Genomic DNA, 114,485 nt, shown 5'->3' with positions numbered 1-114,485 from the left:
CTGTGATGCTGAGGTTGAGTTCGTTGAGCAAAGATTGAATGTGGCTCTACTAGCAGAGAAGGTCAGATGCATCAATAGTGCTGTACTTTTCATTATCGACTGATTTTTTTCAATGATGTCCTAAAATCAATAGGTGGGCCTGTATTCTAAAGCGGCTGTGCAGGGGGACAGAACTCAATAACACGGCCCATTTATGTGAAACAAATACAGTTTGCTTCATTTTTGTCACAAGGCTTTGGAACAATTATGGAGAAAACATAGTGTTTAAGTTGACACAGTTTACCAGCGCTGTTTACTACTGACTGTTGTAATACAGATTGTATTTTGAATGTCACGGTTGAATGTTGGAGTTTGACACCAGACAAACCTTTAGAACATTCACAAACATGGCTGCTTAATAAGACACAAACAGTTAGGGTTGTAAAATAAGCCGTTTCTGTGTACGTCTGACAGTATGTATCAATTTGAGCTTGTGAGATCCATGGTACTACGCTCTCTTTTTTTGTGAATTAGTTTTATTGGTGTTTGAATTTTTTTAAGAGAAAAATAATATGATTATATTGTCCAGGATTGCTTGTGTCATAAGTTGTATCAAATCACCCCCTCTTTCGAAATAACATCTAGAGGGAAGTTAAATTGGATGCTTTGTTATTTTCAGAGTCAATTTGTGACCTTTAAGGAAAACTCAATGCAGTAATAGAGTCTACCATTTGATGAGACACACTAAACCACCAATTTAATTGTATCAAAAATAATAAAGTTTAAATGTTTGGGTTTTTGTTCTTTATTCTATTCCAAAATCCACTTTAGATTGTGAGAAAAAGACCTCAACTAATTTTGGTGCTTTTACATTAAGCAGTTACTGTTTCAATTATTTTTTTTTTTTTGTATTTTGTTTTTTTGGCAACGTATTTTGAACTTTTATGACATATTATTCCACACTTGTGTTCAAAAAGGATTTGAACACGACTAGTCTGATTTACCATATGAAACCCTTCTAATTCACTAAAAACAGGCATGTCCAAAGTCCTCGAGGGCCACTGTCCTGCTGGTTTTAAAGCCTTTCCTGCTTCAGCACAGCTGATTTCCATTGATAGCTGATTAACAGGCCTGCAATGAACTGAACTGCAATCATCAGAATCAGGTGTCACATTGAAAACATGTAGAAAAGCAGCCCGCGAGACTGATTGGACATGCTTAACTTAAACATTCTTTTGCTTAGGTTGTAGGCAACTATTTTATCATCAAATGTTAGTTCTGGTTTGAAAAGAAAACTCTCACTTTAACTTCATAGAGAACCATAAATAACCAGGTTTACATGACAGAGACTGAGGAATTCAGTGGCCTTTGAACTATCCAAATAAGATTTGATCTGATCAATCAAAGTTGAATCTGAATCAAATCCTCTCAATGGCACTATAGTTAGAAAAAAAAAACTATTTTGCTTAAAATAAGTTCAAAACAAAATAATACTACATATCTGCCTTTATAAAACTCGAGCACCTCTGAGTAACTTCCTTATTTGATATTTGAACTTCAGGAATTGGGAACAAAATACTGAATAAAAATTGTAGTCAGATTGACTCCATTTGGTTTACTTTTTTTTTTAATCATTCATGACACCTGAGCTTTCTTTGTTAAGCTCCGATGTGGGAAAACAGCTGATCCCAGGCTGTTCTCTGCATCAGTCTGTTCCTTTGCTTGGTTTTATATGTGTGTCAAAGCTAAAGGTGAACTCAAACATATAAGAAAAAAAACATAATTTTTGTTAGATAAAAATCTTGTTTTATTTTATTTTTTTGGGGTCCTCACAAAGTAGAACATACACTATATTGCCAAAAGTATTTGCTCACCCATCCAAATTATTGGAATCAGGTGTTCCAATCACTTCCATGGCCACAGGTGTATAAATTCAAGCACCTAGGCATGCAGACTGTTTTTACAAACATTTGTGAAAGAATGGGTCGCTCTCAGGAGCTCAGTGAATTCCAGCGTGGAACTGTGATAGGATGCCACCTGTGCAACAAATCCAGTCGTGAAATTTCCTCGCTCCTAAATATTCCACAGTCAACTGTCAGCTGTATTATAAGAAAATGGAAGTGTTTGGGAACGACAGCAACTCAGCCACGAAGTGGTAGGCCACGTAAACTGACGGAGCGGGGTCAGCGGATGCTGACGCGCATAGTGCGAAGAGGTCGCCAACTTTCTGCAGAGTCAATCACTACAGACCTCCAAACTTCATGTGGCCTTCAGATTAGCTCAAGAACAGTGCGCAGAGAGTTTCATGGAATGGGTTTCCATGGTCGAGCAGCTGCATCCAAGCCATACATCACCAAGTGCAATGCAAAGCGTCGGATGGGGTGGTGTAAAGCACGCCGCCACTGGACTCTAGAGCAGTGGAGACGCGTTCTCTGGAGTGACGAATCGCGCTTCTCCATCTGGCAATCTGATGGACGGGTCTGGGTTTGGCGGTTGCCAGGAGAACGGTACTTGTCTGACTGCATTGTGCCAAGTGTAAAGTTTGGTGGAGGGGGGATTATGGTGTGGGGTTGTTTTTCAGGAGCTGGGCTTGGCCCCTTAGTTCCAGTGAAAGGAACTCTGAATGCTTCAGCATACCAAGACATTTTGGACAATTCCATGCTCCCAACTTTGTGGGAACAGTTTGGAGCTGGCCCCTTCCTCTTCCAACATGACTGTGCACCAGTGCACAAAGCAAGGTCCATAAAGACATGGATGACAGAGTCTGGTGTGGATGAACTTGACTGGCCTGCACAGAGTCCTGACCTCAACCCGATAGAACACCTTTGGGATGAATTAGAGCGGAGACTGAGAGCCAGGCCTTCTCGTCCAACATCAGTGTGCGACCTCACAAATGCGCTTCTGGAAGAATGGTCAAAAATTCCCATAAACACACTCATAAACCTTGTGGACAGCCTTCCCAGAAGAGTTGAAGCTGTTCTAGCTGCAAAGGGTGGACCGACGTCATATTGAACCCTATGGATTAGGAACGGGATGTCACTTAAGCTCATATGTGAGTCAAGGCAGGTGAGCAAATACTTTTGGCAATATAGTGTATTTCAACTGTATTTCAATCTGAAAAACTCACACAAAGAGAAAAGACAATTAGGAGAAATTTATTGATACAATTATTTTGTCTTTGCTGCTCAGACCTCAGCAGGAAACATAGCGCTGAATTTTGATAGATATGTATGAACAGGAGCAAAGAATACGGCTGTTTCCCCTCCAGGCCTGAAACTGGTGTTGGAAGTGGAGATAGATGAAGTTGGTCAGTCTGTAGACTGATGGTTAGCGAGAAGGTATGCTGAGCTTTATGGGGAGATCCAGTGGATTGCATGAGCTGATACTAGAGCTTCACTCAGGGACCTGGAAGATGGAGGTCCAGTTGGATAACACAGGTTGAGAGAGAGAACCTGTCCATGATGAGCAAGCATGAAGCGACAGTGGAGAGGAAAAACTCCCCATTGGGAAGAAACCTCTGGCAGAACCAGAACCAACATGGCGGTCTTCTGCCAGACCGGTTAAGATCAGACAGGGAACACAGTAAGAATCCAGGAGGAATGACACTCTGATGAAGCCTTAGCTATGAAGTTCGAGGAGGGGCTGGAGGTGGGTTGAAACGGTATCATCTGAATGAAGTCATACAGCGCATCCGCCGCCTGCCCACAGGACCAGACAAGTGGATCGGAGGCCTTTTAAGATTAACTTTAGACGCCGATTGGCTTTCGTGGAGGTGTGGTTCAAAGCTGATTTGCTGTGTCACAGCTGGATATATGAAAAGCAATTAGTTTCTTCAGTTGAACTTCCACCTATGCTCCATTCTATGTTATTACCTGAGTAATAAAATATTTTTTTATGCACCCTTTGCAATGCACTCGCAGACCACTAGGGGTACGACTATCCCCGGCTCCACGTCGACCTTTAAAGATTTCAATGATTGTTTTATTTTTATTTTTACATATCCATAGTGTTTAATATGAGGTTGGTCTGCTTTTGATAACTGCAGTGGCTTAATTTATTCTGGGAAACATTTCCAAAAGGTAAAGGAGTGTGTTTATATTAGTTTTTAACTATTCTTTTAGGAGCACATCGTGAGGTCAGACTCTAATATTGAATGAGAAAGAGCCTATCTTCTTTCGCAACAAACCTATATCTATATGGACCTTGCTTTGTGCAAAGTGTTTAGTCATGTCTGAAGAGTTCATTCCAGAAGAGTTGGAAAAAGATTCAGTTTGACCATATCTGTATTCAAATTATTCACCTGCATTCAATGATTTAGATAGACAAATGAATTCATGTGGCTATAAAGTGTATGCAAAGAAATGACATGTCTTTCTTTTTATGAACAAATAGACTTTTCTCCCCATCGCAAAGTCAAGATCAGCACCTCTCTGCAGTAAACACAGCTCCTTCCTCCACCTTTAGCTGGACAAACAGTTCAGAGTGGTTCAGTAACAGCATTACTGCACCAACGGCTCATAAAGCCTTGATTACAGAGTCAGCCTTATCGGGTCTCTGCTGCAGTGATGTCATTTGGAAATGTAACTGAAATGCAAACACATCAGTTGAGACACAGTAGGTGTATTTAAGCAGACAGCTGCCTTCAAAGTGGAGGAGCAGATCAGACAGAAGCTGTAGCTCAGTTAAAATAAAGACATCCCATTAAACACTGTTTTCTGTTATCACAGCATGAGCTGAGAGCACTGTTTGTCCTGCTGACATAAGAAGTACATAGACGGGGGTGGCGGATCAACAGCAAACATTTAATGCTAGTGTTTGGTGTTCCCTTGTTGAGCATGTGCTGTGTTGTCTGTATAAACACTGACAGCTGCAGAAAAGGTTCACAGGTAATAGGACCCTGCATGATGTAATTTGGTTGACTCGATGAGTTTATTTCAACAGAAAAGGAATGGGAGACTTTGTGCTTAGCTGTAGCTAACCGTGCAATAAAGAAAACCTCACCGTAAATCATGACAGCAGCCAACTTCCTGCTCCCAAACTATGACTTTGGCATGATTCTGGCTCATGTGGAGGAAGGAAATATGTGTTTGTTTGTGTCTTTATAGTTTACTCATGGAATATAATTGTGACCATATGAATATAAATAGGATAGCTAGATGGGTTTTTTTCATTTGTTTTGAAAGCATGATGCATAAGTGGCATATTTGAAACCAGAAACCTACTATTTACTCTGTTAAAGTGACAAGACCTACTCAGTTACCTCCTGTAATATGTGACTAAATTGTCAGTTGTTGTTAATCATTACATTGATATTGTTTAATCATGCACTTTAATTGTAAGCCTCAAAGGACACAGTGAGCCACTTCCCTGCATTCCTGTCTGTACTTGTCACCTAATTACATATTCGTCTCATATATTAATTAAGATAAATGTCCTCTGAATCTGTCATATTTGTCTCCGGTGTACAGTGACAGCCTCCACCCTCACATGCCTTGAGTTACACCTTTGTTTTTTCAATGGAAATACTGTTAAAGAGTAGCTAATGTGTAATGACTCAGACAATGTTTGTGTATGCTGTGATGTGCTAATCCTTTTGAAAGTAATAACAAGACCGAGGCTGCAGAGTCACCTTGCAGGCAGGCCAAAAGATGGCTTCGGAGACTTCTTTATTGAGTGGCTGTACCCTTTAAAGCTGCTGAACGGAAAGCCTCGTCTCTATGTTTCCGTCGAGAAGCAATTTAACTCTGCATCTGCAGTGGAAATTGAATTATGCCTACTAACTTGTGTATTTGAGTGAGCGTCACTGGGCAGGCTGCAGGAGAGGATCCACCACTAAAGGTTAAAAAGAAAAAAGAACAGCGCCCTTTAAATGAAGACATATCCCTTAAACGTTTCCACATTTTTGTCAAAGCATAAAAAAAACTACTGAGGAATATTTAACCGGGATTTTATGGGACAGGAAAATTACAGATATTTTTCAATGTTACTTATCTTATTTTTTACAAATAAAACTCTGAAAAGACGGACAAGCATTTTCTCCCTTACTTTTTCTTGCTGCTGCATCTCTTGATATTCTAATTTTAACATGTGAAAAGCAGAAAGCTTCTTTTTCCAATATCTCAAGCTCTAGCAGAGTGGATGGAAGCATTTTTAAGGAGCTATTTCCAAGCCTTTCAACTTGATTTTAAGAAATTAAATGCTTACTTTTAACTGATCCATTCTAGAATTTGGCTATGCTGTTAATTAAACCATTTTACTGAAGCTTTTCAGCACTGTGACAACTTTAAAGCCAGAAAATCTCGGCCCTTTTGTATCTAGAATTTTGCAACCTGTTTTCCTCTGCTGCATTTAGCTCCACCCATCTTCCCATTTTCTCTGACTAGCTTCATTATCACTGTGGAAAGACAAAACAAAAACATCCCCACAGTATGCTGCTAAAACTGCTAAAACTTTATCTTTAAAGGCGATGTATGCTAGAGGCAGGGTTTTGCATATAAGTTAATACATTTTGTTTGTTTTAATAATTTGTGACAAATATTAAACATGACTTTATTAAACACCAGCTTCATAACATGTCTTATCTTTTAAATAGCCCTCTCTGGTAGAGTCCAATCAGTGTTAGACAGAGGTATAGTGTCAATTATTTTAAAAACTGCTTCATCTAGGTGTTTGCAGACTCTTCTGCTACAATTAACAGATATTTCAAAACTCTTATGGGTTTTCTTTTGGTACACTACAGCACAACACATCCTTTGTGTCTTAAATGTGAAAATTGCTGCTGCATGTTATCCCCCCCCCCCCCCCCTATACAGTATGAATCTCTGCAGCTCCACCTGAGTTACCAGTTATGCAATAGCAACAGAGCTGATGATACCTGCATGCTATGATCTGTTGAATTTTGATTGTGGGTTATTTGTCAATTATTTATTTTGGGTGGGTTTTATTTTTTTCGATTGATGTCTGGTTTTCATTGTGCTTTGTTTTTTCAATGGATATCTTGCTTCTTCTCTGGTTCAGGTGAAAGTGAGTTCACCATCCCTCCTAAATGTCAAACATATTTTTTGGGATTTAAGTGATTTTTTTATCAAATAATTCCGCCTTAAAACAGGTTTTACCAACCTGCTGCCCGCAAGCACCAAGGGGCCCTCAGAGACCACATGGGAGGCCCTAAGCGTCTTCTAAAATCAGCAGAACTCACCAGTGGGCTAAGTTTGACACTTGATTTAATTTTGCTTATTTATTTATTTATAGAGATTTCAAAATGATAATTCCTGAAATAAAAATAAAAAAACCCATCAAAAATATGATTATTAAACATAAAGTTTAGGTGATCGCCAGACTTGCATGGGTCAGCTGTCACCTTGTTGTGAATTTTCTTTCTGAGTGACATGCAGTTTTCTCTTCCTCTTGATCCATGTTTGTTTTGATCTGAGTGCCCAAAACAGGGTGACGAATTGGGAGACATACCACTAACCGTTTCCCAGCCGTGCTGCCCTCATTTTAAAAAAAAATACACCTACAAACCTCTTAAGAGCATTCCCGTGTCATCGTTTGTTAACATTATTTTATCTATCTTTCATTCTTATAAAAAAGGCTGGTCTCCTCTGCGTCCTTCACTAAAACAATGATCAATTAATGATACTTTCTCATCTCCTATAATTTTGATACCAAATATTACAATGTAAATGTATATGACACAGCAGTTGAAGAATTTATGGATGATTACTGATTTTTTTGATCAAATCCCAACCTCCTGACAGCGGTCCATGTCTAGTGAACTCTGACTCTTAAAGTTTATAGGTCAGTATTGGTAGCTCTTCCTATGACTCAGTGACCATGAAGTAGCTCTAAGCCTTAAAAAGGTTGGTGACCCCTGCCTTAAAGTATTTATGCTTTCTGACCTCATCCGCTCCTTGAATTTTACAGTTGCTCTTCCTGTTTCCATGCCAGTTGACCCTTTCTATTTCTGTTTATTTAGATTCTACCTGCATATGATTCGGCCTGTCTCCAGCCTATTTTTGGATCCATCCTCTCTAAATGCCTTAAACGTTCAAAGATTGGGTTATTGTTTTATTGTTTAATAGAGAGTTTAAAAGAGTTCTCCTTCAGGAAATTCATACCAGAGCTACTTGTTGTTTTACTTGTTGTTTATAATTCATTTAGGTGATTAACAAACCTGAGAGCTTCAAACAAGTGTTTTCATTAGAAGTTATCATTACACAGATAAACTACTTCCTAATTTGAAAGCTTTAGAAGACATCTTGTTGTAGTTTTTAAATTCATAGTGTATTTAGGTGAATCAGGGATGAGAGAATAAATACAAAAACAACATTATTTTTACTAGTTTATTTTGAAACCAATTTTGTCCCTTTACCTTCAAACGTAAGCACAGCTAGGGTTCGGTTCTTAAATGAAATTTTGATAAAATTCATGTGTGAGGTTAGAGAGCCATAATTGAAACTAAAAGTATAAAACTGATTGTAAATACGTGTGCATAGATCCTCTAAGATCAGAGGTGTCAAAAGTATAAATTTTTATTACTCAAGTAGTTATAAATCCTACTGTTTAAAAATCCTTTTTTTTTTTAGAAGTTAGAGTATCAACTTAAGCTTTTTACTCAAATAAAAGTCCAAAAGTATCATATTAAAATGACTTAAAGTATAAAAGTAAAAGTAATGAAAAGAAAAGAAAAGATAATTAAAACTTTATACTGGTTACTGCACTAACATACTAAAAAAACATGTTTCTACAATTGTGGATGATAATGTCCTCATACTTAATTTTCTTGGTTTTATAAATGGTTAGTGTCAAATTGAACTTTCAATCATCTTGAAAAACTATTAACTTGGCTATGTGGCAGACAATTAGGCCCCGTCCACACGAAGTCAAAACGAACACGAAACGCTGATTTTTTCCAAAACTTTTGCCGTAAAGACGGAGACGTAAAATAAATGTGAGCGTCCACACGAATGCATGAAAACGCTGCAAAATGTATGCCAGGCCTGTAAGTGGCGCTGTGGTGCCAAAGCAAAAATAAGCGACGAAATGTTGGGCATGCGCACTAATATTTATACATGGTTGCCCTGCGGGTCCATTTTCGTGGTTAAGTCAAATTCAGGTGCTGAACTATGTCGTCGATATTGCTCTGTTCTTCCTGGAGATATTCCAGAAGAAGAAGATTCTGTTGTAAGCCCGACAGCAGGGTGAGTAGCATTAGCAGCAACGGCGCCATTGTTGTTGTGATACTGGTCGCGCATGCGTGTGTAGAGGCGACGCTATGACGCATGCGTGTAAAAAAAAATATGCGGTTAGAGCGTAAAGATGGAAACGCGAAAACGGCGTTTCGAAATCTTCCCACTCTGAAGGCTGAATAAAAAAAAGATCGTTTACAGACCCCCGAAACGCCGGCTTCGTGTGGATGAGAGGCTGGTTTGGTGAAAAATTTGTGCGTTTAGGCCAGGGTTCGTCTTCGTGTGGACGGGGCCTTAGTTGGTGTAGCATAGTCCAACTACAATAAAATTAATTGTCTGGATTAAAGAAATCCTCGTTATGGTTTTTATTTTTTTAAATACCAAAAGACCATAACGAAAATTAACTTAAATGAAACAAAACGAATTAGTCTATCTTTAAAATGTGGGAGTAGAAAGTAGATATAATTGTAAAAAAAAAAAAAAAGAAAAAAATGTAAGGAGTAGAAGTGAAAGGTTGTCTAAACAATAATTACTCCAGCAAAGCATAGATAGCCAAACGTTCTACTTTAAGTAAGGTAACAAAGTATTTGTACTTTAACTTGACACCTCAGTCTAGTTAAATTATACTTTTTAAGAAACAATGCCTAGTTGTTGCACTTTAATTGCTCCGTAGCATGTGGCTACATATCTTAAGCAGTCTTTAACATCTCATCTTCAGATCAGATGTCAGATCTAATATCTACCATCTCATCATATTAATATTCTTTACAGGAATTAAGCCAAGAAAATCAGGTCAAGGGAATGTTTATTTAAAAAGTGTGTGTGGAATTAACCCCCATCATTACATCAGTAAAGCTACATGTACCGACACAGTTGTTCTTTATGGTAAATAGATATCATATTTTCAAAATTAGCTGTTTTTTTAAACTCGAGTTTGTGGCCAAATTCCTTCAGTGATTGCTGAAATGATAAACTGGTCATTTCAAAGCCATCCACTGTTTTCACGCCTCTCAGAAAGCTGTCCTGTCTTCAACTTACTGCTCCTCATTGTCTTTATTTTCCCTGATGTTCAGCAAACCCTTATTTGCTTTCAATCAAACATGACAGTATCTCTTTAGACTATTGGTTAACTAATCAAGGCACGCTTGTGAGGAATGTTGGTTCCTGTTAGATCATCCCGGGAATTCAGAGAAGAGCCTTGACAGCTGTATGTTTTTGTGTAACAGTAAGTCAACTACTTTGTTTTGCTCAGTGGTGTCAAAAGTACACACATTTAATACTTAAGTAGAAGTATAGATACTGCAGTTTAAAAACACTCTGGTAAATGTTGAAGTATCAGCTTGACCTCCTTACTTCTTTAGTAAAAGTGAAAAAGTATGTGCTCCAAAAACTACTCAATGTATAAAAGTATAAAGTAAACTTTAAAAAAAAAGCCAGATGCCACTATATGATTGAAAGCTCAATTTTACGACTATTTTGAAAAATTCTTTGAGATAGGGCCAAGGATGAGCGAGGTCTTGTTGGTCTCCGTCTGCCGATACGCTCTCGCCCGATACCTTACAGACATTTCAACATCTTTTTTCTGAATTCGACGTTGTAGCATGGCATAGACGATTGAAGTTTACAGTTTGAAGAACACCTGCTTGCTTCAGGTGATATCCTTTAGCTAACCAATGAGTGTTTGCGTTATATGACTCATCCAAGTACACTAGTTTTCACTAGATGTGGATGGCGCCAATGATCTGCATTGGATGGCACACATGAAGTGAAAAAAATATTTATAAACATTAAACCAAAGCCAAGAGTGACAAATAACTTTTGTTTTAAAAATGTAAGGAATTTTTCTTTTTTTTTTGTAAAATGGGTAGTTGTATTTTATTTTATTATATTTATTATATTTTTTCATTATATAAAAAATGTTAGAACTGTAAATTTACAGTCATTTGTTTATATTACTGTTTTTATATATTTATTTATTTTTTACTATTTTTTCAAGGCTGCATTTTTAATAAAGATGAAATTGTTCAGAGAGCTGTTCCAAACTAAATTTCTTTTAGTTTTTCACTCATATAAACAAAATGACAAAATCTGTCTAAGTCTAATAGAAAGTTCAGATACTTGTGTGAAAATGTAATGGGTAGAAGTCAGAAGCAGAAGAAAAATAAGTAATGGAGTAAAGTATAGATGCCTAAAAAGTGTACTTAAGTACAGTAACAAAGTATTTGTACTCTGGTTTTGTTTTAGAGATGATTAATTCCTCTCTGGCTACCTTCAAGACTTTGTAGCCAGTCTTGAAAAAAAGCAAAGCAGTACCATTTATTACTCAAGTGGAAGTATACATCCTACTAAATCCTACTATTTAAAAACACTTTTGAAGAAAGCTTTTTACTCAAGTAAAAGTGTACAAGTACCATTTTTAAAACTACTTCAAGTATAAAAGTAAATGTAATGCAGAAAAAAAGGTTAAGGAAAGATGCTTTAAACCTCATACTGGTTATTGTGCTACCCTATTAAAGGAACATTTTCTGTATGATAACTTCCTTATACTTAATTTTCCTATTTTTATAACTAATGGTAACAGTGTCAAATTTACTGTTACTTTGCATCATCTTGAAGAAGGATTTATTTTGGTATGTGGTGAACAAGTCGGTGCACCACCGAGTCCAACCACAAACAAAATTGTCTGGATGAATGAAACAAATTATTTTGATGGATTTTATTTTTTTGAAAACCAACAGGCCATAGCGGCAATGAGTTTAAATGAAACAAAACTAAGAATTTGTTTTTTAAGGACGGGAAAGTAGAGATGATTGCAAAAAAAGTAAGGACTAGAAGTAAAAAGTTGTAATTACGAGGGATGTTCAATAAGTAATGCCCCTGACCAACTTCCAGATGTGTGATCGACCTGAAATTTGGGATGTGAAATTAGTTAAATCTCTATAGATTTATAGATCTCTATAGTACATGTCAGATTAAATAATACTTCTTCAGCGATAGTAACAAGGTGTTACTTTATTGTATGTCTTGTACCATGTCTGTTGGTTGTGCTGTTCTTTTTACATCTCGTTACAGGTGATGAAGCAGACTGAAAATGTTTTATCATTATCTCCCTTTTATCTCCTCTTTCTTTCGTCTGTCCTCCTTTTTTTCTGTTTTTCCTCTTCTGTTCTACTTACATTGCAGTGTACATATATTCTGTAAAACTCCCTGCATAATTATAATAAAGCAATTTATATACATGTAACAAGCGGAACACTATAGTGATAGCCTTACTGCTCAACTTGTGAAAGTAAAATCTGTTGGGGTCTTTTTGGCATCAAGACAATTATTCTTATTGCCACATCGCCAAGACAGGACACTGTTAAAAAAAATGAAAATAAATAAATCTCTATAGATTAAATAGCAAATTACAGACATAAAATAAATGTGGTTTCTGACTTAAAGGTGTTCAAACTGAGTCATACTCCAGTAAAGTATAGATAGCCAACAGTTCTACATAAGTAAGGTAACAAAGTATTTGTACTTTGTTCCTCGACACCTCTGGTCTTGAGGACACCAACTGAAAGCAATTTACTTAGTTTCTGTACCACTTTTGGTACAAGAACTGTAAATCATAGATTCCTCATCTACAAGGGCTTTGTGTTGCCAAGTTTTCCATGATCTCATGACCTTACAGTCATCCTCTGTAACCTCTAAGGCTTTAAAAACAACAACAGGTGCTTGAATGAAACTCCAGCTGTCAAATGTAGACAGGAAGCTGGCTAGTTCTTCAGCTAACAACAGCTGCAGGTAGGAGTGTTGAGTTTCAGCTCCAGGAAGTTGAAGAAGCAGTTAAACAAACGTTCTTCTATAACAAAGCTCTGTCTAGAGCAAGCCTAAGAACTCATTAAAGAGGCCTTATGGCTTTGCAGCAGCTGTTCTTGTCAGTCTGAAGACTGAGGAAGGTCCTGATTTAATGTAGAGCTGTTCATCTAGATTTCACTGAGTCTTTAGTTACAACAAACTCTGTTCGAATTAAACCATTGAAGTGTTTGTTCATGTACTTTGCATCTATCTGTAGCTGCTTGCTTGGATCTAGGTTTTTAATTTAAACAGTTGTGAAGCAGTAGAGAATTGCTTTTATGTCTTAGACTGGAAACTGATCTGGGGGATTTAAAACAGATGTGATTCATCCTAAAAAAGCTGCAAGGTTTGGAGATGGGTACAATATATATCTGATGTAAGGGAATTGGCAAAAAATCTAAATCTAAAACCTAAATGGATATAGACCAAAATAAATGGGATGAAGGATAGCAATTAGTAGGATATCTGGGACACAATTAAAGTAGACCAGGAAAATATAAGGTTAGAGTGGTGCAAATACAAGCAACAAGGACACAAGGTAGGGAAAATTGGCATTAGGAATGTTTGGCACAAAAAAGAAAGGAGAAATAAAATGAAAAGTAAAAATCATTGTAAAAATAAAATGGTATTAATGGTTGTGTAAGGATGCCTCGCAGAAATATGATGCTTTCAGGAAACAATGCACATAGCTGCTGATGTGATGATTTGATCGGTTAGGCACATGGGATCAAATATCTTAAGCAATCTTTAATTTCCTTTGATCCCCTTTTTTTCTTCTTTTTTTTTTTTTTTACAGGAATTCAGCCAAAAAGTTAAGCCAAGCCAATATATATTTTTGCATTAGTAAGGCTACATGTACGGACACACTGGCTTTATATGGTTAACAGTAATAGTGTCTCTAAGCTGGGTGCTTGCAGAATCACACACTGTTTACACATTCACAAGAAAATTATGCAGCACATAAAATCTAACATGAACTGTAAATCAGTTTGACCAAATATATATATTTTTCTGTACCACTTTGAATTGGAATATTTTGCAATCTTATCCGTAATCAAACATTTTATAGACAGAGTTATAGGAATTTATTCTGCATCACAAGCTGCAGTACACATTTCACCGAGCAAAAATATGAAAGTTTTAATTTGAACAAAAACTGATGTCTGAAAGGTGTATCTTCTAATTTCTTCTAAAGCAGGACCCTCACATATAACAGACACCTTATATTATGACCAACACTTTTGTTTTATTTTGTCATTTCATGTAGGCCAAATTACTTGTATTAAAAATAAACTAATGAAGATTATTGCTGTTTTTTGATCGTTTAATAAGCCATATAACTTGCTATGATCCTGGTTTTATAACAGCATGTAGATCTGATGGTGCTCACAGTGGTCCTCACCCAGACACTTGGAATAATTAGAGGAAATATTAGTTTGGCCACAATTCTTCAGTGATGAGGTAAGGTTTAACGTAATCAAAAAATAAGGATGGACAGAAGGAAGACCAAAAATAATAGAGAAATTAAGGAAATCAATTAGAAGAATATGTGGGACACCAGGGAGGTATAACATAAGGACACAAGGCAGTAATGCTGTCAATAAAAGGAAGTTGGACAGTAAAAATGAACAAAGGGCAGATGAAAAAAAGGTTGGACACATGGAAGACAGAAGAAAGAAAAATAACAGCACAGTAGGACTCATTGAGGGAAGACACGGAAGAGGAGCATAGAGGGAAAAATGAAAACCAATGAAAAAGGAAGAAAAGACACAACGAACAGAGAAATGAAGAACAAGGAAGAGAGAAAAAAGAACACAAGGATGTAAGGAATGAGGAAAGGAAGGAAAACATGATGTATGCTGGGGAAGAACATAAAAAGAACATAAGAAAGAAAAAGGAAGGAAAACATTTAGACAACTAGGGAAAGAATAAAGTCTAGAAATACAAGCATTATTTAACCAACTTCCAAAGTTTTTAAACTTCATAGGAAACAGACAAAAAAGGAGCTGAAAACCGATTAAAGCCAAAGGTCACTTTAATTCTTCAATTTCAGTGTGAATAGACTTAATATCTTCACAGAAACAGTACTAAAAGTACATTTAAAGTGATAAAAAAAAACAGTTTATTTTTAAAGCTAGACCTAAAACACAGCAGTGACCTGCAGAACTACAAACTTTATTTTGGGTGAACAATAACCTTAAAATAATAAACTCAGATTACCATCTTTTTTTTTTCTCTAGAAATTACTATAAAATAGTTGATTTATGTTTCTGTACACTTAAATGAGAAGTTGTACAAAACAAATACTGTCAGCAGAGCTTCTATATGAGCTCAAGCAGCACAACCTACTAGTAGAACTTCATACAATACTTCAACAAACAGATCTGAAACACATTTATACCCCACCTTTAGAGCAGCATTAACATACTTTGATCCAGTGTCAGGGAATGCTTCACATAATAAACTTATTGCTGTGCTTCTCTACCTGCCAGGAGGCTTCAGTGTTTGAGTGTTCAGACCTACAGTAAGCACTAAGCTTCTTCATGATTATCTAGATTCTTCTAGGTGCACAATGTCCCATTAGTAACGAGATCACTGCTCATTCCGCTTCAGTCCCTTTAGGACAGAGAGATGATTGTGGTTCATCAGCTATGAAAGCACGGTGAGGGTAACGGTTCCTTTGGTCCTCTTCAGAATGCCGACTGCTTCTTCATGCGTCACCCCTTCCAGGCTCTGCCCGTTCACAGCCATGATCTGGTCTCCTCGCTTCAGACGGCCGTCCTCCGCTGCTGCCCCCTGAACCCAAGGACAGACATAAATACAGTCTCCTGCTAAAGTATTTACACCTTTTGAACTTTTTTTTTTGTACATCATGTGAAAATCAGCAGCGTGTTTGTAAGCAGCATCATTTACGCATGAAATGCCGTGCACCCGTAACAATCTATATTTTAATTCTCTTTAATCCCTTCTGTTTTTATTAAGTTTCTATTGCTTTTCATTTATAAGTACGCAAATAACAGGCTTACACATAAAACTTGACAAATTAAACAGTTCAGGTTACAGTTATGAGGAATAATTCATAATTTTAAATAAAAAATACTAAATAATAATAAGAAAAAATATTATTATAATAATGTTGTGACATCACACTCAGGGTGGGGTTACAGCTGTAGTGGTGGTACAAGGAGGGCAATGTTCCACAGCCCACCTAGTGGTGAAATATTTTGCAACTTTTGCATACATCCATGTTATAATAGCTCTAACGATTAATTCATGACCAGGCCATAGTTGAACTTGAGGACATTTGTGCTAACTAAGCTATTTGATTTAGTTTAAAGCAAGCATCCCCAAACTCGGTCCTCAAGGCCCCCTGTCCTGCAGGTTTTAGAGGTTTTAATTGAAAGCTGATTAACAGGCTTTTGGTCTACTGCAATCATTATAACGAGATGTGCTGAAGCAGAGAAACCTCTAAAACCTGCAGGACAGGGGGCCTTGAGGACCGAGTTTGGGGATGCCTGGTTTAAAGCATACTGAATGTAAACACGGGGTAGTCAAAGCCCAGACATGCGTGCATCTGATAACCCATGGCACAGACTAAGCTAGAGCTATTCTATTAGGAAGCAGCAAAACTGAAGTCTGTGCAAGAAGTGCTCAATGACACAACTCAAAGCACAAAAAGTTGTTTTTTAAATACCAAATAACAGTTTTCTGATTTCTATGGGGAAAAAAAATCATTTTTTTTTTTCAACTTTGAAACTACTAATGTTATTTTATCAAACTAAACCAAAATAAAGTACATCTCTTATTGCCTAAAGTACATAAAATGGGTTTAACATTCTCCTACCTTTCCAAATACCGTTTTGACATAAATAGGTAGATCTCCATGCGGGCTTCCATGACCTCCTACTATACTGAAACCAAGTCCATCAGGCCCTCTTTCAAGATTGATAGTCTTATACTGAGGTGGCCTGGAGGAAAGAAAAAGAAGCATTTAGGGACATTTTTTTCCTCCAACCCCCGATTTAAAGCTGCTTTCCTTTTGCAACAAATTAGAGTTCTTTGTTTGCCATTGGAAGTGCGGAAAAATGTTCCTCATACCCAATATCATCCTGGAAGATGCAGCTGGGCGTTAGAGCACCCCCTTCCTGTTTCTGAGCGGGCCCCGTCACGGTGGTGTCGCCACCTGCTACCACCTGCAGGTGTGTTAACACATACGCACAAAAAAACAAAGTGACATTGTTATGTTCCAGTCTCGATTTACCGTCAAGATAAAGACTGACAGCCTGCTGGTATAGTGGCCCATGAGGGGTTTGAGTTTTATGGTGCTTCCAAGTCTTCTGCTGGTGTTCTCCTTTCAGAGGCAGATCATAAAGAAAACGCATCGAGCTGAGCAGCAAATTATCTCCCTGTCTGCAGGTTTATCTCTCAGGGATGTTGAAGATGTGACAAAATATAAAGAAGAGTAGATGAATGTGTGTTCTGGGAGACCTGCAGCTGTATCGTTCCCGTGGCGTTCTTGAGCAGAGTGACAGCCTGCGAGTGGCTCATGCCTTCAGCTGATGTTCCACATATGCTAACAATGCGGTCGCCCATCTGGAAAAAAAAGAAAATAATGTTACAACCTAAATACAATTTCATTATTTAATTACAAGGTTATTCAAGGTGAACAATTGGAATGTCTCAGACAAGCTAATAAAAATTATTTAAAAATGTTTGCTTGTGAAAGCAAAGTTGTTGTGCTATCAGCTAGCTCCGGCACATCAATTGCAAGAGCTACTGTATATTTGCTAAGCAGAAGACAATAATTCAATCTGAAAACCTCACAAAAAAGAAATATGATTAGAAGAGTTTTATTGATGCATTTACATTAGTATTTGGCTCTCAGACCTTGGCAGGAAACATTAGGGTTGAATTATTTTGCTTTGATATGCATGAACAGGAGTAGGAGTAGGGATGTTTCCCCCCAGGCCTGAAACTGGTGGTGGAGTGGAGATGAATGAAGTTGGTCAGTACATGGCTACTGTATGAAGAGATCCAGTGAACTGCATCTGAGTCAAAATCCAACATGGTGCAACTACTGCCAAGCCTTGGTAGCAGACTGAGATGTGGATTTGGCAACTTTTTAAGATGAGCGCCGGATGCTGATTGGCTTTCGTGGAGGTGTGGTTTGGGACCGAGTGGCTGAGATGGAGGCGGGCATGGGTGAGTAATTGTTTATTCAGTTGAACTTCTGCCTAGGCTCCATAATAAATAAAAAATAAAATAGATACTTTACTTCTGATCCAGAGTATCCATATTGATGATGTCTCTAATGCACTAACTGGTCAGCCTGGTTTGTATTTACGAGCAACTCTCAAATGTATTTAGGCAGATGGCCTTTTTTTAAGTGCCTTATTGGCAAGCTAAATAATTTTAAAAGAAACTGATTGGTAAAGTGATTTAAGGATGAGTGTGATATGATCCATTTTCCCGCTGTTGGTCGGGACTCTGATGGCAACTTTTTGGACCAACTGTACCTGCCTAATCGATTCTTTCTGAGGATTTTACAGAAACTTTTCCAAAAACTCTAACCTAAAAAAAATCCAATAATTTCAATTTTAACAGAAAACCTGACCAAGTGTCTTGGTCCATGTTGACAATTGGATTAAGGACTGATTAGTGGCCTTCCTGATGGTCTCTAGCTTCACTGGGTCTAGTTGAGCTTTAGGGACAAAACATTAACTACTGTCTCTTATTGCCTTGAGCAGTGGGAAATTCTGACCCATCCATTTAAACTTTATTATAGGTACTCTTGGTCACTATAATGGAGTGTATCCATTTCTCAAAACAGAATTATTAAGAAGCATGTCAACAGCACACAGTGAAAGTGAACAACCAAAACCGCTCAGATGTTTTATTTTCAATTTTAAACGCCACCAGCTGCACCAATGTTCTGAGATAGGATCCCTAAGGGAATTTGTTCCTCCTCTAAATTCATAGCAAAACTTCTGCAGGGAGAGCAAAGCCTTTTTTAAAATACTTTCTCCCTCTTACTTTAGGCTTTAATCTTGTTTCCTACGCATTGAAGATATAATGACAAGCACTTTAATGTCATTGTGTTGGACTTATAAATAACCTGAAGCATTGCCTTATCCATTGTTTATTTCATAGGAATAAGTTTAATTTAATAAAACCTATTGTTGCATTGTTCCTCTGTCCATAAAAGTAAAAAAAATAATTTCTTCCGCATTAAGTGGGACAGAAGACCAGTAAACGATGCTGAGAATATAAACTGTAACAGGATCTGTTGCTGCTGCTTTTTCCTCCAGCTCAGACCGCCTATAACTGTAGTCAGGATGAGATTAATAAAATAATAAAACTGTCTTATACAACCTAATTACCTCAAACATTTGTCACTGGATATAAGTAAATATTTTCTTTTATGAGGTTTTCAAAAAGAAAACTCCATTGAAAATGAATTGAAAAGGAAACCCATAAGATTTAGATTAACATTCATAGATTAAATATTTATAAACTGGCTGATAATAACTATGTAATAATCTATATTGAAGTTAACACAAAGTTAGATGTTGAAGGGATCAATATTCATTCAGCATTTCAGACCATTTTACTGTGATAGAATCCTGATAGGCCAATTTATTTAAAACATGTAAACTTTTGTGGTTCTTCCTCTAAAAAGAACTGGAATTGATAGGAATTGAAACCAGATTTGTTAAAAGTCAAACAAGGCCAAACTCTAGAAAGAAAAACCTTAAACGAAACAACTGTTTGAATATTTAAGTGCTATACTATAGAAAAACTACAGAAAAACAAAATGATGTGAAAGTTACAAACTAAAGCAGTAAAGTTTGCGGCCATAGCTACGGTGCTGTCGTGTGGACCTAAAAACATTATCTCAACATTCCCCTCTTAAGGCCACAGAACAGCATATGAAAATGTTGCCTAAATAAGGTCATTGTGTAGTTTTCCCATTTTTCACTTAGGCTGAAATGTTTCTCCTTTTTGCCTTCAATGATTCTTTGTGATCCAAATCCAAGAGTGGGAGATTTATCATCCATGTTCGCTACAGCTATTGTCCTCCCTCTGTCTCTGTCAAACACAGAAACAATTGTCTGTGTTTCTGAGGGGAGCGACTGCTTAAACGCTGACCTTTAGAAGGACTTAAGATTCACAAGCGGAGGAGCAAAACTGTACTTCATATCTGGGAGTTTTATTTTTTGTGCAATTAACCAACGAAAATAACAGTTTGAATGAATATTTTAAACCGAGAGCCTGAATAGTTGCAATCAATCCTTTACCTTTAGCTGTGTCTGAGCAGCCAGTCCGTTGGGATTCATCATGGCGATAAAGATAGGTATATCACCCAGAGGGCTGCCCACTCCACCTGCTATGCTGATGCCCAGAGAGTCACCAGGGCCTTTAGTGAACTCTACCGTTCTGATGTCCTGGTTCTCTGCAACTGGAACACCGGTGAAAATACACAGTTATGATAGACTTTGATGCATTTTACGTTTGGGGACAATGCCTTTCAAAGGATGCAATTACTTTTGAACTTTGTTACATTACAATATTAAACTTCAAGTATTTTATAAAATGTTATGTAAAAGACCAATATAAAGTAGATAATATTCATGGAAAAGTTTTTTAGAAAGGTGTGGTATGCAATTTAATGTTCTCCCCTTACATATTCCTCCCCTTTCTTTTCTTAAAGAATTTCATGATGATGAATGTTTAATTTGTTCATTTTCTGTTTTATGAAAAACATGTATAAATAAAAACAGAGAGAAAAATATAAACGCATATAAAACAATCCTATATTATACATTTCTGATTTACTTTGTGTTATACAACGCAAAGTTAATTGTTATTTGTGGCCACAGAATGCAAAAGTGTATGAATGTGTTGGTGACGCACATTATATAACTTTGAATACCTGAAATCTTCCAGTACTTACACTCTTGACCTTTGCTTGGTGTGTCAGAGTCACTTTGAAGGTTTCCACAATCAGAACCAGACTGATTGACCACCTTAGAGCTTCCTGTTTCACTCATCTAAAACAAGAAGGTACTCAAGGTTGAGTTTATGGAAACAAGGAAACCAAAAAAAAGCTAGCTTTAAGTCCAATCACCTGGCTACTTTGGGAAAGCCGTCTCTCAGAGTGAAAAGGCCCAGCCTTAAACCTCCCTACTTCCATCTTTATTGGCCCAGTGCAGCACTGCAACACAGTACACATCATTTAATGTAGCTTTCTGCTACGCTTATCACACTTTCATTGTTGTCTGTAACCTGGTGAGCTGTGTGGGCCTACTTACTTTGAGAAGTGCAGCTACGGCCTCTTGAGTGGCCGACCTGACGTCTTCGCCATTAACGGACAAAATCTGGTCGCCCTGCATCAGTCGACTGTCCATGTCCACCAAACCTCCTTTAACAATATCGGACACAAACACTCCCGTGTCATTCCTGGGAGGAAAACAGACCGGGATATATCTGTTAGTAGACAAAATGTCTCACAGTCCTCTGAGTAATTGTGTCCTCTATGCTTTAACCATGTTTATCTTTCTAAAGCCGACGATTTTAAATTATATGTTTGCAACAACAACAGGAAAAATCTTCATTTGTGCAGGAAAAGCAGGACACTGCTATTGTAGACCACATATCGTAGGTGCCAATCTCCACGTGGATGAAGACAAACAAAGCTGTGAAGCAAGGAGTACAATACCACTCAATATCCAGGGTCAGAGATACTTGGCTGTCACAGCTCCTCTACCACTAACTGCTAGCTTGCACTTTTCTTTTCAGCCCAGAGGGTTTCAGGTCATCAAAGCAGTTTTTACTCTTTTAAGCATTTTTTTTTTCAATGTGTGCAACAGAACCACAGATGGAGAGGCTGCATTTATACATACATAAAAGGAAAAAAAGGTTCAAGGGGCATCTTTCATTTCTGCAGTCTTGATGGAAAAAATACAGCACATAGAAAACGTATTTAGTTTTTGTAAATTACATATTTTTTTCCCCATTTTTTATTTTTTGTTACAATGTTTTTTTGGCTTCTAATTCAAGATGAATCCCTTTATGAATATAAAAAATTACAATAAAGTGGTCAACTTTGAATGTTGGATCTGGTAAAACACAGACTGCAAAGATGGAGGGATGGATAGATGGGTGAATAACTAGATTAGCAGATATATTATCAGTACACCGGTTGCTGCAAAATGATATAATCTAGGTTTTTGATTTAACTTTGAGGACATCAATAAAATGACGGAAGAATTTCCATTTTCAAGACTCATTTTCTATTTCCATAGAAAATGACTCTTTGGACAAAACCAATGATGCATTTAAATTAACATAATATTTCCTCAAAAAATATATATATGAAGGGCAGGTGTTTTTTTTTCATCTTATTAACATCTTCTAATATCATGAGTGCTGAGAACAAAAAAAAAATCAACATTACTTTGTGTTTTGTTTAGATAAAACTGTGATTTAACACTGAGGCCAGTTTGTCATACCCATTCTTTAAAATGTAAAAAAACAAGACAAAAACAGTTACTATAGACAATTGGAGAAAACATTAAAACAACTTAGAAAGATTGAATTGTTGGAAACAAGGCCAAGTCAAAATGTCTGGGCATCACATACGGTCAGGCGGACGGTTACGTTTTCTCCAGAGACCAGCAACAATGATTTCACTCTGATTTAATACCACAGTAAAAAGAGGAATCCTCTTTTAGGCACTGTAAACATTCCAACCATGGAGAAACTGCCCCAGTTTAAAGACATTTCTCTCTCATAGCCATTAGAATGAGGAAAAAATGTTAACTGAAAAAAATCCCAAAAGACATGTTTAAATTGAATTTTTGGTATGAAGTTCTAGCATTAGAATTAGAGCATTAGAGCGCCTTGTGGCACAGCTATAGTATCTGAGTAAAGCCCACATATAACAATGAATTGAGCGTTCAGGTGTAACCTTTATTGATATGTTATTTTGAGAAGAACTGATGAACAAGGATGCCAGTTTTAGTCTTTATAGTCCTCTCTCCCACTGCAATGTGATTTTTTTTTTCTACAGTGCTTCTATCTACAGCCCTGAAGCAAATAGTGAAAAAGGCAATCTCACTGTGCCATCACTAAGAGCTTTGTTTGTCCAATAAAGGATCCAAAAGCTACTTGGCATTGACATCTTAGGAGTTTTTGTCTTAAAATCTAGGAAGAAAATACACACCATTGCTGATTTGTTTATTCATGAGGTCAGAACTGCTGTCGTTGTTGCTCTCATTAATGTCTGAAAGAGAAATCCTGTCTGGTATTAAGTGGTTATAAAACTGTCCACTAAGACAAAAATGATGACTTACTTTAAAAAAGATGTAAGTATGCGAGTACCATGGGATTGCCTGTGTATGCTGCTTCTGTGCTCAACCTGTTATATGGCTATAATGGTACCTGAAGTCCAGAGAAAACTAAAAACTGGGAATTTTATGAGGGACAAGTTGGAAAGTCAATCTAGATCTTAATTTAAATATGTTTATACATAACTGCTGTTAACCTAAGGATGAAAAATAAATCCTCTAAAGAATAAATTACCTGTGATCCCGTGATCTGCATTGGACAAATACAATAATAGATTAGAATTATGAATCACTTTTTGCTTTCTATATTTTTCTAGAACTATTAAGAAAGCCATGCAGCTAGAGGATACTCAAAAGCACAATAAACAGCATAGATCAAGCTCAAAACAAGCTCTCTAAGGGAGGAGTCACTTATTCTTACACAAATATATCATTAATCAAATAGTTACTGAAAAGTTTATTTATATCAGTAACTAACCAAAAAGTAATTTACACACATTTACACACATACTGGTATTTGTTAAGTGTTTTACAACTGTTAAATTGGATTGTTCTGGAGAGTTTGTGACATAATTTGTATTCTGCCAATGAAAAAATTGTCTTTTATTATGAAAATGAGTACTGACCTAATGGTTGTAAGTAGTTGCATCTCTGCATTGAAGGTTAAGCCTTCAAAGTAGGGATGCAACTACTGCCTATTTTGCTAATCAATTATTTAAAATGATTTAAAAAAAAAAAAAAAAATTCAAAAACATAATTCAGATTAAGATTTTTTGATCAATCGCTTGATAATCAAATAGCAAAACGTTACATAAAGAATATTTTTACAGAATTAAATCATGTGAAACTAAAACTTTTGCACTGGAGGAATTTTGGATAGAGTATATTGACGGACTATGAGATTTGTTGGGAGCTGGAGAAAATCCCATCTTTCTCCAGCAGAGTCCGCCGTGGATCCTCTGAGGGAGCCTCCTGCACAGCTGCAGCTCATCTAGATCATCAGAGGATCCACTATATAAGCTGTCTTCAGACCTTGCCTCAACGCCGCAGTGTTGTTCCAGTTGGTCAGCGCTAAAGCCTAGATCTTTGAGTATCTCCATGACTTTGAATCCAGGTTGGATTCTAACCACTATCTCTGTGTTTCCAGGAAACCCGTGTCTCTTCCGTGAAAGCTCAGGAAGAGCTAACCTGCCGAGCCGACCCTCTGAGCCAAACCCTGAAGATTCTCTGAGAACCTCCAAGCAGCTCTGGACTAGAGCTGGGAAACCAAAGCTAAGGTCTGTTCAAGCTAGACGTGAGACGCTGAAGCAGCAAACGGACTCTGCTGATAAACACCTCTCCAGAACCAACAGTGACTCTCCCTAGGAGAACCTCAAGAACCCTCAAGGTACAATCAGAGCTCACTTGGAAATCAGATCCTGTCAACAGTCCTTAATCGCTCTGTCTCTCACGCAGACTCCGGTGAAACCAGAACCCAGGCCCGAACCAGTCATCAGTACATTCTGTGTGTTGTGCATAATAAACGTGTTAAACTTTCATCCTTGTGTCCGTCAAGTGGTGTTCTGCATAACTGGGTCTCCATTTGAGAACCCATCATGAAAGAACACTGCGGCCAAACTCTAGGCCCAGCAGAACATCTCCGTCAACTACTGGAGGAGCGGGATGCCCAAATCCACAGACAAGTTCAAACTCTGAGTGAGTTAAATTCACGAATTGATTTTCAGGATCATCTAGTCCGTAATTTCTCTAGTCGATTGAACAATGCTAACATTACCCCATCCCCACAACCATTTCCGGGTCCAGTTCCCCCTCCGAGGTCACCAGCAGTGACGTCATCAGAGTTCCGCCCTAGTCTACCAGAAAAATTCTCTGGCAAGATGAAAGAGTGCAAGGGATTTTTATTTCAGTGTCGTTTGATGTTCATGAACTCCCCTGGTTGTTTTCCCACGGATCAAAAGAAGATAACATTTATTCTCTCTCAGTTAACAGGGAGAGCCTTGGAATGGGCCCAGGCCAGATTTGCTTCCGACGAGAGCTTAAACTGCTATTTCTCAGACTTCATCTCAGAATTTAACCAGGTATTTAATCAGGAAACTGACCAGGCTATTGATTCCAGAGCCCTTTTCAGCCTTAAACAAGGAAATTCCTCGGTGGCAGATTTTTCAATTAACTTCCGGGTTAAGGCGGCAGCTTCCGGATGGAACCAAAGCGCCTTGAAGGGAGCCTTCTTTATGGCATTAAATGAACAGATAAAAGATGAACTAGCAACCCTCGATGAACCTGCTTCCCTCGAGGATTTAATTCGCCTCTCCATTAGACTTGATAATAGGATTCGAGCTAGAAACGGTTCTAAGAAGCAGAGTAATTTCTCTCCCGCCTCACATAACGTGACTGTTTGTTCTCCCTCTACAGAGCAGATGCCCACTCAGAAGTCTAATCCCCAATCTCTACCATTGCCTGTTCAAGCCACTCATTCGGGGGAAAGGGTTTTTGAACCAATGCAGGTGGGACACACTAGGCTCACTCCTGAGGAGAGACAGAGGCGTTTCCTAAGTAAACTTTGTATCTACTGTGGCGAGAGTGGACACTTCATCGCCTCCTGCCCGGCAAAATCAAAAGCCGGGGCCCGCCAGAGGATCTGAGGAGTCTGGCGGGCCAAATAAATACAATAAAATCTCCTCGTTTGTTGCTGCCTGCCACGCTCTTCTATGATAACCAAAGTCTCTCTTTCTCCGCTTTCATCGACTCAGGCTGTGAGCGTAAACTAATTGACTCTAACCTCGTCCTGCAACTCCGGATTAAAACCGTTCCTCTCTCTCAGCCTCTCAGTGTTTCCGCCATAGACGGAAAAAGACTCCACCGTGTTACCCACCAAACCCAGCCCCTCGAGCTACTCCTGCAGGTAACCACCGAGAGACAATAACTTTCTTTGTTTTTCCCTCTGCATGTTCCCCGCTGGTCCTCGGGTTCGAGTGGTTGGAGAAGCATAACCCTCACATTAATTGGTCTAAACGTCTTCTGGAATCATGGTCCACTACTTGCCACGAAACCTGCCTTCGTTCGGCTGCCCCTATGGTGGGGCCTCCTAGTGGTGGGGGGGAGATGGACTCTCCTGACCTTTCTTCAGTTCCCTCTGAGTACCATGACTTAGCCCCTGTCTTCAGTAAGGTCAGTGCGACGTCCCTACCTCCACACAGACCATACGATTGCGCCATTGAACTTTTACCTGGTGCACCTCTTCCTAGCAGCAGATTGTATAACATTTCCAAGCCCGAGAGAGAAACAATGGAAAAATATATCAACGAATCATTAGCTGCTGGAATAATTCGCCCTTCATCCTCTCTATTGGGCGCCGGGTTCTTCTTCGTGGGCAAGAAGGATGGTTCCCTGAGACCCTGTATTGATTATCAAGGTTTGAATCAGATCACAATTAAAAATAAATATCCACTGCCTCTTCTCGCCTCCGCTTTTGAACCTGTACAGGGTGCAACAGTGTTTTCCAAGCTGGACTTAAGAAACGCCTATCATCTCCTTAGGATACGAGAGGGCGATGAATGGAAAACTGCCTTTAAGACACCCTTGGGTCAATTCGAATACCTGGTGATGCCCTTCGGTTTAACAAACGCTCCTGCCTGCTTTCAGGCTTTGGTTAATGATGTCCTCAGAGATTTCCTCAACGTGTTTGTTTTTGTGTACATTGATGACATTCTCATTTATTCCAAGGACCTCCATGAACACAAGAGACATGTCCGTCTTGTCTTACAGAGACTACTGGAAAATAAGCTGTTCGTGAAAGCCGAGAAGTGCGAATTCCGTCAACCTTCAGTCACCTTTTTGGGGTTTGTGCTCGAGGGCGGCCAGGTAAAACCTTCAGAAGACAAGATCAAAGCAGTCTTAGACTGGCCAGTGCCTGAAAACCGAAAACAGCTACAGAGGTTTTTAGGGTTCGCTAACTTCTATCGTCGATTCATCAGAAACTACAGTCAAACCGCCCTTCCATTAACCTCTCTGACTTGCATTAAACAAACTTTTCAGTGGACTCCCGAGGCTCAAGCTGCTTTTGAGAAACTCAAATCCTTGTTTTCTAGAGCTCCCGTTCTGATTCAACCAGACCCAACAAAACAGTTCATCCTAGAGGTGGATGCTTCAGATTCTGGGGTTGGAGCGGTTCTCTCCCAGAGGCTCGACTCTGATCAGAAAATACACCCCTGTGCTTTCTTCTCTCGTAGACTCTCTTCCGCAGAACAGAACTATGACGTGGGTGACCGAGAGCTCCTGGCTATTAAGTTGGCGTTGGAAGAATGGAGACATTGGCTGGAGGGAGCTGAGCATCCGGTTCTTGTGTGGACTGACCACAAGAACCTGGCTTACATCCAGTCAACAAAGCAGGCAAATCCTCGCCAATCCAGGTGGTCAATCTTCTTCTCACGTTTCAACCTTATCATTTCCTACAGACCCGGATCCAAGAACGTGAAGCCCGATTCTCTCTCTCGTCTCTACTCCGTCGATCATCCAGAGACACCTGAACCTGTCCTTCCAGCTTCATGTACCATTGGAGTGGTCAATTGGGAGATAACGGGTCTTATCAACTCTGCCCTAGCCACAGAACCAGATCCAGGTACCGGTCCACCTAATCGTACATATGTCCCATCTTCTGTCAGGTCCCGTCTGATCCAGTGGATGCATGCCGCCAAATTCACCGCTCATCCAGGAGTGAGTAGAACAGTTGCTCTCATCTCCAGGCGCTTCTGGTGGCCCACACTCCACAAAGACGTAAAGGAGTATGTGTTGGCTTGCCCCACATGTGCCCGCAACAAAGCCTCACACCAACCTCCTTCAGGCCTGCTTCAACCACTACCTGTTCCCTCGCGTCCTTGGTCCCACATAGCCATTGATTTTGTCACCGGTCTCCCTGTCTCCCGAGGTATGTCCACCATTCTAACCATTGTTGATCGTTTCTCGAAGTCCTGCCATCTAGTACCCCTCAGGAAACTTCCCACGGCCTTCCAGACAGCCCAGCTACTTATTAAACATGTTTTCCGGCTTCATGGCATTCCCCAGGAAATCCTCTCGGACAGAGGCCCACAATTCATTTCTCAGGTATGGAAGGCTTTCTGTTCTGCTCTCGGTTGCAAACCATCCCTCACTTCAGGTTACCACCCTCAATCCAACGGCCAGACAGAACGAATGAACCGCTGGAATCCACCCTCCGCTGTCTCACCTCCAATAACCCCGTGGATTGGAGTCAATACCTTCCGTGGATAGAATACGCCCACAACTCTCACCGTTCTGCATCCACTGGACAGTCCCCATTCCAGGTCAGTCTCGGATACCAACCACCTCTTTTCCCCGCAGATGAGAGAGAGATATCGGTGCTGTCCGTCAACCAACACATCCGTCGCTGTCAGAGGATTTGGAGGGAGACCATCGCCACACTCAATCAATCATCTGAGTCAGTTAAACGTTTCGCCGACGCCAAGAGACGTCCCGCCCCCGAGTATTCTGAAGGCCAGGAAGTGTGGCTCTCCACTCGAGACATCCCCCTCAAGGGGATGTCTCGAAAACTCTCCCCGAGATTCATTGGACCCTTCAAGATCTCACGAGTCATCAACCCCTCAGTTGTTCGTCTCCAATTACCTCAGTCCCTCCGAATCCACCCTACATTCCACGTCTCCCAGATCAAGCCTGTTTCTTCGAGCCCTCTGTGCCCACCGTCCGACTCCCCACCACCCGCCCTGGAGGTCGATGGCCATCCGGCCTTCACAGTGCGCCGCATTGTAGACTCCCGTCGACGAGGTCGCGGATGGCAGTACCTCGTCGACTGGGAGGGCTACGGACCGGAGGATCGTCAGTGGGTCCCAGGCTCGTACATCCTCGACCCTACACTTATCGAGGAGTACGAGCGTTCCTGCCCATCTACCTCTTCCGCACCGCCAAGGGGCGGTCGTTGAGGGGGGGGTACTGTTGGGAGCTGGAGAAAATCCCATCTTTCTCCAGCAGAGTCCGCCGTGGATCCTCTGAGGGAGCCTCCTGCACAGCTGCAGCTCATCTAGATCATCAGAGGATCCACTATATAAGCTGTCTTCAGACCTTGCCTCAACGCCGCAGTGTTGTTCCAGTTGGTCAGCGCTAAAGCCTAGATCTTTGAGTATCTCCATGACTTTGAATCCAGGTTGGATTCTAACCACTATCTCTGTGTTTCCAGGAAACCCGTGTCTCCTCCGTGAAAGCTCAGGAAGAGCTAACCTGCCGAGCCGACCCTCTGAGCCAAACCCTGAAGATTCTCTGAGAACCTCCAAGCAGCTCTGGACTAGAGCTGGGAAACCAAAGCTAAGGTCTGTTCAAGCTAGACGTGAGACGCTGAAGCAGCAAACGGACTCTGCTGATAAACACCTCTCCAGAACCAACAGTGACTCTCCCTAGGAGAACCTCAAGAACCCTCAAGGTACAATCAGAGCTCACTTGGAAATCAAATCCTGTCAACAGTCCTTAATCGCTCTGTCTCTCACGCAGACTCCGGTGAAACCAGAACCCAGGCCCGAACCAGTCATCAGTACATTCTGTGTGTTGTGCATAATAAACGTGTTAAACTTTCATCCTTGTGTCCGTCAAGTGGTGTTCTGCATAACTGGGTCTCCATTTGAGAACCCATCATGACAAGATTGTTTTATAATCTAAAATGCAACTGCTCTAAGTAGGTCACTTTGAGTTTCTATACTCCAGTTAACGATTATTCGATCAAATTAGATGACGGTTATTATAATAATAGATTAATCACAATTAATCTGGTTTATCTTTTTAGCCCTACTTTAAAGGTCTCAGTTAAAAAAAATAATACGCTCAGAGTGATTTATAAAAAGCATATTAATTGAATGTGCTGTAATTAATCAGAAGGAAAATTCGTTGTAGAAATTGGTGTACCGGCAAAATGAAATCGTTCTAATTACTGGTTTAACATCTATTTTCTATTATTTTCTATTTTTAAATACCAATCCAAAGAGTATTGTTAGGTACAGGAAGATCAAAATCATAAGACCTAACAAGAAACCTAAATTTAAAAAGATAAGGCAGTCTAGGCCTCTTTAGCATGTTAGTATACCTACTGTACACCTAAATGCTACAATACTCTGTCGCAGATATTCAACCTAAACATGCCACCATCAACTTTTGAATCCATATACCATACAAGACAAGCACAAATTGTAAACATTCTGTTTAAACTTGGCTATAAATGTCTGGTAAATCTCATCCAAATACTGGACTTGGCTTGCCTCTATATTTTCTGCCCTACTTTTTCCTTTTACACATTTTTCCATTGGGATGTTTGGATATAAAACGCTTTAAACTGTAATAAACTTTTATTGCTTAACCACCTTGTGGAGGTTGCCACAAGACTTTCTCTGGGTTGTATTATATTAAGAACTTAAAATCAAGGTTTTATTAATATCATACTTATCTGATCAACTCAACAATCTTTTCATTAGCCGTATAGCCCGAATCATCAATGTTACAGAAATAAAGAATTCAAAATTGTACACTAGCACACAATGAATCTTTATAATATACATTTCTGAGTAGAATCACTTCAATATATTTGGTTGGGAATGATATCCTGATCTATTTAGGTTCACTATCAGGCTCTGTCAAGCTTTACTTAAGCAAGTATCAGAAGCTCTGTTACTAATTCCAGTTTTCTCTCACCTCCTCCCTACGATGCTCAGGCCCAGACCCTGGCCTGGCTTCTTATGCAGCTCAACAGTGAAGGAGTCCCAAAGCTCTTCCTCTTTGTACTGCGCTTCATCCCTGTAGACCGTCAGCCGAACCCTCTGAGGGGTCTGCCGCAGCACATTGATGGCTTCATCATGGCTGGCTGCTCGCAGGTCAATGCTGTTCACCTAAGAAAAGTTGAGGAAAAAACATTTTATCATTTTATTTTCAATTCAAAACTGTCTGGAAGTTTTCCTTCAAAAGTCTACTGGCAAAAGCCTCCCTCGCTTTGTTCCAGATACAGAAACTTAAAACCTACAAGGGACTATAAAAAGCATTAATAGCTGAATTTAATCCTGAAACAATTTCTTTTAACTGCTTTAAAAGTGCTGAGATGTTTGGAAACTGAACGACTAAAATCACAGGCTGATGTCAGAGGGATAGAAAATAGCTGCAGGGAAGCCTTCCCACAGACCTCTGCTGTGGTCATTTTAACAAGCCACGTCCAGGATTTGTGTTTATCACCACATTAAAAGGGGAAATGCCACATTAGCTTTCCCCGTGGACACGCAAGGAATTTTTCCCAGAGCAGCTAACTGGGAAACTTCTTTCTTTTCTTACTTTTGACCTTATTTTCTAAACACAGCAGCTTGGCTCTCAGGCAGAACAGAATAGCAGGGGGCAATTAAGTCATAATGATGTGTGTGTGTGCCTTTCACTCTAGGTCTACAGCGTGAGCCACAATAACTGCAATCATGAGCTCAGCCCCTCTGTGACAAAGCAGGAGGTCAGAGGGAGGGCAAGTCCACGTCGAGTCTTATACTTAACTTGACATAAAACACTCCTCCTCCAATTTCTTTTTACTTTGACTCAATACCAACTAAAGGCAGTTTGGATCAAGCGCTGCGTTCCAACTCAGAAGTTACTTCTATCTCTTAGGTTTGCTGTATTAATCTACTTGATCCTAATTTTGCTTTATTTAATTATCTAGTCCAAAAAATATTTTTGTATTTTTCCAAAGCACCTCTAGGATCTGATCTCCAGCCCACAGTCTGCCATCTTTGGAAGCTGCTCCTTCTTCGTAAACTTCGTGGATGATGATGGCTCCCTGAAGAGAGGGGTTGGGGGGGAAATGAACGAAAAGACAGGAGTTAATTTGTGGTTAACTATGCCTCAAAAAATAATTTACATGCCCTTTCATTTTTTTCTAATTCTGTAACATTAGAACTGCACAAGTCTACAATTTCTTTAAGCATTAGAACATGACCAAATGGTAAAAACCTGGTCTGATTGGCAAGAGAGCAACAAATCTTGCCTGACTCAAGGTTTTTCCAGTTTCACTTTAATTTTTGCATCGTATTTTATTGCGGGGTAATCTGGAGATGCCTGAATAGTTGGTGGAAAAAGTTCTAAGATAAAGAAAAAAAGTAAAAAAAAAAAAAGTTTAATTTTACAACCGTATCACCATTTGTTAAAGCTTTCTAAAAGTTTTCTGTTAATAGTTTAAGACATTATTGTCCAAAATGACCTATAGTGTCTTAAAACTGAAATGAGAGAAACATGAAAGGCAGGCAGGCAAAGTAAGGGATAAAACAAGGACACAAGGAAGGAGAGAAAACATAGAAGAAGCAGGCATGAAACAATGAAGGAAGGACAAAATAAGTAAAAATAAATAATAAAAAAGGACAGATAAGTAGGAAGGAAAGGAAGAGGGATAAGAATGAGTGTAGGGGAAAAGAATCATAGTAGTCAAGGACGGAAAAAACGGTACAGAGTGTAATTAGGACACAGCAAAGAAAGGAAGGGCAGAAAAAAGGGAAGAGGAAGATCAGGATGAAATGATAGAGGGTAGAAGAAAAAAATGAACAAATGAACAGAGTGAGAAATAAAAGACAATGAAGAAATAAAAAGGAAAGAAAGTTTGGAAAGACCAAACAAAACAAAGTAGGGGAAAACACAAGGCAGGAAAGAAGGACACGGGGAAGGAAGACTCATAAAAAGAAAAAAAAGACCAAATGAAAAAAAGGAGAAAGTACAAATGTAAACATAAAATGGAATGGAAGTAGGACACAAGAAAAGAAGTAAGATTATGAGGAAAACAAAAATAGCCCAGCTGTTATGGATGGAAGGAAGAAAGGATGAATACAGGGAAGAAAGAATGATAGGAGGTTGCAGAAAGGGAAAGACACAACATTTAGATAGCGAAACAGGGTAAAGTCTGGAACTGGAATGTTTTCAATACTGAGCAAAGCACTACATGACAGCAACCTGCAAAAACAAATTATATATTAAACCTTATTTCTCAACGAAACAAATTTTTCAGCTAAAGCTTGTCAGAATTTTCTTGCTTCGGCGTAGTTGTTCAGGTGGGGTCATGAGGAGACAAGGGGGTTACATTCCTGGGTTGGATGTTGTTTGCGGCAGCCGAGGCCAGACAAAGAGCAGCAGTTCCCCAAGCCCGACTGAGCAGATAGAATGGAGGGACTGCGAGGACGATGGCAGGAGGAAGAATGGCTGTGACAACATCATGTCCTGACCCGCCACGGCTATTTAAGACCTGTGCTATAGTGGTGAAAACATGGGTGGGAGCTGACCAAGTACATTTACAGTTTATTTTTAAAAATCTAGTCAAGCCTGAATTCCCTTGTTGGCTTGGAGGTGAAGCATGACAGTAAGAGTCGTGTTAGAATAAAGGGCAAGCCTTGTTTCACAGTCGGTTTCCTACCAGCAGGGTGTCGCAGCCTCCCACGATGCTCAGGCCCAGGCCTGTGCGCCCTTTGGAGATTTCAATGGTGGTCTCACAGCCAGGGATGATGGGGCAGGTTGCTGGGTCGCAGACCAGGGTGGAGGGGGTGGATGAGCGACTCAGACCTAAAAACCACACAAGCAATGGAAGACAGATGTAGCTAAATATGTTTTTGTTCATCTGAAGGCTAGAGATGCTGACTCACCAGTGTTTGCATCAGCCTCTGGATGACTTAAATTACTGGGAGTGATGCTAGGCATGCTGGGTAAAGTGGTGTGGCCTCCATCTGAGGTACTGGTGTCTTGACAAGCCACTTGAGGGGTTGGGAAAGAGGACGGAGTCTCATTTGTTTCGAAGGTAAGCTTCACTGGACCTTTGGCCTTTCTCAGTAAAGAATTCACCTGAGAGACATTAACATTTAGTCTGGTGCTGTTATAGAGACAATTATTACACCTTTTTTCTTTCCAATAGCATTTTAAACCTTTTCAATACTGTATCCAATAACTGATTCCCCATCCACGGCTAACAGTCTGTCCCCTGGTTTCATGCAGCCCTCCTGAAGATAAAACAAGGAAAGATGATTTGCAGTGAGAGGAGGATATTTTTATTGAATTTATGTTGAAAGCTTATCATACCTTTCCTGTGTTTTCCGTTGCTTTGGATATGCTCTGAATCTCAACACCAGACTCTGTGTTCCCCTCTACAAATGTGATGCCGTCCTCCTTTTAAGAAACCAAAAAAAAAAACACCATTAGTGCTGAGTTTTGATCCTACTAGTTCAAACATATCAGATAAGAGAAATGATCAAAGAGTAGATTTACACAGCAAACTAAGCACTTTAACAAACTAGTGCTTTTAACTTTGGTACCAACCGTAACTTTAAACTGTTCCCTTAAAATACGTCAATTTATTAAATAATATGACCCCAGAAATGAAATGTAGCAAACATAGCTACAACAAAGTACAGTTGTGGAACCTTTACGACATTGTGCTTTTATTTGGAGATTTTTACAAATCAAGGTCTATTCTTTCATTCCTTCATCACTAAGGAAAAAAAAGGTAGCTATTATCTGACTTAAAAAATGAAAACACACATGTTTTGATTGAACATAGACATATACATTGGGGTCAAGACCTACATTAGATAAGAGGAAAGCTGGACATAGTAAAACAAAGTTCTGTTTATTACTCTCAAGTTTGCAGCCTATGATTGCCATGGGATATTCTGAATTTGAAAAAAGTGGAATATCTTTTGGGAATAAAACTATAGTAATTATGTTCCTCAAGGCTCCATTCTGGAGCCCCTACTATTCGACATTGCAGATTTAGCAAACAACAAGATCAGTAATCATAATTATGCAGGCAACATTCAGCTTTACATCCCAATGTCACCAGTTGACTATGAATCCATCAGAGGTAATAATCTTTAGACAAAAGGAGGAGAGATCCAGAGTTAGCTCAAACCTTCACCTATTAAAGCTAGAAACCACTGATTGTAGCCGAAATCTTGGTGTCATGATGGACTCAGACCTGAACCTTCAGAGGGACATTAAGGCAGTCACTAAGTGAGTCTTTTATCATCTTAAAGGAATAGTACACCCAAAACATGATTAGCCTTCATTTTCTACTCACCCCCATGCTGAACAACACTCTGGAGTACTTTTTTGATATCTCAAATGCATCTGGAGATCTGGGAGGCTTCTTGCTATCTGCTGACATTCAAATAATGGAGGTCCATGGCGCCCGAGACAGAAAGGTCCACAAAAGTCCACAAAAACGTGTCAATATTCCTCCATACTGCTCGTCCAATGTAATCCAAGTGTCCTGAGTGGGTAGCATCCAGAATTTACTCGAAACGAAGTCATTTAGAACGTTTTAGATTCTAAACAGTAGTGTATAGGATTTCCTAATAGCGCCCCCATGCGCGCTCACGATTCTACGGAAGCTGGCAGACCAAACCGGAAGAAAGTGCGCATTCAGCGTCTGCTCTGCCGATAATGCAAGCGTAGAAGAAGAAATGTGCTGTTTACCTGTGCAAAGAAAGAAACAACGAAAGAAAAATGTCTGAGGACTTCAGTGATAAGGAAGAGCATGAGTTCTTTGCCGAGCTGAATGCGCTGGTTTGGTCTGCCGGCTTCCGTAGAATCGTGAGCGCGCATGGGGGCGCTATTAGGAAATCCTATACACTACTGTTTAGGCTCTAAAAACATTCTAAATGACTTCGTTTCGAGTAAATTCTGGATGCTACCCACTCAGGACACTTGGATTACATTGGACGAGCAGTATGGAGGAATATTGACACGTTTTTGTGGACTTTTATGGACCTTTCTGTCTCGGGCGCCATAGACCTCCATTATTTGAATGTCAGCAGACAGCAAGAAGCCTCCCAGATCTCCAGATGCATTTGAGATATCAAAAAAGTACTCCAGAGTGTTGTTCAGCATGGGGGTGAGTAGAAAATGAAGGCTAATCATGTTTTGGGTGTACTATTCTTTTAAGAACATTTCTAGGATTAAAGGACTAATGTCCAAGCAGGATCTAGAAAAATTAATTCATTATTTACATTTAGTGGAATTGATTACTACAACAGTGTCTTCATAGGTTTGCCTAAAAAGTCCATTAGATAGTTGCAGCTTATCCAAAATCCTGCGGCCCGGGTTCTCACTAGAACCAAGAAAGAAGAGCATATCATCCCGGTTCTGAAGTCCATACACTGATAAGTACTTATCCTGTAGCTCAGAGAATATAATTTAAAATCCTTCTGTTAGTCTATAAATCACTGAATGGATCAGCACCACAATACAAAACAGCTGCATATAAACCTCCCAGACCACTCAGGTCTTCTAGTTTCAGCCTACTCTGTACACCCAGAACTAGAACCAAACATGGAGAAGCAGTATTTAGTTCCTATGCTCAACGTATCTGAAAAAAAAAACATTCCAGAAGACTGTAAAAGTGCTAAAACACTGAGTTCTTTAAACCAGTTAGAACCCAATTTGCTTAGAGCTGCCTTTGACTGTTAAATTGTTAACTGAGGTAATATCAGTTTAAGGTTGTCATCCAACTGTTTTATCTGTTTACTGCCTGCTTTTATAATGTTTTTATCTTAACTTGCTTTTACTCTGCTTTAATTTTCCTTCTATTCTATTGTTTAATTCATGTAAAGCTCTTTGAATTGTCTTTGCACTAAATTGGGCTCTGCAAATAAACTCGCCCTGCCACGGGAAATTGTGGTTTCGATCAGCGCCTCTTTTCTGCCGCATGCTGATATGCCCTTAGCAAAGTCATTAAACCCAAGTATATCCTATTAAATTAATATTCATAGTTTTCTTATTCCACACACCTCAGCTTCTTTTATCAAAAAAAAAAAAAAATACATGAAATAGGCTCAATTCATGAATCTGACCATGTCCCCATTACACTTAATCCTTAAAAAAAAATCCTTGATAAAATATTAGCAAAAAAATATAAATATTACCTATTCTAACCACAACTATAAACCCAGGTAAAACTGCACTTGTACAAGGTCATTGTTCAAATACTAAAGTGAGATGCCTTTTGGGAATTATACATTGTATTGAACATGAACCAGGGACACAACAATCATCTTGTTAGAAGAATGAAACATATTAAATCACCTTGAGAGGTGATTTTTGTTTAAAGTGATAAGAAATTTGGGTTTTTGTGGTTCTTTTATTCAATGGGTACAATTGCTTAATAATTTGCCTAAAGCTGTCGCAATGTCAAATGGTATAACATCTAGACGAATTACATTATGTAAATGGACTAGGTGTCTCTGTCGCTGTTACTTTTTTAGTTTTTTTAATAAGATGAGGTAATAAGTGGCATTTACAGTTGAAAATCAAAGCATGTTATCTCTATATGTTGATGATATTACAACTTTTCTTAAGAATACAAAGAAAAGCATCCTATATGATTAAGAATGATTAAAAAAATGAGTAACTTTTCAGGATATAAAATTTATATAAAATGTCCCCATACATCGTTTAAAAAAAAAAACTTTGTTAGTGTTATTGTCTGAGTGTGCATGTGTTTGGATGGGAATAGACAATATTAATAATGACCATATTTGGGTGGTAGATAGTGGATAGTGGGTCATGGGAGAGTAACTAACTACTGAATTGTAATTATTAATCCTATGTTAATGCTTTGCACATTATTTTGGAGGGTACTATTATGTAAAACAGCCATTTAGAATGTTACTGTCATCATAATATGTTCAAAAACATCCATATTATAAGTAATTAAAGATCATTTAATAAATGGTTAAAAGTTCGTACTATTAGAAAGGTTCTTTTTAAAGTAAGTTGCACCGATTTAGGGTTTGGAGTGGAAACTATATTTGGTTGTCTGGTTAAACTTCTTATTTTACTGCTTTGAGTTCTGTTATCTATTCCTGTACATTTTTGCATGTTACTTGTTTTTAGTTTGTTTTTTGTTATTTAAACTGGCTTTGAAACGAAGAGATCTAAACAAAATCTTGTATGACTGACAAGTGCAACCTCAAGGGGTATAATTACCTCAAGCCCCATTCTCACTTTTCTTCAGCTGAGTTCTTACAAGAATTAGCTATAGGAGAGGCTGATATGAGTGGAAGGACCACCTATAGGTATGTGTCCTTTTAAAGCTGTGACGATGAAAAGATCAAACCACAACCTTTGAAAAGCTTCAGTTAAGACATGCTGTAAGAGATAAAGATATGTTCCTTTCATCTTTGCTAACTGAACCATTCACTTCCTTTAGCATGCCTTTTCTTCCATTCACTACAGGATGTCTTTACTTCCCCCATTTTTATTCTACAATTTTCCCAACTATTAACTGTGTTTTTGCAGCTCATCATGCTTGAATGCCCTTTATCTGCTCTAGCTTTTTTTCCTTTCATTGCTCCTTTCATGTCTTTTCTGCTCCTTATGTGCTGATTGCAATGAACAAAAGTGTGTTTGTCTCACCTCCACTTTTATTACGTCATGAAGATGTTTTGAAGTATAATCGCCGTCTGAAGTATCATCAGACTCTTTTGTCTGTGAGAGAGGATGACATGGTTTAAGGAAACATAGCAGTTGGAAATTCAGTCATGCATCAATCTAGCTTTAAAACAACTTGTGGTTTCCGATGTGAGGTCGTCTTTTCATTTGCATGCCACTGGAAATTCCAGGACCACACATTGGGACAAAAATCGGGGCTTAATTGCTGTAGATGAGGAGTAATGATGAAGCAGCTCAAGTGCTGCTCTATAATAGCTGCGTGTTGTGGGTGTAGGGAGTCTTTTATGTGTGTTGCCAAGAGCTGACACGTACCTCAGTGTGGGGCTCTGCCGTTTCTTCCTCATGCTCTCTCACAGGTCCCACAGCCATCTGGTTCAGTGCCTCTGTGTTCCTGTTTTCACAGAGTCATAATTCACATAAATCGCTGCTGCTCTGCCGATGGACAGCTGAATGGTAATTTACGTGAGCTGATCCCAGTCTGTCTGTCTGGAGGGGGCTGAGACTGGGAGTTAAGAGGAAGGTTAAGTACTGCGATCTTGGTGAAGACTAAACCAGGGTCAGGGGGTCAGATCAGTCTGTGGAGATTTGGTAGCTAATACTACTTGCTTTACAAGGCAACACACATCAGTTAGAGCTAAGGCTTTTTATCATAATATATATAAATTGAGGATTTCTTTAGAGAGTATGGGAGTGTTTGGATTTTTTCCAAGGTATTTTCCATTTCTAGATCAGTATGGGAAAGAAATATGAGAGAAATAAATTTGTAATGCCTATGTCTCCATCCATCCATCCATCCATCCATCCATCCATCCATCCATCCATCCATCCATCCATCCATCAATCCATCCATCCATCCATCCATCCATCCATCCATCCATCCTGTTATTAAACGTATAACACTGAAACAGAAAGGGCAGGGTTTCTGGAAAATTTGATTTATCAAATTCTAAGAAGGGAAGTTTATTGAAGCATCTTTACATTCTGTTTTATATTCCATAAAAATTAAATACAAAGTGTTCTACTTAAAGATAAGCTGTGTTTTAGTCCCATCCTAGGTACCTGATGAGGTTTATCTACGTTACACACTTTACATTCATTTTTAAGCTGTTAAAAGCTGTTTGTATACTAGATGAAAATGATAAATGATGATAAATTAATAAATACTTGCTATAATATATGTCAAGGTATCTATCAAATATTTATAAAAAAAAAAGCAACAACCAGTTTCACTTATAATAGAGAAGAACAACAGCTCTCTCTAGTGACTAGTAAGGAACATTACACTCTCAGGGACAATATGCAGCTCTTCATGGATCTGAAGCCCTCACTTATTCTAAAAACATCATATATTAAACAAAAAAAAATGTTTCTATACCTGATAAAGACAATTTTAACTTTGGATGGAGAGCTCTTGATGATGGATGATGCATTTTGATGACTTTGGCCATAAAGAACTTGCCCGTTGATCTAACAGAACATAAAAAAAATGTAATTAGTATGAGAAACCAGCCAAGCCAAAAAAAAAAAAAAAAATGAAAGAAATGTTGATTAAAGACATTTGAAAAGATGTTAATGAAGTCTTGCTGCTGGAAATATAAAGGGTTGGAATATTCATACTGGTTAATCTTTTTGCAAATTTTGTGATGTAATTAAGACATACAACAGTGATACTATAGGTTATCTATGCCTAAGCCAAAAAAACAGTGCATGGTTGTGAAGTGAAAAGAAAATGATACATGGCTTTCAAAATAGTTTACAAATAAACATTTGAAATTTGGTGCATGCATTTTCATTCGAGTTATTCTAACTCGGAAGCTCGAAATCTACAGTAAACACAATTCAAACAGAGTATAATTTAATCTTGGTATTAATCCAGCAGTTCTGTAAAGGCCTCAGAGAACAGGCACAGAACTTTATGGAAAAAAGCAAGGAAAAGAGCAAACAATATTTAGACATAAAGTTGTGGAGAAATTCAATTGGAGTTAGGTTATAAGACTACATCACAAGCTTAAAACTTCTTATGCAGAACTTTTCCATCTATCTTCTGTAAACAGAAACAGTGCCTCTGTTCCCTGTCGCATTATTCTGAGAATCAAACCCATTTAACTATTACGGGGCAACAATGAACAGCTAAGGTGGGATGTTTCGTCTGTAGTCTGAAGCTGTTATTTTTCTTTTTGTTAATGTAAATCTGAGTATGCAGGTGCTGAATTGGATCCCAAAAGATTGGAGAAAGTGGATTGGTGAAGAGATGCAGAAGACGCATATAAAGGACGTCAAGGAAGACTGCTTGCCCTCCCTCTGCTAAGCTTATCCAAACCGGCCACAAATTGCTTCACCTCTGCTGTTCAGAATGTCGTTAATTGTTGTTAATTTGCAAGTAGGATGTAGGAATGAATCGCCATTTATTCTTGAACTATTGCTTTCAGGGAGGTAAGTTTTTGCCATTGGTTTGATTGGTTCATTTCATTAGGTAAGTGTGGTTTCTCGAGATAGGTAATTTGTTCATTGTATTCAGCCTCGGATTACTATGAAGACTATGCATTGCGTCCTCTAAAGCAAAATATGCTATCTATATTCCCCTAATAAATCAACACACTGCCTGTTGAAATTTAAAAATGTGGTTTCTTATGATATGTTGAGCATTGGACCACTAATAATATGTTGCAATCAGAGCTTTTCTCCAAGACTGGCCTTTATGTTTAAGTGGCAGGAAGAAATTGCTGAAAAGTCCAATTTACATTAGGCAAAGGCAATGCAGGACGCAGCAACATGCTGTAGGGGACTATCGTCTTCAGGGAGAAATTATCAAATATAAGAAATATGCTAAGCTAAATACAAGGCTACCCTGGAAGGAAACCTGGTAGACACCAGAACAACAAGCCTTACAATATAATGCTTTAGAAAAATTATATGTTAGAATGGCCTAATCAAAGCCTAGATTAAAACCTAATAACAATCTGTATCAACACATAAAAGGTATTGATTACCAATGTTCTCCAATCAATCTGACTGAACACATGGTCAGCAGATTCAAGGGTTCAATAGTTGAAAAAGTTATGAAAGCTTAATAAGGCACTATTCAAAGACTTTTGTGTGAGTTAACCCAAGTTATCATTTTTGATCACTTGCAAAAAATGACCAAAAAGGACCCCCCGTCCCTCAGTGAGGTCTTTCTATAGAAGCACTTTTGTTTTTCTTAACATATTCGGGAAGGTTGGCTTTTTTTTCACTTAGTGCCATATAAAGGGTTAAATTTCTACACATAACTTGAAGTATTACAAAACCGATTAAAATAGCTAGAGATCTTACTTCCAGTAACTCGTCCCCCACCACCATCCGTCCATCCCTGCCAGCAGCTCCGTTGGGGTCTATTCCCACCACGAAGACACTCATGCGGGAGCGGTCCCTGTTCCCTGCCAGGCTGAGACCAAGGCCCGTCTTGCCTTTCTCCAACTCAATCATGTGTAGGACCCCTGGGAGGCTGCCATAGCGCTGGATTATGTTCCCTGTAAGAGGCAGAAGATGCTGTAAACCGTCTGTAATGCCTGCCAGTAACAGCTTTGTCCTGAATCTAATGAGCTCAAATAGCACTGCTCAAAATTTGTAAAGATTTGGCACTAGTGAGACTTTTGTTTCACCCTCTAACAGAGTCTAAATTGTGAATCTCTCCTCTTCCGCTTTTTTTTTTTTTCGGTCTCTGGTGTGTTAGATAGTCACTCAGTTCAACTGGCTTCTGTTGTTCTGGGCTCCCTGCCACTGTTAAACCATCAACCCTGTGCTAATCTCCACCACTCACCTCCCCAAGCCCAACCTCATCAATCTTATTCCCCCAGGATGAGCCTCGGCCTATCTCCCACCAAACACACACATGCATGGACACACAGATGCTCTTCACAGTCTCAGGTGTTTGGAGGTTGGAAGTCTCCCCTCTGTGCTCTCCCATTCTCTCTTAAGTGTTGAATCCATCCTAAAACGTAGCACCTGTGGTTATAAAAGCCTTTAGAATGTTACTGCGGTACATCAGCTCACAGAATATATGTTTTTAATTGTATCCTATTTGGAAAGCCTGCTTGGCTGAGCTTAAACTAGAAGATTTTTATGTAATTTAAAGGAAATACATTTAATTTAAATCAATCTCAGATGATATTAATACTATTGTTGCATAGAAGTGCAAATATTTAAACAATTTTACTGTAAAGTAACTTTTATTTTCAATTTAAGCAACCAGTCTTCTTTGCGAAAGTATTCTCTTATCTTCATCCTCTTCTGGTGAATGCAAATGTCTTCTGTGGGATCCTGCTGTCTAGGTAATTCCATTTAATTTTCTCTCTGTGAAGTCCTTCTTTTGTTGATTTCGATGTACAGTTAGACAGACAAAAACGCAGACAAATTAAATGAACCTTTATCTTTTTAAGAACACAGTTGATAAAAAACTTCCCCGTATTTGGAAGGATTCATAATTTCATTGACTTCAAACACTGAGTTTCATCAGCGTTACGGTAACCCCAGAGCACAATGCTGCGACCACTTTGTCTCATTGTGAAGATGGTGTTAATTTATCCTTTTTAGTATTGAAGAATATAACTGAACTAGGGTTCACATCAGTAGAAGACCCAATAAAATGTTTGCACCCCTTAAAATGTAGGATGGCACAAACCTGGATGTTCCCTCTTGCTGCAGGAAATTTCAACAAGTATTGCTTTATCTTTGTAACGTGACACAAACGTCCTGTAATCTCTCTACACCTAGTCTGTGGCATGTGTCTGGGTTAGACAATCCAAATATAAACTGTCTTCTCTTAGAAAAAAATACCCAGGTTTGGCTAAGAGCTCTTGAAACAATTTGAATTTGAAAAAGATGGTTTGTGGTCTGACGAAACCAAAGAAATCTCCTTCAGAGCCAGCGGTCCTTCAAACACGACTATGCTGAGAGAGGGCCGTTACAGACTGGCAGCGGTTAGCCCTGGCTGCTGTTAGCCTCAGAGTTCTGCTGGTTGCCGCAGTCCTCTCAACCTTGGAAATATTTTTTTAAATTACGCATTAAATCGGTAAATTGCCCATAAAGTGACTTTTTAAAGTGTAATATTCTCGCCTCAAATGATCATAAAATGTACTTTTATCGAACAACAGAAACAGCAAAGAGAACTTTTAACTTTCAATGGAATGCTCCATTAAAAGCAGCTGCTGCCGCAGTGGATGCTATTGTTCAATAGTTGTTGCCATCTTCCTAGTGCTTTCTCAGGTGTCACGCAGTTTTGTCGTCACGCCCTCACAACCCCGCCCGCTTTGCATCCAAAAATTCGAAACACATCTCTGCGTTGTGATTGGCACCAAACTCGCAGAAAAAAATGATTTTGGCCGCTGGCGGGTGGGGCTAGTTTACTAAGCTATGATAAGCCCTGAATATTAGCAATTTTTAGCGGTTTAGTCTAACTGAGGAATTGCTGTCGAGTAAATGAGTCGATGCAATCAGCTGGTTTTCCTTGGATAGAAAACTTTGAACCAATCTGACTGCCTTGAGATGACATGTGTTGTGAATTGTCGCTATAACAATAAACTGAATTGAACTGATTTGATTTTCATCAGAAAAATCTGACATTTACCAGCACTGTGCGGGGCTTCAAGATCTACTGTAGTATGAAACATTTTAGGGAAAGGCAAGCTGAACTCACTCCAGCTGTATCCAAATTCATCCTCCTCTTCCTCATTCCTCTGCTCAACCGTTTCTTCAGGTCCTCCGGGAGCTTCAGGAAGCTTGTCTGTATCACTCTCTCCCACATGGGGCACCACTGGCAGAGAAAGGACGGAGCCAGTGGGAGATGCCTTTGGTGTGTCTCGCTTTGCCGGCTGGTCGCACCACAGGAGGGGAAGGCAGGAAAGAGTTAATTAATGAAAGACACAGACGGGGGGTTGAATGTTTCATATCTGATTTTGAGGGTTTTTTTTAAGGCAAAGAGAGGTTACACGCCTGACTTCAATTTAGGTTAGATTCAAGAAAGGACATGATCATTAGCAGGGTTCCTACACATTTTTACATTTTGGTTTTATAAAGAGTCTCCTTATTTGAGAACAAAACAAACTTTAAACTGGTTGAAAAGTAGATTATATTTATTATCTTAAGGCTTGGCAAATATTGAAAAAAAATGTCACGAAAAAATTGTAAAATGCTTTCAAATTTGTATTTGTCCTGACTTGGGGCTACAGTATACAAATAAACGGTTTTGAAATGAGGTGATAGACTTGAGATCTAGCGGTATTTGGATCAAACTTGATCAGCTCTAGTTCAAATTTATAACTAATGGACTCACTATGTTAAAAAAAAGAGAATACACTAGATAAAACATTAAGAGAAATTAACACACATTTAAAAACCCTTTTAACTCTATTTCGTTAGTATAATAAATCCAAAACAGTGAAGATTTAGTTCTTTGCTTTACACTTTACACATAATCTAAGAACCACAGCTCAGGATGGAATTAAAAGTACAGTTTTTAAATACAGAAAATAGAATGGAAAGTTTTTATTCTTTAAATGAGAATGCCTTCAGTTAACATAAAAAAAAAAACAATATACCTATGGGTAAAAAGGTAAAATGGCTATGTAATGTGTGAAATTAAATAAAAACAATTGATTTGAATGAAAAAGAAAGTAAAACTACTGCATTGATTAAGCAATATTAGAATCTTAGGCTATAAAAATAGAAGACAAAAGCATATTTATATAGAAATATTTCAAATAATATTTCACACTTTTCCAGAATTAATAAGAGTGTGTAGGAACCCACTGGATATGAATCAGCATTAGACTATTTAGCTTGTTCAGCCACAGGTGATTGCATATCTTTATCTAATAAAAGCATTGATACAAATTTCAAATTGCTGCAGAAAATCAAATCTGTAGATATATCTTTTCACTTACCTGAAAAAATTAACAATTTATCAGATTAACGATTAGGCTAATTTACTGTAGTGCACTATTGTTCTAAAGGAGTTGTCACTGATTACAATGAGACATAAAATGCAAACCTAAAGCAAGGGACGGGGGAGGATTTAACAAAACGTGAAAGACAGAGAAAGAAGGCGTTAGATTGCGGGACTGCAGGAACAGATAGCTTCACGTAAAAACACGCAACACATGCATAGTGTTGCTACAGGTGATTGGATTTGTCCAAGCATTCACTGAGGAGTGAGGCGGGATGCACAACACAGAGACGCACAAACCTTAAACGGGGTAGGGGTGAAAGGGTTAGTTGGGGAGAGGCGGAGAAAAAGCCTATTGTGACTGTCACCCTCCTACAGAGAAGAAAACAAGGGCAACAACTTTAGAGGACAACACATACGTGACAATAACAAACATGTATGAACAGACATGTACTGATGCTGGTTCTCTCCTCACTGTGGGAGACATGAGCGACTGGAATACCAACCTTGTCCTTGCTGTGACTCGGCACGGCTCTCTCCTCGATGGAGTCTGTTATCGATGGGTGCTGCTTTGAAGACAGACGAGAAGGTAAATCATTCTGCTCTGCAGCAGATAGCGTCAGAAGAGACTTTAAAAAGAAGAACATATTTATGATATAAACCCAGATGTCAGGAGAGAATTAGGGACACTGCATCGTGCAGCAGCTATGTAGCCCAGGTATTATTCCTAACAAGAAACAGTGTATATTGAAATTATTGTTTTTTTTATTACATATATATATTTTTTATCACTATTACTGCTTTAAAACTAGGCATTAGCTCACTAATACCTATATTGATGTTTTGAAAAATGTCATTATTTTGCTTTTACTATTTAAAAGTACAATTGATTAGATTAAAAAATGACCTATTGGAATCTTCTCTAGTTTGTTGAAGTGAGAATAAAAAAAACTTCCTCTCCCCACCTGTTGCTACATACTCATCGGATTAGTTGCCTGAAAGAAGGCCTCTACACCAGGGGTATTCCACGTTTTCCAGGCCAAGGACCCCCAAACTGATGTCGAGATGGAGCGGGGACCCCCTAATTATATATATTGTATGAAATAGTGTTATATAAAACTGGTCCTATAGTCACTCTATTACAGATGGAGTAATGTCTCCCTGGGATTATTAAAGTATATCTTATTCTGTCCGTCATTGATGGGACAGGTGTTGTGAATGAAACGGTGCCCAGCTTGAAAGACCTCCTGTGTGTCGCTAAATGTGTGCATTGATGACTGAAAGACATCTTCTGCCTCCATTTATCTGTTTACTACAGTGTGTTGAATCCATGTTAATGTGTATTTTAAGACATTTCAATTAGTGGAAACAATTGCACAAGGGAATATAAAAAAAAAAGCCTAATCAACCATAACCTTCACGACCCCCATGCAGTACCTCCATGGACCCCCTAGGGGTCAGAGACCCCCTATTTAAGACCTCCGGTCTATACCAATTTGGCTGTTTGGAAACTTAAGAAACTCTCTACAGACTTTCATTTGAAAGTGCTTTACTAGAGACTTAATGTTTGTCAAAGAACACTACTGCCATCTACCGGTTTGTGATGTCACGGTGCAGTATCGGCTGTTAAGCAAGTCCCAGTGCTGTATGTGGTGTTTGTCACAGTGCGCTATTATCCAAGTCATCTTGAAAACATTCTTTATCGTAATGTTGGGGACATATTCCGTGTTTTTTTTCTGTCCAGAAGTTTGATGGCAAATCGTCCGTAGAGGATCATGAATCAAAAAGATGAAATCACTCATTTTTTTTCCACCTTTACGTGATGTACTACAACATCCAACTGCCATGCACATGGGCATTGTCGGTTTAACTATAGCTCTTGCAAATTTCAATGATGAAGTCCTCTCGAAATCTTTAATAATTGTTGTTGATTGCAGATGTGTCTAGTAGCCGGAAGATGTCAGGAGTGAGGTGTTACTATGTTTGGGAAAAAATGCCCGTTCCCAGACTCGGTGATCGCAACAAAAATTATTGTTTTTAATTTTTTACTGATCAAAGCTAAATTCATTAAATCAATCATATTAAATGTAGGTATAAAGAATAATTCATTGATCTCTCCTTGCTGACAGGATTTTTCCTTCAAAGAGACATTGATGTTTTTCACATCTTTATATTAAAGCTAATCATACTATAAAGGTTTGTTAAAAAACAAGCAAACAATAATCAGGCTTTAAAATGCTTTGCCTAGAATTTGACCTAAAAAAAACTAAACAAAAAAAAGTGCACATCTTTTTTAGCAAACTATAAACAGAAACTAATCTTTTTCATAATCAATATGCTGAGCTAGGAATGATAATATCTGAGTTATGATATAAACTCAAGTCCATAACAAAGAGGAACTGCTAAAGATAAAAAGAACATATAGTAAGACCTTCCCATCTTATTTAATTTCATTTTGAAGACAATAAACAGCAAAGGCAAGAAGGGGAACGGCTAATTTAGAAATAAAGGCAAGATTATAGCTAAAGATGGTTTCAACAATGTATTTTTTGAATGTTTCCCTCAGCAAACATGCCCTAAACTACACACTCATGCATGTTTTCTTTCATTTACTCTTTCATAACCAACATCCAGAATAACATTGATTTCCCAAGTCAGGACAGAAGAGAAGGTCAAGCAGAAAGTTGACACAGACACAGGGTGGCTTTCTAACCTGAGGGAGGGCCGGCACTAAGGAGCTTTGATTAGTGCTGCAAAGGCTGGAGTCGCGGTGGCTATTTAGCTGCAGAAAGGGCAGGGGCGGCTTCTAGAAAGCAACACAGGACGGACAAGCTGACAACATGACACTTTAATGGGATGGCTATGGTCTTATAACAGAACCCAATCAAAAGCTGGGAGGGAGTAAAAAAAAAGGAAGGATATGAGCACAAAAGGCTTTTACTTAAATTAGTAAGCATTTAAGTGAGCAGTTTGCTTGAAGGAAGCAATTTCCTTAACATAAAAAAAAACTGGAGAGGAGTAACCTTCTCTGGAACGGTTTAACAGAATGTTTAAAGATACCTGCAGGCTACCTGTGGTTTTTTTATTGCTCACAACAGAAGAACCAGAATCTTATAAGGGAAGAGTGTGTTACCCTCTCTAGGCTGTAGAGATAGGCTGTATTTTAAAAAGTACCTCCAAATCATCCCTTTAAATAACATGAAAGTTATTGCAAATATTTCTTCCTAGAAATAGAGATAATGCTTCATATTTTGACCATCATAGCAATGAACATAATTCATTTTGGAATTTAATGATATATTTATGCAGTTCTTTTCAAGAACAAGTGTTGCATTGCAGGAGGTACGTGAAAACATTTAATATTTCACTTCCCAGATAAAGAAATACAACTAAATAGGAATGGGATGGGGCTTTATCTGTAAGGTAAAAGCTAAATAAACCAAGATTTTATGAACCAAAAACATTTTTTTTTATAAAAAGAATAATCAATCAATCCGGGGTTGTTGTTTTTTTCTATTTTGACTGATTAAAAAAAAGTCTATAAAAATTTTCATGAAGGACATGAAAAACATCCCACTGCTGGGGATTCAGTAGAAGGTCTGCTGTTTCATTAACAGAGTGAATGATAAAAACAGTAAAAAAGATATGTGAATCCAAATATTATTTAATTTTTTTCCTGATTTGTGAAGTTTAGATGTGTGTATAGGGGACTTGTTCAGAAAAGCTCAGTTTTTTGTTAAGAACCAGAGATTTGTAAAGATTTGTAACATAATTTGATTTTGCATTCATTTCAGTACTTTCAATCAGTCTCTAGGTAACACATTTATGTTTTTTTATTCAGAGCATTAAGTGTTAGAGTTAAGGACATTAAATTTATATTTTTTTATTTTATAATCAGTTGTACTTTCTATTTTTGGAAAATAACATGTTTGACCAAGGACGTACTCATGGTATGATAAAATGGCCAAAGGGGTACACAAGTCAAAATAGGTTGGGGACCACTGCTCTAGACCACCACCAAATATTTTTGTAATTATCAGCTCTCCTCAAAAATCTGCCATTCAGCTATTTGAATAATTACTTTAGCAGAATTGCTATAGTTGGTTTCAAGCCACCGGTAAAACTTTTTTATGCATGGTCCACAGGCTGTCAGTTTATCTGGAGATCACACCTCTCCAAATTATTTCGTGTTTATTAATTCTTGGTTTGCACATCGAGGACCCCATTTTTATAGGCATTTGGAATCATCATCCAGCTAAAACATCAAAGTATAAAAGTTTTAACCTTATTAGAGTCGATTTTAGAATTTTGAAGTACTTCCCTTTTTTTTTCCAACAAAACACCCCCTTACAAAAATACCAACACCATTATTTCATCAGGTGGTCGATTTTTCCTAAAGCTATTAACACTGCTTCCGGTAATAATTTTTTTTTTTTTTACCAGGTATTGGTAAAAAATAAAATAAAAAATTATATATATATATATATATATATATATATAGATAGATACACACATGTATACATATATATATATAATATTTTTTAGTTTTAACACTGCTTACTGTATCGCAGTTAGGGATGTCCCAATCTGATAATAATATTTGATATCGGATATATCCTTTATCTATCTATCTATCTATCTATCTATCTATCTATCTATCTATCTATCTATCTATCTATCTATCTATCTATCTATCTATCTATCTATACATACATACATATAAATATATATCTATATATATATATATATATATATACATATAAATATATATATATATCTATACATATATATATATATATATATATATATATATATATATATATATATATATATATATATATATATATATATATATATATATATATATATATATATATATATAAATTATATATATATATATAATATTCTTTTTACCAATTCCTCATAATTTAGCTCTTTTCACTGACTCTTTATTGGGGTGAAGCAGAATCTTAGGCAGAACCAGAGACAGAGCTGTAGGGTTATGAAAAATGTGGAGCTAGTCTATAGATTATTTTGGCACCAACCACTTTGTTGTGAGCAACTATCTTTTATTGTGGCATATTTAATTGGGCACTAGATTAAAATACTTCAATCAAAGGTTGGGTTTTTCTACGGTAAGAGACAGATTATTTAAAGGCTGTTAAAGATTCTTTATAATATAAGGTGGGTCAATAACTGTGGAGGATGCTGTACTGGATGAAAAATTACAGCTAAAATCGCGAACAGCATTACAAAATTGCTGAGTCACTATATAGTGGAGTACAGAGAGAAATGAGAGGAATATTTTATCAAGTCGAAGGGCAATGCTTGGGGAGTTTTCTGCCAATTCTTCTTGCAGAAAGCTTCTTGTTCTGTCGGGCAGTTGCTTTTCCTTCAAAAGTCATCCATACAGATTATTTTCCCATCAGCTTTTCAGTGTTTTTTTTTTCTCTATCATTTGTTGGCATTTTGTAAAAAATCATTTGTTATATCTTACAGTAAAAAAATTCTACATCCATTTGGCTTCAACATGAACTAAGCTGGTTGAAGGATCGTTCAGAGATGGAACAAGCATTCCTAAAATTAGGACACGGTGGTTCGTGCAGAAATAGCACAAACCACAAAAAGGCAGGCAGGGTGGAAAAAAAGCAGATTGAGTAAAACCATCAAATACTACTTCTGCTTTTTGCTAGATGCAAAAAAAACAAAAGAAACGAAAATATGCTTAGAATAAAAAATACACACCTGGAAAAAGGTACACGAAAAGATTTTCCAACAAAATTGGACAACGAAAAACGTAATAAACTTATTCAACCAATTGATAAATATGTTTCTGTTTAAATGAGAAGAAACGCCTTCATTGTTGTAGCATCTTTGGGGGAAAATAATTAAAAAAAATGTATTATTTGTACTTACAATTTTTATTTATTTTAATTGGATCAGTAGTTTAATCATCACTGACATTTTCATAGAAAGCAAACTACAAAAAAGGAGGAAAATAAACCGGTATGAATTATTTTTTATATTGTAAAGATTGATTGTTGTTTAGGCAACTTATATTTCTAACAGCAATCCCCTTTAATAAACTATAAAATAAATACAAATACTTTATCATTAATATCTCAGTTTTTTTTAACCGTACTATGATTAGATTGCTCTATAGATGCCTCATTAATGTATTCCTTTTAACTCAGGTAAAAGAAAATCAAGCAGGACAGGAACTTCAAGCATAACTTTTTTCGTGTAAAATCAAATAAGGAAATAAACTTCCTTCAAATCTCTGACTGTTTTTAGGGAGTTTTAACATTTTGCATGGCTTTTCACTCACACAGAACTGTTAAATTGATGTTTGTGTAAACGCAGATAATTTTTCTTGTTCTTTTTGGAGTTTTTGGAATAGTTATAATTTTTGTTACACTTTTGCTTGTGTTTTTTTTTTTATCTCTTTCAGGTTTACAAAATCTCTCTTAATCCAGAATACATCAACTATTCCTCGTTTAGGAGAATTTACTGCTATTAATTAGTTATCTTCTTCTGTTATTTTGACCACAGAAGGCTCCACTGACTCAGGGCTTCTCTACATATATTTCCTTCTTCCTTTCCTTACAGTGTTTTTTTTTTATTGTATCTGTTTCCCATTGAAGTAATCTGTAAGATTTTGGTTCTGTTTAGTTGTGGCTTGTTATTGGTGAAAGCTCTGGACATCCAAACTCTATTTGTACCCCTTTTGTTTCCTTTCCTGTACAGGGTACTCTTGGATTAAAGTTTCCATTTTTTGCCGATTAGGCTTTAGTGATTAAAGCCACTGATAAAACCAGCTCTGTTTTTTAGAAAATACTCCTAACTAGTGAATCTTACAGTTAGCCTGTTTTATTTAAGGTTTCTTCTAGTAAGGAATTGAGTTCTTGACTTTTCTCTCTAGGAATGAAGGGAATAGGGAAGGGAATTGGATCTATAATAGATTGATATCAACCAAACTTAAATCAAGTTGGATTCAAAATAACTAGAAATTAGTACGTGATATTTTTTTTTTGCTTCTGACAGCTTAGACATTTGCATGGTATAAATAACTAGAATTTAATTCAATGTCATTCCACCTCCCAGAGATATCATTTTTAAGACTTGCTTCCCGAGTTACATTGGAGAAACCTCTTGCATGAAAGTTGGCAGCCCTGAAACGGTACAGCTGAAAATCTATAAATAATGTAACAATGACATTTCATCATCATTGTGCCTCAACTCTCAGTTACCACTAAATAATTCTGCAACAGAACAGAGCTGCGTGACGCCAGATGAAAATACACCTTCCTTTTTTTTCCCCCTCCCAGGGAAAACTTCCAACTCTACTTCACATCCATAAAAGCAAACATCATTTGTATATCAAAGGCGCAACTAAAGAGAAAGGACTCAGCTAAACAGTGTGAGACACAGCAAGAAAGAGGAGACGGGAGATAATACGATCAAGATTACATGTGATGGATAGGTGTTGCAACAGATATGGAGGAGGCAAAAGGAGAGAGATAGATTACCTGGCGCGCATGATGTGGCATGCATTCGAAAGCTGCAATGCGTTTCTCAACAGAGGGAGACAGAGCTGGGCTATGTATCGACTCAGGCTGGAAGAGCCGAGTAGAGGAGGAGAGATACAGATATGAGGCAACTCATAATATAGTAAAATAGTAAATAATATTCAAAATGCTTGTATTGATTTTAGGTTTTGATAAAAATTAGCCCCAGAACTCCTTGCGATCCTTTCATAAATCAGAATGTCCACATAATATTTCATATTCAAACTAATCTACATATGACGTTTCCAATGTTCAACCAAATAAAAAAGATTCAAGTCCTAAAAGGTGACTAGATTTGCAAACTAACAGCACCCGGACAGGAGAAACATTTTCCACTAAATGAGACAAATTTTTTTTAGTAAAGGTGCCAGAATAAAACTGTGACTTTAAGAATATTTTTTTATTTTTTATCTAAATTACAGTGGAACCATTCACAAAACAGGCTTAGACTTTTGCTCAGTTTTTCAGAAGACATTTTGGCACCAATCCCACCATAGCAACCATTACACTCCATTTACATCCCAATTGGATTTTTGTTAGGGGCACGAAAATAAAAAGCATCTTCTGTTCTACCAGCATATAGGTAAATATGAATTTAATTGCCAGGCAACAGAAAGTTTTTTTTTGTTATTTTTAGCAACAAAATCTTTAGGGGAGTTTGGTGTAAAAAAACAATAATGTCTTGCTGAGGACTTATGCTCTGGGTCGATTTGAAAGTTTTTATTAGAGATGTCCGGATCCAACACTAATATCTGATTTAAGCCAAAAAATAATATCCAATTCATCAGCCGGCATCAAAAATCTCTAATAAAAGCACTCTGCTCCTGTTTAAAGTTTTAGTAAGTCACTGGTTATTATTATATGCACCTATGGTTCCCGTATCTTTTTTGGTTGACTATTGTTCTGTTTTAGTAATAATATGACTTGATGGAGCCTGTTCTAACATTTGACACTGCAAAATAAGTAATAAAAGCCTTTATTGCAACATTTCGATTCAATATCGGCTGATTCTAAAAGCTGCAATATCGAAATTTTATTGGAAATGCAAAAAATGTGTTGAGAAGTCCCTTATCACTGGCATTTTTAGAATTATAGTCCTATATTAACTTAGAAAAAAAATGACTAAATCTACATAGAAATGAATAATTAGACAGAAAATGAGCCTCCTGCCCTGGTCACCTTAGATCTTAAAACTCTATGTTTTCTGTTTTCTTGTTCAGTAACTGCACTCAGATTTAGAGTTTAATTTTAATTTCTTTATTTTCGGAATGAGATAATGCTGATGCATTAAAAGTATTACTTAAAGGAATAGTACACCCAAAACATGATTAGCCTTCATTTTCTACTCACCCCCATGCTGAACAACACCCTGGAGTACTTTTTTGATATCTCAAATGCATCTGGAGATCTGGGAGGCTTCTTGCTGTCTGCTGACATTCAAATAATGGAGGTCTATGGCGCCCGAGACAGAAAGGTCCATAAAAGTCCACAAAAAACGTGTCAATATTCCTCCATACTGCTCGTCCAATGTATTCCAAGTTTCCTGAGTGGGTAGCATCCAGAATTTACTCGAAACGAAGTCATTTAGAATGTTTTTAGAGCATAAACAGTAGTGTATAGGATTTCCTGAAAGCGCGCACATGCGCGATCCTGACGCTACGGAAGCCGGCAGACCAAACCAGCGCATTCAGCTCGGCAAAGAACTCATGCTCTTCCTCAACACTGAAGTCCTCAGACATTTTTCTTTCGTTGTTTCTTTCTTTGCACAGGTAAACGGCACATTTCTTCTTCTATGCTTGCATTATTGGAAGAGCAGACGCTGAATGCGCACTTTCATCTGGTTTGGTCTGCCGGCTTCCGTAGCCTCGTGATCGCGCATGTGCGCGCTTTCAGGAAATCCTATACACTACTGTTTATGCTCTGAAAACATTCTAAATGACTTTGTTTCGAGTAAATTCTGGATGCTACCCACTCAGGACACTTGGAATACATTGGACGAGCAGTATGGAGGAATATTGACACGTTTTTTGTGGACTTTTATGGACCTTTCTGTCTCGGTCACCATAGACCTCCATTATTTGAATGTCAGCAGACAGCAAGAAGCCTCCCAGATCTCCAGATGCATTTGAGATATCAAAAAAGTACTCCAGAGTGTTGTTCAGCATGGGGGTGAGTAGAAAATGAAGGCTAATCATGTTTTGGGTGTACTATTCCTTTAATTGAAGGCTGTGAACACATCTGTCACAGGGATGCTAATAAAGCACAGAGGGTTGTACCACCTTAAACGTAGCTTCTCTGTGCGTCCAATTATGAGTCACAACATGCCTAATGAGAAAATAAAGTCATAGGAAAAGCAGGAGGGAATATGTGAAAATGAAGAGGTATCTGACTGAGAGAGATACGACACTGAAGCCAGGCCAGCGGCGTCCCCAGCACGGAGCTACTTAGTCATGATTTAAAGGCTTGAGGGCACTTTCAAACAACAAACGATGTTGTTGATGTGGTGATTTTTCAATGAGCGGTTCTTTAAAAAGGTTAAACATTAGTAAGATAGTTAATATTCCAAGCAGGTTTTGCTCTGCTTAGAAAAGAAATGTTTGAAAATTACTTCCAGCCTGCTAAGAAGCATTATGGTACAGTAGTGGCACATAAATTATGCTTTTTAAGCTTTGAAAATGCCCTAAATGGCCTGAAAAGACAGAATAAACTGTCCCATGAGATAAAGAAAAAGAAGCAACACAGGCAGCAGTGACCTTTATATTATGAAGAAGCTAAAAAGCAGTTAGTTTGGCCGTTTTACAGACTCACCCTGGGCCGGTGAATAATGCTCTGAACCAAGAAGGAGACAGGGTTTCCTGCCTTACGTATGGCTTCCACCGCTTCCTCATGACTTGCATCTCGTAAATCTACCCCATCCACCTGAAGCCAAATAACCATGAACACACAAATAGCAGTACATATTCCGCCTGTGAACGGAGGTGCTTCTGTACCTCCACAAGCCTGTCCCCAGTCTTGAGCGTCCCATTCTGTCCGGCAGGACTGTCCTCCAGGATATGCTTAATGAAAATGCCCCTCATCACCTCTCCGTTGCTCAGGCGGCTGCCCATCCCTCTACCTCCGACGATGCTGATCCCCAGGGACTTGCCCGGCTGTCTTAAAAGCTCCACTCTGAGGAAATAGCAAAGACGAGCTGAATTTTAACTTTCCATAATTGGGATTTAAATGGGGTGATTTAGATGAGATGTGTTTAGACAATTGCTGTATATTTGAAATGTATACTCACTTCCTCGGCTGATTCCAGTTACTGTAAGAGGCACTTTCCTCTCCTTCTCCATCTTCACGCTCGGGGAGGTTGGGAACACGTCTAAAATGTCATAAGGAAGGAAGAATAGCGTATAAGCATTGCAAAAACGATCTAGAAAGAAGTACAAAAATTCTTAAATTAAGGGAATTTACTCTTAATTTGAGCAGGTAAATAAGATCGTTTGCCAATGGAATTAGTATTTTTATTCTTAGAATAAGATAATTAGATAATATGTACTTGAAATAAGACAATGCAGTTATTTTTTTTCTTATTTTAAATGTAAATTTTCTTGTTCCATTGGCAAAGTGTCTCACTTACCCCCTCAATTCAAGAAAAAATGTACTTATTTTAAGAAAAAAATTACTTATTTAGATTTACATTTTTTGCAGTGTAGTTAAAGAAATTAAACTACAGTTTAGTGCAGATACATGAAACAAACTTTATCTGCAAATCTAGATGAAAAGTAATTGAATTCAGTTCATATATTTATCTAATTCCCAACAAATGTTGTCTCAAGGCATTTTAAAAAAAAAAAACAATTCAAATACCAAATTATTAAAGTTACTCAAGTAGAGAAAGACATTCCTAAAAAACTTCCTAAACAAATAAAGAAATCCCAGACATGAATGTTTCTTTCTTTATAAAACACTACCACTTGCACTACCTTTTTGAAACCATGCCGAGGTCAGTCCGAGCGCGGGAAAATGGTAAATGGGTAAACGGTAAATGGCATGCAAAACTGAACCGCAATAAACTGGTACTAGTTCATCAGTAGGCCTTGGCGTGGTTCAGTTCTGGTCCGGTTCTCAGATAACAAAGAAGGCATGAGCAGACAGCGTCATCTCCTATTTACAATCAGCTTCCAGTAGTTGGCGGTAATGCACATCAGTAAGCTGTTTGTCAACCGCCACAAAACAGAAGAACAATCGAAATCTTCTCATCACTAATTTTGTAAAATGACTTTAAAAGAGCGAGGTGCGACCTGGGATGATGCCGAGACTGAGGCTGTTATTGAAATGTTGGACGGAACAAAATATAATCACATAAGTTTTCCTACTCGAGAGCAGCAGTGCCATCGATAGTCACTAGGAGGCGAGGAACCGTCTTAGCGTGATGTGTAAACAGTCGTAAGAAACCAAGCTCAGCACAGTTAACTGATCAAAGCTCGGTCTGCACTTGGCATGGATCTGTTTTCAGAGGGGTAGTGTAAATGGGGCTTAAGGATGTCTAAAGGTACTGTAGGTGGTTCAATCAATTTCCTATGTAAAACCTGAACATGTTCCACGATTTTATTGACTTATTTCAAAAACAGCCTGAAACATGACAGAATACAAGAAGTTTCAGACTAAAAACTTGATTAATTAAGTCTTACAAGCTTATATAGCGACCCTATTCATTGATTTCATTAAGTATTTGCTGGTAGGATAATAAATTATTTATTGTTTCCTTTCAAATTTAAACCACCAAAACCAAGAATTTAAACTCATTTTGCTCTGGAATGTTTTTTTATATGAGTAATAATATCAATCAAAGGGTTTGGGACACAAGATCATTTAATTACAACATTTAACTTCATTGCATATTTGATTTATTGCAGTCCTTAGAAATTACCTGGTATTGAGTAGAAATTGATGTTACAAAATAATCCTCATCTTAAAAAATACCAATAATTTGAAAGTTTATCATAGTTGAAGCTTAAATCATCCCAACTCCATTTTTTAAAAAACTGACAGCTGTCTGGAATCAACTAAATTAACTTTATAATAAAAACTACTAATAAATGAGTTGTAGTTCAGTTCAATTCAATTAAAAAAGAATTTATTAATCCCAAAAGGAAATTGAAGAAGTTCTACCATGCTAAAGATAGCTTTTATCCTTTCATAAATTAAATCTAAATTAAACAGCGTCTTGTATTTTCACGGGTTATCTCAGTGTTATGCTGAAATCTATTTGCTGAGCTGAATAATATAAATGTGACAAAAAAGCAAAAAACAGAAGAAATTTATAATGGATTACACTTTTTTATAGCTTTGTATAAATCATCTAAAGGTCAGCCATTGGTTATAGACCCATGTACAGGTGCTGGTCATAAAATTAGAATATCATGAAAAAGTAGATTGATTTCAGTAATTCCATTTAAAAAGTGAAACTTGTATATTATATTCATACATTACATACAAACTCATATATTTCACATGTTTATTTTGTTTAATTTTGATGATTACAAATGACAACAAATGAAAATCTCAAATTCATCATATCAGAAAATTAGAATATTGTGAAAAGGTTCAAAATTGATGGCCCCTGGTGCCACACTCTAATCAGCTAATTAACTCAAACCACCTGCAAAAGCCTTTAAATGGTCTTTCAGTCTAGTTCTATAGGCTACACAATCATGGGGAAGACTGCTGACTTGACAGTTGTCCAAAAGACGACCATCGACACCTTGCACAAGGAGGGCAAGACACAAAAGGTCATTGCTAAAGAGGCTGGCTGTTCACAGAGCTCAGTGTCCAAGCACATTAATAGAGAGGCGAAGGGAAGGAAAAGATGTGGTCGAAAAAAGTGTACAAGCAAGAGAGATAACCGCACCCTGGAGAGGATTGTGAAACAAAACCCATTCAAAAATGTGGGGGAGATTCACAAAGAGTGGACTGCAGCTGGAGTGAGTGCTTCAAGAACCACCACACACAGACGTATGAAAGACATGGGTTTCTGCTGTCGCATTCCTTGTGTCAAGCCACTCTTGAACCACAGCCAGCGTCAGAAGCGTCTTGCCTGGGCTAAAGAGAAACAGGACTGGACTGCTGGTGAGTGGTCCAAAGTCATGTTCTCTGATGAAAGTAAATTTTGCATTTCCTTTGGAAATCAAGGTCCCAGAGTCTGGAGGAAAAGAAGAGAGGCACTTCATCCACGTTGCTTGAAGTCCAGTGTAAAGTTTCCACAGTCAGTGATGGTTTGGGGTGCCATGTCATCTGCTGGTGTTGGTCCATTGTGTTTTCTGAGGTCCAGGGTCAACGCAGCCACATACCAGGAAGTTTTAGAGCACTTCATGCTTCCTGCAGCTGACCAACTTTTTGGAGATGCAGATTTCATTTTCCAACAGGACTTGGCACCTGCACACAGTGCCAAAGCTACCAGTACCTGGTTGAAGGACCATGGTATCCCTGTTCTTAATTGGCCAGCAAACTCTCCTGACCTTAACCCCATAGAAAATCTATGGGGTATTGTGAAGAAGAAGATGCAATACACCAGACCCAACAATTCAGAAGAGCTAAAAGCCACTATTAGAGCAACCTGGGCTATCATAACACCTGAGCAGTGCCACAGACTGATCGACTCCATGCCACGCCGCATTGCTGCAGTAATACAGGCCAAAGGAGGCCCAACTAAATACTGAGTGCTGTACATGCTCATACTTTTCATGTTCATACTTTTCAGTTGGCCAACATTTCTATAAATCCTTTGTTTTTATTGGTCTTCAGTAATATTCTAATTTTCTGGTATGATGAATTTGAGATTTTCATTTGTTGTCATTTGTAATCATCAAAATTAAACAAAATAAACATCTGAAATATATGAGTTTGTATGTAATGTATGAATATAATATACAAGTTTCACTTTTTAAATGGAATTACTGAAATCAATCTACTTTTTCATGATATTCTAATTTTATGACCAGCACCTGTATGGTATGAGGACTTACTTTGAAGCTGTCTCAGAGAAGACGTCATCGGTAACATGCTCAAGGCTGGCCTTGTACTCTTCAAGGTACTCAGCAGGGACGTATGTAACACTAAACCAAAACGCACACATACAGACACATTAAGATGTGTTTGTTTTGTTTTTTTAATCAAAAAACCTAGACATTCAACCCTTTATTAGAAATCTTGACCCTATTCCCCACTAATATGTGCAGCATTTACTAAAATAGAGAACAGCAGTTACAGCTGTTCTCTTTTCCATTCGATTCCAGTGTTTCGGAACCAAACCCAGTTCCCTTCCAGTTAGCATTCCTTAAAAACAAGCTCAAGGTGAGACATCCATGAATCTTATATGCGGGACTTTGACACCTAAATGCTGAAAACAGCTGTTTACCTTCATAAATGTCTGAGCAAATCAAGCTTTCAGTCACCTATTGTGTGACTAACGTGACAAATCTGAAGGATTCTTTTCATCTATTATTAATCGAAAGAGAGCAGACGGCTCCTACGTAAGAGTGGAGCTGAGAGATTGGTGACAAACTGCCATCTACGAGTAAATCCATCTGAAAACAATTCAGAGAGAAGCTGATTCTCAAGGGCACATTAACACATCTGAGTGAGGCTGACAGATCTTCAGCAGATGGGTGATATATTTTTTTTTCTTTTTTTTCAACCTGATGGCATGCAGACAAAGAAAATTAATCCTCCAAAAATGATGGAACAGAAAAGCAGCTTCATTAAAATCATCAAAACATGCAGAAAGCGAAATGTCACACACACAAAAAGTGAATTTTAAAAAGGTGTTAATGGTTTTAGTAAGAAAAGAAGGAGATATCAAGTTTAGTAGGATGAATAAATGACAAAGCCTGTCGAGATTTATTCAGGTGGGTGTTTCGAGATTTAATCATCCTTTTTTAGTAGCCTTATAATGTTCTTTTTATACTCTGAAGCTGAAAACAAGCTGCCACTTAAGTGACCCAACCCTTCTGGATAAACCTCTTATTAACCAAGAAGTAAAAGGATAAAAAGAAAAACTTGTCAGCGTCTTTCTGAGAATCCATGGACGTGGAAGTTAGTCATACTCACACATAAAACGGGCACAGATCGTCCTCAGGTGCACAAACAGATCTAGAATGTGAAAAGTTGGCTTTTTATGCACTGAAGCTTACAAACTGCCGATTTTAGTTCAGCAAGCAGAATTTACGAAAACGTCAGAATTACACATCTAAATCATTGGCAGTTCCTCCAAAGAATTAAAAGAGTTTGTGGGGATATTGTTTCTTCAGTTCGGGAGCACAGGTTTAGAAGACGTTTTTGTTTTCAGTGTGAGAATATTAAAATAAAAAGAGTGCAAATCAATTTTTAAAAGTAACTGCCGGTATTTAAGTAAAAATGAGGGGAACCTTAATGAATGTAAGCATTTACACATTTCATACAAGTCCGAAAAAAAACCACAAATCTACCAGAAGGAAGAATGTAAAATACTTTTTTTTAACCAGCTTTTGATTCAAAAAACCATAATTCTGTCTTTTAAAGAAAATTATCCTGACATGTATCTACAATAACCCCAAAAGAACTTATTATGAGCTATAGGACTGTGGGGACCATTTGCTTTATGCTTTGACTGACTGTGATACAGAAAAAAACTCAAATACGTCCTCATCTTTTTTTTTATATATATATACTCTAATAATCCCAGAGGGAAATTACTTCTCTGCATTTAACACATCCCCTTGGGGAGCAGTGGGCAGCCATTGTGCGGTGCCCGGGGAGCAGTGTGGGGTTAAGGGTCTTGCTCAGGGAGCCAGAGTGGGGAATTGAACTCACAACCTCAAAGCCCTATGCCCTAACCACTAGACTGCCACTCCCAACTCTTCAGATTTTTTGTTCCAGCTAAACAGAACCATTATTCTTTTCTCCTAATGGGGCTGTCACACCTTGACGGTTAGGCCAGCGTATGTTGACATATGAAAAATTTGGGGAAAACGCTGATGTACGTTGGATAAAATATGGGTACGTTTTGTATAAGCTATGAGCCCTCTGAAGCACGCTGAAGCACATCGCCATATGGTTAGTACGTCAAGAAATGTTGAGCATGCTCAAAATTGCCAGCGTATGCGTAAGCTTGTGACAATTCATGGGTGTGTTATGCATAAGTTAGGCTGTCGTTGGACATAAGTTCTGGACTTTGGGCATATACTTTCGGCATATAATCTATATCTATATATATATATATATCTATATATCTATAGATATATATATATATGCCTAAAGTTAAAAAAATACATAGAATATTCAGCTAATGCCAGCGTTTTAGAAGATTCTGGGACGTCGGCATACGCTGGCTAAATCGTCACGGTGTGGCAGCACTATAAGCAACCCCCCAAAAAAGATGTCAAACTAAAGATGGGAAATCCCACTGAATGTTGCTACCACATTAAGGTAGGATGTCTTTCTAAAATAAAGACCAACACCTATTGCTTCATTACATCACAACACATTCTCCTAACAAGTTGTTGTAGATTCTGTGCTGTTTTCCTTCTGATTATTTTTGCATGAGACATTTTGAACCTTATTACTCACTTGGCAGACCACTGCAATAGCTAAAATGCAAATGTGCATCCCAAAGCAGCTAAACACTATTACAGTTCAACACCATTTCTTTATAATTCATATCAAAATGTTATTTTAATGAAACTTTTTTTTATCTTTTTTACTTTTTCCTTATTTTCAAATCTCCCTTAAAAACCAGATTTTTTTATCTTAATGGTAAATGTTTAATATTAGTAAAAAATATAATTTAAAAATATCGGCTTAAACAAAAAACACCAACATACTGATTTTTTAGTTAGTAATTTGTAGTCATCTTTATATTTCTGATAAGTTTCTGATAAGTTTCATTACTACACATAGAGACACATACAGTGGGCCCAGTTTATATGAACCCCAGCTCTTACCCAAGGTCTGGGCCAATGAGCGAGTGCCTCCTGAGCATGGCACGAGCTTGGACGTTGGTCATGTTGGTGGTGGGCTCTCCATTTATGGCCAGAATCAGATCACCCACTCCTAGACGACCATCGCGGCTAATGGACCCCCCGTGGATGATGCTGCGAATCACCATCCCCAGACCGTCTTTTATAGCGCTGACTGTCATCCCTTAAGAGCAGACAGTAAAACATGGCTCCACTATTCACATTAGACACACAGAGGGGTTTCTATATCTTTCTGTCACAAGAAAACATTTCAGAAACTACTATATTGTAGACGTTTATGTAGAGTACACATATTGTGTTTAATATTGATTCTGATATAAATAAAACATGAAAAAGCAATCACTTTCAGCAAATAAATTCCAATTAGCCATCCTAAAGATAACTAAAAAGTCTAATAAAGAGAAATAGAAGAGTGTTTAACATGATGACTTCCAATTTCAGATAATCTTTTCCAGTAACCTAAGAGACATGTTTTTTGTTTTGTATTTAAAGTTGAAAACTCCCAGAAGGGTTATATTTTTTTTTAAAGCTGAAGACAAAACTAAAGCCACCTCCCTCCTTCTTTCCGGGCTGAATCTTCATGACCCCCCTGCAGTGTATGTAAGGAAAATAAATGAATGAGAAAAAAAAATAAAAATAATAATAAGAATATGCACCAAGGCTGCAGTTGCCCTTGACAACTGTGATGGTCCTTTCAAAGTTGCTCCTGGAGGTCAGCGCGGCTTTGTTGTCATCTTCAGCAGATTCTTTCACACCAGCTATCTCCTCCTCCTAAAATGTGATAAATTGTTCACATATTTGTCCATGATGACCAATTATAAAATACTAAAGCAAATTCCAAACAGAGCTGTCATTCTGAGAGAGATAAAGCAATTTAGCTGTCAAAATGAGGTTTGAGCAATTTCTCTTCCTTTTGAGAATTTAAAATATGAACTCAGGCTTTAATTAAGAGAAGTTTGTTGGTACTAGAAATGGGTTTCACGGTATAGAAAAGTCACAAGTCACAAGTTACAAAACCACTAAAGATTTCTGTTATATCCTTTCAAATGTTTAAGCTTTTTTATGTAAAGTGAGAGTTTCACTCTCTTGCAGAGTGAGAACCTGCAAAGGAGGAAAATTTTGGCATGACACCTGTGATCTAAAAACAGCACATCTGACAATCAAAATGAACTACTGTAGAGATTATACTGAAGATTTAGGCTGGCCAGGCTAAACACTCTCTGGCTAAAACAGACCGGACCAATCACAGCGCTGGAGGTGGGCCCATACTGCCGCAGCATTTTTCTGTAATTATAACAGTTAAGGCTGCAGCTGCAACAAAGCGATGTTTTAATGATGCCCTTTATTATGTCCCCAATGAGCTGTTTACATCGTTAATACTTTAACAACTGCATGCTGTGTCACATCCGTAGTTATCTGATTGGTGTTAACCACTTTTCGCTTTCTCTGTTGACTCTGTAAGACCCGTGCATGAAATGTGGCTCTATCCTGCTCTTATCTGGACTAATATGTTCTGTATATGGCTTAAAATAGTCTGTTTGGTCAGGCTACTTGAGATCAGCTGACAAAACGCAGAATTTCTTTTTTTTCTCAAATAATTATTGATTACACAATCTAGCACTGTAATCATAATAATTATATTTTTGTTTAATGCTATCATGCCTTCAGGGTTTCATACCTGCCCATCCCTAGTTCGAAAAAAGAGTTATTTAACCTTTAATTCTGTTTTATTAATTAATCTCAAACATTACATATTATTTCATGTTGATATGGCATGATCCATGAAACCAAAGTCAAATTCCTGGTTTTTGAACATCAAACTCTGCCAATTTAGCGGATTGTTTTTAAACATTAAAAGTGATCAAACACGTTCTACAATTTAGTTTGTTGAAGCCCACTATCTGAATGTTAAAGAATCCAAAGTTACAGTACCTTTATGTCTCTAAAAGACGCGGCTGGTTCAGTCATACAGAGAGGCTGCTCTACAGGTGCCTCCTCCTCCGTGGCTTTGGCTTCTATTTCTGCATACAGGCTGTAGGAGTCTGAGCACTCGGTTGCTTCTTGTTCTTCACCCGGTTGCTTTGCCAGGTATTGATCGGAGCTGCTTAGAATGGCATTAATCGAGGGGATGGGGCCTGTCAAAGTCGCAGTGGTGTAAGAGGCCAAACTCTCTATGGAAAGCGCTGGAGTGTCGTCTCCAAAGCTGGGGTGCTCTTCCAACACATTCAGACGAGCTGTCAGCTACAGTAAAACAAAGCATGGCAGATAAATGAACATCCACTCAGGGAGGATTTATAGCACTAAAGCTCCAGCTTGCTCTGTTTTAATGAGCCACAGAAAAGCATTCAATGGCTTAAGGAAAAAGGTTGATCTAAAGGTTGAACTGTACATAATTTATATATACTTATATGAAAGCAGTTCAGCTTTATTTACAAAAAAAATGCTAAATGCATTTAAGAAAAAAACGCTCAAAGGAGTAAAAAACCTTTACGGTAAAGAGGTATCTTTTTCAATATTTTTTACAAATAAAAATCTAGTAATAAAGTGTAGTTTGTATTATTCTGACGGTAAAAGACCTCAGAGGTTTTTAAAGAACATTACTGACCAAAGAGCATCATGAAGATTAAGGAGCATGGCAGATAAGGAGAAGTTTAAAGCAGAGTTAGACTGTAAAACCAAATTAAAATGTATCATTGATCATTTTACAACAAGAATTTCAATATTTAAATGGCACAGCTTAAACTGACCATGACATGGCAGTTCCCCTAAATTAGCAAGGAGAGAAAATAGCCAAAAGGCTGCTGGTTGCTCTATAGGAGATGCTCCAGAAGCTCCTAAAAAGGACAAACGTGCAAAAAAAAAAACATAGCTTCATAGTAAAGCTGAGAGAAAAAAACTGTCTTTGAAGGAAAGCAATAATAATTGTTGTTAAAGGTTTGTCAAAATCCATGTAAGTGACACAATGAAATGAAGGGCTCTGATAAGGTGAGACCAAAATTGAAACTTTTGTTCTAAATACAAACTGCTCTTTGAAGAATAATCAACACTTTACATGCTCCAAACTAGGGCTGCAACTAACAAATCAATTTGCAATTGATTAATCTGTCAATTATTTTTTTCAATGAATTAAGTTTTCTTAAAGATTTTTTTACAAAAGGAAACCATGTGAAACTTTTCCACTTGAGGAGTTCTGGATAGAGCATTTTGACACACAAATAAAGTTTCTGTTTTATCTTAATGCAAAAATATTAATCTTTTTTTTTCTACAATTTTGATATATTTACTGCTCTAAGTGGGTTTCTCTGTCAGCTAAAGGCATATTTTACTGTCTCTATACTCCAGTTAATGATTAATCATTTATTAAGACACTTGGCGATTATATCACTAATCGCTTAATCACAATTAAACCGATTAATTGTTGCAGCCCCACTCTAAAAACATAAAACATGGTAGCAGCAGCATCATGCATTTCTTTACAAGGTACATGATAGCTGCATTAAAGTGGTGGTACGATAGCTGGAGCTAAATATACAGTAGGTCAACCCTGGAGGTAAACCTGCCATACGGTACAAAACAATGTAAGACTCGGTGGTGAAATCATTCCTAAACATGTAAAAAGTTTATTTAAGTAGTTGAATCACACTTCAGACGCCAAAAATCTGTCTCAGGCAACATTTGATTTGACCGCTCATAAACCCTAAACCTCAAATTGAACTACATTTGAAATTTGTTGCATAAAGAGTGGGCAAATGGAAGGTCAAATTCCTCCCGACTTTGATTGTGGGAACTACTGTCAGATTCAAAATCAAATTTATGTGCAAACATTTATTCCATATGTATTAAGGAAACCAATTTAGCCATTCAAAATTGCTGAGATGTTTACAACTATAAATGTTTATATATTAGAAATCGTGACCTTTGATAGTTGTCAGAAGTCTTCAAAACTGACTTCTGTCCTTGGCTGTAAAATTCGTCAGCAGACTTACTGTCTTTAAAGATAAACAGACAAGAAGGCTGAACTCTCTGACCCAAAAGAAACAGTTTAATCTGTTTTTAGATGTGAAGAAAAATATTTGTTCCTTCTTGAGACAACAAAATAATTAGCAGCTACTACTAAATAACAGATTACATTAACAGTTTCTACATTAGTCAGTTAATAACATGCTGCTGTCATTTTGCACACTATTGATGTCGCTGCTATTTTCAAATGTCCATTACTGTAAAAATGTCATTAGCTGTATAATGATTATTTATTCTCCAGGTGCATAGTTTTATATTGTTAAAACACTTTACAGTACAATATTTTACTGTTTATCTTTTAACTCTTCTCTATTATATTATGGTTCTACATTTTTCTAAGGTCCACATTTGTGTAACCATTATAATCTATATATTATATGTTATATATATAACCTTTTTACTGCTTTAAACACCAGAAATTCCCCATTGTGGGAAAATAAAGGGATTTTCTATTCTATTTTCATTTATTTCTATTGCTAGATTGAAGAATGAGATCAAATTGCAGTGCATATACATGCAATTTTATCCTATTTAATGTGAAAATGTTTGAAGCTTGCATTTTGTTTCTCTATAGTCAGGGAAGCTGTTCCTTCACTAGTTGGGAGTCAGGAGCATAGGGGACCTGTTTAGGAGCCATCTATGAAGAAATGGAGGATACTGGAAGAAGACAAGCAACAGCATTTGGCCCAAGAGGAAAGCATTTGCACCTGCCACCTAGTGTAGTGCTTCTTCTCAGCCTCTTTTAAAAATATTTGAACCCCTGTGGAATATTCTTTTAGCTGAGTGCTTCCAAAACCAGGGGGGATAATCTACATTTTAGTTTATATTCCACACTAATGTAAAAATATAATTTCTACAATTTTCCTTTATTTTAATTGTCGTTATTTCCACTTGAGAAAATTAAAAGACAATTGTATCTTGTTTAAAACAACAAAATAAAGTCAGAACCATCTTCTTAGCTCTTTGTTTTTATCTTAGCAATTAATTATATAGTCATAGTTATGTGACATTGTTTCTTGCAAAGGAGAGATTTTCCTGCAACAAGCAGAATGGTTGTCAAGACACAGCAAGAAGTTCCCATTTTCAGCATTGAAGGTTGAAACCTATCCCTAACTGGACAATCAGTCATCACATTATGCTCACCTCAGAAACAGCCATAGCTGTCTTTCTTTCACTCCCTACAGAACTTTAGATTTGTGTAGATCTAGCTCAACATACCAGATTGTTGTTGATAACCTTCCTTACTGCATGGAGAATTATGGAGCGTTACACAATTGAATGTTGCTCAAATAATTTATTTATGAACTTTGAGAAAGATGATCAAATCATTACTGTTCAACTGTATTAGCCCACTCATTGAGGATAGCTCTTTTTACCAGCCACAGCTGAGAATGTCTACTGGTAATAGTCTTATGGACAGTCTTTAGACCACATGTTAAAAGGCATGTCTTTCTCTTATCCCCTTCAAATAAGAACACAGGTAGGAGCTTTGAGAGAATTTAAATTAAAAAAGCTGAAGATTCTGCGTAACATAGGGACCCCTATTTCATCATTCTGCTTCATTCTCTCTCTATTCTCCCTCTGCAGAATCTGTTAGATCAATTTCTAATGTTCTGCTCTCTCTGCTTTTTCTCATAGTAGCTTTGCCTCATCTGTTCCTGTTTGGCTGTGACGCCATCCTGGAGAGAAATATCAGCTGTGCTGCTGCCATCAACACCTTTGTTTATAGATTCTGGAGATTGGCCTGTTTTTCAGTGTAGTCCTGTTTTTCTGACCGTGACTGGCTGGATGTGCTCTCAACATCCTCTGACATGGGAGTTGGCTCAGAGCTCGTATGCCTGGCTGTGTGTTTCTTGGACGGGGCCGCCTTTTATAGTTGTTTTTTTGTATCTCTGCTTCTGTCTCCTTGAACCCCAGTTGATGGCTGCTCACACTGAGCCTGGTTCTGCTGGAGGTTTCTTCCTGTTAAGGGACTTTTTCCTCTCCACTGTCGCTACAAGCATTCTTAGTGTGAGGGGTTGCATTCGAATCAATCAGTCAAAGCAATTAACTGGTTTTCCTTAGATAGAAAACTTTCAATCAGTTTGACTGTATGATCAGGTGAACTGTAAAGTGCCTTAAGATGAAATGTGTTGTGAATTGGCGCTATATAATTTAACTGAATTGAATTGAACGAAAACTTGGAGGAAGGTGAAACACACAGAAAGAAGGATACTACGTGATTTGAGTCCATCTGTCACCTTTACTATGTCTGGCTGGTAGGTCTTTTAAACGTCTCTGTTTAACCTGTTACTAGTTAGTTAAATGAATTAAAGGGGTGGTATGTGGTTGAGGATATGATTACTTACAAGTTTGGGTTACCTATTGTCAGGTTTATTCAATGATGATTATAAAATGAATGTGTGCTTATGAAACATTTTTATAAGGGGATGCTCCACTCCTGTCTCATGATCCAGTCAGGAGACCATCCTGCCTTGTCATTATGATGGAGCATTCTGTCTTCATGAACTGATCAATTGTTCTGTCAGAACAATACTCTGTTTGTAACCATGCATCATGTTCTGTTAATAAACGCTCTGCAAAGGAGGTCCAGTGGGCGACAGTATGTTTGAGTCTGGGGTTCAACTGTCTCTCCTTCCTGCAGGAATTGTATCCAGAATTGTGAATTTCAGTTCTTCAATTGTGTATTTCAGTTCTTCTTAAGAAAAAACCTATTTATGAACCCGACACCTATAATACAGTGAGACATACACTATTTGATTAGTTTGGAGCATTGTTAGTGGTTAGCTTAGAAGATTTCTTTAACAGCCAGTTCATTTTTTCCTATATGAATGATTTTAAAATAGTCACTTACTTTTTTTGATCTGTCTTTGCTTGTCTCTGCAGTTACCTACATAACTACTCATTGTAAGCAGATCACACCTAAAGTCTCAAGCTTCAAGTTGTTTATGAGAGTGCAACAACTATTTTTAAGTCATTAAAAGCCTCCTAACTCTAATCTAAGGCTTTATGATCTTCTTTCTTTGCCACCTATCTAAGTAAAATGTGGAGTTGTTACATTTTAAAAGCCAAATGTTACAGTTGACATACAGTCTAATAAAAATGTATACTTCTTAGCCACGACATAAGCCATGCACAGTTTGGAGGTGTGTGCATTCCTTACTAGCTGGATTGCCAAATTCAGGAGGGAGAGCAATTTAAATATGCATAGCACCGTATTTATTGGAAATTAAATATTTAATATGTTGCTTTAACCACACCTTGCCTACTGGTATCAGACTCCTCCTGCTGCACCCAAAACAAAGATATGCTATACCATCATAGTAAACCATCAAATCTTCCCAGTAGACATTTTGCGTTTGCTTAAAACAGTTAAAAAACGTTCACTTAATTACACTTTCTTAAAGCATCACGAGCATCAGGGTCCTGATGAGGGTGAGGAAACACCAGCACATCACTCCCATCCTTTACACTTTACACTGGCTCCCTATTCACGCCCGTATAGAGTACAAGATTCTTCTGCACACCCATCACTGTGTGCACAGTGCGGCCCCCACCTATCTCACTGAACTGCTCACACCACACACCTCTTCCCGGACCCGGTCAGGCCAACAGCACCGTCTGGCCCCACCCAGGACACGGCTAAAAACAATGGGCGATAGGGCCTTCGAAGCCACAGCTCCCCGTCTGTGGAATGCCCTCCCAGACCACCTTAGGGCACCACAGACGGTGGATTGTTTTAAGAATGGACTAAAAACTTTCCTTTTTAGAAATGCCTACAATTGTTCATTTTAGATTTTTTAATAGGCTACGTATGCCTTTCAATGTATTGATTTTAATGATTGTCTTTTTACTCTGTTTTTAATGTTATGGTCTTTTAAACTTGTTTTAATTTTCCCTTTTTTTAAATGTAGCACTTTGAGATTTGAAGTCAAATGTAAAGTGTGTTATAAATAAAATTCATTATTTATTATTATTATTATTATCTTTGGAAGGAACCCTGTGTAGACCCTTCACATCCATTTTCACTAAATATTATTTAGATAGTGGTGTAAATGGAGCCACTGACACTATTGGATTCCTGTAATGTTAAGAAAGCACAGAGTTTGCCACAGAAGGAGAATTGCTAATGGCCATAGCTCCTGCAGGGATAGGGAAAAATAAAAATAAATATAAAACAGAAACAGAAAAAAAAACAGAAAGCACAGCCTGTTAGAACAATAAAGACTTTCATCCACTGTGGACACTGAAGACACAGCTGCAACCCTTTTTCTTTTGTTAATCCATGTTTTGAGATATGAAAAATGTTTTATTCTACCTTGGGTGTGGATGACTGCAGGCAATCCAAGTCAGCACTGCAGCTGCTGCCGTGAAGAGCGATCATTGATGCTTGGAAAGTATCATCCTCCAACCCAGAATAGGAATGTTCTAACACCTTATCATCAGATAGGTCTCCTTCACTGGTGTCAATCTAGGATAATAGATTGAGAAGTGAAACTCCAAAATAATGTTTTTTTTTATTAAGTATAATTATGCAACTACAAAAGGCTACTTAATGAATATGTAACAGGCAAATTATCCAAAATCACATCGTTAAAGTTTTTGACACCTAACCAACAGTATAACCTATGATTTCAATTAAACAGGCCACTCTCTTTAATAATTAGACAAAATCATCACAGTGAAGAATAAACTGCTTCCTTTAACAAGTGTTCTAAATCTGTTTTTTTTTTTTTCACCCAAAATCTAACTAACCAATGCAGGTTCTGCTCGGTAAAGGATGCCCTCAGTCAGTCCTCCTTCCTCTCCTTCTTCAATCAAAATATTGGTGAAGTCAAATGAATGGATGATGGATGATGAAGTTATTTCCTGCTCACCAAAAGGGTGTGAAGACTGGGAATATCCACATATTCCCTAGGACAGTGGAGAAATTATTTCAGTGTCTCCAGCTTTATACAAAATGAACTTTTTTTTTGTTTTTGTTTATCAAATTTAGTGATGAATGAATTAGTGTGGAATGAAGATGAAAGGAAGTGTTAGGAATGATTGAGAAGGTTAAGAACTGAGCTGTGAGTCAACTAAGAAAATCAAAGAGAAAAGCTCAGAAAGAATTCCCATCTTGGCTCATACAGTGATTTAAAAGGTCATTCATACACAGTTTGTCACTTCAAACATTATATATATATATATATATATATATATATATATATATATATATATATATATATATATATATATATATATATATATATATATATATACATACAATTATATTTGTGTTAATATATACACATATTACAGTTTTTACTTAGACTGAACATTAACAAATACAGATATAGAGTTGTAGCAAATATATAACAGAGGTATATCATGTTGTAGTTAAATTATAAAGTGCTCTTTTGACATTATACATACGATATAAATAGATTCCTTTTTAAAGATGCATCATAACTTCATGTAGACAGTATTTCTAATCATATTTTATCATTTTTGTTACTTTCATCAGGCTGAGTTAAAATTTCAGAAACAAAATGGCCATTTTTGAGACATAAACAACCCTTTATCCTTTATCTTATGGTGTTTTGTGTAACTCAAAGCAGTTTACTATACTGCAAAGCAATTATTGTGTGCTGATTTTTCACAATACTTGCAATATTGCTCTTAATTTTTCACCCCTTCAGCAACACAATGCTAACATCAACTGAATTATATATCTGCATAGTATTCAGACTACGAATACATGACATGTATGAATTAACAGCAGTTTTGGACGATGTTTATCATTTTAAAACTTATTGGTATCGTCCATTAAGTGAAACTAGGCCAGCGTTCAACCCTTTATAGGGCAAGTTACAGTTTTTGATCACTTGCAGATCCCTTACAAATGTAGTCCCGTCAGTGAGGTCTAGAAGCACAAGATCTATATCCAGTCATTCAGGAAAGATTCTGCTACATGGTTATACATCTTATTTTGGAATCTGAACAATTATTTGATCCCTTGAATGACATATTACGTACTGTAAATTATGTTGGGAAAAAGAAGTTAAATAGCCAAGAAAAAAGGTAAAAAGCTCATCGAAAAGTTAAAAAGTAAAGTTCAAAAATTAATAAGCCTGGTTAACAATTATATTTAGGTTTATACACTAAAGAAATGTAAGTGTCAGTATCAGGATTAATGCCTTCAAGGTTATGTTGATGCACTCATAATGAGCATCCAGAACCAGCTGGAAGATATGACTAAGGGAGATTCACTTCACATGCAGTGAGGACAAACATCTTCAGCCTTATTTGCACAGTTGTAAAGTCAATGGGGAAGCCACATTGTATACCTGGTGTTCTATAGAGGTGTTTTAGTAGTGCAGCAAAGGATTAAAAGGTAAGAATAATCTGCATAGGCGGAATTAGGATTGACAGTTCACTATTGGTTCCATAAAATATCAATAAAAAGAAACACTTCAGTTTGTGGTGGTAGTGTTAAAAAGTTCAAAGGCTCTAATGTTTCCAAGGCTCTGTATGTGAAAAGCATTAAGGCAAATATGGAAGATAACGCACATTAGATTTGAAGGCAATACCCCAAAACACCCCTTCAGAGTTACATTCCACATCCTGCAGGAGAGCTACCTGCAGTTCAGTAATCCTGCTAACCCTTGCAGCCCAGAAGTCTCACTGAGTAATCCAACAGCACATTTAATACAGGAAAAATGCATCTGTGCGGGGGAAAAAAAATTGCAAACAAAAATAGCTCTGGCGCCTGGAGCAACAAAAATGCGGCCTGATGGAGCTGCTGTAAGAACAGGTGCCTCAGTGTGTTTGAGTGTTCAGGAGGGTGGGTCATGAAAAAACGTACTAACATCAAATGAAACTCAGGGTGCCGGGTGTTTCGGACTGGTCACCCTTTGAAACAGCAGTGGGTGGAATCTTACACCACGCAGCCTACTGACACACCTTTTTTCCTGCATGAAAAATTCAAGCTTTCTGTAATATGAGCCCTCCTGCCTTGGTCAAACGTTGCGTGACATGAAAAGGCCAGACTCCTCAAGTCTCATAGCTGCAGAAATGCAATAAAATTCTTTGTCTAAATACTTCATGCAGGTTAGAGAGAAAAATTAGAAGCAAGAACAGTGATGATGCTGTTACTTACGGGCAGCGGTTTGGCGACTCCAATCTGCACCTTTCCGACCTTGGCCCCCTTAAGGGCCTGAACGGCATCCTCAAGGGTTGCATCTTCCAGATTTGTGTCGTTCACATACATGAGTCGATCTCCTGGCAGAAGTCTGCCATCCACCTCCGCCACACCATTTGGAACCAGAGAGCGGATCACTATCACTGTCTTGGAAGGGTCCAGCGGGTCCTGATGGCAAAAACAGTAACATCAATGGGTAACATCCCTTGCATTATACGTTAGAAGTGAAACATTTATTCTAAGTGAGCATAAAAAACATCTTCAGTCAGATGAAGCCCAACCTGGTAGTCCAGAATGCTGAATCCCAAACCACCTTCTCCCTTTTCCAGCTCGATTTTCTGAATCTGCATCTCCCACATGGCCAGAGGAGATCCAATCCCCTCCTCAGTCACCGTATCCTGCGGCTCCTCAATGTTTTTCGTCTCAGAAACGTCAGAGACCAATGCACTGCTGAGGTCTATGTTATTCTGCAGGGAGAGGAAAAGCCCCAAACCACAATGAGACACCACGCTGTCCTTCCTCTCCTCCCAGCCCACAGGCTCCTACTGTTTCTTTGTGTTTGTGGATCAGGTTTCTGGCAAGAGTTTTAAAGGGGGAAATATCTATGGGATGCTCAGGCCTTAGAACATTATCACAGATAAACCTACAAAGATGAAAGCTGTATTTGATGTCTCATATCACTGTGATGCTGGGAGCTGCTGATATATTGCTGCTGAAATTGTTTCTAATAAACCTTAACCCTCTCAGTGCTTTTCACTTAGTCTTTGTCCATCCTGGCTATTAATGAGAAAAGAAGTCACTAACATTTTGAAATGTTGGAATATGTTACATAGTAAGCTAATGCAACCATATAGTTTGTTAGTTGTTTTCTCTAAATGCAGACAAATGCTAAAAAGTACAAAAATATGAATTTACCTTCAGTTTATACTCTTTGGGAAAAGCCTCTGATTCTGGTTGGGCTGCATCCATGTCCACTTGGAGATCTGGAGCGGGTCTGCAGCATGTCATGTACACACAGACTGGAAGTTCCTTCAGGATTCTCACCACCTCTTTATGAGTCTCTCCAATAAGAGAAATCCCATTGACCTAAGAAAGAAGAGGTCAGTTAGAGCTTTATATCTAACCCCATGGAGACACTCAGGGCCCCAAGGTAGAACCCATACTTTTCTATTCAACACCTAAACAAGCCACATTAATACATAGTTTGATTACTTTAAGACAAACGGAATTATTACGCATTCTTTCAGTTACTGGAAAACATCATACTACTAAACAATCATCTTTAAGCTGTACTAATATGGAGTCCTGAAATTCCTGCATTGTGATGCATTTTCCTTATTTCAAAGTTCCAAAGTTTTCAGGACACCAATTTCTAAATGTATTTCCTGTAATTATAAGCGCATTCTCTATATTACAGTATAAAATAAAAACACTGAACATTTTTGATGTGTGTTTAGTGCAATATACTCTTAACATATTACTTTTTTTGACGTTGTTGAGCTGTGGTACCAAAAGAGGCTGTAAAATGCTTGGTTGCATATTCAAAATAACAGTAATAACAGTCTGCTTCTATATATGCAGTAATATTTAGTAAATAAGAATTGCATTCCAATTAGACCCACTCGTCAGACTTTTAGAATAATAACCCTTAAGTTGGTATTAAAAGTGAGTTGCTGATCACTGAATGTTATACAGTACATTTCTACTTTTTACTGTTTAACTTTAGGCAATGGGAGAATATCCCTGTTACCAATGGGACTTGGAGACTTCTAGTCCTCTAAACCTACCTCCTAGAAATGACCCTCTTAAGAGAGCCCAGACAAGTTTAATGCTGATTAAAAGGAACATAGAATTGTAGCATTTTTACAGTCTTCTGGGAGTTTATTCCAGATAAGTGAAGCATAGGAACTAAAAGCTGCTTCTCCATCTTTGGTTCTGCTTGTCCAGAGTCGGCTTCAACTAGAGAAGTAAAAAAGGTGGTTGATACACTGACAGTAAGTCTATTATATATTTTGTTGCTTAGCCATTTAATGATTTATAAACCCAGAAATCACTAAATTAGACAAATTATTAGTGGTATGATAAAATTTGTCCTCTCTGATGGTCAAAATCAACCGCAGCTTTTTGGTTATTTTTTTTTTGTGCCAGAACTGTTGCAGTGATCAATTCTGCTAAAAGCAAACACGTGGAAGATATTTGGAGATGCTGTTGAGACATTGGTCCTTTAAACTTGGATATGTTCTTCAGGTGATAGAAAGGCTTCTTTTTTTCCAAAGGCAGCCCAATGCCAATCTTGATTGCACAACCAGATTGGTAATCTATGTCGCACTCTCAAGAGCATTGAGGAGACTGTAGGAGAGAAGTGGTTACTCTAGGACTGTTAGAGAAGGGGCCATGGAAGCAGCAGGACTATCAGATGATCTTTGATGGAAGGAGGAACAGAATGAGAACCCTATAAAGGGACCCAAGCAGGACTTTGGAGTGAATGTTTCTGACCAAACCATTCCAAACAGACTTTATGAGGATGCTCTGAGGGCCAAAATGTCCTCTATCGGGCGCTGAGCTCACTGTCTGAAAACATGGAGCTCGGCTTACATTTGCCAGAGAAAACCAGAACAGTTCTGAGCCCTAGTTTTTTTTCATAGAGGAGAGCAGGTCCACTCTGAGCTCATGTGACAGATGTGAAAAGATCTGGAGAAGCTACAGGGTTTATACTAGCGTTGCACCAATAATGATCCCAGTATCGGGCGGAGCCCCGATACTGCACTTTTATTTGTCAGTACTAAAACCGACAAATAAAAGTACTGACAAATAGGGCAACCATACCATTTTGAGAGCCAAAAGTTTATTCAACTATTGTCATCCATTTCATGAAGGCAATAAAAAGTTCTACTGGATTCACTTTGTATTAGTCTTTTTCATGCTTCATAAAGGTAGGCAGCAGCTTGACAAAGCCATTATTTTACATCCACGTAGTATGCAGTTCTTCATATATACACACAGATGAGTTTCAAACAGATGGTAACGGAATGGTATCGGTGTCGGCCGATAATGCACAGCCAGGTATTAGGGCCAAAAAATGGCATCGGTGCAACACTAGTTTATACAATATAATAGTTGTGGTGAGTCAGTGTGAGTCTGGGGAGGCATATCCATGGAGGAAACCACAGTCCTGTACAGGAGTTTCCTTGGTCAGTATCTGTGCATGCTTCACGTTCGACATTACCCGCTTCAGAACACTTCAGTTGTTTTAGTTCAGCTCTTTTTTTTTGACTGGCATTATGTTCTTTTTGGGTTAAAAGTTCCTTAAATTCTTATAACATGATTCCATATCAGTATGGATGTTAAGCTTGACAGTTTTCCCAGTTTAGATCTGATGTATTTTAAAAGTATTTAAGTTTTTGAGCAGAGTAGGTGCAATCTTTGCATCTGATCAATACCTTGCTACTTTTCAAACTTACAAAATCTTATAATTTTACTGTAAATAAATTAATATTTTCTGAAAACAGACATCAAAAAAGGAATGTGTAAGTTCAAGGTGTAATATTTGAAAACAAGTCTGTTCTTTACAAACCAGCTCTGATACCTTTGATTTTGGTAAATAAATATTTTAGAGTAAGGCTGCACTGCATCAATAGAATATAATACTAATGCTTCTTACACTCTGAGGATTTTTTAACACCTGTGTCAGGTCAGAGCATCTGCTGCAGTGAGGATCAGTCAATGACAATATCCTTCATGAATGCAAAGTGTGTATTTATAAAAGCTGGAAAAGATTGTCTGGAGAACACAACTCGCTTCTACAGGACTTGTATAAAACTAGACATGGTCCAGAGGCAGTAGAATGATGGCTCTAGACCCAATGCACATTAACATAGATCATGTCCAAAACTACTATATGTTTTTGCAAGTCACTAGCATGCAAAGTTCTCTTAAAGAGTCTCTACTCAATGCAGATCTATAAAAACCTTTAGAGCTGCATTTTGAGATTTCAATTTAGGCTAGTTTATAGCCTTGGTTGAAAAACATAGTAGAAGCAATAAGAATATAAAAGTGTATATAGAGTGAATGTTGATCAAACTTAATTTTTTTCTTTTTATTTTAACTGGTACTTTTATTAACTCAACTCCCTTGTAAAATTTAGAAAGATATAGTTATTTAATATATATTTATATTAACATTTAATAACTGTTACAGCAGTCAATCCATAAATAATAAATAAAAAATGAGTATTCATAGATAATATGAAAGTATGGAAAACCCCCATAAAATCAAGGTTTAGATTTGGAGGAAAAATTTGCCTTTTTATGTTAGCAACAGCTTACCTCAAGCAGTTCATCTCCACTAAAAAGCTTTGCGCAGCGGCCGACTGGTCCTTCAGGAAGGACCGATCTGATGTAATGATGACCGCCGCTGGCTTCCAGACTGATTCCCAGACCACTGCTCTCTGTGAACTTTTCCACCTGAGCTACCTGCAGGGGAACCAAGGATTTTAAAAATGCATAAACAACAGTGTGTCAATCTACCAAAAACAGTATTTTTTTTTTTAAATACAGTAACTTTTACCCTTAAAAAAATCTTAACCTACCACAACTTCATTATTTGGACCAAGAATCTCTTGCCATTTTTTCATGAGCTCTTCCTCTTCAACAGGTGTTAACTTCAACCCTAGAAAAAGTAACCATGTTACTTTTAACATTTCAAAATGGCACACACAATAAAGAAATTGATTCATTATAACTTCCCAATTTTAACACTTCTAAAGTATTTCCTTTTAATTTTTTATAAAAAACATACAATATACTGCAGCTTAACTAATCTTTCTGCATGGTTTCCATCCTAGTATTTACTCCCATTGTATGTCTGTGTGGTCCTGTAAACAATGGCCCTTATCTGTTAAATGTGAGAGCAGTAGCTCCGCTAGAGAACAACTGGAATAATCCCAGCCGCCTACCATGTTTGTCTTTTGTTAGATGATCCACGGCGGAGCTGACATCAGATCCCTCACTTGTTGTCTGGAAGTGCTTCTGAGCTGCAACGACTGCAGATAAACAGTAAAACAGTGACAGGTACACGAAAACACTATTCTCTTGACTAGAGCAGCAAATCAGTATGTATTAGACGTCTTTGTTCTCTTTACTGATCTCATTTGCCTCACTGTTGCAGGAACATTGCACCACTACAACCAAATCAGGACTTGTTAAACAGCATGATAGACGATTTGCATATTTTCTGTTTGTTGTTTTGTTGTGTTTAACAATTTCCTGCAGTTTTGGTCACTTAGGTACCAACAAATTACTTCTTATAAAACCAAGAAAGACTTGGTAAAAGCTCAACATCCAAATTCCAAATTAACCACTAACCAAATAGCTTTTAAATTTTGGCTGTAGGAGCCAAACAAAATGTTCAGATCTGCTTAGAAAGGGTGTATATATATATATACATATATATATATATATATATATATATATATATATATATATATATATATATATATATATATATATAGTTATTTATTTTTTTAGCAAACTTAACTGCAGTATGTTTCATTTTTTTTGGCACCCAAAATGATTTAGAAACTTAAATGACACAAATTTTCTAACTATATTTCTAGGATTTTCACAGTTTCAAATATGTACTCAAATTAAAATTAAATATTTCTTATTTAAAATGTCTGATTCTGCAATATAATATGAAATATTATTTGTGAGTTCCATAAACTTATTGATCTGTTCGTACAAGTCTTTGTTTAGATCTTTGAGTATCTGATTACTTCCTATTTCTAAAAATCCTTGTTGACACACACCCACTCATTTAAGATGGCTTCTTTCTTCCATATAAAACTTTAGTTTCTGTCAACACCATTGGGGGAAAATAAAAACACTTTAATTACATGTCTCTGTGTTTTGATTAAGGTTACATTTTTAACAGTATTCCACATTTTCAAAAACAACCAGAGCAGACATTTATAATGTCGTGTACAGATTGCTGTACAAAGCAAAAGAAGCCAAATCTAAAAATAAGAGCAATGATACGATGAAGTGATAAAGGCAAACAGCTTAGAGCTGCAGCAAAAGATGGAAGGGTCAAGATCTGTTAATTTATTATATTGTAATGTTTCTAACATATTTGACCCACTTTAAGATGTATTTCTTATCTATTCATTGTATTCATTAGACCCATTAAAGGTGAACAAGAACATTACATAAATGCACTTATTAAATTATTTATGACAGTCCACATTAAGCTGAACTGACTAAAGGATTTCTAATTAATCCTTTCAAATTTCATTTTTAAGATTAACAGAGATTAAGAGTGAACAGGAGCTTTTAAATTAAAATCCATGACTTCTTTTTTTCACTGGCTGTAGTTTTGACACGGTGCAGAAACCTGCTTCTCTTAGCCACTCTTTTAAATGGAGGAAGGCAAGAAAACATGGCTACAAGAAAAAAATAGAATCACAAAATCATAAACTCTATATCATAAAACACAGTATAATCGCCTTGACTCATGACACGCATTAAGAAGGATAACGCAATGACAAAAAAAATCTCTGTATGTGTTTCATCATGGGTCTTGTGATGCCAAATCTTCAAATAACTCAACTAATGTTATCTATAGTTTATGTTACACAAAGCAGGCGTAGCTATTTTCTGTCCTACTATCACAAATGTAAACATTGGGGGGTAATAAAATTGAATAAGGTGAAAAAACATACCTGAAGCCTCTATACTAAGCATTTGGGAGGATCTACACTAGTGTGGGCCTGGTTCTCTTTCAAAGAAACAATACATTTTTGAAGAATATACGGTGTAATTAACTCTTTCATCCCCTCTGCCAGACACATGGATTTTGTAGAGACACTCTAAAAGGAGATAAACTCAAAGGTCCTCATCTCTAAGTGCTGGTAAAGAGGTTCTGTCACTTAAAAAAAAACAAGCTGCACAGTATTTAAAAGCTGGGATAGTAGTGGCTTAAAAAAAAAACAATAAATTGCTTTAACTCAGAGCAGAATTTTTATCTCTGCTTAATTATCGTGGGCAAAGTAGCTAAAAAAAACAAACAAAAAAAAACAGAATCAACTTTAAGTCAATGAGCACTTAAAGACAGCTAAGAAAGTGAATAAAAAAGAACATTAACCAGAAGGTGTATTACACCAGCACCCATTAATTTTTTTTGTCTGCTTTTTGTTGTTACTGGCTGAAGACGTGCTATTAGATATTCAGTATTTGTCAGCAAAAAATATTGCAACAGTCCTGAAGAAAAAAAACAGGCGGTGGACTTAAGTTACATCTTTAACCTGATTATTTTGTATTCAAATGTACATTATTCAGAAAACTGAAATATGAAAATAGGTCATAAAAACATTTCTTACATGTTTTTAAATTCAAGTTTACAACTAAAAGAAGACAGCATGTCACATAACATGAGGAAAGAAACAAAAATATTGAAGCCACAACAAATTTCAAGATTGGTATTTTGCTTTGGTTTCCTTATTTTTTAACAATTGACTTTTCTCCCTACCTTGAGCAGGCTGCTCGGCTATCCTCTCTTCCAACGCCAGCTCCTTCATGATGGTGGCAGTGGTGGGGATGGTGGCAGAAGGGGACAAGACGGAGACGACGGGTGTCACAATAGGGGGTTCCTCCTCGTCAGCTCTGAAGTCCCGCCGGATCAGCTTAAGGTGGACCGTCTGGCCAGTGTGTCTGAGCACCTCCACTGCCTGTTGATTGGTGTATCCCTGGATGTTTACGCCGTCCACCTGCAGGGGGCATAATTTGTATCAACCAGGGGTTTAAAAGTGGCAGAAAAAGACTCTTTGAGGGACTGCTAAGTTGCAAAATGCACTCTTGCTTGAAGGAAATGAAATTAAATCAATTTAAGAGTTTGTAAACACCAGAGGCAGTGCAGAAAACACACCGAGTATTCTCAGCTCTCTTGCTTAATTCAGTCCTTCTCAGATGGATAATAAATTAAAGTAATTAAAGTCATTATAAGATTCTCAGAGAATAGAATAAAACCAGAGGACTCAGCCTGAACATTATGAAAACAACGCACCATAAAAATCCTCAGTAAGAATATTAAAAACATATTTTCTCACTATGCTAATTAAACACTCTATTATATTCATGGTTCCAAAAACAAAAGAAATAAATGCTGCTATCTGTTAACTGTGAATTATTCAAAATTATGCATCTCATAACTTCCCTCCACTGAGTGTGTAAATGCGATAACTGTAACACAACCTTTGCTGCAGGTTTTAAGTCAGACCAAATGAAAACAATAAAAGCGGCGTTTCTTCCACGGGGAACAATCTAGGTACTCACAGCGATTATCTGGTCTCCGACATGAATACGGCCATCATGATCCACAGCGCTGTCTTTTGTTATGCTCTTTACAAAGATGCCGGAAGGCTCTGGGGAGTCAGAACAAGATGTTTAAGTAGTGACGGATACTTCTAAGCGTTTACACTTTACATTGTGGTTTATCTTCTGCTTGCAGGCTAGGGAACACACACAAATCAGGGCGGCTTGTAAAGCATACCCAGTAAAGCACAGAAACAGATCTTTGATCTTTTATATCTTTTCTGTAAACCATTTCTAAGCTATGCTTCAGCAGATATTTAAACCCAATTACTTGTGGCACGGAGACTTTTGAACATCAGAAGACTCAGAGAAATTTAATTGAGAAGGCTGCTATACATAATTCCCATACCTATGATGCAAGCTGTTTTTTGAGTTTTGTTTTAATGTTGAAAGGCTTTAATATTGAAATGCAAAATATGTAAATCTAAGCATGTTATTTTTTCTTAAAATGAGTGCTTTTTTTCTGGAATTGAGGAGGTAAGTGAGAAACTTTCAAAATGGAATAAGACAATTTACATTTAAAATAAGAAAAAACAAATGCATTGTCTTATTTCAAGCTCATAATAGCTAATTATCTCATTTTAAAGGTTAAAATCCTCATTCCATGGGCATATCATCTCATTTTCCTCCTCAAATCGAGGGTAAATTCACTTATTTTAAGACAGTTTCTCATCTTCAGAACATTTTTCCAGTGTAATTTGTGTTTTATTGGCACCTTTTCAATTTTTTTAATTTTATTTACTTGTTCAGTTGTGTTAATTTCCCTCAATTACATTAGCTTTCCTGATCCCAGCCCTTTCCCACCTATATGAGTCCCATATAAGCTCCAATCTTGTAATCACCCTCCTTTGTACCTCCCAGTTTCTATCTATGATTGTCAGGTTTGCTGTTGCACTTCTATTTTGTTTCCCTCCACCTTGGTAAAACCTCCAACAGAGAAAACAATATTCCAGATCCCTGGAGCTCCTGCAAACTTTCTTGCAGCTGATAAAGAGAATCACGGCAATATTAAAACTACAAATGTATGCACCGGTGAAGCAGTGCCTCAGTGGGGCTGTTGCGAGTCCACAGGGTGACGATTTTACAGCATCATTATACATTCATTTAAACAGCAGATTGTTTACTTTTTGTTTCTTAATCCTTTTATGGAATAATGGTCGCTTCACTACATCTCCATTTTAATCTCACCTGAATTTTTATCTCCAACGTAGCCAGCGATTGTGATCCCCAGTCCCTGCGTGTTCTTGGTTAGGCTCACGTCAAATGCTTCAACCTCGTCTTCTTCACCGCCCTGTTAAAACATACATTAAAAAAAAGGTTTGCAAAAATCTTCTCCACTTACCCATGAATTAAATCCTGAATATCTAAAGTACGTATAGCTGAAATATAATGCATTTTTCAGTGGTTTTATTCTTTCTTTTATAAATTGATAATTATGGTCACTTTTTAAGTTTTTGGCAGTTAAGATAAACCTGCATATGCAAAGAAAAAGAATGTATGTATGTCGATGTATACCACTGTATTGTAGAGATGCTCTGAGAAATTCGCTGGATGATGGTTTAGAGTAGAATAGAATACAATAAACTTTATTAATCTCACAAGTGAGAAATTCCCTTTTGAAATCGGCTCTTATAAACCAACAGGAGGTGCAAAAGGAGGAAAAGGTTCATGAAGTATATACAGTGCACCCAGATATATACAGTGGTAAAAAATAAAGGACAGACTTCGGTAACTTATGTTTTTATGACTTATATATGTTTATTGGTCCTGACTGGTTACCATCTGGTAGGATCAGAACTTTTCTTCCTCGGCCAGTGAAGATACCTGGTCAGATTGTTTAGCCTTTTGTTGGGTCCTGATCTGGTTGGTAGTAGTGCAGTTTTCTGGGTGTTCATTTTTTTAATTCGGGCCATTCTTCTTCCCAAATGATCTTTTTAGCTATAATGTTTTTCTTTATCTTGTCAGCAGGGCCTTGTCAGCATTACTTAAGCATTTACAATGTAGACAAATGCTTTACAAAGATGGAAGTGGATATTTAAGGAAAAGCAACAAAAAAAAAGGATGAAAGCGACATTGTCCCATTTTATCCTTCCTCTGTGATGAAACATGGTTGCAAGCCATATAAAATGTTTTAAATGCAGAAATTTGGATTAATTAGTTATGTTGGAACAGCACCGGCAAGCATAAATTAAATGCATTATACAATTCAAAAACAGGAGGAGCAATATACAGTAGGGAAATGGCTACATTTTGTTTTTACCTAAAACCAAAAAACGTCAAAGATTAGCACAAATTCAACTCCTGAGATCAGAGAAAATTTGTAATTCTAACCTTTTGCTGACAGGAAGAAAACTAACAAACAGTAATAACTTTTGAAAACAGAAAATGCTCTCTCATAAAAACAGAGCATAAACTCTGGTTAGAGACGTTTGAATCTTGAAAAGACGGATGTAATGTTGCAAAAAAAAAGTGGGACAGCTTTTGGTTTTCCTTTTTGCCTTGAGCGGCGTATCTTGCATGCTTTGTTACCACAAAGCCGTTTTCAATTTTATAGACTATTAAGAACACTTGTTCGACTTTATTTGAAGTAAAAGATTTTCAGTCTTATTTTTACACTGTCTGAAAGTCAGGATTTGATCAAATTAACCCCTTAAGCTAAAAAAGAAAACAGTCTGGATGAGACGACTACAGATTATTGAGAAATAAGGCACCTAAACCTAACTGCTGTGTGTGATTCACATCAGTCACTGGAGTTACAAGGTTTTAGACTCTGAGCAATAATGAGTGACTGTGAACCTGAGTATACCCTGCTGCAGACCACAGTGTGTGAAGGAGCTATTATATGCATTATGTGGATAGTGCTGTCTGCTGATGTTGGGCAATTATACACACCTGAGTTTTCTTACACATAATAATAGTACCATAAAGCAAAGCAAAAAATAAAACAACATCTGTTAGAGTGTATTATTTAAAAGATTAAATTTTTGATATGTTAGTAGTGATATGAAATGGTTAGAGATGGTAGGAGAAACAATATACAGCTTTTGATAATTTGTTTAGGATTTTCTACCTAGTCAGGTCAGCCCCCCAGCTGTGATAAAGGAAAAAGGACAGCTGGGTTTTTTTTGGTTTGGGTCCTTTTCTCTGTATTGAATGAGTGAAAAGTGAAAAAGTTTTTGTCAACCACATAAATAATGTTTCAATTTTGATATTTCTTTGAATTCAACATGAAGAATATTTTCCTTATAAGTAAATTCAAGTTTTTTTGGTGGAATCCTCCGCTAATGCTTCTAAGTTTTTATTGCATCATTAACCTTTTCCTAAGAAGCTAGGCTTGTTGTTGTTATTAACAAATTAAAATGCCAATGTAGCATAACAAAATCTTATAACAGATTTTCTTTGAATCTACCTCACAAAAAAGCTTTTGTGTAAAAAAAAAACAACAAAAAAGGTAACTTCCATTAAAATAATTGCCCTTAATTAATTTAATTCAGTTTACTAATATAGACTCAATTCAAAACACATGTCATCTCAAGGTACTTTACAATTCAACTAGATTGTATAGCTAGATAAGTTAAAAGTTTTTTTGCTAAGGAAAACCAGTTGATTGCGTCAACTCATTAACTCTTCAGCAATCCCTCACACCAAGCATGCTTGTAGCAACAGTGGGGAGGAAAAACTCCCTAAAACAGGAAGAAATCGCCAGTAGAACCAGGTTCAGTGTGAGCGGCCATCTGCCGAACAGGGGTTCAAGGAGACAGAAGCAGAGATACAGAAAGAAGCAGAGATACATGTTTTCATGTCTTAATGCAACAGTTCACTTTACCTGCTGTTCAGCTACGGTGGGAAGCACAACTGACATGACAGCAGACGGGGTCTCTTCCACAGGCCCCCGGGTAACAACCAGTTTCACCCTGTTGCCACACTGCCTAAGGACTTGGGCCACCTGTTCGCTGCCCATGCCGAACAGGTCGGTGTCTCCGATTCGCAGTATGTGATCCCCACTCCGCAAACGTCCATCCTGTGATTAAAAGCACGTGTTTTGATGATGCTATTGGTGGGAACCTTGACAGATGCTCAGCCCAATTAAGACACAACAGTGTAATTACCTGATCTGCAATCCCTCCAGGAAGTATCGTTTTGACAATAACCCCAGTAGTTTTTCCTCCAACAATCCCAAAGCCGAGACCAGTGCCATCGTTAACCAACTCGATTGTCTCCACATGTTGCCACTGGGTAAAAAATCAAACAAAAAAAAAAAACAATTGAAGACAGTGGATTGGACCTAATTTGCATAACATGAGAACATTTTAGAGATGTTGGCTAAATCCTTATAATTCCACTCAGTCTTGCATTAACACATTGTCTTTATATACCTTGCTGGAATGGGCTGACAATGTGCTAGCTGCAGACGGTGTGCGCGACACCACTGGACTGGTCAGCTGAGGTATCGGCCCTCTGGCCACGGTGAGCTGCACCCTCTCTGAAGCACTCTGCAGGATGCTGATGGCTTGTTGGTGGGTGACCGTGTGATCCAGAGGCTGACTGTTTATGGCTAAGATCTGGTCTGCTTCCTTCAGCTTTCCGTCACTTTTAAGAGCACAAGACATCAGGATATAATGTGGTAACTTGTGAATCAATCACTCTGCTCTTTTCAATGAAATTGGGTCCCTAAATAGGTTTCAGGACAATGTAGATTGCAGACAAACAGTTAAAGGGAAAATCCAGACCAACCTTGGTATATTGAAATGGTATCAATAAGGGCTGACCCAAAGGTATTAATGTAAATCTTTATGAAATGTCTTTAAATAAGTAAACCAGAGAAAACACTGACATGTTTAAAGTTTAAAGTTTCTAAACATACCTATGGGCAACACTTCCTGGTTGAATTTCTTGAATAAAAATTCCCAGCTCTCCACGGTTCTCACTCTTTAATCCCACCACACTGAAGCCCAGACCCCCTGACGCTGGTTTCTGCAGCTCCACATGTGCCACGTAGCGACCCTTTGCAATACAAACATGACAAACAAATATATTAACCATCCTACAAATCGCCATTCAGCACTACTACAGGATTAAAACTTTTTAGTTTAAAAAATAGGTACTAAATTATTTTTGAAAGTTAGATAAAGTGGGATTTCACAGGATTTCAGATGACCAACATAAATAAGGCAAATGCAGATCAAAAGGCACTTTAATTGTTTCCCTTTAGGGTGATTCTACCTGGGCCATAGTTTGGATGACACCCTCAAAATCTTCCAATGACGTTTTGCCATTGGCAGGTGAAGTAGCTGGGATGTCTGAGTAGGAAGCGTGGCTGCCATTGGCTTTGATGATTTGATCACTGAGGTCACTTCCTCTTGATGGAGTGACACCTTCCTGGAGGAATAAATAAGAATATTTTGAAGGCCTTTTCACACTTTTTTTGTGTTACAACAACAAACTTTCATGTAATTTTTTTTGATGGACCAACAAAAACAAATGCCTACTTATAAGGTACAAAATAAAATAAAATAAAATCAACTTCAGACTTGATCTAGTACAGGGGTCTGCAACCTGCGGCTCTGGAGCCACATGTGGCTATTTGGACCCTCAAAAATGCTCTTTATAGTGGCTAAAAATACAAATAAACAGTGTTTGTATAAGATGCAACAGATTTCTTGTGTTTTTTGTTTTTTTTTATATTAAATGATGTAATATTTTATGGCTCTAAATTACTTCAACTTAGCCGGACACAGGCCAAAGGACTATTTGAGTATGAAAGCTTGAAGACACCGGATCAACTAAGTAAATTACCTAAATTTAAATTTGTAAACTAATCTCAGCATAAATTCAGCTGCTCTTACAAACTACTGTCATGGTATCAGCACCTCAGTGCATTAATGAACAAATGGCATCAGGACCAAGAAACAAAGTAGACAGTTCAGGGATAAAGTAGTAGTTAAACGCAGAGAGAAAATGAGCAGCCATGCAGGGAGAGCATTGATCAGAGAACCAGCTAAGAGAGGAAATAACGAACATGTAGAGGAGGGAGATCTGGTCGGATGGGAGAGAAATTTGACCTTATGACCAATAGGCAATATGCAAAGTGTGGAGGAAAACTAACTGCTCGCCCTAAACATAGAGAAGGCATCATCCTGATCACATTTACATCACATACATTTGTATGTATTCTTTATACTGCATCCTTTTTAACTACATGCTTTTTTTATCTTCTGCTGATCTATCCTATAAAATCGAATTAAAATGCACAGAAATTTCTGGATGTAATGGAAGGAAGTGTTAAAAGGTCAAGGATATGAATTTATACATGAATTTAATATATAGAAATATATGAAAAACTATAGTGACCATAAAATTATACATAAACAGATTGTGTTATGAGGGAAAAAAAACTGTAACGTTGTAATCTATCACTAGAAATACTTTAAAACAGCTCAAATGTTCTGGACTTTAAGTTATTGCACTAAAACACAATAAATGAAAAGTTTAAATTTAACAGGAAAACATCACGGCTGATTTGAGACGTCAACGTAAACATTTAAAGAGTTTAATTTTAGACAATAAGCCTCCGATTGCGGGCTGCCTAAAACCACTGGGACAGTGGAGAGCTTGTTATCCCACCCCGATTAGCTGGATCTGTGGCCGTCTAATCCCTGAGGAGATAATGGCTCTTAGCCGATGTTCCAACAATGACTCGGCTCCAAATACAGTATTTCTATGGTAGAAGGGAGAAGAGGGAGGCTGTATGGATTCTGTATGAATGGGTTTTAATTACTGCAGCCGCTGTAAGCTGTGTGGCAGATGAATTGCAAAAATTAAAAAATAATATAAAACAACGATTTCCTGATTTTATTTGTCAAAAAAGGGTTTAACTGGATTTTAAGAGGATGGAGCTAAAGATAACCCGTGTGAATTTCTAAATCATCTGGAACGAGTTTATGATGCCTGATAAATATGTGTCCCAGATTAGTCCTCATGAACTAAAGTCCAATTAACACGATGCATCAGTACTCCAAAACAAACCCTGCAGGCTGGTATAAGTTAGTGTAGCACGCGGCTAAGTTGCTGTCCTCATGTGTGAGCTTTGTTAGCCAGGGCCTAGCTAAGAGGATTAAAGTTCCAGTTTGGTTCTTGCACATTCAAGAAATTGTTTCTGCCCCACTTCACATGGGAGCAGCGGCGGCGGTAGTGCAGGCCTCTTTCTTCCCGAGGAGCTGGGGCCCTATCACCATGGCGACACGGATCTAGCAAGGCCTAACTAACAGAAGCCAGAAGACAAACTAAATGCTTTTTGTGTCTGGCTCTCTTTTCACAACAAAACACTACATGCCCCTCGAAATTATTATCGCTTTAGGGAGCCAAACAAGCACAGTTTGGTTTGATTGGAACAGAGAGATCTAAGAAACACTCGCAGATTTACACTTTTTATTAAAATATGTCCCTTTAGCCTCGGTAAAACCCCTTAAAGCCGTCCAGCTTTAGATCTGGAAGGAATAAAGAGAGAAACTTTAACTGCCAAGGCAAAATAAAATATAAAAAAAGACTGCCTGGAGGGACTTTAAGATTGAAAATGTCTATAACTGTGGTGGGGGGTGTTCTCTCATCCCAGTGACTCCCACTGCATAGCAAGCATATTTTCTCCTACTTCTCAAATACTTAGCCTGTTCCTTTCCACTGGCTTAATAGCTCTTTGCTTCTACTGAAATCCATTCTCAGCAGGGAAAATCATCTCACAAAGAACTTAAAAAAAATGATTTTTCCACTTGTACCAACTATCTGAGCTCTTATACGAATTCAACACCTGGCTTATGTAAACCCAGACAGCAGTTTGCCCACAAAAAAATACTACTGGGAATAAAACAAGGACTGGTACCAGAGGGGGGTGATTTTTTATTTATCTATTTTTTTTACGTGAAAGCGGGTAAAGATTTAGGGAAGTGTCTGTTAGGAAAGCAGAGTTACAGGAAGATGACATAAAGCTAGATACTACCTGTTCTTATTTAGCTTGCCCTCCTTCAATTTAAAACATAGCATTTATTTAATTTAAGTTGCTTTTTATTTTAAACTGACAATATAAAATAGGTGATAAAAATGAATATATGAAATATAGGTTTCAGGCTTTTCCATCATGTTTTATGTTTATTTACTTTTGTTGTGATTACAAACCATATCCAAAATAAAAAAGGAAATAATATATATTTTTTTTACTTCATCAAAAAGTCTAACTTTTAAGGAGTATTTAACAATTTTCTTTGTCTTCGAGTATAAATATAAGCTGATACAGAAGCCACCAATGTCTGTAAGCTGTTTTTTCGAATGCGAAAGATAACAGAACCTGTAAATCCATTAAAGTATGGAAATATATAAAATAAATATCTTCTACACTAAACATTAACTTTGATAAAATGAATATCTAAAAACAACCATGATGTAAAAACAAGATAAGTACCTAAACTTATTTCGATCCAGCCTGCAGTAAAGAACTGCATCGTATATATATAAAAAAAAAAAGAAATGACACTTTACAAAGTTTACCACATATTTCTGTGGCTTACGATGGAACTCTGTTGGTAAGATGACCAAATGAGTGAGTGTTTCAGTAACCAACACTACAGTAGACATTTTCCTGGCTTTAACTAAAGGACAGCATCTATTTGGCAAATCAGATATAAATCTTGGTGCAATTGCTTGATGTAGCGATGGCTGTCCCTCTGGCAATGTCTCTGAGAGATCTGTGAAACTCCTCCAGAGTTATTATAAGTTCCTGGAGCCAAACTTGTACCAGGGACCTTCTTAAGATTGCTACGTAAATAGAACTCACTTGTGGAATTATAAAAACAGTCATTTTGCAGCCATTTGCTCATTTGTTTGCAGGCAGTTTCTTCTTTAAGCTAATTTTGTCTGACGAGAACATTTTTACAGATATATCCAACTTTAAAAATTTCTTAACTCATGAATCCTTTCCATAAACCACTTAAACCACCATTTTTACTAAAGTGTCAGGGTTAAAGCTGCAATTACCATTTATATAAATCTTTAATGTGTAAAAATGATAGAAATTCAGCACATTATTGGCAAATCCTTACATGTTCAGCAGGTGATGGAGACTGAGGGATTAGGAGCTCTGAAAAAGGTTTAACTTTCCTTCAAAATTTTCACATTACAACCGCAAGATTTTATCTATTAAATTTATTTTTGTCCAGTTTTCTTATAAAGTCATGTCCAGCCTGCAGGTGTCAAATTAACTCTAAACCAGATCATATGAGAGGTAAAACCTACTGTGGAGATGCTTAAACCCAGATTTGGTTATAAAGGAATACCGGCATCTCACACACAGAGGTGTTTATCCTAAGGCAGGGCTGCCAAAAGTCGGTCCTTGTGGGCCGGCGCCGCTGTTCTACAGGGTGTCAGCGTTTCTCAGCTTCAGCACAATTGATTCTGATTGTAGTTCATCAAAGGCCTGTTAATCAGCTATCAATGCAAATCACTGTGTTAAAGCAGGGAAACCTTTATAACCTGCAGGATAGCGGCCCACGAGGAACAACTTTGGACAGGCCTGTGTGCATTTCTGCTTTTTCCCCAACCTATTAGGGAACACGGCCGACCTTTTTTCAGCAGGGACAGTGAAGCTTGTCGACATTGATAGGAAGAGGCATACAGGACACTCCTGAAAGAAACTGTGTCAGATGCTTCAAAAGTTTAGAGTGGAGGGCTACACTTAAAAGATTTTCATCTCTATGGATATCTGATTATTAGAATGGCAGACGCAAATCCAGTTGAGAATCTGTGACAAAATTGGACGATTGAAGTTTGCTGATGCTCTGGATCCCCTCTGGCCGAGCAATGCAAAAAGAAAAAGGAACAAGTCGGTAGATGTGCAGAGCAGGTTGCGGGTCCAACCTTTCAGAGGCTTACAGCTGTGAGTGTGGAAGAAGGTGGCTTTACAAAGAACTGACCCACAGGTTTTTATTCTAATTTTTTAAAGTTTTAAAATATAAATCATTCTCTATTCACATCGAAAATTCTCCACTACTTCACATTTGTCTGTCAGATAAAATAATGACAGATAAAAGGATTAAATGTTCTGAGTTCTGTGATGGATATCAGACATGCACAAAAAAAATTGAGTTCCAGAATGTTTTAAGACCTTAGCAGTGGGTGCTGATGTTGCACGCATTAGAAAATAATAAATAATCTTATATTGCAGTAAAGTTATGACAATAAGTAAGCATTACACTGCTGCAGGAACAACTCCAGCAGTGCAGAAATGGTTAAGGACGAGGTCATAGAAGGTATTACAGGGATAATATCAAACCTGATCTCTGAGATGCTGGACGGACTTTTGCAAAGCGAGGATCTGGTGGAAGAGAGGGCTTTGAAGCACTGATCTGAGCAGGCTGAGCTTTTCCTCAGTGGGGACCTCCCCCCTCTCCTTCAGTTTGGCCTGGAGACGCTCCACCGCCTGCAAGGCACGCTGTGTATCTGGAAGCCGTCACATATTTCAGTGACAGAGCCGGCCAGAGCACAGGCAAGGAAGCAGGGAGAAACAGGCGTGGGAGAGACAGTTCTTGATTAGAAAAGACTGTGAAAGCTGGGAGAGAAGCTAAGAGATGACACTACATATTGTTTTTCATTATTCTTCAGAAAACAGCTTTAAAGATTTTTTTTTTTACTTTTACTTCTGTTTTTCTGACATTACTTTATGCATAAACCCACAAGGCTGAAAGGATGGAGCCGTAAATCTAGAAACTAGGCTTAGCTAAGGCTGATGGGTGCTTAACAGACCTAACTGTATCAAAATCACATCGCTCCAGGTTTTGCACAAAAGTTGAAACTCAATTTTTAACGCTCTGATTGTTCACAGAACAGCTCTGCTTCCATTTCTTGCTGCTAGGGTCAACGGTGGGAATGACTGGGAGCAAAGAATGGCTATCAGGACGAAGAGATAAGAGAGGCAAAGCCCTCTGCTGTTTGCTTGCCGGACCCCACATAAGCTCCACAAATCAAGCAACTCCACAGCGGCTTGTTAGCGAGGAAAGGCCAGCCAGACGCCTTCCTGAGCAAAAATAAAGCAATTTCTGTAGCTGACCAACTGTGACTAACACCTAGCAGGCCACGCACAATGGCTGGGAGCTCTTTTTGGACTAAGGAGCTTTGTTGGTGCAACAAAGATGAGGCAATGAGACTTGAGCTTCAACATACGGTATATAGTTTATAGTTACTTCTGGTTCTAAGCATGTTAGTTAGTTTGTTTTTATTATTGTCTTTGCTTCAATATGCAGTCAGTCTCCTTTTATTTGATTTTGAGCAATAAAATACAGACTGGGCCCAAAGCATGTTAAAAAAATTTTTAAAACTGTTTGTTCTTTTGAACCTCTACAACCTGTTGCTTCAAAGACCTTAATTATAGCCTGTGTTACCAGGTTGTAGAATCAGCAGCACATTTCATTTTCTGGTTTCGTTTTAGGACTCTCAATGGCCTGGTTACAAAAACTTTACATACATTTTAAAAATATTGTCATGCAGGGCTGAAATTACCAGGAAGTAGAGGCTGAAATCTAATGCTGACCACAGATCAGGAGGTTTTATATGAATATTTTGAAATCAAGCAAGTTGTTCTTGTGTTAACATATCAGCTAGAAATGGGGATGATGCTTCCAGCCATGTTTACACAAATACTAAGAAGATCTGGGAAGACGCAGACAGCGGGAACAACTTATCAGCCATGTGAGGTGAAATTTTGTTACGTCAAAGCTGATTCAAAAAAAAGTTTTGCAGATAAACCGTTTTTTGCAAAAGCCAATCAAGAGTAAAAATAAAACATTTTTTGCGATTTTGTCTTTACCATCTAACTTTTTTGATTCGATACTCCAAAATGCTGATGGAAATGTACGTAGTGGCTCCTTTTGTAATGTAATTTAAAGGTGATCAGCTTTTCCAAGTTTCATGATCGCTTTTATTTCTTTATTTATTTTTTTTTTTTTTTTTACTTTTCTCTATAGAACTTTCAGCCAGTGTAAACTCACTTTAGATTCAATCTATTGTTATCACTTATTTATTTTTATATGATTTTTTGTCATTATTGCTTCAAATGCTCCATGGCTTAAAAAATATTTCTTTTATGGTAATTTCCTAGCTGCCTAGCTGCCACATGCAGGTTCCTAATTCAAATAAAGCAGTCCAGACTGCTTTTGCACCTGTTATCCATTGAACATACAATCTTTGTAGAACAGGCTTCCGGTGTCATGCATATCTTAGATCTGTCTCTTCTTCCACTCCTGAATCCAATCAAAGAAATTACCTCCTAAGCAAGCAGTCTAGCTCTCCAGAGTCCTGCTAATGACCTGATTGTTTGATTTAGGTGTATTAAAGCACTGATACATCTAAGGCTACGTTCACACTGCAGGCCTTGATGCTCAATTCCAATTTTTTTGAGAAATCCGATTTTCTTGCGTTGCCGTTCCAAATATATGCGACTTGCATGTGATCTCCTGTGTGAACTGCATTCATACAGCTTAAGTGTCCCGCATGCGCAGTAGAGGACACAATGACGTCCCAAGCCAGCGTGCTTTGTGTTTACGGAAGTAAACATGGATGGTAGTGCTGGAGTGCATCTAACAATATATCCAAACCTTAAAACCTCAATCTTTTCAAGATGGTTACACATAAATACTGCTCTTCGCATCATCGTCCATCATGGTTGTTGTTTTTCTTGCCGCTTTTGTGTAGCAAGAAGCAGAATAGTGACCTATGTTGGTTACTACTGCCGTTCAGGTCGGGTGAATCCGACCTGGCCGTTCAGACACAGGTCGCATTTAAAAGGATCAGATTCATATCGGATCCAGGACCACATAGCCAAGTGGCCTGGGTCTGATTGGAAAAAATCGGATCTGTGTTGTTCAGACTGCCATGAAAAGATCAGATATAGAACGCATATGGGCAAAAAAAATCCGATTTGGGCCACTTCAGGCTGCGGTGTGAACGTAACCTAAAAGATACAGGCCACCTGACTTAAAAGACCAGAACTGGAAGCCCATCGTAAATCACCTGGATCCCCTAGTCTTTTAATATTAGCCCCTAATATGTGGAAATGATTTTTTTAAGATGTTACAGATATTTAAGACAGCTACGTTCGTTTCATCTTCGTTATTTAAACTCTTCCAATATGCTTGTAGTAGAGAAAATTAGCCACGGGGAGTGGTGGCCTAGCCTTGCGATGGAATGGTGACCTGTCAAGGGTGTACCCCGCCACTTGCGCGTAGACAGCTGGAGATAGGCACCAGCACCCCTCGTGACCCCGCTTGGGATACTATAAGCGTGACAGAAAATGGACGGATGGATGGAGTGGCAGCCTAGATGTTAGGGCATTGTGCTCCTAGTTCAAGACCCACTCCCCAAGGGGAGCAGTCCAGAGATTGAATTCACAGAAAAAAGATGGGTTTTCTGTACTAATAGTGCATTCAGTAGAAGAAATGAAGGATATTCTTTTGAATTCTCAGTGGTTTAAGACTTTAACTGGACTTCAGCGGACCTGGGTTTAAATCCTGGTGCCTCAAGAAGCGCACGTAGTATATATTTTTTTCAGCTTAAACTGGCACAAGTACAGAGCAACAAAATGAACCAATCCCCTTGAGGAGCAGTGAGCTGCCATTGTGCAGCGCCCAGGGAGCAGTGTGGGGTTAAGGGACTTTGCTCAGAGACCCAGAGTTGTGGGAGTGGGGCTCTAACTCTGGATTCCAAGTTCTATGCCCTAACCACCACTACTCTTAAAACTTTCACAACTTTTTGAGTAGGTCATAATGACTTGCTAGGTGTTCTCTGAATATGGGAACCGCCAAAAGGACACTCCATCCATTCATCCATTTTCTTACACGCTTAATCCCAAGCGGGGTCCTGAGGGGCACTGGTGCCTATCTCCACCTGTCTACTGTACAGGTCGCCAGTCCATCACAGCCAAAAGGACACTCTTGTTGTCTTTTGTTAGCTGTAAATTGGATACATTTTATACAACAAAATAATTTGTTTTCATTAGACAGTTTAACAACAAAAGGCTTTTCAGTGACTAGAAATGGTGCAGTCCCTGACCAAATACACCTAATATGAATATTTAAGGGCTTTGCACATGTTCTGTTACAGTCCATATAATTTAGCTCTTGTGTTGGATACATTGACTGAGCCAGTGAAAAAAATCTGATTGTAGCATGAGCCTAAACAATAATTGCATCCTTAAATAAATACTGGTAAACAGCAGCTGTCATCATTCAAACTAGTTTATCTAAAGGAGATGAGATGTGAATTTCCAAAGCAGTCATAAAAACTGGGCCACATGTTTTTACTTCTGGCATGTTGCAGCTTTGAAGAAAAGAAGTTGGCAGCACCAATTATTATATACATGTGACGAATAAATCTTTCGATGCACAAACAAATAATTCTATTTTTTCAGCAGCATCATAAGACCATGCTGCTAGTTTCATCCACATTGCTTAAATTGCATCTGGAGCCTCTTACACTGCTTCAGGAGACTCAGCAGGAGTCAAATGTACAAAGCAGAGCCAGCACAAAACATGAAAAATAACTTATTTAGCAAAACCCCTGAGCAAAAGTTGCACATTCGAAAAATGAAGACTCAGATCTGGACTTATGATTTTGCTGTTCTAGTAATACCTTAAATTCAACTGATGTGGGTTAAACTTGAGACAAACTAAGATTTAAAAAACAGAAAAACTTACCGATTGTTTCTATCATTTTTAAACAACCAGGTGATCATAAAGTCTTCTTTTTCCAAGGCCTGAAAAGAACCAACACATTAAGGTTAGATCATCTGGAGAGTTTAACTCATTTTTGTTTGTTAACTTTGTATTAAAGTTGTAAACATCCTTGACTCAAAGCATACCTCTTAAACTGAAGGTACCTGGGGTAGTTTTTTTAATTTTTTTTTATTTATTCCCTTGCTTTCAGGATCACAACCTTTTTTATTTCTTATTTCACTTTTTCACTACTGGCCTCTATTAGAAAGTAGGCTGACAGGAAATTGGTTAGAGAAATAGGAGGTAGACGTAGAGAAAATGCCAATGGGTCGGTACTCGAATCTGTCACAAGCCTCACTGCTGCAGAGCATCAAGAAAACTCTAAAAAAAAAACATCACCAAGAGCTTTTACATCGAAGATTCAATTATTCCACATCTTAACAACAACTCATCTGCTGCATCTTATTATTTGTTTTGCTTCACTAATCCTTCTGTAGGTGAATTAAAGCGGATTATTTGTCTTTCTTCAGCCTCACTTTGATAAAGGTTTTAAAATGTGGAAAAAACTCCATTTGATCCTATCCGACCTTGGTTGTGTTCACATTTCAAAAACAGAACATTCTAATGATTATCAGTCATAACAAAGTTTTATCAGTTATTTCGAAATAAGGATAACGCCCATCTCACATGATGACGTCAGCCTCCCGTTCCTGCTGTTCTCCTACAGATTCTGGGAGGATTACTACAGCTTGACATTTCTTAAGGCACAAAGTCAGACGCTGTTTTATTTGAGGAATGCGTTTTCTAATAGGATGTCTAATGAAGATAACGAACAGCCCTTCCTCCTTCTGCCATGACTCATCACATTAGATATAGCAGTTTGGCATAGCAGAAAATATGTAAATCACACAAAATTGAGCTAGCATTGATAAGGTCAGTGCAAAAAGTATGTAATAAATAAAATGCTGGAACAAATTTGTTTCCTGCATCATAATGATCATAAATATTAATCTGTTCTGAATGCAAAGTAAAACCCCAGGTTGCACTTTGCATATAAACTCAGGAACAAAGACCGTTTGTTATCTTAAAGAATTTAAAGAACAGAAGAGTTTTCTAGGTCACAGATTGCACTGTTTTTTAATTCCACATGTAAAATGTACCTGAAGAAACTGAGCTCATTGAATTTGAATGGGACTGACTCTCTATTCACCGCCTTGCAGCATTATCATTACTGCTATTTATTTATTGTATTACGGTACATTTTGTTGCATTACTGCCACAACCTTCAACGTCTTTCATTAATTTTTCTGATTTGACTAATTATTGCTGTGAGAGAGTTTTGCTGTAAAAAAATAAATAATAATAAGGATTTCAACTTATTCTAAAATGAAAGTCTGAAAAGTGTGGCATCCATTTTAATCATTGCTCATTTACTCAATCTTTTGTAAACTTTTGTAGACATGTAGCCTTTAGGGCTAATGTCCTGCTACTTTTAGGTGTGTCCTTTGCCCAATACATCTAATCCCTATTATATCCCTATTCCCCTCGCCTCTGACCATCTTCCCTGCCACTGTTGAAGAAATGCATCCCCACAGCATGATGCTGCCATCGAGGTGTTTCACTGCTGGGAGGCTATGGTGGGGACATATAATATTCTGGAGTAAAGATCTACATTTAGGTCAGCAAGTTACATTTTGGTTTTATCTGACTAGAGCAACTGTTTTCACATGGTTTTTTGTATAATTGTCATCGTCTAAGGAAAACTGCAAACCGTAGTATTGTAATCAAGACCATCTAAGTGGACATGATATAAAGACCAAGACAGTATAATGGGAGAATACTGAAGCTGTTTCTACAGACCTTTTTAGAAAGAAAAATGAATTTCTAAATCAGTTAAAGAGAAAAGCAGTAATGGACTTTAATGTAGCAAGAAGATTCCGGGTTTGATTCCTGGTAGGGCGTCTTTCTGCATGGAGTTTGCATGTTGTCCCTGTGCATGTGTGAGTTCTCTCCGGGTACTCAGGCTTCCTCCCACAGTCCAAAAACATGACTGTTAGGATAATTGGCTTCTCTGTGTACATGGTGTGTCTTTGTGTGTCTGTGTTGCCCTGCAATGGACTGGTGACCTGTCCACAGTGTAACCTGCCTCTCGCCCATTGACAGCTGGACATAGGCACCAGCACCCCACCCTAGCAGGGATAAGCATGATGGTAAATTGATGGATGGATGGATTTGGTTCCCCGACCAGACAGGGACTAAAAATTATGTTTGGCTTCCAGAACCTTAACATCATCAAATGCAAAATCTTATTAACTCTCTTCTTCCATAGGGGTCACATTTCTTTAGTGCATAACTAACAATTGTCGCATTGACACATTCCCCCATTTCAGCTATGAATCTCTTTGAGTTCTACTGTCAGCCTCCTGGCTGTTTCACTAATATCCTTAAACACGCCCTTCAACAGAGCGGGCAACTAGGTCCCAGACTAGTTGTATGGGGGGAGGAACTAGCCACTTCCATTTATAACCAAGAACATGTTTGCAAAGAAATACTGCTTTACACTCAGTTAAATAAAATATTTCCCCATTCTTACTTTCCTCTAATTATTCACTGCAGCAGCTAATTGCAATGCTTCTAAATGGTTATGCCGCTGACATAGCATCAATAAAGTTAGTATACATGAGGCTTGCTGCAATGCAGGTAGAGAAGGGAAAATACAAAATATCCCCTCTATCCTGGATCAGGCAGCGGCTTCATCACTTTAACATAGAACCGATACAGCAGCTCTCACCTGAGGAAAACGCCTCAAGCCGCAGGAACCACTGATCTCTATGTATCCTCTGGATTGCTGATAGGCCGTTGGTAGCACAAGGTGCTGTGAAGTCACCAGCTACCATATTGGTGCTCCCTAATTAGACTGGTTGGAAGGTAAACAGTACATGCGCTAAAGCATCAAGCAACGATGATGTTAGATTTCAGGGGAGGTTTAATACTTTTAAAATAAAGATAAAGTAATCACTTTGACGCACACTTGCTGTTTCATGGCATCTTTACATTACTGTGACTCATGTTTAAAAAAAATAGGCACATCAACAATGCATATTTGGTTTGAAGTCTTTAAATGTAATATAGCATATTATACAAATCTTTTACAACAAAATTAGTGTGCAAATGTAGCATAATAATACAGTAATAACATATTACGAATGTTACACACACACACAATTTAATAAATGGGAAAAATTGAGGACGTACATGTAATATAAATGTATTGATTGCTTTGTTATGGTTATTACATTACAGGCATTTTTATGGCGCAACTTCATGAGAGTAGGGAGTACCAAGATGGCGGCAGATGACTTCAATCCAGTGAATAAATAGATATAAGTGGCAGGAACAGCTTAACTTTGGATCGCTCTCACCTGCAGAAAGTCCGCTCTCTGTGCAGGTCACAGTGAGTGCTTTGATGGAACAAGAAACTCAGCAGTTTCCCATCAATATTTTGTTGTCTATCTCTGCTGGATGATGTTATAATCAAGACCAGAGCAACAGATATTGTTAAGAGGTTGAGATGTTTTTAATATGACTGACGTGATTACCAGGGGGTGTCCACGGCTGGACCAATAGGATCAGGCAGGTGCTGCAGCAGAGGTGGATAAACAGACAAGCCTCCTGTACCCTCTTAAAGGCTTAAGAAATATTTTTGACATATTTTTCTCCACTGTAAACCTGTCACACAAGTAAAAATCTATTAAATGGATAACTTTATTTATTAGTTCATAGTGTACATTTTTAGGCATGATTCAAAGAGTGATCATATGTTTATATGAATCAATGGGTGGGGACTATCTGCTAATATTTAGTCCCCAGGCTCAGCCAAGGCAGTCAGCTGGCCTATAACTAAATAATATTTTAACTGAAGGTAAACAGCCTCAGAAGGAAAACTTATTTGTACAAAAGAATGTTTGCAGTAGTATTGTCAGGAAATGCAGGTATGCTGAGGTATGGCAGTCAACTTCCATGCACTCAGTGTCGAAACAGACTTAAGAAAAGGGCTTTGTTAAGGCAAGGCATGACTCAGAGACACATTACAAGTTTAAGGCGCTTGGTCTCTGCTGACTCAAAGCAGGAGATGTGTACAATAGAACAATAGGTTGTTAAGGTTCACTACAGCATTTTTCTTCCTTACAATTGCTGTTTTACCTCCATATATTTTTCTCTGGCCCCTGACCCCATAACCATGTGTTTACAAGCAATTATGAAACAAAAACAGATATTTTCAGGAGCATCTGAAAGGATGTTGACATTTACTGCAAGCAGAGCTACTGTGTTTCTCCAATAAAGCTGGGAAATGTCTTTACCCTTGAGGTGTTTTGTAATGATTCTCCCAAGGTCTGACAAAGCTTTTAACTTTGTAAACACTTCAGCCTTAACCACAAACACCTTTTTTTTCCCTGCTCTTGTTGTTTTGGGCGATGATTGCCTTTAAATCTAACAGGAAGGATCTAATGGGTGACGCGTCGATTAAAAAGTAACGGTATGGGGGATTTGTTTTGGTTCTGCTGTGGTAAACTCAATCCAAGTATTTTGAATACAGACTCTGCTGGGTCAATCCGCTTTGCTTCAACTCCTCCTCCTTCTTTACCATCTCTCTCCATGCAGTGAAAAAGCAACAAGCGTCCGAGCAGGAGTTGGATACTACATGGTTATGAAGACAGAACAGCGGCTGTAGTTAAATACGCATCAATTAAACGCGTTACTTTGGAAAAGTAAGCTTTACATCCGGTTTTCTAACACAGATCCCTCACCCACAGCAGCAGCAGGAGCAACAGGCGCCTTATTATTTCCCTATAATTAGCGATCAAGGCAGCGAACAAAGACGCAACGCGCTTTATGCGTAAAGTGGGTTATTCTCCATTAGATGTTTTCTAGGGCTAAATAGTGACTTACATGAGTGTGGAGCGGTTTGTCCCCGATAGCGCCAGTCTCCCTCCCTTGGTAGTTTACTCTGTTGTCCTGCGGCTAACGGCGCACTGACCGGGGCTTAAAGATGGGGCGTAGAGTAACTCGATCCTCTCTGTGGACATTTTCAGCACAGGGCTGAAAAGCGCCCCTTGCTGGCTGCCCTCACATCCATAGGGGCCAAACATACCAACCAGGCCTGGGGCCCGTATACTATCAACTCCAAATACTGCATACTCATAGAGTTACTGTAATATATATTATAAATATATTACATTATTAATAAATGTATAATATATTGAATATATTTTTTCACTATTTTTGAAGGCTGCACTTTTTAAAAGATGTCCAGAGAGCTGTTCCAAACGAAATTTCTTTTTTTTTTTTACGCCTGTGTCAACAAGATGACAAATAAAATCTAAGTCTATATAGTTCAGCAATTAAATAGATATATCTTCCTGTTATTAATTCTTCATAACTTTTTTCTTCTATAAAATGTTCAGCTTTTTTTCTTAGTCTTAGTTTTTTTTTTTTTTTCTGTAAGAACAGTTTAATCTGAAAAACTCACATGAAGAGAAAAGACAATTAGGATAAATTTATTGATACAATTACTTTGTCTTTGGTGCTCAATTTTGATAGATATGCATGTACAATATAGGGCTGTTTCCCCCAAGGCCTGAAACTGGTGGTGAAGTGGAGCTAGATGAAGTGGGTCAGTGTGAGTGACCAAACTTAAATAAAGACAAAAAGTGATCAAAAAAATTGAAAAGAAAAAAACTTTAATTTAATAGTGTCAAAAACAGTTAACAAAGGGTCAAAAAGCAATACAAAAAAGCTTAAATAATAAATAACATGGATTTGGGCCCAACTCCACTGTGGTCAACTAAAGAGGAACAAAAAAAAAACTGACCTCCTGATAAAGAACATAGGCTGCTTACTGTAAATAGGGGTGGAATAACCTAAGCTTTCCACATGAGGGAGGCACAATATACCAGAGAAGCAATAAAACATAAATAAAACAACTCTAACTTAGTGTCATGATTTGACAAAGTTCAGTAAGAACTTGAAGGAAAGTAAGAATGGGGAAATATTTTATTTAATGTCAGTACAAAGCAGTATTTATTTGCAAACATGTTCTTGGTTATAAATGGAAGTGGCTAGTTCTTTCCCCCTCAAGGAGATTCATAGCTGAATGGGGGAATGTGTCAATGGGATAATTGTTAGTTATGCACTAAAGAAATCTGACCCCTATGGAAGAAGAGAGTCATAATATGTTACCTTTGATGATGGTACGGTTCTGGAGGCCTGACACTTAGCAGAATTCATTGATTAAGGTGACAAAATAATTAAAGTAAACTTGAACAAAATTCCCCCTTCAGTTCTTGGAAAAGTGGTTTGTTCCTGGATGCTTCCACCTCCTGCTGATCTGAATTTGCAGAACTATGAAATTAAATAAGCTTTGTGGCGGAGGTAGAAGGATCCACCACAGTCAGTCTGCTGGTTAGTGAGACGGTATGCTGAGCTTTATGGGGAGATCCAGTGGATTGCGTGAGCTGATAGTACAGCTTCACTCAGGGACCTGGAAGATGGAAGTCCAGTTGGATAACACAGGTTGAAAGAACCTGTCCATGATGAGCAAGCATGGGGTGACAGCGGAGAGGAAAAACTCCCCGTTGGGAAGCAACCTCTGGCAGAACCATGCTCAACATTGTGGTCATCTGCCAGACCGGTTGAGATGAGACATGAAGCTTTAGCTACAATGTTGGAGGAGGGGCAGGAGGTGGGTTGAAATGATGTCATCTGAATGAAGTCATACAGCCACCGCCTGCGCACAGGAGCACACAAGTGGATCTGAGGCCTTTTAAGATGAATTTTTGATGCCGATTGGCTTTCGTGGAGGTCTGGTTCAAAGTATCATATCATCATATCATACCATTTGGGGAAAAACTTTTCATGTCTACAGTGGTATAGTTTGTAACACAGTTGCCTAGCAGCAAGCAAGTCCTAGTGGTTTCAATCCTCAACCTAGGGTCATTCTGTATCAAGTTTGCTTCTCCTCTCTGTGCATGTGCTGGTTGTCTCTGGGTACTTCGGCTTACTCCCAAATTCCAAAAGAGTAACTGCTAGGTTGACTGATTACTTTAAATTTCAGCTAAATGTGAGGGCCTTTGTGCCTGGATTAATGAATGCTATCAACAAGTCATCTTAAATAATAACATTTAAAATGTGCAATTAGAATATGCTGTTCAAATAGAATCTAAAATGGCCTTATTTAATGTAATTACATTGCTATTGTTAATTTTGAAATGGATGGTTTTCTTTTACAGTGACTCTTTAGGTCTTCCATAGGTTGTTAGTATACTAATGGTGGTCATCCCCATTCCTCTTGTCTGTTAGCACAGATAGGCCGATGTTAGCTTTGTATAGGGATGAGGGTGGTCTCACAGTATTCGCTCCTGTGGGCTTTATATTGTTGGATGAATTGTGAAATGTACTGGGGGGTACGGTATAAGAATCTGTAGAGGAAATAGTAAGAATATTATAGTAGGGAATTCCCATTACACAGCAAGGGAAAATGTTAATTGGTTCAGAGAGTAAAACCATTTTAACAAACTACCAATCCCCTGAATTGCATCCAAGTGAAAATCTATTAAATGAACATAGGATCAGGATGAAGAGGAAGGATCGACAGACATAACTAAACGATAGAACAATTTTAGTAATTATTTAACTTCATGGACATATACTGAAAGCTATATGTTTCTTTTACTTTGGTAAATTTTTAAACTATAGGCACACATTATATTTGAAGGTAGCTCATTGTATACATTTAATTGTGCTTGCCAAATCTTGTCATTTGGGGTGTTTATAAAAGAGGAGGTACTTCAAATAAATGCTTCACAGTTGACCTTATCAATCTAGTCTGTTAAAAACACAAAAAAGGAACTAGTAACTTTTAAAGTTGTTGCTGAAGCCAGTGAGAAAGAATGATCTCAGTTCCCTACTGTATATAAAGCAATGTTCAAGTAAGTAGCACTGTGTTAGCAGTACTTGATAATGATCTGTCCCAGAGCAGCTTTCTTCTTTACCTCAATTATTTTTTTCTTTTTTGATTCTCAGCACTCGTTGGGCTATTTTACTTTGCTTCGACGCTAGCAGTCAATGTTTGGACAAACCTTCTTATTCAATGAATTCTCTTTAATTGATTACTACCTCTGGGAACTACTTTAAGACTTTTGGAAAAAATCATTTAAGCTGACTACCTAATGAAGCTTATTGATTGAATGACAAGAGAGTTTAAAGCAGTTTTCAAAGAAAAGCTGGGTTCTTTTTGAGACTGTAAAATATGCTTTGTATTTCACTATGTGCTTTCTACATCATTCTTTTGCTTCATAGTTTTGATGTCTTTACTACTGTCATGATTTATCTAAGGCTCGGACCCACATGCAGTGAAGTCAAACAGAGAGACACAAAGTAAAAGTTCAACGGGTTTTATTGAAATGTTTTTGAGCTCGGTTCAGAGTTTTCTCCGAACTCTGCTCAGCCGGAAACTGGAAGACGAGGGGAAGACAGACTGTTAGATTCAGGCTCAGTGGGAAATTGGATTTGTTAATCTTGAAGGAGAGGATTTGTTGTGACTCCAGAGAAGTGGAGACTCTTTGACTCCAGTCTGTGTGTTAGTCTTCCAGAGTTTGTCTGATTCGGTGGAGGGCGGAACAGGGTTTACCCAGAACTCGGACGGTGAGGAATGATGCAGACGCTGGTTGCAGGCTCCGTTTTCCTGTGGTACTTGAACGGGTCGTGGTGAAGATGAATTCCTTACTAAGAGAGAGAACCTCAACGTTTTCAAAGGTGACTGGATCCAAACCTCCTGTTTGAAATCCGTTGCTCAGTAAGACTCAGTTGATCCCTCTTGGGAGAGGCGGTCCGGGAAGATCCAGTTTGCAGGAAGGCTTCCTGCCGAAAGGCAAAAACAAACAAGGTTGAATCTCAGGGAGACAAGCACTCAGTCAAACTCAATATGAGCTCAGCTTGGCTAGAGTACAAAAACTCACAATGCAAAAACTCAGACTCAGAATAAACAAGGCTGGGCTAGAGTACCCCTAACTGGCAAACACTCTGGCGTCGAGGTAGTGGCAACCAGCAGCTTAAGAGCAGTCCGTTGATGAGGTAACCGTTCGCAGGAGGAGGACCGGAGCCAGGTGCCTCCTGGTGGTGTAAGGGAGAACACAAAGACAAGACAAAGAGACAAACACAAAAACTGGAGTCCTGACAACTACGTATTTAGATAGAAACTAATAAAACCATTTAATGACCACTAAATGACAAAGTTATGTCCAAACCTTTAACTAGTAGAGTAAGTTAGACTGTAGTTAAGTGTTGTCTATCCCTGTGAGTTTTGCCATATTTTGAGCAAAAAATATATATGAAATGTGGGCATTGCAGTGTTGCACACATGGATATTGGATTTTTCGGCTCTAGTTCAATATGCTCTACGTTTGAAATGTTTATATGTGGCAAAACAAGCATATGAAAAATATATTGGATGAATTACATGCAGCACAATGTTATATTGTTGGTAGGTTTGTCAAATCCTCTGATGGTAGATTAGTTGGTATTTGGAACCCTTAGACATCACCAAGTAGAATTCCCTTTTGTATGCTGCAATATTAGGCCTTCCTCAGACCTTTTTTCTATCTTTTTCAAGTACCACTAATTATTGTAAACAAAACAAGTAGCGCATTTGTTTTAATAATCCATATTTTGATATTTACAAGTGAATTTGATTTGATATAACTTGTAAGAGTTGGCAGCGGTACCATGGTTTTCAACACATTGCTGATTGCTAAACTGGCAAAGTGGGTTATTACTGACAATTTATTGCCACCATCTTCATTTCCCATCTCTGTAACATTACACTCAGAAGAAATTACATCCTGCTTCACTTGAGACAGCCATTAACCGACCCATGACTCTGCAATATCTGACCTCAGTACATCCTACAGCTGAAATTAGGACCTTAAAGCTAATATTCCACTACATGTATAACTCTTTCTTTCATTATGTTGTAGTCAAGGTTTTTTTAAAGCACTGTGAGTCACAGCATGCAAGGTGAGGGTCTTTATTTTTAGAAAATGTTAAATGATTTTATGAAACATCTACATAAATGGCTTTCACGTTCTAAAATCAAATATCAGTCTGTTTCAAAGGAACATTTACTCTTTTGTGACCTTAAATTTGAAAAAAAAAAGTTGCGATTATCATACTGGGTTTCATAATATGTTTGCACATAATAAATCTTGCACATGACCACAGGGTGATGTACTCATCACTAATTTCTGCTTTAACTAAATTAGAGAAAGAGTCTCTCTTGCATCTTCAAAAGTACGACGCAGTAAAAAGTATTTGCCGACTTATATGATTAGCTTTGCATTTCACTTTTTGAGCTTAGTTTCGCTTCTCTGTACAACTTCGCTTCAGTTCTTTGGGACTTGCAAACTTACTTATTCACAACTATCTTAAGCTTCCATCGGAGTGCTTCGTTTGCATTTATTGAAAAAGTATAGTTTTCTTTTCTAGCTTCCTGTTGAAGATCTGCTGCTGATGCTGTAGGGCCTTATCGTGTTTATCACCCAGGTTGAATCTAGCTTTTGCCGTACATGGGAGGTCTGAAATTTGACTGGGGAATACAGAAGTATACATAGGAGCTTCTGATTTACTAAAATTCAGTAGCTCCAAAAAATCAAAACACTGATCCGCCATCACCATGCTCAAAAGTTGGAATATGGTTTGGCTTACAGAAGCAACTGATTGTGGCTACTATGGCCAGATATCTTTATGTTTTTGTCATCTGTGCCAAGTAAAACACTTTGAAAGTATTTGTTTTTATTCAGTATTGATAATGTTGCTTCAAATCCTTCCCAGACAGATAAACAGCAACAAGCGATTTTCTAAAATAGCAATGATTGCAGGAATTACATCTACTTAACAAGGTTCTAGGCTGGTGGTTTTTGATGGGCTACAATTCTATCACTGACAAGCCTTAGGGGGCAACACAAGCACTTGTTACACCCAGAACACTGCTTTTTTGCTATGAAATTTTATTTCCAGTCGCAGAGTCATCCTATTTTTTTTACGAGCCTAAAATGCAAAGACTTCTCTGGATAATACCACATTAATCAAGGAATCCTTAGAAGTGAATCATGAAGGATTTCTTTTTGATATTTGTTACAGTGTATAAACCAACTTGTCAGTCGACCTCATTCATGGCAAACACAAAAAAGTCTCTGAATGAAAACACAGCAATTCAATCAGTCACAGACTGTTGCCGCTATGACAGACCAATACTGTGGTGATGATGTGTGTCACAGGATAAGGCAGAAAAAGAAAACTCTTTAGTGTCTTAAGTACACAAAGTGACATACTTTTTATTTTACTATAGCTATCCCTGACTCTGTCATGTTGAACTACAACTAACATATTCAGTGGCTTAGAAGAAAACAATCCAGTACTCTTATTTAATTCAGTTTAATTCTGTTTATATAGTAAATCAACACAGTCAATCGGACAGATTTTAAGTCAGTTGCAAACATCCCAAACCAGTCAGTTATAGTGAATGGCTTGTACCTGTATACCGTGCTTTATTAAGTCTATGGATCAGGTAGTTATTTACACCACATTCAGTTATTCCACCATTCACACACATGCACATTCTGATGGTGGCATGCTACACTGTAGCCCAAGTTGCCCAAAGGCAAACTGACAGAAACGAGGCTACGGCACATCAGAGCCATGGGGCCTCTGACCACCAACTGCAGGCAACACAGGTGCAGTAGTGTGTTGAAACAAAGACAAAACAACAGAGATGGGCAGAGTGAGGCTTGAACTAGCAATCCATCACTTATCTTCAGAGACACCATCACCTACTATCTAGTTACCAAGTTGAATTACTTAAGACAGCAGGAACTCTCATCTGATCTAAAGAGCTCCCTGCAGGTGTACTTTATACATTACAGGTGCTGGTCATAAAATTAGAATATCATGAAAAAGTAGATTGATTTCAGTAATTCCATTTAAAAAGTGAAACTTGTATATTATATTCATACATTACATACAAACTCATATATTTCAGATGTTTATTTTGTTTAATTTTGATGATTACAAATGACAACAAATGAAAATCTCAAATTCATCATATCAGAAAATTAGAATATTACTGAAGACCAATAAAAACAAAGGATTTATAGAAATGTTGGCCAACTGAAAAGTATGAACATGAAAAGTATGAGCATGTACAGCACTCAGTATTTAGTTGGGCCTCCTTTGGCCTGTATTACTGCAGCAATGCGGCGTGGCATGGAGTCGATCAGTCTGTGGCACTGCTCAGGTGTTATGATAGCCCAGGTTGCTCTAATAGTGGCTTTTAGCTCTTCTGAATTGTTGGGTCTGGTGTATTGCATCTTCTTCTTCACAATACCCCATAGATTTTCTATGGGGTTAAGGTCAGGAGAGTTTGCTGGCCAATTAAGAACAGGGATACCATGGTCCTTCAACCAGGTACTGGTAGCTTTGGCACTGTGTGCAGGTGCCAAGTCCTGTTGGAAAATGAAATCTGCATCTCCAAAAAGTTGGTCAGCTGCAGGAAGCATGAAGTGCTCTAAAACTTCCTGGTATGTGGCTGCGTTGACCCTGGACCTCAGAAAACACAATGGACCAACACCAGCAGATGACATGGCACCCCAAACCATCACTGACTGTGGAAACTTTACACTGGACTTCAAGCAACGTGGATGAAGTGCCTCTCTTCTTTTCCTCCAGACTCTGGGACCTTGATTTCCAAAGGAAATGCAAAATTTACTTTCATCAGAGAACATGACTTTGGACCACTCACCAGCAGTCCAGTCCTGTTTCTCTTTAGCCCAGGCAAGACGCTTCTGACGCTGTCTGTGGTTCAAGAGTGGCTTGACACAAGGAATGCGACAGCAGAAACCCATGTCTTTCATACGTCTGTGTGTGGTGGTTCTTGAAGCACTCACTCCAGCTGCAGTCCACTCTTTGTGAATCTCCCCCACATTTTTGAATGGGTTTTGTTTCACAATCCTCTCCAGGGTGCGGTTATCTCTCTTGCTTGTACACTTTTTTCGACCACATCTTTTCCTTCCCTTCGCCTCTCTATTAATGTGCTTGGACACTGAGCTCTGTGAACAGCCAGCCTCTTTAGCGATGACCTTTTGTGTCTTGCCCTCCTTGTGCAAGGTGTCGATGGTCGTCTTTTGGACAACTGTCAAGTCAGCAGTCTTCCCCATGATTGTGTAGCCTATAGAACTAGACTGAGAGACCATTTAAAGGCTTTTGCAGGTGGTTTGAGTTAATTAGCTGATTAGAGTGTGGCACCAGGGGCCATCAATTTTGAACCTTTTCACAATATTCTAATTTTCTGATATGATGAATTTGAGATTTTCATTTGTTGTCATTTGTAATCATCAAAATTAAACAAAATAAACATCTGAAATATATGAGTTTGTATGTAATGTATGAATATAATATACAAGTTTCACTTTTTAAATGGAATTACTGAAATCAATCTACTTTTTCATGATATTCTAATTTTATGACCAGCACCTGTAAGTGGAAAATGTTAGGTTCCTTCATTTCTTATTGACGAGTGACAGTGTAATGGAGTAGATGACAGATCCCTATTGATGTAACTAATTGTCAAGAGTGTTGTGATGAATAAAGAGTTGAGCCAAAACAATTAGAAAGGCTCTTTATTTTATCTTCCTTATATTATTTGGTGTATCTCAGCCTTAGAGGTAAGGATTATGATTGAAACTATTATGGGAGGAGCCTTAGGTAGAGCCATTGCTTTTTTTTCATGAAAAGGAGCCATTTTAGGTCATGAGGACATTGGATTTTTCCTGGACCCCTTATACTTTACAATGGGAAGAGACCCTATGTCAGACCCATGGCATGAAGGGTTGATGAGAGAGGCTGGGCATCCCCTATTGGATTATCAGTAAATATTGGAACGACTGATTGACACATAGACACATGTATGGATGGATGAGAAAAAAATTGTAAGGCATAATACAAGTACTTATAATATTTATTTAAATTTCAGTTTGACTTTATTTAATTATGACTGGATCAATAATTTCTGGATAATACTTGGACAATGCTTGTCTCCAAGAGCCCGTCTGTGCTCATTTGCCAGCAGCTTAGTGAAATATTACCTGCTGGAGAAAGAGCTATTTGTTTCTTTTTCACAGCATGACCATCTAGAAGATAGGTGGATGTGATGCAATTGCTTTTAATGATGACAAAATGTAGTGAGGCAAGAATAGCTTAGTGTACAAAATAAAAGTCTGTTAGTGACCACCTTTTAAGGCAGGAATAAATCCAAGTGGGGTCTTTGTGCTTCACACTTTGCAAACCTTAAATTTTTCTTTAATTGTTTAACTTAAACAATCCAGAATACTCTTCTGTCTTTTGAATATCTTACAATAATTTGAGTTGCTTTGCATCATCTGTATCTACTTTTAACTTCTCAAGTAAAATTTTAACATTTATTTCTGTCAGCATTTTTCACACCCTCCCTACAGTGGGGGTGTTGCAGAATATTGTCAAAGCAAGACATAATGATGAATTATGTAGTGTTTTGTGGATATGCTGGTAATTACTGGGAAAGTAACTGTCATGTGACTTGTGTGACATTGAAAAAAAAAACCCACAATTTGTCATGTTTGTGAAAAGTTGTTTAGCCTGCTCGCAGATTTTTTTATGTAGTGATACATCTGGCTGCTTTAACATTTCTACCAATTTCATTGTTGACAATAATAAACACAACATCCTGTCCTGTATAATTTAAGGTTTGACCAAGGTTGGTCTTGGGCCTCCTTTTTTTGGTTGATTTGACCTTAGTCTTTACAAAATGAACCTTCTAAAACATCCATGGATACTTTTTTTGCAAATGCACATGAGACATTTATAAACAATGCATTGTACTATTGAAAGACTAACAAGACTCAAGCACAATCAATTCTCCCCTTTTTTAAGTGGGCATTAGCTGCTGTGATACATATTTACACTTTGGTTTATGCAAGATCACCCACAGTGTTTGTTAGGTGAGAAGGTAAGGCCTAGTCCCTCCTGATCAAACCCAACCCGTCTAGTTAAAGTTCCAGTAGTGTTTTGCTAAGGTCAGATATTTACTTTTGTGAAGTAGAAACATGCCTTCCACTCATACTCACTGGTATGTAGATCAGGCCTTCTACTTGTTACAGAGGAAATAACTTATTATCCACTGAAGCCCTGAGACTGTGGAAATAAAGAAGATACCACACCTTACTGCAGGTTTCCAAATATTGTATTCAAGAGTAAGACCACTTCATATTTTTACATAAGATTAAAACATAGCCATCTAAGGAATTACTGAAGAGTAAAAAGTATTTAGTAAAAAGGTTATTCAAGAACAATCACATTACAACATCTGATTAATATCTGAATTTATGTCATAAGTAGTGGTGGGCCGTTATCGGCGTTAACTTGCTGCATTAACACCAGACTCTTATCAGATGATAAACAAAATATCGCCATTAATCTATTCTTAAAGTTGGGTTGGGAGCTGGATCTATACTAATGATGACTTTTGCCTTGAAATTGCAGCGTGTTTGCCAGCGGGTAAGTGACTCACGCTGAAATCAAGATCCAATCACAAAGCTCTTTATTTATGAAATACAAAAAAACAGGAAATGCTTGTTCAATGTAAACACTTACAACTGCAACCTCCAGAACATGATGTTAGCTTAGCATAAACAGACTACCAACATAAACAACCCTCTTTAACACAAAACTAGGATAAAATGGTCATGTTTTCCCCATCTTGACATTACCCACCAGCCCTTGCAGCTACGCAAGCCTCACAGGATTTACAATTACTGCCTGACTGTAAGCAGTTCCTCATGGCCTATTGTTTAGGCCTACAGTTCAGAATTCATGTTTATCTGAATAAACACTTATTAAACACGATACATTTTATTAAATATTATTTAATTTTCATCACCAGTTATCATAGTAGCTTTCTCAAGCAGTTTGTGATGCATTTTGGAAACAGGAGATGAGCCTCTGGTCTAACCCACCACCTGTCCTGAGAAACCTGTTCAAAGACTAACTTTTACTTATTGTTTAGGCAGCGCCCACAAATCATCCTTATCTTATTATATTCTTATCCTTATCTTATTTGTACGTACAATCTTATTTTTCTCTTCTGTAAACCGTTGCACTGCAAGAAAAAAAATCCCGCAAGAGATTAATAAAGTAATTCTGATTCTGATTCATAAAGCCATTCTGCAGAATTTAAATGAGATATTTTAATCTAGACTAATCTAGATTAATTCCAAGATTACAACTTGTAATAAGACATACCAAAATTTCCAAATTCTGGTATTAAGTACATGATGAATATTTCAAGTGTCATGGTTTTGTTCAGGTTTCTCAACCGCATACAGAAATTAACTCCCAGAAAACACGAAAAATCAGGTTTAACCAATTTATTAACCAACAGCTTGAAGGGCAGATAGGTACATTTAAAAAGCATTGGCTCTCGAGTTCTGACCCTCTGAAAAACAGGGCATAGGGTGAAAACAGAACGTGACCGGGGAATATATGCAGGAGGATTGCTTTTCCTAAGGCTCTTAAAATCTCAGGAACGGTTACCTGAAAAAGTATGAACAAAATTATTTTGATGCATATAGGTGCAAGGAGCACAGAAGAGATTCAGAGTAACCAATAAGAATAAAACTTGCAGATAATAGTTGGCGTCCTGCTCCTCTTAAACACCAAGGTAATGAGGGTGATGGTTTGCAGGTGCAGGGGCTACACACCTGCAGCTAA

The 114,485-nt window shown here is 37.9% G+C and overlaps 1 protein-coding gene across 1 annotated transcript; it reads right to left on the bottom strand.

Annotated features, from left to right (window-relative positions):
• Positions 1 to 15,030: 15,030 nt before the first annotated feature.
• LOC119771475 (multiple PDZ domain protein-like) lies at positions 15,031 to 102,713 on the bottom strand. Its single transcript, XM_038267498.1, has 51 exons — positions 102,582 to 102,713; positions 97,614 to 97,672; positions 93,200 to 93,366; positions 88,105 to 88,260; positions 87,746 to 87,885; positions 87,258 to 87,471; positions 86,991 to 87,113; positions 86,708 to 86,902; positions 84,070 to 84,172; positions 82,843 to 82,931; positions 82,040 to 82,277; positions 79,470 to 79,556; positions 79,104 to 79,183; positions 78,841 to 78,987; positions 75,431 to 75,601; positions 74,797 to 74,982; positions 74,474 to 74,683; positions 72,088 to 72,246; positions 71,651 to 71,803; positions 65,245 to 65,553; positions 63,969 to 64,080; positions 63,277 to 63,475; positions 61,406 to 61,447; positions 60,322 to 60,411; positions 56,595 to 56,675; positions 56,302 to 56,479; positions 56,120 to 56,230; positions 53,273 to 53,359; positions 48,457 to 48,549; positions 46,250 to 46,312; positions 46,044 to 46,115; positions 44,496 to 44,670; positions 42,134 to 42,330; positions 40,197 to 40,288; positions 39,134 to 39,212; positions 38,786 to 38,857; positions 34,451 to 34,537; positions 34,297 to 34,371; positions 34,021 to 34,216; positions 33,795 to 33,940; positions 32,094 to 32,177; positions 31,064 to 31,257; positions 23,598 to 23,612; positions 21,326 to 21,473; positions 21,142 to 21,228; positions 20,968 to 21,064; positions 20,312 to 20,472; positions 17,502 to 17,606; positions 17,112 to 17,206; positions 16,858 to 16,981; positions 15,031 to 15,809 (listed from the first exon to the last, which is right to left on the bottom strand). The coding sequence occupies exons 2-51, from the start codon at positions 97,627 to 97,629 to the stop codon at positions 15,663 to 15,665; spliced, it is 6,447 nt and encodes a 2,148-aa protein (XP_038123426.1). The 5' UTR covers positions 97,630 to 97,672; positions 102,582 to 102,713; the 3' UTR covers positions 15,031 to 15,662.
• Between the last annotated feature and the right edge of the window lie 11,772 nt (positions 102,714 to 114,485).

This window comes from Cyprinodon tularosa, unplaced genomic scaffold (assembly GCF_016077235.1).
Source record: "Cyprinodon tularosa strain WSP-4 unplaced genomic scaffold, ASM1607723v1 ctg674, whole genome shotgun sequence".
Lineage (NCBI taxonomy): Eukaryota > Metazoa > Chordata > Actinopteri > Cyprinodontiformes > Cyprinodontidae > Cyprinodon > Cyprinodon tularosa.
This window is presented reverse-complemented; position numbering and strand designations above follow the sequence as displayed.

Coding starts and splice junctions, on each gene's coding strand:
- LOC119771475 (XM_038267498.1), bottom strand. Junction 60,412..61,405: donor GATCTGTGCCCGTTTTATGT/GTGAGTATGACT, acceptor GTTTTGGTTTAG/TGTTACATACGTCCCTGCTG. Junction 53,360..56,119: donor GCATTATTCACCGGCCCAGG/GTGAGTCTGTAA, acceptor CGGCTCTTCCAG/CCTGAGTCGATACATAGCCC.